Here is a 110,712-nt window from a genome sequence, read left to right as displayed (position 1 = left end):
TTGTTTTTACTTCCATTACTCTAGGAGGTGGATCAAAAAAGATCTTGCTGTGATTTATGTCAAAGAGTGTCCTTCCTATGTTTTCCTCTAAGAGCTTTATAGTGTCCAGTCTTACATTTAGGTCTCTAATCCATTTTGAGTTTATTTTTGTGTATGGTGTTAGGGAGTGTTCTAATTTCATTCTTTTACATGTAGCTGTCCAGTTTTCCCAGCACCACTTGTTGAAGAGACTGTCTTTTATCCATTGTATATCCTTGCCTCTTTTGTCATAGATTAGTTGACCATAGGTGCGTGGGTTTATTTCTGGGCTTTCTATCCTGTTCCATTGATCTATATTTCTGTTTTTGTGCCGGTACTATATTGTCTTGATTACTGTAGCTTTGTAGTATAGTCTGAAGTCAGGGAGTCCGATTTCTCCAGCTCCGTTTTTTCCCAAGACTGCTTTGGCTATTTGGGGTCTTTTGTGTCTCCATACAAATTTTAAGATTTTTTGTTCTAGTTCTGTAAAAAATGCCATTGGTAATTTGATAGGGATTGCATTGAATCTGTAGATTGCTTTGGGTAGTATAGTCATTTTCACAATATTGATTCTTCCAGTCCAAGAACATGGTATATCTCTCCATCTGTTTGTGTCATCTTTAATTTCTTTCATCAGTGTCTTATAGTTTTCTGCATACAGGTCTTTTGTCTCCTTAGGTAGGTTTATTCCTAGATATTTTATTCTTTTTGTTGCAATGGTAAATGGGAATGTTTCCTTAATTTCTCTTTCAGATTTTTCATCATTAGTGTACAGGAATGCAAGAGATTTCTGTGCATTAATTTTGTATCCTGCTACTTTACCAAATTCATTGATTAGCTCTAGTAGTTTTCTGGTAGCATCTTTAGGATTCTCTATGTATAATATCACGTCATCTGCAAAGAGTGACAGTTTTACTTCTTCTTTTCCAATTTGTATTCCTTTTATTTCTTTTTCTTCTATGATTGCCATGGCTAGGACTTCCAAAACTCTGTTGAATAATAGTGGTGAGAGTGGACATCCTTGTCCACTGAAGAATGATTTCAGTTTTTCACCATTGAGAATGATGTTTGCTGTGGGTTTGTCATATATGGCTTTTATTATTTTGAGGTAGGTTCCCTCTATGCTCACTTTCTGGAGAGTTTTTATCATAAATGGGTGTTGAATTTTGTCAGAAGCCTTTTCTGCATCACTTTTTTGCCCCATTCTTTTTTAAAAAATTAATTAATTAATTAATTAATTAATTAATTTTTGGCTGCATTGGGTCCTCATTGCTGCTTGCGAGCTTTTCTCTAGCTATGCCGAGTGGGGCCACTCCCCACTGCAGTGCACGGGCCTCTCATTGCGGTGGCTTCTCTTGTTGCAGAGCACAGGCTCTAGGCACGCGGGCTTCAGTAGTTGTGGCGTACGGGCTTAGTTGCTCTGCGGCATGTGAAATCCTCCTGGACCAGGGTTCGAACTTGTGTCCCCTGCATTGGCAGGCGGATTCTTAACCACTGTGCCACCAGGGAAGTCCTCATTCTTTTTTATCAGCTGCATAATATTCCACTGCGTGGCTGCACCATGACGTGTCTAAGAAACCGGCCATGGGGGAACTCAGGTGGTTTGCAGTCTTCACTCTAACACACTATGCCATGATGCATCCCCATTGTGTTGGTGAGGAAACTGAGATCTGAGAGGCAAAGTGTCCCATCCCAGGCCACGTGGTGAGTTGGTGGCAGAACCAGGATCAGATGGCAGTGCCCGGCCCTACACCCCATGATGTATTCCCATCTCATCTGGGTATGGGCCTCCTGGTTCTGGGACAGGGAGGAGCTGGCATGAAAAGGGATGGGGGCCAGAGGGTGAGGGTGTTGAGAAGGCAAATGTACCAGAGCTGTTGTTTTCTTCTCCTTGGTCTAACACTTAGCTGCATGAGGAAGGAGAAACGGGAGGAAGGAAGACCCCAGGCTCTCAGACTGAAAAGAAGCAAAGCAGAGACCATGGGCTGGAGGACTGCTTTGCAGAAGTGAGCCTCGTGGCAGTGCTTTTCATTGACCTCATTTTCTCCTTCAGGTGAGGTTTGCTTTGGAGGAAGTAGAAGCTGAAACACTGCCCAGGATTGGAGAGGAACTCAGCCCTACAATTGAGGAGGCCCAGGATTGAGACCCAGGACAGCCACTGACTCATGGGATCTAGTCACCCAGATTCTCTGGGCCTGGAAGTGGGGGCTTTGACCCAATGGGCCTCTCCTGTCACAAGATCCAGGTTCTGGAGCCACCAGGGATAGGTTCCAATGCCAACTCAATCGAGCTTCCTTGACAAGTCTCATTTCCTCATCAAAAAAAGTAGGAGTGAAAGTAATGCTGGGTGCGGTAAGAGTCCAATGGGACAATGTATATGGAAGCCCTTGGAAAAACTAAAAATCAACACATCATACAGATTCCCTTCCCCCCCAGGTATTAATTCTGAAGCTGATATTACAAATGCTGAACTCTGCTCACAACCACGTCTTCAGTTTTATACTTATTATGATTATTATGAGCAAACCACACCTCTTTGTTGTTCAGGACACAGAAACTAAAAACCAAAGCACAAACACAAATAGAAAATCTATGTTGAACTCCGCACCCAGCATCTGCTTAGGTATTCTGCCTGCATTTAAGGTGTAATGCCACTAGGTGGCGATAGTGTGCAGGCCCTGAAGTCTCTTCCAGAGCATATTCCCTAAGGATCATCTCAAAGGTCCTTCCTTTTTATACTTTGAGCAGCTTCACCAAAGGACCCGCTGAGCCTCAGTTTCCTCATCTGTAAAATGGGGATAATAGTACTAAGATCATGTAAAATCCTCCTGTGCATAGTAAGACGCTCAGTAAATGTCTGCTTCTTTCCTAGCTGAGTGATTATGAGCCTGGCTTTTGGAACCAGAATGCCTGGGTTTGAATCCCAGCTCCACTACTTACCAGCTGTGTGACCTTGGGCAAATTACCTAGCCTCTCTGGGCCTTAGTTTCCTTGTTGGTAAATGGGGCTAGTAATCGTAGTTTATATGTGTAAGGTGCTTACAAGTGCCTGGGCCAAGAAAAATGCTTTGAGTTTGCCATTGTCTATGTATGTGCTGGGGTGAACCCTCTCTCAAGCATAGTCTGGGTCCTAACCCTGGGCACCTCCTAAGATTCAGTGCCTTGTCAAGATCATATGTCTTCAGGGCTTTTTTAACCCCCCTGGCATCAGTCACGGATAGAGAGAGCCACAATTCCAAGACTCCCAACACCCTGGTCTCCGGATTCAAGGTACAGCTGGCAACAGCCTCTGTCCACCAGGCAGGTGATGGAAACCAATTTGTGAGTGTGAAGCCAGCTGGTGGGAAGATAAGGACGGGGCCGAAGGGGCTGTGAGGCTCTTTTTAAAAAAAAAAAAAATTAATTAATTAATTTCTTGGCTGCGTTGAGTCTCCGTCGCTGCGCATGGGCCCCCTCCAGCTGCAAGGAGCGGGGGCCACTCCTTGCGGTGCACGGGCTTCTCATTACGGTGGCCTCCCCGCGTTGCGGAGCACAGGCTCCAGGCACAGGGTCCTCAGCAGTTGTGGCTCACGGGCTCCAGAGCGCAGGCTCAGCAGTTGTGGCGCACAGGCCCAGTTGCTCCGCGGCACATGGGGAGCCTCCCGGACCAGGGCTCGATCCCATGTCCCCTGCATTGGCAGGCAGATTCTCAACCACTGCGCCACCAGGGAAGCCCTGTGAGGCTCTTTTTAAAGTACTTCTGTCCTTTGGGGGTGTGCTGCTCACCTCTGTGCCTACTGCTGGGAGGCAGCTCAGAAAATGAAACACCCTGGGGCTACTGGGCCAATCACTTTCCCGCTGGTCGGGCCCCACCTCCATGCAGATTTTCGGGGGAGGTAGAGGAATCTGGTGACGACAGCACCTGACCGGAAGTCAGATCTGTTTTTAGCCTAGCTCTGTTACGGATGTGCTGTGTGACCTTGAAAGAGTCACTTTTCCTCTCTGGGCTTCAGTCCTGCTCTGCCAAAATTGGGACACACTCCCTGCCCTTTCTTTCCAACCAGAGATACGGTGAGAATAGAGGAACTCCTCAAAACGTCACCTCCTCCTTGAAGCCTTCCATATCAGACGGAACAAAAGGGAATTCAAATCCTCCCCACCTCCTTCCATGTCTCCCAGGCTAAACATGCGATATTAACCACCAATTCGCTCGCTGATTGATTGATTCCACATGCATGTTCAGTGCTGGTCTGCCCTCCTGTCTACACGTCCTTTCTGTCTTGTCTGCAAAACTCCTCTGAAGTGGGCCGTGCCTGCCTCCTTGCTCTGAATGGCATGGAGAGTCTAGCAGAGGAGGCCTCTGACTGAGGGATGGCTCGGGGCTCCAGGTGAGAAACGAAGGTCCCATGGAATCCCAGATGGATCAGAACTTAATGAGGGCTTCCCTGGTGGTGCAGTGGTTAAGAATCTGCCTGCCAATACAAGGGACACAGGTTTGAGCCCTGGCCCGGGAAGATCCCACATGCCGCGGAGCAACTAAGCCCATGTGCCACAACTACTGAGCCTGAGCTCTAGAGCCCGCAAGCCACAACTACTGAGCCCACGTGCCACAACTACTGAAGCCTGCGTGCCTAGAGCCCATGCTTTGCAAGAAGAGAAGCCATGACAATGAGGAGCCAGCGCACCACAATGAAGAGTAGCACCCGCTCACCGCAACTAGAGAAAGCCCATGCACAGCAATGAAGACCCAACACAGCCAAAAATAAATAAATAAATAAATAAATAAATAAATAAATAAGTAAATTTATAAAAAAAAAAGAACTTAATGAGACTGAGAAAAGTAAGTTTTGGGGGAGATCAGAGATGGGAAAAGCACTTTGAAAAGTGAAAAGAGGGGATTCTCTGGTGGTCCAGTGGTTAGGACTCCGGGCTCTCACCGCCGAGGGATGGGGTTCAATCCCTGGTCGGGGAACTAAGATCCTGCAAGCTGTGCAGTGCAGCCAAAAAAAAAAGAAAGAAAAAGTAAAAGAAAAAAAAAGTGAAAGTGAAAAGAACTACGGAAATGGGAGAAAGTCTTAGTCTCTGGACAGGGGCACAAAACAATAAGAGAGGGAGATGGGGAGGGGGGTTAGTTTAGCTTTGATGAACGCTAAGTTTTGCAGTCAGAAAATCTAGAAGGAAGCTAGTTTAATTTTAGGAAGCATGTTAAGTTCTGTGTCAGTTTCCAAAATAACATTTTATTTTGGATTACACAGGGGCAAGGGATGTGTGTGTGTGTGTGTACTTTCCACTCTCATTTTTTTCAGGGCTTGGGGCTGCTAAGGTCTTAATTCAATGCTAGGCATACCTCAACTTCAAATGGAGTAAGCCCAGCTCTTCTGCTCCATCACCCCCTCTCCCCACCACCTACCCCCTCTCTCTATCATCTGCCTAATCAGGTCTCCCCCTCCAAGACCCACCCCACGACGGCCCCAAACCGGTCCAGCTTCTGTGAACCTCCAGTCTCCAGCCTCTCTGAGCGCTTTGAATTATGACCCCATCACCTGTGAATACCTGTGCCCTTCCTGCTCTTGCCATCCTCCACCAAATGCCCAGCTGCCAAGGGACATTGAGTGTCCCATGTTTTGGACTTCACTGCCTTTTCAAAACTTACCCCTCCTGGGCTCCATTCCATCTACACCAAAGCCCCGGATGACATATGTATAGTAGGGGAGGGGCAGATATTCTAGTCTTTCCATCCTAGATTGCACTTTAAGACCCTCTTGGGGAATTAGCCTCTCACAGAAAGAATGTTCTGTCTGGGACTTCCCTGGTGGTCCAGTGGTTAAGACTCTGCGCTCCCAACGCAAGGGGCACAGGTTCAGGGAACTAAGATCCCGCATGCTACACTGTACAGCCAAAAAAAAAAAAAAAGTTCTGTCTAACGGGAATTTCGTAGCTCTGGAGGAGACCAAAAGGGAGAAATTTATTATCACTAACATGTAGTTAGTGATAATATAATCGACACCAATAACTGCACAACTGTTAGGTTCCAGGCACTATGCTAGGTGCATTACTTTCTTTATCTAATTCCAACAACCCTATGAGGCAAGTGTAATTATCATCATAATAAAGACAACAAAATTAACCGAGTACTTACATGCTAAGCAGTTCACCTGGATTGTCTTGTATAATACATAACCTGTGAGGTGGGTTCTATTGCTGTTCCATTTTCCAAACGAGGGAACCAAGGCATGGATTTGTTAAGTAAGTTGTCACACAAGCTATTAAAATAAGGGGTCTGAACCTCAGAGAGGTTAAGTAACATGCCCATCTTTACCCAGCAAACAAGGAGAAAAGTCTATGTTTTCCCCCCTACATGCTCACCATGCCTCCTCCTGGGGCAATGGAAAATGCCAGGTTGAGGTGAGGGCAGCTGGGACCAAGAACTGCTGGGGTGGAGACAGGGGTGGGACTTCGTCAGCTCCAGACATCAGCATACCCCTGACACAGAGGGTGTCCAGAAATGCTCCAGGACCCCAGCTCCAGCCACCTGCCAAAAGTCCCTGGCTTTGCTGGCCTCTCCAGTAATCCTTCCCTGCCTCCTGCCCATCTGGCTCATTAGAATCACAGCTATTGTTCAGCACCCCATTGGAATGCTGCCTCCTCCAGGAAGCCTCCTGGATGGCTTTAACCCAAAGCCATCTGACCTTCTCCGGAACATTGTCCACTCACTTGGCTGTCCTCTTCATCCTTGGGGTAGGTGCTGCCATCTGGCCTCCCCCACCAGGTACTGAGTTCCTTTAGACTCTAACACCTAACACAGGATCAGTGCTCAGAGAATTCTTTTTGAATAAATACATGCTGCACTGGGGACTCCCCTGGGTCACTGGGGTCACGAATTTCAGTGCCTCTGGTGAGGGGTGATGGAGAGGGAGGGTAGGAAATACAAATGTGTGACAAGCCCAGGTGCAGACATGAGGGAGTGGTGAGCTCTGTGGCAAACTAGAGTCTGCATGCTCCCCTGAGGGGCTTACCATCAGATTCAGTCGCGCCCACTCCCCGCAGATGGCTGGGACCTATTCTCGCCCTGACCACCCTCACTTTCTTTCCCTTTCTCTAGCTTTATTTTCCTACTTTGTGCATATCACTTAAAAGTGTACACTACATACTATTTATTATATTTAACACCTGTCTTCCCTCACAATGTGAAGTACCTAAGGGCAGAGATTTTGCTTTTTTTCCCCTGATGGTCAGCATTTTTTAGCAATAAAGTATTTTCGAGTAATTTTTATTGGAATATAGTTGATCTACAATGTTGTGTTAGTTTCTGCTGTACAGCAAAGTGAATCAGTCATACATATACATATATCCACTTTTTTAAGATTCTTTTCCCATATAGGTCATCATGGAGTATTGAGTAGAGTTTCCTGTGCTATACAGTAGGTTCTTATTAGTTACCTATTTTATATAGCAATGTGTACATGTCAATCCCAATCTCCCAATTTATCCGCCCCCACCCCTCGCCCCCATTTTGTCTGTTTTGTACTCTGGTGCAGTCCAACCTCTCATCAGTGCCTTGCACAAAGTAGGCTCTCAATAGATAGGTGTTGAATAAATCCTGTTTAGAAATCCAAGACAGTTCTTTGCAAGTCTGCAGTGAACAGAGCTGCCCCAGGGCCCCCTGCAGTGTCCAGGCTTCCGGAAGCATTCAGGGTTCAAGGCAGGAAGGGTGAAGGCTTCGGGGGTCACAACGAACGAGCCCCCCAGAGAGCCCTCAGGAGGTGGCCTGGTCTGTCTTGGTGACAGCAGGGCCAGCTAGAACCAGGGCAGGAGGGTTAGTGACTACCCTGGGGTCAATGGGGCATTTCTGGGCGAAGCTGATGCGGGGTGGGGGGGCTATGAGTGGGATGGTGGTGGAGGAGGGGCCCTCACTCCAGAGCACCCCCCCCAAACACACACACTCGCGCCAGACGTACCCACCATACACGCCCCCGCATGTACCAGAAGACGCAGGATTAAGAGAGGGCAGAAACAGATGGGGCCGGAAGAATGTCCTAAAAAGTGGGGAAAGGGCAAAGAGGGGGAGGGGAGAGACACCCCGGAGTCTACGGTGCTCCCGCAGGAGGGCTGGGGAGGAGGGTGCAAGGGAGGTGCTCTCTGCACCCGCCCGCCGCAGAGCCCTTCTGCCCCGGCACCACCGAGCACCCCCTCGGAGGAGGGCGCCGGCCTGCGAAGTGGGGTTGCTGCGTGTCTCCCCCCCGCCTCCGCACCTTCTAAGCAGGTTGCAGCCGCCTCAGCAGCCGCGGCGCTTTCACCTGCGCAGCCCCGCGCCGCGCCGCCATTGGCTCGCTAAAAATGCCTCGCTAATCTGCGCCCATCTGTGCGCGCCTCCTCCCTCCGCCTCCCCCTCCTCCTCGGCTCTGACCTTCCTCCTTAGCGCAGCCCCGGCGAGGTCTGGAGGGACGCGGCGGCGGGGACGGCGGCGCAGCTTCTCTTCCCCCGGCAAGTCGTGCAGGCTTGAGGCCGGGTCCCAGACGCCCCGTTTGGCCCCGCGGCGCCGCGGATGGTGCCGGGCGTGCCTGCCCCCAGGTAGGAGGTCTGGCCCTTGGCTACAGGGTGGGGAGGGAGGGCTGCAGTCAGGGGGTGCGTGTGTGCGGTGGGCGCAGAGACTGACAGGGGAGAATTGGACAGTTACCTGCAGAGTGGTGAGCGCGCGGCCGGGGGTGCTTTGCAAACGCCGAGGTTCGCGGGCATCACCCGGGCAGTATCAGGATGTCCCTGCGCTGGGCCCCCTGGGAGAGGGACCTGGCGGAGACCTTTACCTGGGGGAAAACGCAGGAAATAGGTTCCTTGGGAAGGTGGGACGCACGCCCCGGGTCCTGTCCGAGTCTCTGGCCTGGCTTGTTCCGGTACCGACAGGGTGGGTCGGCTGATGCCAGCTTGGTGCGTAGGCTATTTGTGGACCAGAGTGGGCTGGGGAGAAACACAGCAGCTGATGCGTGCCCTATGTCCTGTCCGGTTTACAATTAAAGATATTTTCTTCTGTCCGTCTACGCCTTCCCCCACAGTTGGGATGGGAGGGGGGAAGAGGAGCAGGAGGTGACGATGAATGGCCCGCAGATACAGCAGAAGCCAAGGTCTGTCTGGCACTGCCCTCCTCCCCACCCCCGGGCCACTTGCTGCCTGTTAGAACTCTCTCTCCTCCTTATTTTTGCCTTAGCGGAGGCCATGAAGAGATTAAAAGGTCATCAGGGTGTGAGGGACACAGAGGCAAACCACAGAGCTTGGCCAGACCAAACTTCAAGCGCCAGCTGCCCCCCACACTCCACTGCCCAGCTCTGCACCCGACGTGCAGTGACACACATGGATGCTTTTCTCTGGGCACAACCATAAATAACTCACGTTGCCCGGGCTCTGGCATGGCGGGTGTGCAAACAGAACTGTCAATGATTTTGGAGGTTCTATCCCTCACCCACCTGGCCTTCCCACACAGGTCCATAAGCCACTCACAAGCCCCCCCTTCAGGCAGCGTCCTGATACCCCAGGTGAGATCCTTGCCTCCTGCCCTGCATTCTCCAGCCTAGCCTGCTTTGTGGCTTAGTTATTTATGCCTTGTCTGTCGCCCACTACACTGGAAGTGCTTTAGGGTAGGAATGTGTCTGATTTATCTGTCATCGCCCCTGCACCTGACCAGGGTCTGGCACCAAGTAAATGTGGGATGAGTGAATGAATCAACCTGAACTCTGAGAAATAGCTGGCAACCTGAAGGAGGAGGGTGAGCCCCATCTTGAGCTTTCCTCCCATCCCCCAGGACCGAAGAGCTACCAAAACCAGACACTCCCATTCAGGCCCTTCCTGGGCCTAGAAGTGATGGGCATCTATGGCATTCAGAGATAAACATTGCAGTCCTGAGGGCTCCAAAGGATCTTTTTGGGCCCGTGGTATGAGTCCCTTGCTGGTCCAGGCTTGGTGGAACGCCCTGGTGAAGGTCTGTCTTTCCTCAGGCCCCTGGGTTGGCACTTTTCTCCTGGGGTGCTAAGCTCACTCCAGGGTCTCTGTCTCTATCCCAGCCCTTGGGAGGGTCCCGGTCAGCATCAGGGCATCTGTGAGGCCCAAGCCAGATCATCCTCAGCCTCTGAGGTCCTCATAGGGAGCTCTGAACAGATCTTAAGATTGTGTGGAGGAGCTGACCCAGGCCAGAAGAGGAGGCTGCCAGCAAGGGTTCTGGCCCAGCCACAAGGCTCTGTCTGTGACAGGGACATTCTCAGAGCTTCCCCAGCCCTTGTTGCTCCTTTGACAGCCATGCTGATAAAATATCTGCAAGATGTTCTTATTCTCATCTCACAGAGGGGCAGACTGAGGCCCAGAGAGGGTCAGCAGCAGAGCCAGGGCCAGCACTCAGCTCCTGGCCCCAAGTCCAGTGTTCTCTCCACTGGGCTCGAGGGAGCTGGGGCAAGGCCCCAGACCCAGGTCAGAGTGTCCAGTTGTTCTCAGTCCCGTCTGGCTCTGTCCTGGCCCCTAGTAATGGAGAGTAAGGGTGTGTTGCTTCAGAGCTAGTGGGGGGAGGTGGAGGATGGTTTGGTTAGTGCCTGCAAGTGGTTGGCCCTGGGGGCCTTTCGGGGAGGGATACAGTAAAAACAGTAGAAACGAACAGTGCACAGCATCTACCACGTGTCAGGAGGCAACTATTTTTCATGAATGGAGTCATTCAGTCTTCACATTAGCCCAATGAGGTAGGTACTACTATTACCCCCATTTTACAAATGAGGAGACTGAGGCACAGAGAGGTCATCTATCCAAGGTCACACGGTTTGAAATTGGAGGAGCTAGGATTTGAGCCTAGGCTCCAGAGTCCATTATTCCCTAATACATTCCCTAATGCAAGAGCAAGAGGGCTGTGGACCTTACTGCTGAGGGCTCGTCTCTGTGGAGACACAGGTTTCAGGTACTCTGTGGCTAAAGTCCCCACATGTTAGGTAGTGTGTGCATGATTAAGTGTGACTGTGATGGTTTCGGATGCTCAGAATAATAACACCCATACTAGTGGGGCTCTTTGAGCACCTACTGTGCGGCAGGCAGAAATCTTTATAAGATGCACATCTGAGTCTGTCACTCCCCTGCTCTGCATCCTTCATTGGCTCCCCATTGCCCTGAGCACAATGTGCAGTCTCCCTCCTGTGGCCCCGCTGCCCTCCGCAAGCCTGGGCTTCCTCTCCCTTCTCACCCCACCTCTGCCCTCAGCTGCTCTGAACTGCTTTCAGTTCCTCAAATAAATCACACTTCTCTCACCTGCAGGCCTTTGCACAGGCTGATCCCCTGCCTAAAGCACGCTCCCGACCCCCTCCTCCCTACCCATTCCTCCTCACCCTCAGGAGTCTGCTGAAACTTTTCTTCCTTCCAGAAGCTTCCATGAATTCCTCCTCCCCACACTTAGCTCACCTCACCTCACACAATATCCTCTCTGGCTTTTCATTCCTCGCACCCACCCCCAGCTGTGGAGTCCTTGGGGGCAGGGTCTGTGTCCTGTTCCCAGAGTCCCCAGTGCCTAGCACACAGTAGCCCAGCTCCTACTTGTGGGATGAGTTAGCAAATATTGGTCCCCTTCATACACTTTCTCTCCTCACCAATTTCAGGACTTTTTAGCATTCTCCTCCCAATAGGAGCTAAGGACCCCTTCAGAATTTGCCTATAACACCCCCAGCAAGGACGGGCTGGTGGTGGAAAGCCTTCAGTGGAGAAGTGAAACTGCCTGTGGGCCTGGCAGGACAGGGGAGGCACTGGGGTGGGAGTTGGCTGATCTGGGGGAAGTCCTCCCTGGAGAAGCAGGTAGGAGGGATGGGGGAGGAGTGGGAGAGTTAGATAGGAGGAGGGCTGCTTGGTTTGGTTTTACATTTTTCTTAAAGAAAAAAAAAGCTTTTATTATTGTTTTTTTTTTTTTATTACCAAAGTAATATGTAACCTGTGTGGAAAACCTAGAATGTACTGGAAAGCCAAATTAGAAAAACTATTAGCTAGCACCAGACCTACCCACTTGTGGGCACTTTGTGGCTGGTTTCTAGCCAGGGACCTGTGGACCGGAAGGGGGAGGTGGGGACTGGGGTCTGGTGGGGCAGGTGAGGGTCCCAGGACTGGGACTTATGCGGGCAGGGGAGTGGTCCCCGGACCTGTGCATAGCAGAGGAAGGAAGCAGGATGGGTGGAAAGAGAAGTGGAGTTCTGGGAATTCCCTGGTGGTCCAGTGGTTAGGACTCCACGCTTCCACTGCAGGGGGCAGGGGTTCAATCCCTGGTTGGGGAACTAAGATCCTGCATGCCATGCAGCGTGGCCAAAATAAATAAATAGATAGATTTTTAAAAAGTGGAGCTCTGATGCAGGCCCAAAAGGGAACCCCAGGGCACTCTGGAGCTGGAGGGGCCCTTCCCAGTCTCTTTGGAATGGTTGGGCCTTAGGACCTCAGCATCCTTCCAGCACTGGGTGTGGCCCACGGTGTGCCCTTAGGCAGGTGGCTCTGCAGCAGCTGCCATCCCTGAAGGGGCTGCCAGCTGAGGGTCATGTGCTGACTGCACCCCCAACAGAAAGGATGGGTGGGAAGGTGGGAGATGGGCCAAACGGAGAAGACCAGCAGGAACCTGGCCCCAGGTGGCTCTGGGGAGACAGGAACTCTAATGCCAGGGAAGTTGGTGGGGCATCTCTGGGTGGGGAGCCTGTCAGTGGGGGTTGGGGGATGCTTGTGGAGACCTTGAGCTTGGGTGTTGGGGGTAGCAGGATGCCTAAAGACTGGGAGGGCAGAGGGGGCCTCAGCTCCTATTTATTTATTTAAAATTGAGAATTATGTGGGGTTTTTTTTTTTGCATTTAATATTTGTTTGCCCCGGGTCTTAGTTGCAGCACGTGTGCTCCTTAGTTGCGGCTCGCCGGCTCCTTAGTTGTGGCATGCGAACTCTTAGTTGCAGCATGCATATGGGATCTAGTTCCCTGACCAGGGATGGAACCCGGGCCCCCTGCATTGGGAGCACGGAATCTTAACCACTGCGCCACAAGGGAAGTCCCTCAGCTCCTATTCTGAAATTACTTGGGATTTCTCTGGCTGTCTGGTGGTTAAGACTCCGTGCTCCCAATGCAGGGGGCTCAGGTTCGATCCCTGGTCGGGGAACTGAGATCCCACATGGCACGTGGCGTGGCCAAAAAAATAAAATATAAAAATTACTTGATATTGGGACTTCCCTGGTGGCACAGTGATTAAGAATTGGCCTTCCAGGGCTTCCCTGGTGGCGCAGTGGTTGAGAATCCGCCTGCCAATGCAGGGGACATGGGTTCGAGCCCTGGTCTGGGAAGATCCCACATGCTGCAAAGCAACTGGGCCCGTGAGCCACAATTGCTGAGCCTGCGCGTCTGGAGCCTGTGCTCCGCAATAAGAGAGGCCGCGATGGTGAGAGGCCCGCGCACCGCGATGAGGAGTGGCCCCCGCTTGCCACAACTAGAGAAAGCCCTTGCACAGAAACGAAGACCCAACACAGCCATAAATAAAAAAATTAAAAAAAAAAAAAAAAAAAAAAAAAAAAAAAAAAAAAAAAAAAAAAAAAAAAGAATCGGCCTTCCAATGCAGGGGACACAGGTTCGATCCCTGGTCTGGGAAGATCCCACGTGCCGCGGAGCAACTAAGCCTGTGTGCCATAACTACTGAGCCTGTGCTCTAGAGCCCGTGAGCCACAACTACTGAGCCCACGTGCCACAACTCCTGAAGCCCGCTCGCCTAGAGCCTGTGCTCCGCAACAAGAGAAGCCACCGCAATGAGAAGCCCACATACCGCAATGAAGAGTAGCCCCTGTTTGCTGCAACTAGAGAAAGCCCGTGCTCGGCAACAAAGACCCAACGCAGCCAAAAATAAATAAATAAAATATAAATAAATTTATGAAAAAAATTTAAAATTACTTGATATTTAAATACTGGGTGGGGGCTGTTGTCGGCTTGCCAGATAAACTCAGTTAAATTTGACTTTCAGATAACCAACAAATTTGGTGGTTATCTGAAATTTTTTTTTTTAGTATAAGTATGTCCCAAATAGTGCATGGGACATAGTTATACTAAAAATTTTTTTTTTAATATTTATTTATTGGGAGAGGAGAGTCCCAACCAACCATGTTGTTTATCTGAAAGTCAGATTTAACTGAGTGTCCTGTATTTTCATTTGCTAAATCTGGCTACCCTAGACTGGGCTGGGGGCCTGGGGGGAGGGGTAGAGAGAGAGGGAGGGAGCCTAGGGGTCCTAATTTTCTCTTCTTTTGTTTTGGGGGAAAGGTCAATGGATACTTGTTTGAAGTTGACAGTTTAAAAAAATTCACATGTCCATTTTTAGAAATTAATGAGATTTTAAAAATTTTGCATCTGTAAATGTTTGCACCTGTAAAGTTTTTTTTAATTAATTTTTGGCTGCGTTGGGTCTTCGTTGCTGCACGCGGGCTTTCTCTAGTTGCAGCGAGCGGGGGACTACTCTTTGTTGCGGTGCACGGGCTTCTCGTTGCGGTGGCTTCTCTTGTTGCGGAGCACGGGCTCTAGGCGGGCGGGCTTCAGTATTTGCAGCACGTGGGCTCAGTAGTTGAGGTGCATGGGCTCTAGAGCACAGGCTCAGTAGTTGTGGCGCACGGGCTTAGTTGCTCCGCGGCATGTGGGATCTTCCCGGATCAGGGTTTGAACCCGTGTGCCCTGCATTGGCAGGCGGATTCTTAACCACTGTGCCACCAGGGAAGTCCCTGCACCTGTAAAATTTTGCATTTGTTTCTGTTCACTGTCCAGAGAGTAACTCCCCATTTGTGGATTTTGGCTGCCCAGTGCTGCTCAGAAGTAATAAAATGATCCATCCCATTATTTATTCAGGAGGGACAAAGGAGATTTGATGATCAAGGGTGGAGTCACTAAATAAGGCTAATCCATTGGAGAAATGAAAGTCATCATCATAATAAAGCTCTTAGGTGGCAGAGGGTGTGGGAAACTGGAACTCTCCCATCAGCTGGAGGATAGGTTGGCACTACCTCTTTGGCAGTAGCCGCCAAAGTTTTAACCCGGCAGTTCCACGTCCCAGGATTTCTCCTACAGGCACCCCCTTAGTAGGATACAGAGAGCCGGGTGGAATGGTCTGTGTGGCAAAACTAAACGTCCATCAGGAGGGCTGGTGACATATTAGGACCTCGCGAGATGCTGTGATTTTGGCAGCTGTTCACTCTTTGGTTTGGTCAGTGAATGTGGACTGAATGTTTTCTGTGTGCTGGGCACTGTTTTAGGTGCTGGGGACCCAGAGAAAAGAATGGGCAGAGCTTAATATCAGGGTGGGAAGATGGTCAGAATGTATTGGCAAGTCAAAGCAAGTGGCTTTGTAGAACAATGTGTATAGTATGATCCCACTTACGAAATATACATATGTATGTTGTGTTCACATTTGCATAAAAATGTCGAGAAGGCTGCATACCTGATGGTTATTAGAGCTTACCTCTGGGGCAGGTATTGGGAGGTCAAATGCCAGGCAAGAGGGGGAATATTTCCTCTTTATTTTAGCACCCTGTGCTGTTTGCGTTTTATACAACAAACATCATTACTCCTACAAAACATCATTAAAACTCTACTTCATAATACCTGGGATTTTTCTTGGAAATCTAAAAAAAGTGAGCGTTTGAACTGCACTCCCCTCAAATGCAAATTTGATGCCATTTGAGTCAGATGCTGCCACTTGGGTTTGAAGAGTTTTTATTTGTGGCTGGTTTCTCTCTGGTTTCCTCATGGGCTTGTTTCTCCTCTCCTTCCTCCTCCCAATCCTGGGGTGGATATAACCTGGTGGGATGGGAAAGGAGGTAAGTGTGGGTATCAGGAGGGCACAGAGAAGGGAGGCAGGCCCTGGACAGCAGTGCCAGGGGGCCTGAGAGGGCTGAGATCCTCTGACCTGTGCCTGGCACTGTTCTATTTATTCATGTTTATTAACTCATTTAGTCTTCTCAGTAACTTTATGAGGTTATCCCATTTTACAGATGCGGAAACTGAGGTTAAGTGACTTGGCTGAGGTCACACTGGCTGGCAAGTAAGTGGCTGAGGCAGGATTCACACCCATGCAGTCTGGATCCAGAGGCTGTGCTCTTAACCTGGAGGCCACAGCCCTTCTCGTTAGGGAGTGGAGATGACCACTCTCAGAGAAGAGAGTCCTTGGCAGGCCCTGCTCCCTAAGGCTGGGGGTGATTGATCATGGCAGGTCTTCGGCAGGAGTAGACCTGGAGGGAGAAGATGGTAGATCCAGAGCGGTGGACACTGGGGCAGGGGAGGAAATTAGCACAGGAACCCAAAGGAAGAAGTGGGAGATGGGGCTGGTGGGGCAGGTGCTGGATAGTTTAGATGATCGGCCTCATTGGCCTGGCTGGGGCAGGTGGCCCAGGGCTATCCCTGCTCCTTGCAGGGCCTGGCAGAGGCCCAGCATCCCCAGGCCCACTCTGCCCCACATGGGCCTTCTCTGGGCCACACACCCTATCCCTGGCCTGCCTGGGTCCAGCCTTGACTGGCCTCCCGAGAGGAGAGACAGCTGAGGTGGGGCAGGAGCAAGGGCTGGGTGTCAGGAGGCCCAGGGTGAGGTCCTGTACCTGACACTGACATACGGAGGGGCCTTGGGACATTCAACACCTCCCCTTGGACTTGGTTTCCTCCTCTTTTATTTTAAAACTTTTTATCATGGAAAAATATAAGCATTTACAAAAGCAGAGAGAATAGTATAATAAACCATCATGTACCTACCACTCAGCTTCAAATGCTATCAACTCATGGCCAGTCTTGTTGTACCCCCCACCCTGGAATAATTCAAATCCCAGGCATCATTTCATCATAAGTATATCAAGATGTATCTATCTCTAAAAGATGAGGACTTTTCCTAACATAATCACAATACCATCATCACACCTAAGAAGAAACCATTTCTTTATATCATCGAATATACACTCAGCATTCACATTCCTAGTTGTCACAGACATGTCTTTTTTTACATCTAGTTTGACTCAAGATCCAAATCAGGTCCACACACATTGTGACTGGTTGATAAGTCTTAGTCTCTATTAATCCATACTTTCCCCCCTCCATCCTTTTCTTTGTCCTTGGCAATTTATCTGTTGGAGAAGCCAGGTTGTTTGTCTCATAGGATTTCCCCCAGTCTGGATTTTGTGGATTGCATCCCCATGGTGTAGTTTAACATGTTCCTCTCTCCCCTCTGTAAATTGGTAGTTGGGTTCATCCCTCTTCTGACCCCTCCTTGTGCAGTCACCCATAAATCCTCCAGCTCTATCTTCAAGACACCCAGAATCCCACCACTTCTCACCACCTACACTTCTGCCCTCCCTCTAAGCCCCCACCATTTCTCTCCTGGATCATTGTAGCAGCCTCTAACTGGTCTCCCTGCACCCACCTTGCCCCAGCAGCCAAAGAGATCCGTATAAAACCTAAATGTGATCATATCCCTCCTCTGCTCAAAACTTCAATGACTCCCTCTTATTTGGAATAAAACCTAAAGTCCTATAACAGGTCCTACAAGGCCCTGTGTGATCTGGCTGTCCAGTACCTCTGACCTCATCTCATGCCATTCCCTCTTCACTGGGCTCCTAGCCATTTCTTGGGCATATCAGATATCCTCCTGCCTCAGGGCCTTTGCACTGCTCTTCCCTGTGCCTGGCCTCAGAGGTCCACGTGGCACATCCCTGCACATGTCATCTCCTCAGAGAGGCCTTCCCAGAGCACCTCATCTAAAACAGCCCCTGTTATTCTCCATCCCCTGACCCTGCTCTGTTTTCCATCATAGCACTTATGCATCCCCCGTGTTAGAGTCTCATTAGTTTCTGGTCTGTCTCCCCTACCTGCCTGTGAGTCCTGTGAGGGCAGGGCGGCACGACTCTGCCCACAAAGCAGACCTCCTCTGCCACTTAGATCCCTCCCTGTCAGCTCCTCTCCTTCCAGCATTTCCTGGAAAATAAAACAACCCCGTACTTGCGCGTGGCACTTCATAGTTTACAAAATACTTCCTGTCTTAGGTCAGATTCCTTGGAAGCCATACCCAAGACAGAGATTCCTGGGTCAGTGGTTTCCTTCAGGCATGCGCACAGAAGGGAGAGAGGGCGCCTGATGGGGCCAGGAAGGAGCTGGAGAAAGATGTGCTTTCAGCTAAGTCTAGCTCTGATCCCCCAGGGAGCTCTGGAGTGGGAGCAGCAAGTGCAGGGTTGGCCTTCCTTGAGGCAAGGGGCCAGCCTTTGTACCCTCTTATCAGGCCTGGGGAAGGGCATAACCTCCCAGGCACCTCTAGGTGAGGCTGCTCACCTATAAGCCGCGGTCAAAACACTAATTTGAAAAGATACATGCACCCCAATGATCATAGAAGCATTATTTACCATAGCCAAGATATGGAAGCAACCAAGGTGCCTATCAACAGACACATGGGTAAAGAAGATGTGGTGTATATACACACACACACACACACACACACACACATACAGTGGAATATTCCTCAGCCATAAAAAAGAATGAAATTCTGCCATTTGCAGCCACGTGGATGAGCCTAGAGAATATTATGCTTTGTGAAATAAAGTCAGAAAGAAAGACAAATACTGTATAATATCACTTATATGTGGAATCTAAAAAATAATACAAACAAATGTATACAGAAAACAGAAACAGACTCACAGATACAGAAAACAAACTAGTGGTTACCAGTGGGGAGAGGGAAGGGGGAGAGGCAAGATAATGGCATGGGATTAAGAGATACAAACTACTATGTATAAAATAGATAAACAACAAGGATATATTATATAACACAGAATTACAGCCATTATAATGTCTTTTAATGGGGTATAAACTATACAAATACTGAATCAATATGCTGTACACCTGAAACTAATATTGTAAATCAACTATACTTCAATAAAAAAATAACAAACAACTCTCAGGAGAAGGGGGCATCTGTGAGCCACCTGCAGCAGCTTGGGGATGGTACCCCATATGATAAAGGGGTGCTAACAGTACCTCCTCCACCTTCATATCCATTTTCTGCTTTGAGCCCTGCCATTAGCCTATGAGGAAGGTATTTATTAATTAGCATTATTCCTATTTGATAGATGAGGAAGCTGAGGTTGGGAGCAGGGATGACTTGCCTGGGGTTGCACAGCCAGGAACGGGGCAGACCTGGGATTCGATTCATTCTTACTTGGGATCCCCTGATTAGCTGATAAATTGTCTTAGTGGCTACTGGATCATTGTTTTACTCTCATGCATTCATTCAGCAAATATGTATTGAGTGCTGTGTGCCCAGGCTGAACTGGGCACCAGCCATTCAGTGGTGAATGAAACCCATCTTGTCCTTGCCCCCTGGAGCTTTCACTCTGGATCTGCCAGCATTTAGCTGACCGCCCCTCCGCCCCCCTGCTTACCCCTGTTGAGCCCTCAGCAGCCCCAGCTTCCATAATGACAGCATGTGATGTTTGTTGAGCACTTACTATGTGCTGGGCACCGTGTAAGGCTCTTTGTGTTGATGAGCTCGCTTCACCTTCCCAGCGCCCTGTTTTCAGATGGGTAAGTTGAGGCTGCAGAGGGCCCTAAGGCTCCTGGTCCAGGTCCCTCCATGAGTGTGTTATAGAGCCCTCTGAACACGGCTCTTTCCACTCCTGCCTCCCCTCCCACGGCCCCACCTACAGCAGGATATCTGGTGTCACCTCTATCAGCAGCTCCATCGGACACCAGGCTGCCACCGCCGCCTGCTCTCCGAGTGTAGGGTGACCGGCTGCCATCTCACCTGCCCCACTTGGCCCTGCCCCAGCTGGGGCACTTCTGATGGGAGGCCTCCCCACCATACAGGGCCCAGGATCCCTGCCTTTGCCCCCGTTCCCAGCACCTTTGTCACTGGCCCCGACTGACTGGGTGGCCCTTCCGCCAGCCCCAGCCGGGCCCGGGCATTGGGGGCCCCTCCCCCCTCACACCAGCTGGCCTGGTAAGCTGCAAAGCTGGCTCAGGTGCCCCTGGACAGGGCCAGAGGGGCGGGGTGGCCAATCACAGTGGGGCTTCCTTCCCTTCTCACCACTCCCCAAGCAGGGCCAAGACAAGCCCAGCAGGGAGAAATCAAGTCACGACATTTCCACCTGAGGGGTTTAAGTGTGGGGAGGGCCCCTCAGGCTGTCTTGGTGATGGGGATTTATGAAGCAGTAGAATGGGTGTGGGCACCCCAGCTTGCATCAGCTCAAGGTCCCTGAGCCCCCCTGGTCCTCCTAGGACCCCCCCACCACCAGGCTGCTCTGAACCATTGCTCAGCTGCGCTGGGCTGTGATGGCTGGGCCTCTGTCCTTTACTTCAGGCCTGGAGGCTTCCTCCAGGGGCCATGCTAAGGAGGTGCCTGCCCCCCTCCCCTCCCCCTTTGGCAGAATTCTGGGAATATTTGTGCAAACTTTGGAAACAAAATAGCTTAGAAAGTGCATGCAGATAAGCCTGTCTCCCTGTTGGCATGGCCATTGGAGCGGTTAGTCTGCTCACAGCCTGGCGGGGGTGGCTGTGGTCAGCAGGGGGGATGCAGGGGCTGGAAGACGGGGGAAGCCCTGAGAGCCGTGGCCCTCCCACCTTCGCTGCAACTTAACGTCAGGTTTCCAGCACATTTTTCTTCCCACCAGATGGTGAGTTTTCTAATTTGATCATTTTGTTTGCTAGACTTCTATAAAGAAATTTCCCTCTTTACCTATTTTGTTATTCTGAAATATGGTACATACAGTAGGATAAAGGCTTGATTCTTTCCCTTTATCATTTTTTAGAGAAATCAGTTGGTGCTTTAGCAACCTCCAAAGGTGACCAGTGAGTAATATTCCTAGTTTTAAAATATAAAAGTATATAAAATAGGTTATACATTTTAACAAATTAATATAAAGCCAACACCCGTGTTGCCACCATTTAGGTCAAAAATAGAGAATTGCTGCCGCTTCAAAAGACCCCCACGGACCCTTCCCCACTACAAGCCCCTCTCTCTCCCTGGAGGGACCCACCATTCTAAATAGTTGGGGTTATTATCTTCTTTGTTTTTGGTTTTACCTCGTAAGTCTGCATCTAAAACCAAATAGTTCTTTCTGTCTCTTTTTGAATTTTAATTAATGGAATTATGTATTCTTTTATGTCTTTTTTTGTTGTTGTTTTCAGTCAACATTTTCTTTTTACCATGCATCTACATTGTTCTTTGTAGCGGTAGTCCTTTTGTTTTTTTGTTTGTTTTTTATTATTTATTTATGTATTTATTTAGGCTGCACCGGGTCTTAGTTGCGGCATGCGGGATCTTCATTGCAGCATGTTTTTAGTTGCTGCATGCGGGCTGTTAGTTGTGGCATGCATGTGGGATCTAGTTCCCCGACCAGGGATTGAACCCAGGCCCCCTGCATTGGGAGCACAGTAACTGCTGGACCACCAGGGAAGTCCCAGTCCTTTCATTTTTTATCGTTGCATAGTGTTCTGATGTGTAGATGTATCATGATTTACTTATCCAGTTTACTGTTTACAGACATCAGGATTGTTTTCTGACTGTGGCTCTTGTGAAAAATGCTACTCAGAACATTCTTATCCACGACTCTGGGTAAATACATGCATGCAGTTCTGCAGGGTGTATTCCTAGGAGCGGAATTGCTGGGTCATGGGGAATGTGTATTTTCAAACTTACTAGATAATGCTAAACTGTTTTCCAAAGTGGTTGTACCAGCTCACAAGCAGTGTGTGCAGGATCCCAGTGCTCCACATTCTTTTTTTTTTTTTTTTTTTAATTTTCTTTCTTTCTTTCTTTATTTTTGGCTGCATTGGGTCTTCGTTGCTGCGTGCAGGCTTTCTGTAGTTGCGGTGAGCGGGGACTGCTCTTTGTTGCAGTGTGTGGTCTTCTCATTGCGGTGGCTTCTCTTGTTGCAGAGCCTGGGCTCTAGGCGCGTGGGCTTTAGTAGTTGTGGCTCACAGGCTCAGCAGTTGTGGCGCACGGGCTTAGTTGCTCTGCAGCACGTGTGATCTTCCCGGACCAGGGCTCGAACCCGTGTCCCCTGCATTGGCAGGCGGATTCCCAACCACTGTGCCACCAGGGAAGTCCCCAGTGCTCCACATTCTTGCAGATATTTGATTATTAGCAGACTTTTCTGGGTTTTTTTTTTTTTTAGATTTTGATTTTGATTATCATTATGGATTTTTATAAATCTTATGAGTTTCAGTCCTTGGACTCATTATTCTCAGTGATGCTCAAATTTTCCCATCTTTGGCCAGTGGGAGCCTCTTGAAGTTGACTCTGGCATCCATTCACACAACTTTGGAAGTGTCCTTGCTTTCTGGAATGAAGATGTTCCTGGCTCATCTGAGCTGCAATCAGCCATTTCTCCGAAGAGCTGGAGATATATATATATATATATATTTTGTTGTTGTTGTTGTTTGTTTGATTTTTTAAATTGAGATATAATTCATATACCATAATTTTCACAATGTATAATTCAGTGGCTTTTAGCACATGCACAAAGTTGTGCACCCATCACCACTATCTAATTCCAGACATTTCCATTTCTCCTAAAAGAAACCCCATGCCCATCAGCAGTTACTGCTCAGTTCCCCCTTCCTCAACCACCAGTCTACTTTCTGTCTCTATCAATTTGCCTATTCTGGATATTTCATATAAGTGGAATCATATCTTTTGTGTCTGGCTCCTTTAACTTAGCATAATGTTTATAAGGTTCTTTCATGTTGTAGCATATAACAGTACTTCATTCCTTTTTATGACTAAATAATGTTGCATTGTATGGATATACATTTTGTTTATCCATTCATTGATGGACATTTGAGTTGTTTTCACTTTTTGGTTATTATTAATAATGCTTCTGTGAGCACTAGTGTACAAGTTTTTGTGTAGACATGTTTTCATTTCTCTTGGATATATATCTAGGAGTGGAATTGTTGGATCATTTCATAACTCCATGTTTGATCTTTTGAGGAACTGCCAGACTGTTCTCTAGACTGTACCATTTACATTCCCCCTTATTGTGGGTCTGATTTGCATTTCTCTAAGGACTAATAATATTGAGCATCTTTTCCTGTGCTTATTGGCCCTTTGTATCTTCTTTTTTAAAAAAAATTAATTAATTAATTAATTTATTTATTTTTGGCTGTGTTGGGTCTTCGTTTCTGTGCGAGGGCTTTCTCTCGTTGCGGCAAGCAGGGGCCACTCTTCATCGCGGTGCGCGGGCCTCTCACTATCGCGGCCTCTCTTGTTGCGGAGCACAGGCTCCAGACGCGCAGGCTCAGTAGTTGTGGCTCACGGGCCTAGTTGCTCCGTGGCATGTGGGATCTTCCCAGACCAGGGCTCGAACCCGTGTCCCCTGCATTGGCAGGCAGATTCTCAACCACTGCGCCACCAAGGAAGCCCCTGTATCTTCTTTGGAGAAATGTCTTTTCATATCCTTTGCCCAGTTTTAAATTGGGTAATTTGTCTTTTTATTGTCGACTTTTTAGAGTTCTTTATGTATTCTAGATACTAGCCCCTTATCAGATAGATGATTTACAAATATTTTTTTCCCCATTTCCGTGGGTTGTCTTTACCCTATGAATCTGTTTAACGGGGAATGGTCTTTGAGACTCAGTCTGGGTGTTGGAGGCATTAGGCTTTTTGAATTCTAGAAACCAACCTAAGGACCCACTTATAGCCTCAGCAGTTCTGGGCAGTAGGGCCTCATCTTACAGTGACACTGAGGCACAGAGGAGGGAGGTGGCCTGCCCAGGGGCACCCAGCTGCTATGTGGCTGCAGGGCACCAGAGTCAGGTCCCCAGTTTAGTTCCCATAGCTTCTCTTGGGGTCCTCACTCCAGCCCAACCCACATCCTCCAAACCCCCAAACTCAACCATTCCCTTTCCCTGGGTGCCTCCCACTCTACTTTGTTGCTCTCAGCTCCTCTCCTTCAAGGAAAACCCTTCTTTGGCTGCCCTAGCCCAGAAGGGTCCTCCTAGGATGAGCTCCAGGAGGTGGGAAGCTGCACTTGGACACATGGTCAATGGTCAAATTTGGGAAAAAGCAGATTCAACCAAGGTAAAGAATTTTCTTTACTGCAGGACTCATCAGTGCCTTTAGCTTGCTATTGTGTATTGTGAACATTAAGGAATTTAATTGCCAAAACTTAGAAGCCACCAGGATGTCCTGCAATAGGTGAATGGCTAAATAAACTGTGGTATACCCAGACAATGGAATGCTATTCCATGATAAAAAGAAATGAGCTATCAAGCCGTGAAAGACATGCAGGAACCTTAAAAGACGTATTACTAAATGAAAGAAGCCGATCTGCAAAGGCTACCTACGGTATGATTCCAATTATATGACATTCTGGAAAAGGCAAAACTTCAGAGACAATAAAAAGGCCATGGTTGCCAGGGGTTTGGAGAGAGGGAGGAAAAGATGGAGCACAAGGGATTTTTAGGGCAATGAAACTATTCTGTATGATACTATAGTGGTGGATACATGCCATTACACATTTGCCAAAATCCATAGACTGTACAACATCAAGAGTGAACCCTAATGTACAGAATGGACTTTGGTTGATAATAGTGTCAGTGTTGGTTCATGGATTGTACCAAATGAACCATACTGATGAGGGATGTTGAGGGCAGGGGAGTATATATGTGTGTGTGTGTTGGGGGGGTGCTATATGGGAATTCTGTTTTCTGCTCAGTTCTGCTGTGAACCTGAAACTGCTCTGAAAAGTAAAGTCTGTTAATTTAAAAAAGTAACATCAGGGAGTGATGTGTTACAATGGAAAAATAGAACAGGGGAAAGGGGCTAGGGAGCGATGGGGGTGGGCTGGCTGTTTCAGATGAGGTGGCGGGTCAGGGACATTGATCAGAGACCTAAACAGGGCAGGAAATAAGCCTGTGGCTATCAGGGGAAGGGCAGCCCAGCACAGGGAGCAGCAAATGCAAAGGCCCGGAGGCAGGGAAGAGCCTGATTTGTGTCAGGGACACAGTAAGGACAAACTGCCAGGAGGGGAGTGAGGGGGTTGGGGGAGAGGTTGGAGGTGAAGACAAACAGCTTGGGACGCTCCACATCGGCCTGAAGGCCTGGCAAGCCTGAGCAACTCGTTCTCAGTGAAATGGTGAGTCACTGGGGGGTTTCAGCAGGGGTGTGACACGTCAAAATTATACTTATATTTAAAAAAGATGACTGTCACGCAAACAGACAGAAGGGGCAAGGATGGAAGTAGGGAGACCTTTTAGGAAACTACACATCCTCCAGGGGAGAGACGATGGTGGTGCGGACCCACCGTCCATGGCAGGGGGCTGCAGGGTGGCTGGATTCTGGGTCTGGTGAGGGGAGAGTCAGTGGGCTATGGGGGTGAGGGAAGGAGAGGAACCTAGGTCTTTGGCTTGAGCACGTGGGTGAATAGTGGTGTCCTTTTCTGAGATGGCGAAGACCAGAGCAATAGAGAGTTCTGTTGGGACGTGTCTACCTGTTCAACATCCAAATGGGGCGTTAAGGAGGTGGTTGGGTTTACAGGCTGGAATTCAGCGGCAGAGTTGGGGCTGGAAATATGAGTGAGGTATTAAAGCCACAGGCCTGATGAGCTCCCCTTGAGAGCAGGTGTAGACGGGGAAGACGAGGGGCCCCAGGCCCGGGCTGGGTGTGCAGGCTTAGAGCTTGGAGAGACCAAGGAGTGACTCAGGTGGGGGCGTGGTGTCAGAGAAGCTGAGGGGCCATGTGTTTCAGGGCCAACGATGGGGTGGCCGCTGAGCACGGCAGGAGGAGGATTAGACAGGGACGGGGTGCTTTGGTACGGTGGGGCCAGAGCCCTATTGGAGGGGCTTCGAGAAGGGGTGGAGACAGGGCGGATGGACGGCCTTCCCAGGGGTGTCCTCTAGGAGCCAAGGAGCAGGCCCACCGGGCAGGGGCTGAGGGCAGCTTGTAGTCTGTGGAGGGACTTTTTTTTTTTTTTTTAGTGATAGAAAAACCACCGTTTCTCCCTTGATGGGAAAGTTTCCCTATGTGAGGGAAAAACCGATCATGTCGGGGAGGGGAGAGAATTGTTGGGGCGCTGCAGTTGGGGAGCTGGGGGGGCTGGTACCCAGTGGGAGGGAGGCAGAGCCTGGGGGTGGGGAGCAGTGGCGGGGGAGCCAGTGTGGGCCGTTCTCTTTAGGCTCCTGTTTTCTCAGCATCATCGTCACAGCCTCAGCTAAGAGCTCGGGAGGAGGAGGTGGTGGGAAACACTGGTCTTCACCGTGGTTCTCACGGCCTCTGTGTGGAGCAGGTGCCCTCACCACAGCTTTGTAGATGAGGAAATTAAGGGTCGCTTGCCAGGAAGGGGCAGGACTGGGATTTTGAACAGGGTCTGGTGGGTTCCAAGGACACTCCTCTGGGTGTTCATAGGGGAGCGTGGATCTCAGGATGTGAATCTACATCCCACTCTTCCAGCCTCTCCGCCTAGGGCAGCCCCTCACCTACAGGGCAGACATCAGACCCAGACAGCCAGGTGACTGCCCCCACATAATACAGAGGGACACAGGGTAGACCCAGTGGACTCCCTGGGAGCCAGACCTGGGTCAGAAATCCATTTATCACCTGGTCCCCATATGCTCCCATCCTAACGAGGGCCCATGATGACTTTCGGGGCCCCTGGTACCTATGTCCGTTTGGACCCTGTGTCTAATAGTCCTTGAAATGCCTGGGTATTTGGATAGTCCTCTTTCTCCAGTGGTGGTTTCCCTAATAAATGGCTGTGTGAGTCCCTCTGGGGAGGGCCTGGTGGAATCATTACCATATATACTTGTTCTGGGGTCGCAGGGCCCTCGCTCTCCTTCAGTCAGTTGGACCTGAAACCTTGCTCAGGTGTGGAAACTGGGCAGAGGATCAGGACTTTTTATTGGGGTGCAGCCCTCAGATCCAGATCATCAGGCCTTGGTTTCTTTCTTTCTTTTTTTTGGCCACAATGCGAGGCTTGCAGGATCTTAGTTCCCACACTAGGGATTGAACCTGCACCCTCGGCAGTGAAAGCGCTGAGTCCTAACCACTGGACCGCCAGGGAATTCCCAGGCCTTGGTTTCTTTTGATTACAGAGAGTGGGCAGTGTCCTGGTTGGCTGCCCATCTGGCTTGCCTCTAGGGATGCTGGTTCTAGTAACCATTTCCAAAGCTCTGCATGTCAGGCCCTCCCAACTGCCCTCTGACCTTGCCAAAAGTTGTGATAATTGCACTCACCTTGCTTCTGACCAGTAAGTGTTGCCACCTGGCCTCTTATTTGGGCATCCTATCCTCTCCATTGCTGTCAGGGTGCCCAGTTCTGTAACAGCGGCTCCTAGTCTCAGGTCCTCAGAGGACACTCATCCCTGAGCTTGTCAGGCTGCTGGCACCCACCCCCGCCCCGCAACCAGCACTCCCCTATGGCTTTGGCAAATGGAGAGTCGGTCACACTGTCCTGCAGAAGATGGACATCTGGTGGGTTTTCCAGCCTGACACGCCATATTCGTCTGACACTCTCACTTCTCTGAGCCTTTTGACCCCTCTTCCACCTGACATGGCAGCCCTGGCATTTCTACTTCTTGTGCTGTGATACCACTTTGTTTTTGGCCCCGCTGCACAGCATGCGGGATCTTAGTTCCCCGACCAGGGATCGAACCCGTGCCTTTGGCAGTGGAAGCATGGAGTCCTAACCACTGGACCTCCAGGGAACTCCCTGGGATACCACTTTCTCCAAGCAGTGTGCTAACACCATCGTTCGGGGTTCTTGTCAGGGTGTCAGTGCTTGTTTATGGTATTAACTCTCTCTTATCCGGCTCTACAGCCCCACCCCCGACCTTGATCCATCCCCTTAGATCGCATCCCCTGTGCTCTCCTGGTTCTGCCAATGCAGGGCTCCTTCAAGCCGCAGGCTGAGGTGTGACTTACCTTAGCTATTGCTCGGGTGGCCAGGAGAGGAGGGGGGCAGTTTTAAGGGAGGATCCTCAGCATCGTCCTCAAGCAGGGCGTGTTCTGTGCTCTGAGGGGTCCCTTCCAAGTCCCACTCTTTCCGGAGCAGGGCCTGACCTTGGTGCTGCAGACTCATTGTTGGCTGAGACTTCAACCTTCTCTGACATTCTGCTCTGCTTATAATTAAGCCCTGCGCCTGCTCCTCAGCTTTTCCCTCCCCTCCACCTGCAGGAGAGGAGAATTTATATGCAGCTAAGGAGGCCCTTGGCTTCCACATTTGGCCTTAAATTAGTGATGAATCACTCTCAGCCTTTTAGAATTGTCTTTCTCCAGTGCATAAGAGCCCCAGCAAGAGCCGGCCCATTCCTTGGGCTTTATAATTAATTATGACTCCCCTAGCCTCTCAAACTCCAGAGAAATTCCCCGCCCCCTCAGCGCGCTCCCTTCGAGTTCAACCTGGAAAAGTGTTCGCAGCTTCATCGCTGCTACTTGCAGGCTGCCAGTTCTGCCCCAGCTGTGGTCCTCACTGCCCGCCATCAGTGGGTGACCCAGCTCCATCCCACTGTTCAGGGGCTGCTTCCTAGAGCTACTGGCTAGGTTGGGTTCCCGGGAAACAAGACTCTGAAATGATTTGTGTGAGGGAGGGTCATGGGATCTTGCTCTGGTTGTAAGAGGGGAGGGAAGCAGGACAGGCCAGAGAGAGGGAGGGGTTGGACCGACGGTGCACTTTTAACACCGGCCTCACTTGATCGCCTGGGGAGCGCTGAGGCTGGGATGGTGCTTCAGAGTTGTCCTGAATTAAGGATCCAGGGATCCAGGCCCGTGTCAACCAGTTATTGGATGCGAGCTTCCCCTGCGACAGGGCTGTAAGGTGGAGGGCAGTCCTTGGGGAGGGACTGAGACTTGTCAGCAGTAAATATACCCCACAGCTGGGGGATACCTTTGTCCTGAAGCAGGGCTTCTGGGAGGCGCAGCACACAGCCCAGCACACAATTTATCAATATTTAGTTTTTCATGTATTGGTGGACATTTGGGTTGTTTGGGGGCTAGTGTGAATCCCACTGCTGTGCGCATTCGTGTACATGCCTTTTTTTTTTTTTTGGCCACGCCCCGCGGTATGTGGGATCTTAGTTCCCTGACCGGGGTCCAACAAACCCGCACCCCCTGCAGTGGAAGTGTGGAATCTTTCTTTTTTCTTTTTTTTTTTTTTAAATTTTATTTATTTATTTTATTTCTGGCTGTGTTGGGTCTTCGTTTCTGTGCGAGGGCTTTCTCTAGTTGTGGCAAGCGAGGGCCATTCTTCATGGCGGTGCGTGGGCCTCTCACTATCGTGGCCTCTCTTGTTGCGGAGCACAGGCTCCAGACGCGCAGGCTCAGTAATTGTGGCTCATGGGCCCAGTTGCTCCGCGGCATGTGGGATCTTCCCAGACCAGGGCTCGAACCCATGTCCCCTGCACTGGCAGGCAGATTCTCAACCACTGCGCCACCGGGGAAGCCCAGAAGTGTGGAATCTTAATCACTGGACCGCCAGGGATGTCCCTCATGTACATGTCTTTCGGTGGCCGTGTGCACTTGTTACTGTTGGGTGTCTACTCGAGAGTGGCAGGGTTGGTGAACTTTAGTAGATATTGCCAAATAGTTTTTTCTTTCTTATTTTTTTAAAAATTAATTATTTATTTATTTGGTTACGTGGGGTCTTAGTTGTGACAGGCGGGCTCCTTAGTTGTGACTCACAGGCTCCTTAGTTGCATCTCTCCTCCTTAGTTGCATCAGGCGGGCTCCTTAGTTGTGGCTCACGGGTTCCTTAGTTGTGGCTCACCAGCTCCTTAGTTGCGGCATGCGAACTCTTAGTTGTGGCGTGCATGTGGGATCTAGTTCCCTGACCAGGGATTGAACCCAGGCCCCCTGCATTGGGACCATGGAGTCTTAACCACTGCGCCACCAGGGAAGTCCCTGCTGAATAGTTTTCCAAAGTGGCTGCACCATTTTATATTCTCACCAGCAGTGTTCCAGAGTTCTGGTTGCTCTGCATCCTCACCAACACTTGGTATTGTCTGTCCTTTTATTTTAGCCATTCTGGTGGTCCAGACATCAGTGATTCTTATGTGCAGTCAGGGTGGGAAACCACTGCTCCCTGGCAGATGGGTGGGTGTGAGATTTGGGGAGCCCTGGGACCACCCCCACTTTTTTTTTTTGGCTGTGCCGTGCAGCTTGTGGAACCCTAGTTCCCTGATCAGGGATTGAACCCAGGCCCTTGGCAGTGAAAGCACGAGTCCTACCCACTGGACCGCCAGGGAATTCCAGGACCACCCCCACTTGACTGTACCTGATATTCATTTCCAAGTGTCTTCTTCAAAACCAAATCCTGGCAGATACATTAAAAGGTTATCAGATAGTAACACCCTCAGGTAACTTGGTTTGGCCATCTCCTTTCAGCCTGAGATTCCAGCTCTGAAGGGTTGTGGAAGGAAGCAGGTAAATTTTGCTGCCCGTGAGGCCACACTTCTGTGGATCTCATGAGGACAACCAGAAGCAGCCACGGTGACTCACCCTGTCCAGTGTTTCATGGTTTCCAAAATGCTTTCTCATCTGAGCTCCTTTGGGCTTCACAGCAGCCCCCAAAGGCAGCAAGAGAACATAGTATCAGCTCCATAGGACAGAAGAGGAAACTGAGGCTAATCACTTGTGCAAAGTCATGCAGCAGGTTAGTGGCAAAGTGACCACGAACCCAGCAGTGGATTCCAAGTCCAGGACCCCAAATTTACTTCTTAGTTTTATTGGCCTGTGGCTCCCCCCTTCCTTTAGAAAGCAACTCAGGGCCAGCCCCACAGCAACCCCCTTCCTTGTTTCATGGTGTACCCCTGCCTGTTGCCCATCAAGGTCCTCTTAGAAGCAGGTAATTCCAAGGGCTCTCTGGGCCTAACTTCTCCAACCTTGATGTTCTCAGCAGTCTCCTGGGGACCTTGCTGGAAGATTTTGAGTTAGGAGGTCTTGTGGGCCCAAGATTCTGCATTTCTCACGAACTCCCATGTGATGCCAGTGCTGCTGGTCCAGGGACCACACTTTGGGTGGTGAGGATTCAGACCACTTCCCAGCCAAGGGCTTTACAGGCAGGTCTTTGTGCTGTGCTTGGAATGCCCCCTGGAACTCGGGCAAACACTGGTTAGTTACTGTCTGGATTCTGGCATGAGTGTTAGTTACTACAAGTTCAAGCCTGTCTCCAGTTCCCATTATGGGATGTACCATTCAAGTCATTTGGCTCAGTTCAAAGTCCCTTACTCTTGACACCTCTCTCAGGAGCACCTCTTTCCTCTCCCTCTTCCTGCTCTCTTCTCTTTCCTCTTCTATCAACACTCCTAATTTCCACCCCCATCCCCAAATGGGCAGGATCTCAGCTAGGCATCAGGCAGAAAGCTGGCTGTGTAAACTTATTTATACTAAAGTGTGAATGACTCACATCTCGTCCCTTAACTCTTCCAGTGGTTATTTAGATGTGGGACAAAAAGGAGCTTTCACTTGTTGGAAAAGTTGACAGTGAGGGAAAGAACAAGAAATATTCAGGCATCCCTTCCTGTACCCCCTAACATTTCCCAAACCTGGGTTGATCATTGAGCCCCCCAGCCCACCCTGCCGTTGTAGCTGGAGAGTGGAGAGGCAGCTGGTTGTGCAGATGCAGGAGGTTATGCCGTGGGACAAAGGACAACCTGTGAGGGGGAAGGCAGGGGCTAAAGCATGTTGGGGGCTCAGCACCTGCACTGAAGCCTTGGTCACAATGGCTCATTGCAGATAATTGCTGTGGTAATGATGAAGATTGCACAGGCATACGGATTCCAGTTTACATTCTGCTCCCTGCAAAGGTCATCTATAATTGCCCTGCTTCCTCCCTGTGGCAAGTACAGGGCTGCAGTGGGGGCCTGTCAGGGGGTTTCTGGGCTGCAGGCCCCGACTGAGGGGGTTGGGAGCTGGGAGCCCGCTCAGGGTGATCTCTGCCAGCCTGACTGGGGAGGCAGGTGGTGAGCTCTCAGCGCAGAGGCGGCCTCCTCCCCCTGGGTGACGCTTCAGCTCCCCAGCGCTCTCCGGGCTGAGCTGGCTGGAAGCGGGGCAGGTGGTGCTCGCTGACCCAGTGAGCGGTGACCATTGGCGGGGGCAGTGACTGGTTCTGCTCATCGGTCTTTCTAGAAGCTTCAGCCCCAGATCCCCCTAGCCTGACATGCTGTGGGGCCTTGTGCTCACCTCCGTTCTCTGGTTGTCTTTCTCTACAAAACGAAGGAGTTGGTCCAGACACAGTGGCCCTTCCAGATCTGGATCCCAGGAATCCAGCCTTTGGTGCCCCAGTTTTGTGGAAGATTCGTGCATGGGCTTTGGAGTCAGAATAGAGTTTGAATCATGGCTCATTCCTGCTGTGTGACGTTGGGCTGCTGACTTCACCTCCCTGATCCCCAGTTTCCTCTTTAAAAAAATAAAGATAATGGTAGACATCTCTTAGTGTTGTTTTTGAGATTAAAGGGGATAATAACAATGGACTCTGTAGCTGGCATAATTGAGTGCTTCCTCTGCGTCAGGCACGGTTCTGGGGCTTTTCCTGTCCCCCCAGCTGCCCTGTGAGGTCAGTGCTGCCATTACCCCCATTTTAAGATGAGGCAACATAATGGTGGAAAGCAGACAGGTTTCCAATAGATGTCGGCTGCTGCTAAGATTACTCCTTCTGTGCTCTTTGGGAGGCTTCTCCAGCGAGGCTCCCCCATTTGCTCCATATGCGCTCACCTCTACACCTCCACTCAAGCTCTTCCTCACCTGAGCTCCCCTTCCTCCCTGCCCCTCCAAGCCTGCACCCCAGCCCTGCCCCTGGCAGCCCTCCCCAGCAGCCAGACCTCTCTGATTCCAGCCTGTCCCGCACCGTCCAGCAGTCTGTTTCCACTGGACTCTGTGACTTCTCCCGAGGCCACCCATGCTCCCCTGGGGCTGAGCCTCTGGCTGATCCTGCTTCATCTCCTCGGATGCACCTGTCACAGCCCTGGGCGTGGAAGGTGCCGGGGAACCCATGTGTTTGAGAAGTTCCAGGGCTAGAGTCTCCCATGGTCACCCCAGGCCCAGCATAAACCCCACTGAATGGCTCATGGACCTTGCCTTGTGCTAGAAAGTGGGAATACAGAGACCAACACGAGATGGCCTGGAACTAAGAAGGCTTCAGTGCAGTAGGACAGTGGCTCTCAGCCTGGGATGCCCTTGGGAACCACCTGAGGACCTTGGAATTAATGATGCCTGGGCCCTACCACAGAGAGTCTGGGGTGCAGCATGGACTTGAGGAGTTTTAAAAGAGTCATGGGTAAGGGACTTCCATGGTGGCATAGTGGTTAAGAATCCGCCTGCCAATGCAGGGGAAATGGGTTCGAGCCCTGGTCCGGGAAGATCCCACATGCCGCGGAGCAACAAAACCCATGCGCCACAAGTACTGAGCCTGCGCTCTAGAGCCTGCAAGCCACAACTACTGAGCCTGCAAGCCACAACTACTGAAGCCCGCGTGCCTAGAGCCCGTGCTCCGCAGCAAGAGAAGCCACCGCAATGAGAAGCCTGTGCACCACAAGGAAGAGTAGCCCCCGCTCGCTGCAACTAGAGAAAAGCCCACGCGCAGCAATGAAGACCCAACGTAGCCAAAAATAATTAAAAAAAAACAAAAGAAAAACCTTGAGGATATTAAAAAAAAATAAAGAGTCGTGGGTAAGAAAATTGGACATCCACATGCAAAAGAATAAAGTTGGACCCTTACCTGACACCACATACAAAAATGGATCAAAGACCTAAATGTAAGAACTAAGGTGATAAAACTCTTAGAAGAAAATGTACGGGGGAATCTTCATAATATTGGATCTGGTAATGATTTCTTGGATATGACACGAAAAGCACAGGCAACAAAAGAAAAAATAAATAAATAAATTGGACTTCATCAAAATTTAAAACTCTATCAAGAGAGTGAAAAGACAACATACAGAATGAGAGAAAATATTTGCAAATGATATATCTGGTTAAGGATTAATATTCTGAATGTATAAAGAACTCCTACAACTCAACAACAAAGAACCAAACAACCGGTTTAAAAAATAAGCAAAGGACTTGAATAGACATTTCTGCAAAGAAGATATACAGATGGCTAATAAGCACATGAAAAGATGTTCAATATCATTAATCATTAGGGAAATGCAAATCAAAACTACAATGAGATACCACTTCACACCCATTAGGATGGCCATTATCAAAAAAAGCAGAAAATAACAAGTGTTGGTGAGGATGTAGAGAAATTGGAACCCTTCTGCATTGCTGATGGGAATGTAAACGGGTACAGCTGCTGTGGAAAACAGTTTGATGGTTCATCAAAAAGTTAAACATAGAATATGATCCAAAATCCCACTTCTAGGTCTCTACCCAAAAGAACTGAAAGCAGGGACTCAAACAGATACTGAAACACCATTGTTCATAGCAGCGTTATTAACAGTAGCCAAAAGGTGAAAACAGCCCAAATGTCCATTGGTGGATGAAGGGTAAACAAAATGTGGTAAATCCATACAATGAAAAATTACTCACCCTTAAACAGGAATGAAATTCTGATACATGCTGCAACATGGATGAACATTGAAAACATTATCCTAAGTGAAAGAAGCCAGACACAAAAGGACGAGTATTGTGTGATTCCACTTAATATGAGGTGCCTAGACTAGGCAAATTCATAGACACAGAAGGTAGAATGGTGGTTGCCAGGGGCTGGAGGGAAGGCAGGGAATGGGGAGTTACTAATAGGTACAGACTTTCAGTTTGGGGTGATGCAAAGCTCTAGAGATGGATTGTGGTAATGGTTGCATAACAATGTGAATATACCTAATTGTACAATTAAAAATGGTTAAAGTGGTAAATTTTATGTTATATATTTTTCACCACAGGTTTTTTTTTGGCCGCGCCACGTGGCTTGCGGGATCTTAGTTCCCCGACCAGGGAGGAACCCTAGCCCCTGCCAGTGAGAGTGCGGAGTCCTAACCGTTGGACCGCCAGGGAATTCCCTTACCACAGTTTTTAAAAAAAAAAAAAGTGTTCCAGGTGATTCTCATGTGCCTCTGGATTGAGAGCACTCTAAGAAGGGCCAGCAGACCAGTATGAAAATAATAGTTGCAGTTAAGTACTACAGGTGCTGGGATAGACATGAGTGTGTATGTGGAAAGGATGGGCATATCTGTGTAAAAAGGTCAGAGGGTCAGGGAAGATTTTTTTCCCCATGAGGCAGGCTACTGTAATGATTCGGTCAGTTCTAGAGCCAGACTGCTTGGTCTCAAATCCTGCCTAACTCAGTGAGTTCTGTGCAGTAACTTAGGCAAGTTACTGCTCTGTACCTTAGTTTCCTCATCTATAAAATGGGAATAATAATAATGCCGGCCTTATAGGGAAGCTATGAAGTTAAACAAGGCCATCCATGTAAAGCGTTTAGGACAGTGCCTGCTCAGTAAATGTTAGATAATATTATGGTAATGAATATACCATAATTTTTTTATCAATTTCGCCAACTATGGACATTTAGGTTTTCTCCCTTTTCTGATTTAACAAAATTGCAAAGGACATTTTTGTGTTTGTTTTCTTGAGGACATAAGATTTTCTCAAGAATGTATGCCAAGAAGTAGAATCCTAAGTTGTTGGGATGGGCATGGTCAACTTTATGACCCACCATTGTGATGTGTGCCCACCATCACAATGCTCTCCAGTGTTGGGGAAACTACTGGGGTCTCTTGAAAGAATTATTTCAACATGATATTTTAAAATATGTGAACCCTGTGTTCAGACGTGTGAGCCTTGCAGATGGTAACAGTTGGGATGCCAATAACAGAAAAAACAACTCAAAATGGTTTAAATCATTGTGACTCAAATTTTATTGTGTAAATAGATCACATATTACCTGTTAAAATGCAAACTCTGAGTCAGTAGGTCTCAGAGTGTGGGGTGGGGCCTGAGAGTCTCCATTTCTAATAAGCTTTTGGGTAATACTAACGCTGATGGTCTACCAACCACACTTTCAGTAGCAAGGGTTCTTAAACTTGGCTGCACATTGAAATACCTGGGGGAGGCTTAAAAAATGCTGACTGTTGGGTCCTTCACTCAGAGATTCTGACTTAATTCGTATGGGGTGAGTTTTTAAAGCTTCCCAGTTATTCTAATGGGCAGCAAAGTTTGGGAACTACTTACTTAAACAAAAAGGGAGACTCATTATCTTGGTTACTAGGATCTCCTGAGGACAGCTCCAGCATTGGTTAGTTCTGTGATTCAATCGCCTCCAGAAACCAGCTTCTTTCTGGCCCTCCTCTTAGCTCCTCTTAGGCTGCCACAGCTCCAGACATCACATGCAGACTCCACAATGTCTAAGAAGATGAGACTATTTCTTCCCAAATGTCTCTTATCATCAACAAGGAATCCTTTCCTGGAAGGTCTTTCTCTCTGGTCTAACTGGCCAGGGGAACAGGTGTGCCACAAATCACTTAGAGAGCAGTGTTTCTTAAAGTGGGGTCCCCGGACCAGGATCATCAGCATCACCTGAGCACTCAATAGAAAGGCAAATTCTTGAGCCCCACCACAGACCTATTGAATCAGAAACTTTGGGGGTGAGGCCCAGCAATCTGTTTTAACAAGTCTTTCAGGTGATTCTGATGAATGTTCAAGTTTGAGAACCACTGGCTTAGAGTTTATATCTTGGACCAGTGGTTCTCAATCTGGGTTGATTTTGCCCCCCCCCCCCCAGGGGACATTCAGCGTCTGCAGAAGTTTTTGTTTGTTATAACTGGGGGGTAGGTGCTACTGGCATCTAGTGGGTAGAGGCCAGGGATGCTGCCCAGCATCCTACAATGCATAGGACAATCCCCCAACAAAGAATTATCCAGCACCGAATGTCAGTAGTGCTGAAGCTGAGAGACCCTGTCTTAGGCCAGTCAGCATTTCTTCTGAGTCACTTGTTATGTAGTCAGGACTCCGGTCGGCAAGAGCCAAAGAGGAATGACTGTTGGTTACAGAACCAACAGTGTCTGCTCCTGGAAATTACTTTCACAATAAATCAGACATCCCCACCATCTTTCCCACCCTGCCCCCTTGTGGCAAAGCCCTTTCTTTAAAAATAGAGAAATACTATAGAATGCAAAGAATGGGGTTGGCAGGGTCAAAGAGGTTTCTGTTTGTCAGGAGGAGCAAACACACAGCCGCTGGCTGTCTCCTTTTTTTGCCGGGGGTGGGGGGTGGGTAGGGGGGGTGGAATCCTGGCCGGGGGAGGGGGATGTTGACAGGGGTCATACTTGGTGGCTTGCTCCAAATATTATTGGTCATGCTGTTTTGTCGGATTAATCATCTCTCTTTAAACATAACACATGATTTTAAAGGTTGGCTATATCCCTAAATGTGACTTTTGCAGTGTTTTGGAACCATTTTCTTTTTTTTTTTTTTTTGGTCCAAGAAATGCAGCCCCATCGTGTCATATGAGCAGGGGAACAACTAGAATGTAATGTGTAGGGAACTCATCTTTTGGGCCCCATCAAGTGTGTGACACTGGACATGCCTGCATTTGTATGGACTACCTTCTAGCACTGTCTCTTTGAATTTTCTGCAATGATGGAAATGTTCTATTTCTTTTTTAAAAATAATTAATTAATTAATTTTATTTTTGGCTGCATTGGGTCTTCGTTGCTGCACGTAGGCTTTCTCTAGTTGCGGTGAGTGGGGTCTACTCTTCGTTGCAATGCGTGGGCTTCTCATTGCGGTGGCTTCTCTTGTTGCGGGGCACGGGCTCTAGGTGTGCACGCTTCAGTAGTTGTGGCTCGCGGGCTCTAGAGCACAGGCTCAGTAGTTGTGGCGCATGGGCTTTTTTTTTTGTTTGGCTGCGTTGGGTCTTTGTTGCTGCGCTCGGGCTTTCTCTAGTTGCAGTGAGCGGGGGCTACTCTTTGTTGCGGAGCACGGGCTCCAGGGCACATGGGCCTCAGTAGCTGTGGCATGCGGGCTCAGTAGTTGTGGGTTGCGGGCTCCAGAGTGCAGGCTCAGTTGTTGTGGCGCACAGGCTTAGTTGCTCCGCGACATGTGGGATCTTCCCGGACCAGGGCTCAAACCCGTGTCCCCTGTATTGGCAGGCAGATTCTTAACCACTGCGCCACCAGGGAAGCCCAGAAATGTACTATTTCTGCACTAAGATGGTAGCCACTAGCCACGTGTGGCTGTTGAACACATGAAATGTGGCTAGCGCAGCTGAGGAATTGATTTTTTTTTTTAGGAATTGAATTTTCAAATTTATTTAAATCTATTTAACTGAAATTTGAATAGTCAATGGCACCAGTGGCAACCGTAATGGACCATGTCACCTTAGATGCCCTGAGTTGCCCCCATGGTTCTCTGCAGCTTGCCGGCTCGTGGTGGGCCCTGAGAAGCACTCAGCATACAGGCTACTTAGAGCTGGATGGGTTCGTACTTAGAGGATTCCCTGTCCGGCCGATCTCAGCTGGCATCCCCCTGCCCACCGGCCCCAGATTCTAGAGAGAGGCTCGGTTATTTTGTATTTTGTTTTTTTTTGGCCGCGCCCTGAGGCCTGTGGGATCTTAGTTCCCCGACCAGGGATTGAACCTGAGCCCTTGGCAGTGAAAGCGCGGAGTCCTAACCACTGGACTGCTAGGGAATTCCTGAGGCTTGGTTGTTTTGAATGTTGTGAAAAGCTGTCCCCACATTGAGCATTTCCCAGCTGAGGCAGCTCAGTCCACCCAATATCTCAGAGCTCTTTGCTTTTGGTGAGAATTTTCTCAGTTCAGAGTAGAAATGTTGATTATACCATACCGGTCAAGAACTCTACCTGGTAATTAATTGAGTAAAAAGTCAAGGGACTTCCCTGACGGTCCAGTGGTTAAGAATCCGCCTTTCAATGCAGGGGACACGGGTTCGATCCCTGGTCCGGGAAGATCCCACATGACGCGGAGCAACTAAGCCCATGTGCCACAACTACTGGGCCTGCGCTCTAGAGCCCGCGGGCCACAAATACTGAGCCTGCATGCCACAACTACTGAGCCCGCGAGCCACAACTGCTGACTGAGCCCTTGTGCCACAACTACTGAAGCCCGCATGCCTAGAGCCCGTGCTCTGCCACAAGAGAAGCCACCGCAATGAGAAGCCCCGGCACTGCAACGAAGAGTAGCCCCCACTTCCCGCAACTAGAGAAAGCCAGCACGCAGCAAAGAAGACCCAACGCAGCCAAAAATAAATAAATACAATAAATAAATTTATTTAAAAGAAAAAAAAAAGACTCTGTTCCACTGCAGGGGGTGTGGGTTGATCCCTGGTTGAGGGAACTAAGATCCTGCGTGCTGCGTGGTGCGGCAAAAAAAAAAAAAAAAAAAGTCCATTTGTTTTCCAATTGAAAAAATTACTTAGCATGTGCAGTTTGTTTGGTAGACAAAAATCTTTCAAAACGTGGGGTTCCTTGGGTCAAAAAATACGCAAAGGGTCCCTGAGTGGTGCAGAAGTTGGAAATTGCTAATCTAGTCCAACCCCCTCACTTAGAGGGAGGAAACTGACACCGGCAGACAGGGGAGACCCATGCCAGGTCTTCGGGCTGGGATGGGGCTGAGTCAGGACTAAAAGCCAGAGCCCTAGGCTTGTGGGAGAGGCCAGTGTCTGAACAGGCTTCTTGTGTCCCAGTGTGTGTGTGTCTGTCCTGGGCTGTCTGCCCCCCAGGACAGCGATTGTGGCATTCCTTTTGAGCGGTGCCCAGACAGGTGGGGAGGTGTAAAAGCCTCTTCGATGACGGTGTCATGGAATAGGTGTTATAGGATAGGAGCAGTGCTGCAGGTGTGCTCACTGGGCTGCCTGTATCACAGTGGGGAGCTACGTGGAAAGAAGGTCATAAAAAATGCAAATTCTTGGGCCCTGTTATAGACCTACTGTGGTGGTCTGGTACACTGGTGCTCCCTACCCCCACCTGTGAACCCCAGCTCCTGCTACTCACACCCTAGTTAAGCCTCACCCCGCAATTCCCCCCACTTCCCCACCCCTGTCCACCTCCCACATGGACTCTGGGCTTGGCCATTGACTTGCTTTGGCCAGTGAGACACTGGCCAGCGTGATAGAAGCAGAGGCTTGCTTGATAGGTAGGTGCCCACACATTAGACTTGTCCTTTTGGAATGTGTGCTCTTGGAGCCCTGAGCTATCATGTTAAGTAGGGCCAGGTGCCCCGTTGGAGAGAGCACGTGAGAGGGAAGGCAGAGAGGGAACAGGGGGGGAGGGGGAGGGACAGGGTCAGTTGTGTGAATGAAGAAGCTGTCTTAGACATTTTAGCCCCAGCTGAGGCCATGTGGGAAAGCACCACCCAGCACACCCACAACCCAACACCCTGGTGGTAGGGGATGGGGCACTGGTTACTGCCAGGGAAGGCTCCCCACTTGACCCCTGCTCATGGGGATGGGGTGGGACTGGCTGCAGTTTTTTCCATGGTGTTTGGCTAGAGTAGGGCATTTATTGTTTTAAAAGTTTTTGTCTTGCTAAACTGCACCTTTCCTAGTCCTTTGGCTAAAGAGAGGAGGCTTGTCTTGGGGCTGTTTTTGTCCACGTTTATTGGTCTTTCTGGGTTGCTGACTTCTCCCGCAACACATCTGGGATATAGCAGGCAAAAAGAAAACCCAGAGAACTCACTGCACTGTCGTTCCTTGGGTCCTGAGGTCCCTAGTCAGTCTGCCTTCTTCTCTCCCCCTTTAGAGTCTTCTTATGTTTGTTTTATATGTAATGCCCAGGATTTTTAGCTGGACTTTGCAGAAGGAAAAGGGACAAGTACATTTACTCCATCTTTTGCCCAGGAACCAGAAATCCAGATTTGCCTGTTCTTGAGCTTCATATAAATAGAATCCACAAGAAAGGCCAAACTTGACCCTGAAGTCAACAGAAAAGAAATAAAAAAATCTGTCAACAACGACAACAAAAAAATAGAATCCACTATGTATGTTCTTCTCAGTTTGTGCTTCTCTTGCTCATCATGATGTCTTGAGATTTTTTCCATGTGGTTGTGTGTAGTTGGATGCTTTTCATTGCTGTATAGTATTCAACTATGTAAGCAAACCACACGGTAGCATTTGCACAGTGGAGTCCTAGACAGCAGTGAAAAAGCAAACTACCTCAACTGCATGCAATAACCACACGATTTGTTGATCAGTCCTTCTGTGGATGGGCATTTGGGTTGTTTCCAGTTTGGAGCTACTATGAGTAAAGCTGCTACAAGTGTTCTTGGTCATGGGTTTCAGTGACCACAAACACTCATTTCTGTTGGGAATAAATACTGCAAAAGCCTCTTAACTGGTCTCTTCGTTTTAGCCTGTTGCCTCCTTCTAGTAACTTTTCCATATCAAAGCCACAGTGATCTTTCAAAAACATTAACTGGATCTCTTCTCCACCCTTGCTCAAAAATACCAGTGCCTTCCTTTCTTGCTTAGAATAAAATCCAGATCCTCACCATGGTCCACAAGGCCCTACAGGATCTAGCCCCTGCCTGTTCTTTGTTCCTACCTTGTTTACTCCCCTCTCTGCTGTCCCTTCACCTACCCACACACCTGTCCACCCACCCATTCAGTTTTGGGTACCTTCAGGGTGCCGAGCTCACTCCCACTTCAGGACATGTGCCCTTGCTGTCCCCTCTGCCAGAAACAGTCTCCCCCCAAATTATCACATACTTCCTTTTCCCCTTTATATAAGTCTTTGTTCAAATGTTATCTCTTCAAAGAGGGATTCTAAAATGGCCCCCACTTACCCTCTCTATCCCTTTACCCACATTATTTTTCTTGATGGTTCCCATCATCACTTGAACTTTTACTCTTTATTTGTGGAGTGTCTCCCACTTTGGCATGAAACATCCATGGGGTTATCTCGTGGTTATGTGCTGTGTCCCGCTGCCTAGAGCAGTGCTGCATGTAGTAGGTGCTCAGGAAACATTTGTTAAATGTTAAAGACACTGACATGGGATTTGGTCAGATGCCTCAGTTCTGACACCAGCATCATCTTCAAGCTATATCATGGGCCAAGTCCCTTAGACTCCAATCTCCTGGAATCTTGTGACAATGCAGATTCTGATCAGGAGGTCTGGGGTGGGACCTGAGATTCTGCCTTTCCTACCAGCTCCCAGGTGATGCCCAAGCTGTGGGACCTGGGACCCAGGCTTTGAATAGTGAGGCCGTAACTGCTCTGAGCCTCAGTTTCCACACCTGTAAAATGGCTCATTGTGGAAAACAAGTGGGTGAAGTGTGTAAAGCACTGTGCACAGTGCCTGGCCTTAGCACACACTCAGTAAGTTTCGACTGCCACTCCTCTGGGGACCTTTCAGGGTCTGAAACTCAAAGTAGTTGTTGGTTTTCTCCCTCTGATTCTTTCCATCCCCACGTGTTTAGTCCCATACACAGACCCTCAGCAGAGCCTTGTCCAGTTTATTTCTCCATTGCTGGCCAGCAATCTGCTCCATTCTCCTGTCATGGGCAGAGGTTTTGGGAGGATTCTGGCATTTTGACAGTCATGGGGGCATTATGCAAATGAGATACAAAGCAGCAGTTAATGAGCCCTGATTGCATTTGCCCAGCACCGGGGAACACGGAGGAGAACTGCTGGGCTGGGGAGGGGGGCAATTATACTCTTTGGGTTGAACAAGGAGGCGGTGACAGAACAGGTTGGCTGCTCCTGGGGGGCACGAGAGCAGCTGCCCTGTGGCCTGGGTGAGGCCCCCTCCTCATTTGTAGACTGATCCCACCTGTGGGACTGGAACACAGTTAAGGTCCAGGAATAGGGGCTGAGGTTGGGCATGGTGTGTGTGTGTGTGTGTGTGTGGCATGGGGGGTGTCCCTGGGCCTGTCCAGGGCCTACAAGTAGGGGAGTGGAGGCTGCAGATGGCGACTCCTTGATATTTTTCTAGCCCAATTAACATGCAGAGGAAAGTTGCAACAAAACTCTGGCAGAGGACAATTTTCCCCTGAATGGGGTTCACTTGGGAAGAAGGAGACGAGGGAGGTAGGAGATAAAGACGGAGTAGTTTCAAAGGGCACAGGCTGACATGGCGTAACCTATTACCCGTATTTTTGCTGGTTTGGGGGGTGTCTCTTATCGATGTCAACTTTGACAAAAACTAAGGATATCCCAATCTTGTTGTCTTCTACCCTTATGATACCTGTCTTGGGGGCCCTCCCAACAGCAGATGGGGCTGATCAGGCTGACAGTAGGGTGGGGAGGGGTGGATGCTCTCTGGCCTGGGGAAGGTGGGGGGCGACAGAAGGGGTCAGCTTCTCGCACAGAGCCTGCTGAGTGTGGGAGGGCAGAACTCAGGGGTCTGCCAGGCAGCAGATGGGGCTGGATCAGGCTGATGGAGGTGGGTCGGGGGCAGCTGTCTTTGGTATCCCTGGATGGAGCCGGCTCCTTAGGAGAAAGATGATCCGAGGCTGGGGGCTGGCAGGTGGGCAGGGGGCTCTGCTTACAGGGCCTGGGAACTCGATCCCTCCCCACCCCCTAGCTCTCCTGGGAATCTCTGCTCTCAGGCACCAGGCATCCCCACCCTCTTGGCCTGGGTGTCGACCTCACCAACTACTGAGGACCTCCAGGCTTGGGGACACCCAGCGTCAGGCTTCTGGCCCAAGTAGGCCAGGCTGGAAGTCACCTCTGAGGTCGTTTGGGGGAGGGGTCCTCACTCATGCCCACTATGTGACTGGCACTTCAAGTACTTATGACCCTGTCCTGCCTTTGACCTAAGGATGAGAAGCACCCTGGCTGTGAAACTCCTAGAAGGTGGGTGGCTGTTACTGTGTTTCCTAATCAGATCCTTCCTAATGGAACCAACATAGAGCCTCGGGAAAAGCTTGGCAGGCATAGGGTTCAAATCCCAGCCCAGGCATTTTCTGGCTTTGTCCCCTTGGGCAAATCGCTCAATCTCTCAGAGCCTCTGTTTCCTAATCAGTCCTGTGACCTCACCTGCAGGGCTGCCGTGACAGCCAGAGACGCTACAGGAGAACTGGAATCAGTAAATCCACTAGCTCGTCACTCCTAAGGGCAGGGACTTTGTTTTGCCCACGGCCTGTGTCCCAGCACCTAGAACAGTTCGTGGTGGGTGCCTAGTAAATATCCGTTGAATGAATGAAATGCTCTATTTCATCTATTCTAAGATGCTTTCCCCCTCACATTTGACATCACTGATATTAGGATGCTTCATACAATTTATAGCATGTCTTGGTTTAATTGGCAGCAGTCTTATGATTGAGAGGGGTCTTAGATGGGATGAACTATGGAAGAGGCTATCATTATTATTAACAGGCACTTTTTGGCTTAATTTTTGGTGGGCTTCTGGTTCTTTCTGATTGTGTGTGCCCTCTCCAGGCTGTGTGGGGTCCCTGAGAATCACCCTAGGGCACAGGGGCTGCAGTGATCCTGCCTGAGGTCTTTCTGAGGCGGTGCTGGGCTGGGGTCAGCACATCCTGTGGGGAACACTGTGTGTCCTGGGCCCCTTTCTCCACTTGATCTACAGCCCCCGCTCCGGCCCCCACTGGATGCTATCCCTCCTGGGGAGGAGGGGGTGGCAGGGCTGTCTGAGTCTGGAACTCCCTCTGGGGAGGAGGGTCCCATTTTACTCAATCCTGTCATAATTCCAAGTACCAGGACTGGACAGCAGCTAGCAGGGTGGGGGGAATATCTGTGAGCCTCCTAGGCTGAGGGGGCTCTAGGTAGGATCTAGTCTGGACCAGGCAGAGGACTTTCAGAATGAGGGAGAGGGAGTGGGGGAGGGTGGACCCCATCTCCTCCCAACCCCAGTCCCCTCCAGTCCCTCCAGCAGCCAAGCTAAGACACAGTGGGCAGATTAGTATCTAGAAGAGCAGACAGATCCTCTCCTGGTTGGGACACTTACTTGTGTTACCGATCCGTCCCTTAAGGCTAGGGTTGGGGGCTTGCGTGTATAGCAGTGATTTTATGTAGGAAGGGTTTGTGTGATACATGTTCTGGATCCGTGTAGATGTGTGTACACTGATATTAGTGTTAGAGTTATGTGTAAGTATGTGTGTGTGTTACCTGTGCATGTATAGGTAGATCCACAGATTTGTGGAAATGCACATATGCAAATGCATGTAATGGGTGTTTGTATATATACAAGTGTGTCGTTGGGGTGCACATGTGCATGGACACATGTTGGTGCTAATGAGCCATACGTGTGTGGTACAAGCCTAGATGTTTGCTCTAAGGGGTGTGTGACAGCTGTGGCCTGTGGGAGCAGCACCAGAATTTGGATTACAAAGCCTCGCTGCCAATAACAAGCCCAGGAGCCTTGGATGCCCAGATGAGTTGTTTCACTACTGCGGGCCTCAGTTTCCAATCTGTAAAATGGGTATGGAATCTCATGGAATGAGATTGTAGACGAGCATCTCACACTCGGCCTGACACAGAAAAATCTCAGAATAAAAGTTTGGAATTGAGGAATGACTGAATGAGAATAAATGATTAAGCAAGTAGAAATGTTTTACAGAGAGGCACGCGGTAAGATTTTAAGGACCTGAGGGAAACATGTGGAAAGGTGCAGCTTACAGTGCCTTGAAGGGATGCTGGGGGAGCAGGGTCTCAGGCAGAAACAGAAGACGGGGCTGGAGCAGGGACCCCCCACCCCGTGGGGCGTGGCTGCAAGAGCCTGGGAAGGTGAAGTGTGCGCGTGCCCAACCGCCCGGGGATGCAGGAGCCGCAACGTAGGCGGGCGTCCCCCGGTGTACGCGGGAAAGAGGCTGGCTGAGCGAGCATTGCCCGGTTGCCATAGAAACGAGAAGGAGGTGGGTGGTGGGAGAAGGAGGCGGGGGGCGGGAGAAGGAGGCGGGGCGGGAGGCGGGAGGGGGAGGAGGCGGCCGTGGGGGCGGGGAGCTGGCTTCTGCAGTTCGGGCGCTGCTGCCTTCCCGAGCAGCGAGCGGTGGAGGGAACCCAAGAGGACAGAGCTCCTGGCCCGGGCGCCAGGCCCCCGCCCCGCCCGCCACCACGGAGAAGGAGGAGGACAGCCGGCCCCTCCGGCCCTGGCCTGGCCCAGTGGGGACAGTGCACTCCTACGTGCCCCTGGCTGGGTGCCCAGACGGGCCCAGGTAGGCATTCCGGTGGGGACAGCCAGAAGAGGCTGCACGGAGAGTGGGGCCCCGGGGCTGTCCTGCCTTCCTACCGGCAGTACCTGGTGGCAAGCACAGGGGCCGAAGGGGCCAGGGCCAGTAGACCTGGTGGGGAGCAGCCTGCATCCTGAGAGGCCCTCTTCAGAACCTGGGGCCTCCCCATCAGGAGGACTGTGGCCCTGCTAGCTCTCCTCCTCTGCACTTCTGTCCCTCTCTCCACCCCTGCCACAGGTCCCGACTGGAGAAATGCCTCTTCCCAGGCAGAGCAGGCCAAGGGGGCTGGAGCTCCCAGGAACCCAAAGTGCCTGCTCCCCAGTCTGAGGCTGGTGGGGGTGGGTGGGTGAGGATGCCCCCCGCCCCCGCTCAGGGCACTGCTGGGCCCTGGCCATTTGGAACCAGCAGAACCCCCCGCTGACCCCGCCATCAGCAGCCTCCTTGCTGGCCCCGTTGCTCTCAGGCCCTGGGCTTAGAGCCCCGGGTCAGGGGGGAGGCATCTCTCTTCTCCCCCAAGCTGAGGCCCTTACCTCTCCTTGTTCTCCCTGCAGACCCAGTTCCCCCAGATCTCCCAAAGGACCCCTGTCCCACCACTGCAGCAAGCCCAAGGGCTCCATGCTGGGGTATAGGAGAGTGGGCCCTGATTGGGTGGGGGGGTGCCTGTGGCCCTCCCTCCCCCTCTTTCTGTGCCTCTGCTGCATTGCTTCTGGGGATGACTCCACTGCTGCTGGGGGAGCTCGGGGCACTGCAGAGGAGCCGCTGCCTGCTGCCCAGGAGGGGGTGGGGCCGGGCCTGGGGAGGCGCTGGGCCGCACTGCCTGGCTCTGGGCACGGAGGGGGCAGGAGGGCCTGCAGCAGCGCAGTGGGTGGGGTGCACCTGGTCCTGGTGGGCCCTGGGCCACAGCTAAAGGGCCTCGGCCAGCGTGGGGAGGAGATCCCAGCCTGAGGGGGCAGGGGGTGGTGTGTGCAACCTCAGGCGTGCCTAGGGTGCCTGGGCCTTGGAGGGTCTGCCCCCTTCTCCTGCCTGCCGTCCCCGGCACTCCCTGAGAGCTTGGCTGGGTCCTGGCACCACTCTGTGGAGCTTCCCCTTCCCTGGGCACTTGGGGAGTGAGAGCACCCGGGACAGGGGCCAGTGTGACGGGGCTGGGGAATATGTGCTGAGAGGCTGACGTGGCTCCATTCATTTCTGCAAACCTTAGTTGCACCTGCTGAGTATAGGCACAAGGGCCTCCCCCTTCAGTGTTAAGGGCCCAGGAGGTGAGAGGGCGGGTCTCAGGTGGCAGGAGCTTGGGTGGGGTTGCAGATCTGCCCAGAAGCTGGCAACCCAGTAACCTGTGTGCACCATCACCATCTGCCCCCTGCTTCTCTGAGCCCCGGCACAGATCAGGGCCTGGGGCCGGCACTGGCGTCTATCCTGCTTCACCTCCTACAGCTGGGCCAGCCTCCATCCCGGCCACAACAAGGGCCGGTGAGGCCTGGAGGTCAAGAGCTGGAAGGATCTGTCCCTTCCCCAGGCCCTTCAGGCCTGGCCCTGACCACCCCCACCCCCCTCCATTCCTGTTTGGCCTTCTCTAGGCCACATTCCCCTTCTCTTCAATTTTTTTCTGTCCCGTGTCCCCCTGGGGTCTGTCTTTGCTTGCTCTGTCTCTCTCCTACCCTTTTTGCCCCAAGGCTCTGGGGCAGTTAACCAGCAGAATGGCCTCCTGGGGCCCATTTCCCAGCCCCACCCCATCACCCCCAGTGGGCTCACAGCCCAGGGCACATGCCCCCCACCTCCAGCAGCCTTCCCAGCATCAGAGGGAGCTGAAGGGAAGCCCCAGGAGCACTCAGAGGCCGGGGCCCCAGGACTAGAAGAACAGTTTGGTCCAGGCTGGCCCCTCCCCACATGCCCCCAGTGCAGGAGCTCTGGGGAGAAGGAACATCTCCTCTTGGCTCTCAGGGCGCCAAAACTGAGCTCCCATCTCCCTTAAATTGTTCCTCCCGCGGTGCTCTCCATCTCAGGAAACAGCACCCCACCTGCCAGCTGCTCAGTCCCAAACCCTGATGCCACCCTTGACTCCTCCTCTCTCTCGCACTCACATCCAAACCATCAGCAAATTCTGTTGGCCCCAAGTCTGAGTATTTCCCACCCCACCCGCCTCTCACTGCTTCTGGCATTACTACCTTGGTCTGAGCCCCCATCTTCCCTGATGGGAGGGCTGCAGCCACCTGCCAGCAGGTGCCCTGTACTTCTTGCCCCCCTGTAGTCCCCTATTCCTACGCCCCCAGCAGCCAGGGAGCCTTTAAAACCTAAGCCAGGGACTTTCCTGGTGGTCCAGTGGCTAAGACGCCACACTGCCAGTGCAGAGGGCCTGGGTTTGATCCCTGGTCAGAGAACTAGATCCCACGTGCCGCAACTAAAACATCCCACGTGCCGCAACTAAAGCATCCCGCATACCGCAACTGAAAAAGATCCCACATGCAGCGACTAAAAGATCCTGCACGTGGCAACTAAGACCCGGTGCAGCCAAATAAATAAATGAATAAATATTAAAAACAACAACAACAAAAAAAACCCTAAGCCAGATCACATCCCACCTCTTCTCACACCCTGCAGTGGCTCCCATCTCACTTGATGGGGGAAAAGTCACGGGCCTCACTCTGACCTACAAGGCACCACGTGTCTGCATTCTCTCCCTGCCTTCCCCACCAATCTCTCTGACCTCAGCCTTCCCCTTTCCTCCTCACTCCCTCTGTTCCAGCCACATGGCCCCCTTGTTCCTCAACCATGGCAGCCATGCTTGTGCCTCAGGGCCTTTGCACTGGCTGTTCCCTTGGCCTGGATGCTCTTCCCCCAGATATCTGCATGGTGCCCTCCCTCACCTCCTTCAGGTCTTTGCTCAAATGCCACTTGCTGAGAATGGCCTTCTCTGACCAGCCTGTGTAAAACAGCATCGCTCCTAAGCCCCCACCATCCCTCCCTGACCCCTTCACTGCCTTATTCTTCTCCAGAGCTTTTGTCACCTACCACACTTGATCATTTACTTTTTCATCTGGTTTCTTGTCTGTCTAGCTCTCTAGAATGTCAGCTCCATGAGGCAGGCGGGTTTCTGGTTTGCTCATGCTGTAGCCCAGAGCTTCACTCTAAGGATCAGGGCTGCAATTAAAGCCAGGAGTCTCTGCCTCAGTGGCTGGCCCCCTGCATCCATGCTGTAATGGTTTCAGCCCTCAGAGGGGAAGGGATGCAATGCCCCCCTGGCTGGGCAGTTGCCCCAGGGCATCGAGTTGGACAGGATGTCCTGCATGGACTGGGTGCACGCTTCTTGCCTTTTTCTGACCCAGCCATGGCCAGGACAGCTGTACCCGGCCAGGGAGGGGAGGAGAGTGGGCTGCATGCATCCCACCCCCATTGCTGCTCAAGACGGAGGGCCCCTTCTTCCTGGTCAGAGTTCTGTGCCTCGGGAAAGCCTGCTGTGCACCCACCAGGAGCATCATCCACAGGGCGGGCAGACCTGGTTCCTGCCCTCCAGGAGACCACAGATGCAGAGGGCTCAGGACAGGACACACCCTGTCAGGACAGAGGACCCATGTGTGGGATGACTGGTCTTGAGGAGACGCATCCAGAGCAGGGAGGATGGGGGCCTGTCTTCCCACCACCTCCCACTCCTGCCTCCCCATCTGTGGAGCCTGAGACAAGGCTATGATTAGAGTGGTTCATTGGGAGGTGGTCCCTGGAAACACAGAGAGTGTGGAGGTGAGGCATGAAGGGAGGTTGAGTAAGCTGGTTCCCACTGTGGGCAGCTGGGGCTCGATCCCGCTGGGTACCTCTGAGAGCCAGTGTAGCCAGGAAGGTGGGGAGCCGGGGTGTGTGTACACCTGTTCCACCAGTCATTGCTTGAGACTGCCCCTGACCACCCTCTTCCCTGCCTGGTTTTCTTCAACTGTTGTTAATGTTAATCACCTAATGAGGTGATGTTTATCCACTGCTTGGCTTCCTGTCTGCACTGGAGTGTATGCTCCATGGGGGGAAGGCCTGGTCTCCTTCCCTGCTGAGCCTGCAGCACCCAGAATGGTCTTAGAGGCTCCCTAGAGACGGGTGGGCCTAATGAGACGTTGCCCCATCCACGGCCTGGGAGCAGGGGAGCGCAGGGGGCTGCCTTTGGGGGTGATTTTCTGGAGGAGAGAGAGGGCCTGGGGCCTGATGGGGCTGGAGGGAGAGGGGATAGGATAGGAGTGGTGAGGACTGAAGGTTGGAGTCAGGGGAGCGGCCGGGAGGAGGAGAGGGGAGGCCAGCCAGGGGCGGCTGGGGTGCGGTGCCTTCAACCCTTTCCCGCAGGGACAAACCCCGCGGCCCACCCGTTCCCTCAGCTCTGCGCCCCTCTGGGGCCCTCCAGCCTCAAGTGAGACCGAGGCTCTGCCTCCCTCAGTCTCCCCATTTGCCTCCATCCTCTTCCCACCTCCCCACCTTGGGGTTTATTGTTTCTGAAGGCAGGGCGCTTTGGGGACTGCCCTGGGGACCTACCTCACAGAAGATGGAGGTTGGGGAGCCTGGTTTTTAGACCCGTAGAGAAGGCAAGAGAAAGCCAGGCCTGGGATCTTCTCTTCACAGGGGACCTGGAGACCTGGGGGTCCAGATGAGACCCAACCGTCATGGAAGGTGGTCTTAGTCAGCTCGGGCTGCTGTAACAAAATACCACAGACTCGGCAGCTTAAACAACAGACACTTATTTCTCACAGCCTGGAGGCTGGAAGTCCAGCATCAAGATGCCAGCCTATCAGGGCCCTGGTGAGACCTCTCTTCCGGGCTTGTAGATGCAGCCTTCCCGCTGTGTCCCCACACAGCCTTCCCTCTGCTTGAGCCCGGGGAGAGGGGGCGAGCTCTTCCTCTTCTTATAAGGACGCCAATCCTATTGGATTAGGACCTCACCCTTATGAACTCATTTAACCGTAATTACCTCCTAAAAGCCCTATCTCCAAATACAGTCACTTTGCGGAGGTAGAGTATCAATATATAAATTTGAGGGGAACACAAGTCAGTCCTTAGCAAAGGTCTATGGGGGTGTTAGTCCAAAGAGGGGAGAAGGAGACGTGAGGTCATCCAGAGAGATCATCCAGACAGTCTCCTGTTTTGAAAGCTCTGCAGCTGTGGCAAGAGCGGGTAATAATACCCATAGTAATAATAACAGTTAACGCGGTGCTTCCCATGGCTACTCATTTCACCCTCACACCAACCCCATGGGGTTGGTGGTATCGTCACCTCCATTTTGCAGATGAGGAAACTGAGGCACAGAGAGTTTAAGCAATTTGCCAAAGTCACACAGCCAGTAAAGTGGCAAAGCCGGGATTTGAACCCAGTCACTCTGTCTGGCCCCACGGCAGGGCCCTTAACTAATTTGCTCCTAGTGCTGATCTGGTGGGAGTTGCTGTGCATGTCAGGAGAGCAGGCTGCATCCTGAAGCCAGCAAGACGTGGTTGATGGCAGGGTGTGATGAGGAGCCGCACCCGGGTGTGGGGCTGAGGTAGGCTTCTTGCGGGGGACTGAGCTGGCCCTTGAAGGGAGGCAGGGTTGTTTTGGGGAGAGGTGATCCATGGGAGGGAGGATAGCATGCACCCCAGGCAGGAGAGAAGGCGTGAGCAAAGGAGCAGAGCCCGGAATGAGCTTGGGGTGTGTGTCACAGGGAGGGGTGGAAGGACAGCATGTTCCAGCTGACCTGGATCCTTCTCGCTGCATCTGAACCCCCAGCAGAGGCTGGTAAGGGTCCTTGGGTGGCCCCACGTCAGGCACAGTGAGCCCGTCTATCTCTGGGTGAGGTGAGGGGTGGGGGAGCTGCTGGGAATGTTTGTGGGATCTGAGACCCACCCTGGGTGAGGGGGAGGCAGCTCTGGCTTCTCATGGCCCTGCCCAGGTTTGAGCTGAGCCAGTCCCGTAGGCCAGGAGGGCTGGGGTGACACCCATGGAGTACGGGCTCTGGGATGGAGGGGCAGGGGAAGGACTCACCCTTGGGTCTGGGTCTGACTCTGCCTCCTCCCTGCTGTGTGACCTTGGACATGTTATTTAATCTCTCTGAGTCTCAGAGAAGGCAGGGAAGTCATCACTCATCTCAATGGGTTGTTATGAGAATTAGAAATAAAGTGCATCAAGAGGTTGGCACATAGTAGGTATTCAAAAATGGTTGTGGTTAATATGAAGGGAGAGTGAAGAGAGGGTGACGTGACAGCCCAATTGCTACCTATTCTGTCTGTGCTGCAGGATCCCTAGGGATGGAGGGCACCATCCCAAGGGCAGAATCATCATGGGGGATCAAGGAGGAAGAAACCCTGGAACTGGACCCTGAGGGTTGACCAAGAGGAGAGGAAGGGGGCTCGGAAACAGAGGACAGGAGGGATCTGGGACCCCCTTCTCTGGGATTCCGGCTCTTGGTTGTGTCATCATCATTATCAACATTTATAGAACACCGACTGTGTGCAGGTGACTATGTTTGGCTCTAGGGTACAGAATTCAGTGTTTCTGCTATTTAATGAATGAATATTCCAGAAGGTCCTTAGCATTTATTCATCATTCTACAAATAAGGATCATGCACTTACTATGTGCCAGGCACTGCTCAGGATCTGCTGATGGGTTGGGTGTGGGGTGCGAGAAGAAAGAGGAGCTGGGTGACTCCGAGGCCTGTGGTTGTTAGTGGCTAATGCCTAGGAATCTACACGGTGCCGTCCACACCCTCCTGCCCTCCCTGGGCTCATGCTGTTAATTTCTCTATCCCTTCTCCAAGCCAGGGGTCGAGGGAACATGACCAAGGCCTCTGCCCCCCAAAGTCTTCTAGAGGCATCTGGCAGTGGGCCTGGGGCCTGAGGGGGAACACCTTTCACCTTCTGGCTCTTTTCTCATTAAAGGCAAGTTCAAGGCCTGCATTAAAACTTCAAATTTCCATAGTGGTCTGTGTTTTTCAAAAAGAACTTACCACCCTTTTATCATTTGCTCTTTGAAGACTCAAGTATTGTTTTCTCATCATATGAGTTAGAAAACTGAGACACCCATGACGCGACCCGGCCGAGATCTCACTGGTAAAAGAGGTCAAGCTGGGGCCAGAGCCCAATACCTCCTGTGCCACATGCGTGCCAAGGGCTACGGCATCCTTGGGGGTGAGAAAGGCCTGGCACCTTCCCTGGCTCCACAGACAGGGCCCATCCTGAAATGGGACTCTCACCCCTATTCCAGCAACAGAGGTGACAAATCAGAAGTGAGAGCTGACAGGCTCTTTCAGTCAGGTCTCAGCCTCAGGGCGCTCATCTACAATGTGGGGGTGAGAACGGCCCCCGCCTTACAGGGCTGCGGTGGGGATTAGAGGCACTAAGACATGCCGACAGGCCCTGGCACCAAGTCCGTGCTCCATAAATGCCAGCTCTTATTATTAATGATATAGGGCTTCCAGGGCCACAGTAGCTTTACAATCACGGTGGGAAAAGTCAGATGGGCGCTGTGCCCGTTTGATGGGCTGAGGACAGGTGAGAGCGGATGGGGCTTGTCCACCGGGAGCAGCAGATTCCGGCCACACCAGCTTCCTGACCTGAGAGATGCCGCGCTCTCAGTGATGGCAGCCCTTGACCGCCATTCAGGGAGGACCCGGCATTTGCCAGAGTTAAGCCCCCGGGTGGCGGTGTGAGGCCGATTTGGAGGAGGCAGGGGCGGGGTGGGGTGGCATGTCTGGCCACGGGGTGATGGGGTGCTCCCACGCCCCCTCCCACGTCCCTTCCCTGACGCTGCCTGCCTGTCTTCCTGGGCCACCTCTGTGTGGGTCTTTCCCAGGGTGAGAGTGGGCTGGACCCTCACCGCCGGCTCATCTAATCCTTAAGTCTGGTTGCATCACCCACATTTCACAGCAAGGCCCGGCAAGGCCATGTGAGTCACCCAGCATCACACAGCAGTTTGGTGGCAGAGCAGGGACCCCAAGGCTAGAGCTATTTCTACTAGACGTGCTGCCTCAGCCGGGAGGCTGGGGAAACCCTGCCTACACCCAGGGTGGGGCCGCAGCCAGTCCCACCCTCCCTGGATCTGGACAAGGTGGAGAGTGGCCTTCTTGCATTCCCTTCTAGCCCGACTTGCCGGGTCTGCACTGCTCTGTCCCCTCCCTCCACGCCTCAAGTGCACCCTCGGTCCTGGCTCCCAGCTCCCTCAGCTCTTCTCCAGCACTGGCTGGAGGCTTTTTAAAATATATACAATTTATGCAAGGCAAAATCTAAAGGACACAAAAGGACCCATGGTGAAAAATCCCTCCCCGTTCCCATTCCCCAGCCACCTAGTTCCCTGAAGGCAACTACCATTACTCAGCTTTCCAAAAATATTCTCTGCTCATATGTTCCCCCCCATAAAAATGGAAGCATCCAGCCACACTGCGCTGAACCTGGCTCGTTTTGCTTCAGTGACATGGCTTGGAGGGTTCCTTCCATTCAAGACCGGAGCATTCTGTTTCAGGCCTGCATGGTAATTTACTTAACTGGTCCCCTGCGGCCGCGCATTTGGGTTGTTTCCAGCCTTTGGTTTTTACAAGCAGTGCTGCAGTAGATAAAATTGGGTGGCATTACCTTCCAGGTAAATTCCTAGGGGTGGTGCTGCTGGGTGAAGGGTGTGTGCCTCTGAGGGTGGGAGAGAGCACCAAGTTGCCCTCCGTCAAGGTTGTGTGGAGTCACTTCCCCACTACCAGGGGTGGGTTCAACCGTGTCGTTGTTGCTCCCATAACCAAATGTCCCTACCCCCCATCCCCGCCCCCACCGTCAGCTGCTAACAGCTGTACGTGCTGGAGATGCCAAAGAGCAGAGCTCTGTGACTCCAAGGGTTCTAGGTGGTCTCTGGCCCCAGGGATACTTAAGTCCTTCATTAAATATCCCTGCCCTTTACTTCTTCAAACCTAAATTCAAAATGTTCTTTATGAAGCAAGTACTGCTTTATAAGTGAAAAGTGCCAAATGAAGAAGAAAAAAATTTAGACTCATTTCTTTGTCCCTTGATGAATTCAGCTGCCTTCCTGCCCACCTACCACCACTGTGCGTGAGTGTGGGAAGGTATGTCTGAGGCTTTGCTAAGGCGAAAGGAGCAAAATATATTTAGTGCCTGAGAGGAGCAAGGAACAAAAGAGCACCAGCCTCTGAACAGATGGGGAGGCTGAGGCCTGAGAAGGGGAGGGACACCGTTGACCAAGTATCCTTAGGTGTTGGTGCCACATGTCTGCCCTGAGCCTGAGGGCCAGCCTGGATCCCCTGGTTGGGCTGAATCTTGCAGAGACTAGCCCTCGCCCAGCATCCTCACTGGTCAGGGTTCATAGTGTCCAAGGCTGCGGTGCAGAAGTAGTGAGTTGTCTCCTGCTCAAGGCTCACAGCTCCTAGTAGTGTTGTTACTGAAAGTGGAGTCCAGCTGCTCGCCACTCTAAAGCCAATTAAAAGGCAAGGTTGGTGGAAAGGAAAGTTTGCTTTATTTCAGAGGCCGGCAACCTGTGGGGGGAGGGCAGATTCCTGTCCAAAGGCCACCCCCCCCCCCACTGACAATCAGTAGGCAAGAGCTTTTACAGACAGAGGGAGGGGGCTACATGCAGAAACAGCATGCAGCTCTGACAGTCATCTTGAAATTGGTCATGCAGTGGTTTAATCAGCATCGTCTTGTTTTTTTATTTTTTAAATTTTCTATGGATGTATAGTTGATTTACAATGTTGTGCTAGTTTCAGGTGTACAGCAAAGTGATTCAGTTATACATATATTTGTTCTTTTTCCAATTTTTTACCCATATATGTTATTACAGAATATTGAGTAGAGTTCCCTGTGCTGTAGGTCCTTGTTGGTTATCTATTTTATATACAGTAGTGTGTGTATGTTAATCGTGAACTCCTAATTTATCCCCCCCCCCGCCCACCGCCATGTTTCCCCTTTGGTAACCATAAGTTTGTTTTCAAAATCTGTGAGTCTGTTTCTGTTTTATAAGTAAGTTCATTTGTATCATTTAAAAAAATTAGATTCCACATATGAGTGATATCATATATTTGTCTTTCTCTGTCTGACTTAACTTCACTTAGTATGATAATCTGTAGGTCCATCCATATTGCTGCATCCATATTGCTGCAACGAAATGGCATTATTTCGTTCTTTTTTATGGCTGAGTAATAATCTATTGTATATATGTACTACATTTTCTTTATCCATTCCTCTGTGGATGGACATTTAGTTTGCTTCCACATCTTGGCTATTGTAAATAGTGCTGCAATGAACATTGGGGTGCATGTGTCTTTTTTTATATATATTTACTTTATTTATTTATTTTTGGCAGCATTGGGTCTTTGTTGCTGTGCATGGGCTTTCTCTAATTGTTGTGAGCAGGGGCCACTCCTCGTTGTGGTGCGCGGGCTTCTCATTGCAGTGGCCTCTCTTGTTGTGGAGCACGGGCTCCAGGCGCACGGGCTTCAGTAGTTGTGGCACATGGGCTCAGCAATTGTGGCTTGCGGGCTCCAGAGTGCAGGCTTAGCAGCTGTGGTGCATGGCCTAGTTGCTTCGCAGCACATGGGATCGTCCCGGACCAGGGCTCGAACCCGTGTCCCCAGCATTGGCAGGCAGACTCTTAACCACTGCGTCACCAGGGAAGCCCACATGTCTTTTTGAAGTATGGTTTTCTTCAGGTATATGCCCAGGAGTGCGATTGCTGGACCATATGGTAGCTCTATTTTTGTCTTTTTAAGGAACCTCCATACTATTCTCCATAGTGATTATACCAATTTACATTCCCACCAATAGCGTAGGAGGGTTCCCTTTTCTCCACACCCTCTCCAGCATTTATTGTTTGTAGACTTTTTGATATGGCCATTCTGACCAGTGTGAGGTGATAGCTCATTGTAGTTTTGATTTGCATTTCTCTGATAATTAGTGATGTTGAGCATCTTTTCATGTGCTTTTTGGCCATCTCTGTGTCTTTGGAGAAATGTCTATTTAGATCTTCTGCCCATTTTTTGATTGGCTTGTTTGTTTTTTTGACGTAGAGCATCTTGATTATTTTAAGTACAGTTGATCTTCAATTCCAGGGTTGGTTTATTCCCATTTCTTTGAGGCCAGCTCTCAGAATTGTGGCAGCTTATGTCATGGCTACAGCCTGGTCATCATGTAGTTAACTTCTTCCACCTGGTGGGGTTTTAGTATCTATAAGACAGCTCATAGGATATGGCTCAGAGTATTATCTATAGCCCTTGAGGAGGAACTAATGGTCCTTGACTATGCTTAATGACTAATCTATTATTATTTAGTCTTATTGGACTATTTTCCTTTGTTTCTTCATTTTCTCACTTCTCTGATTAAACTTACTCTTTGGCTAAAGTTTTTCCACACTCAAAAGGCAGGCTGAGGACATGTGGGGCAAGGACCATAGGGTCCTGCTCCATTTCAATACCCCCTTTTCTTTGATACTCCTCAGTCTTGAGGAGGGACAGGTACAAAACAAGAAAGGGAATAAAGTTTTGGAACAGAGGTTAATCATAGACTTGGTAGAGGAATTCTGTTTTAGTTCCATTTCTGTTCCAGGTTTCCCCAAATCTTTGAGTGAATGGCGCGACAACTGCTCTCGCTACTTCCTGCTGAAGTGGGGCATAGTCCTGCCTAATTTTGGGAACGACACAGAGTTGGAAATAATCTCAAGTTCCAAGCTTAGCATCAACATTTTTTTTTAAATTTACTTATTGGCTGCGTTGGGTCTTTGTTACTGCGTGCGGGCTTTCTCTAGTTGTGACGAGTTGGGGCTACTCTTTGTTGCAGTGTGCGGGCTTCTCATTGTGGTGGCTTCTCTTGTTGCAGAGCACGGGCCCTAGGTGCGCAGGCTTCAGTAGTTGTGGCATGCAGGCTCAGTAGTTGTGGCTCGCAGGCTCTAGAGCACAGGCTCAGTAGTTGTCTCGCACGGGCTTAGTTGCTCTGCAGCATGTGGGATCTTCCCGGACCAGGGATCGAATCCATGTCCCCTGCATTGGCAGGTAGATTCTTAACCACTGCGCCACTGGGGAAGTCCCCAACATTTTATATTATGAAAACATTAACTCTCTCTTTGACTACTTGTCATAGTACCTGGACAAACATTTGAAAATTAGTAGACATATTACAATGAGGATAACAATCAAAATGCATCTTTGTATTATTCTCTGAATGTGTTTTTTTTTTTTTTTCTTAATGGTTAAAGCAGATATACAATGTATGTTTACTAGGCCACAAACAGGCTGTTTTGGTTAGTCTAAAGTTCAAATTAAATCATGTGTAAGCCAGAATGACTTCCCCATACCTCAATATGTGAAAATTTCTTCCATCATTTCGCCCCCACTTTAATTGCAAATATTTGCACAGAAAGCATTGATAATCAATATATTTTTCCAGCACTGCCAGATGTAGCTCCATTGCCTGCTCTGGGTTCATTCATGTCCCTCAGTGCTAGACCTACTTTTTGGTTATATATTGGCCTAGTTATCCATGATGGGGGAAAACTAATCAGACATAACAAACTAATACAGGGGTATGCTGATGGGGAAACATTTTATAGGCTACACATTTTAGCACTAATACCCAATTGTCACACAAGCATTGTACATGTGCTTTTATTTTTTAAAATATTTATTATTTATTTGGTTGCATTGTGTCTTGGTTGCGGCAGGTGGGCTCCTTAGTTGCGGCTCGAAGGCCCCTTAGTTGTGGCTTGCCAGCTCCTTAGTTGCGGCTTGTGGGCGCCTTAGTTGTGGCATGCAAACTCTTAGTTGCGGCATGCATGTGGGATCTAGTTCCCAGACCAGGGATCAAACCTGGGCCCCCTGCATTGTGAGCATGGAGTCTTAACCTCTGTGCCACCAGGGAAGTCCCTGTACATGTGCTTTTAGTAGTAAACTTAAAGCCAGCAGTGATACACATCGTAAGTAATTATACTCTATGATAACTAGCCAGTTTTTTCCATCCTGAACATTGGGGTCAAAATTATGGTTTGAGGGACTTCCTTGGCAGTCCAGTGGTTAAGACTCTGCACTCTTAATGCAGGGGACACGAGTTCAATCCCTGGTCAGGGAACTAATATCCTGCATGCTGCACAGCGCAGCCAAATATATATATACATATGGTTTGAAGCAAAACAATAGCTTTTCATTAGAATGCTTTAAATTTTTTACCCAGTTCAGCAGTATGATCTGAAAGTTATCAAATGTTGTCCATATAATTTAACTTACGAAATCCTAGTTGCTTTAATATTTCTTCTGACATGCCTAGGGGCCTTTTAGAATACTCAAAATTGGCTAGAGAAAGAAACTTATGGGCTTCTCTGGTGGTGCAGTGGTTAAGAATCCGCCTGCCAATGCAGGGGACACAGGTTCGAGCCCTGGTCCGGGAAGATCCCACATGCTGCAGAGCAACTAAGCCTGTGCACCACAACTACTGAGCCTGTGCTCTAGAGCCTGCAGGCCACAACTACTGAAGCCCGCGCGCCTAGAGCCCGTGCTCTGCAACAAGAGAAGCCACTGCAGTGAGAAGCCTGCACACTGCAACGAAGAGTAGCCTCTGCTACTAGAGAAAGCCCATGCACAGCAATGAAGACCCAACGCAGCCAAAAAATTAATTAATTAATTAATTAATTAATTAAAAAAAATTGGTGTTATTAAAAGAAAAAAGAAAGAAACTTACAATCTGTTATTAAAAGCAGCTCAGTATTCCAGGAAAATTTTGTTCTCTTAACAGGGAGAAAGAAACCAAATTCCAGTCTTTACCAGCTTGCTATAGATATTAACCTAATTAAATCCAATCTAATCTTAATCACTCCTGACAGTGTACAAAATTCTTTTCTCAAAGTTCCCTTTTTTTGCAAACCTTTTATCACTTTTGTATCCATATGATTTCCCCATCCAGAAATAACCAGCTCTAGGACAAGATTATTACCATCATTTTTCCTCAACAAAAATATCTCCATTCTTTATACCTTCTCTGCCGACCATGCATATCCTACTTGCTTTACACACTGAAATGCTTCCCTTATCATTTTTAGTAGCTTTAATTACATATTTCAGTTTTTAACACTTAAAAGCCTTAACAAAACCAAGAAGTAAGTAATTGAACTGTTATACCAGCATTTACTGATTGGCAAACTTAAGAACATCTTCTGGGACTTCCCTGGTGGCGCAGTGGTTGAGAATCCACCTGCCAATGCAGGGGACACGGGTTCAATCCCTGGTCCGGGAAGCTCCCACATGCTGTGGAGCAACTAAGCCCATGTCCCCTGCATTGGCAGGTAGATTCTTAACCACTAGCTTCTGTAGGTGAAGGGGAGGGGCTACTTGCAGAAACAGCACAGTCAGCTCTGACAGTCATCTTGAAATTGGTCATGCAGTGGTCTGATCAGTGTCATCTTGATTGTTTAAGTACAGTTAGTCTTCAGTTCAAGGGTCGGTTTGTTCCCATTTCTTTGAGGCCAGTTCTTGGAATTGTGGCAGCTTATGTCATGGCTACAGCCTGGTCATCATGTAGTTAACTTCTTCCACCTGGTAGGGGTTTTAGTATCTGTAAGACAGCTCACAGGATATGGCTCAGAATATTATCTATAGCCCTTGAAGAGATTCATAACTACAGAGCCTGCGCTCTAGAGCCTGCGAGCCACAACTACTGAGCCCGCCTGCCACAACTACTGAAGCCCGTGCAACTAGAGCCCATGCTCTGCAGCAAAAGAAGCCACCGCAATGAGAAGCCCGTCCACTGCAACGAAGAGTAGCCCCCACTCGCCGCAACTAGAGAAAGCCCGCACCCAGCAATGAAGACCCAACACAGCCAAAAATAAAATAATTAATTTTAAAAAAGAACATATTCCATAACCTCTAAAAACTTACATTTTTTCGCATAGCATAGTTTCTCTTTATTGTGGTACAAGATGCATGTTTAATAAACCCAAACATCTTTTGAAGTTCTACTAATTAACCCAAGGCTGAAGTCGCAGGCAAAGTGGGCTGTGTTTGTATTTCAAGGACATGATAAGAGTTAACTTCAAGTTTTCTCCTAGGCATATTTTTGTTTTCTGAGGGTCAGAATTCTGAAAAGAGTATTTTATCAAGCTAGCTTTCTCTAACTGCAGATGCAAAAAGAACCAGAAGAATTTCAAAACTCTTTTGTAATTTCAAAAGAGTTTCATCTTAACCAATTTTCTCCAGAGTCTAAAGAATACTGTTGTCTTAGATTGGTAAAAAAAAATTATCTTTGGGACTTCCCTGGTGGTCCAGTTCTTGAGACCCTGTGCTTCCACTGCAGGGGACACAGGTTCGATCCCTGGTCGGGGAACTAGGATCCTGTATGTCAAGCAGTGTGGCCAAAAAAAATTGTCTTTTTTCTTTAGTCATAATCTCATAGCTAAAATTTTTCCAGTCACACAAATGGAATATACACTCACACACCAGAAGACAGAACTGTCACAAATCCTCCAAGAGGATGACTGATACAGAGTCCCAAACAAATATTTCCCCAACACAAATGGTCCTCAGTGTCAGACACATGTCAGAACCAATTGGCAAAATGCCCAAATAGCACTTTGTGCTCAAAATAGAAGTTTGCCTGGGTACACACCAGTGGACTTACTCTGTCTTGGAGCTCGTCAGCTCGTCTAGATGCATGTTTCTGTTCCACCGAGGAAAAACGTACATTGGCAGCCAGTGCCGAGCAGGGGAGAAACAGGGAGGATTCCCGAAACAAATGGTTTTGGCAGCTGCTAGGAACGTCCCCCCAAATCCCTCTCTCAGGACCAGCTATCCACGAGTGGCGGGCTCCTCACAGCCATCCCAGCACATGGTCATGGTGGGCGAGTCTGCTCGGGAAAACCCCAGGGAGCCAGGTGCTGTGAGAGTGCAGCAGCCCTACGTCGGGTGCCAAAAACTGTTACTGAAAGTGGGGATCCGGCTGCTCGCTGCCGTAAAGCCAATTAAGAGGCAAGTTTGGGGCTTCCTTGGTGGCACAGTGGTTGAGAATCTGCCTGCCAGTGCAGGGGACACGGGTTCGAGCCCTGGTCTGGGAAGATCCCACATGCCGCGGAGCAACTAGGCCCGTGAGCCACAATTGCTGAGCCTGCGCGTCTGGAGCCTGTGCTCCGCAACAAGAGAGGCCGCGATAGTGAGAGGCCCGCGCACCGCGATGAAGAGTGGCCCCCGCTTGCCGCAACTAGAGAAAGCCCTCGCACAGAAACGAAGACCCAACACAGCCATAAATAATAAATAAATAAATAAAATTAAAAAAAAAAAAAGCAAGTTTGGTGGAAAGAAAAGTTTACTTTATTTTGGAGGCCGGCAACCTGGGGGGAGGGCAGATTCCTGTCCAAAGGCCAATTTCCCCCCACTAACAATCAGTGGGCAAGAGCTTCTGTAGGTGAAGGGGAGGGGCTACTTGCAGAAACAGCACAGTCAGCTCTGACAGTCATCTTGAAATTGGTCATGCAGTGGTCTGATCAGTGTCATCTTGATTGTTTAAGTACAGTTAGTCTTCAGTTCAAGGGTCGGTTTGTTCCCATTTCTTTGAGGCCAGTTCTTGGAATTGTGGCAGCTTATGTCATGGCTACAGCCTGGTCATCATGTAGTTAACTTCTTCCACCTGGTAGGGGTTTTAGTATCTGTAAGACAGCTCACAGGATATGGCTCAGAATATTATCTATAGCCCTTGAAGAGGAACTAAAGGTCCTTGACTATGCTTAATGACTAAACTATTACTATTTTCTCTTGTTGGACTTGTTTAGACTCTTAGACTTTTAGTCTTGTTTCTGCATTTTCTCACTTATCTGATTAAACTTACTGTTTGGCTAAAGTTTTTCCACAGACAAAAGGCAGGCTGAGGACATGGGCAGCAAGGATCATAGGGTCCTGCTCCATTTCAGGGTCAGGCCCAGCCTGGACTCACTGCCCCTTTGAAGACCAGGCCCCTAGCTCTCTGCGTCCTGTCTCCTAACTACTGAGCCATTCTTGTCCAGGGTGGCGATGAGGACTGGGGGATGGGAGTAGGGCAGTGCTTGCCCTGGCCCGGGGGCAGCACATGGCCTAGATTGGACAGCCGTGATGCCTGCTGACAGATCCATGGTACACACAGCCACCCCGATGTTCACGCAGATTGCGGTGCTCTGACCTGTGGGCCAGGAAGCCACATGTCTGGGACTCAGGAGATACGTAAGCGGCTAATGGAGGCTTTGAGGCTGGGCACCAGGGCAGCCGGAAGGGCATTTACAGGAGCCCAGTAGCTCAGAGATCTGAGGAGGCGCTGAGCCTGGGCGGGAGGTAGGAGGGGGCCTGCTGCCAGCTTCCCGAGGGTCTCGGGTCCAGGCTTCAGGTGGGGGGGGTTCAGGGAGGTTCTAGGGGCTGAGACCAGGGGTTCTGCGTCAATTGGGGATTGGGCGGGAGCTGAGGTGGGTCTTTTGCACCAGGTGCAAGGATTCAGCTGTGTCAGGGTGGGCAGTACCGAGGTGGGCAGATTGAGAAGCTTTCTAGGGTTCATCATTGAGCCCCAGGGTGCCAGGTCCTGGGGAGGGAGTGCAGGACATGCACAAAGATAAGCCTGATTGCTGGCTTTGAGGAGCTGTGTGTGTCTGTGAAGCAAACTGCGGATTTATATAAAGCAAATATGTAATTACGTGGCCATAGGTTTTAGCTCTAAGAGTCCAGGAGCACAAAAACAGTTGTAGGCACCATGGTTCTGGTGGTTGCAGCAGGCTTCTGAGAAGAGGTGCCCACGCCTGAGCTGGATGACGGACTTAGGGGAGAGGGGAAGGACAGGATGTGGAGTGAAGGGCCTATGGCGGAGAGACCGGGAGGTGGGCACGAGGGGTGCTACAGGGTGGCTCTTGGGGTTACCCTAGGGATGGGGAGCCAGTCTCTGAGCCCCCATCCAGTGCGAGGCCCACAGCAAGTTGGGGCCCCAGGCCTGGAATGGGGCATGCGGGGAGCTGCCCTCATCTCCAGGCTCTCTCTCCTGCCCTCCCAGCGCATGAGCAGCCGGCCTGCTGACCGCCGCTCCACACCTGTCCACCCCGCAACGGCCACACCATGTCTGGCTCCTACGACGAGGCCTCGCTAGCTCCGGAGGAGACCACCGACAGCTTCTGGGAGGTGAGGCTTAGATGCTCCCCAGGTCCTGGGAACCAGGCAGCCTGGCTGCGTGGAGGCCTAGGCTCCCACCCACCCGTGACCTCAGAGCTTGCTCCCCAGCCCCACAGACCCCTCCAAAGCCCTCCATGTCCAGCGGGCAGTTGTTGCCACCAAGTGGTTCCTACAGACCATTGAGCCCAGAGCCCCTCTGCCCCACAGCTGCCCCTGGAGAGATCCTGTGGAATTTATGATGCGGAACAGGGCCCTCCTGACCCTCTGCTCTGGGGGCCCCGGCTCAGACTCCTCGTGCTTCACGCAGGCAGGTGCAGCACTTTACAGCTTACGTGACCTTTCACAGCTGTGCCCCGCCTCCTACCCTATGCAGTGGGCAGGGGGCGGAGCACTGGTCACAGAGAAGTGTTACGAGTTCAGGGAGCCCCGCATCGACAAAGAGGTGGAGCCAGCATTGCAGGAGCCTCCCAAAATATTTGAGACCCAGAAAGAAATTTTCCATCGGCTTCCAAAACCCAAAGTGAAAACTGCCAAACCTAAATTAATAAGTATTTAATGAGATGTCTACAAAACATAATATTATGTCAAGAAGCTGCAGCTCAGCTCAACGCTTATATGAGTCTATATAAATATAATAGATTTACCACGGCAAGTACAAAATGAATAATTCATTTGAGTCTAAGTCCAAATTATAAATATCCTTCTGCACTTGGTGGCAGTGAGGAAATTCTGTTTAAAGTGGGATGAGGGAGTGTATAGACGGTGGGGTGTGAGGGGGGTGTCCAAGCCTCCGTCAGCGAGAGGGTGCAGAGCCCCCAGGGTATGAGCGCGGGGCGGCCGGGGTGGCCCAGCGGGCGCCCCCTGCAGGACAGGGTGGCCAGGGCGGCCGGGCGGGCGAGGCGGGGAGCCCGCGGGAGTCGTGCTCGCTGCTCGGCCGCCAGGTGGGGAACTACAAGCGGACGGTGAAGCGCATCGATGACGGGCACCGGCTGTGCAACGACCTGATGAACTGCGTGCAGGAGCGCGCCAAGATCGAGAAGGCGTATGCGCAGCAGCTCACCGACTGGGCCAAGCGCTGGCGCCAGCTCATCGAGAAAGGTGCCCCTCCCCCTCCTGCCCCATGCCCAGCCCGTGTGCACACCCCAGGCGCTAAGCGGCCCCCCACTGTCTGGGTCCCGGGAGCGCCCTGCCTCTGGATGCACCTGCACCCCCCAGTCGCCGGGCCCTGCCCTGCACATTTCCCCTCCCAAACCACGCAGGCCTCCCCTGTCCCCGGTCAGCTCTACTTTCTGCAATTTTAGGTTGGATTAAAAACAACTTTTTATTTTGAAATAATTTAAGCTTAGAGAACAGTTGCTAGAACAGTACAGAGAATTACATACCTTTCACCCAGACTCACCAGCTCACATTTTACTACGTTTGTTTTCTCACTCCCTCTCTATTTATAGGCATATCTTTTCCGAACCATTTAAGTTAGAGACATGCCTGTTCACCCTAAATTCTTCATGTAACACCAAAGAATAAGAACATTTGTTTACATAACCATAGTTCAACTATCAAATTCAGGGCGTTTAATGTGGCCCATATGCAAATTTTATTATAGCAATTGTTCTTGCTGGTCCAGATCCTGTGGGATGTCTGGTCCCAGTGGCTTCCTGTTATCTGTCACCAGTTGGTTCTTCAGTTTTACGTTCAGTCAACATTCCCGGAGCACCGACTGTGTGCCTGGTGCTGTGCTGGCTTGTGAGAGCTCATGGGGGTCCAGGCTGCCGCCCATGGGGCTCACAAGCTGATGGGGGAGACAGGGAGTAGGCCCAGAGACGGACGCTGTAAGAACAATTCATGAGGGCTGGAGGCCGAGGTGTGTGAGGATAGAGTACTCAGAAAAGGAGTACTTTTCTCCTTTTCTTTTTTTTTTTTTTTTTTTTTCCCTTTTCTCCTTTCTCCTTTTTGAAGGAGGTGGCTGTTCTTCGGCCCTGGAAGATGGATAAAACTATAGGGAGAGCAGAGGAGGGCATTTCTGCTGCCATGGGAAGTATGGGGAAAGCCTCAGAAAAAGGAGGCGTGAGGCGGGCCTCTGGGCCGGGGGTAATGAGGACCCGGTGACCGCATGGCCATTTCCTCAGGCCCACAGTATGGCAGCCTGGAGCGGGCCTGGGGTGCCATGATGACGGAGGCGGACAAGGTGAGCGAACTGCACCAGGAGGTGAAGAACAGCCTGCTAAACGAGGACCTGGAGAAGGTCAAGAACTGGCAGAAGGATGCCTATCACAAGCAGATCATGGGCGGCTTCAAGGAGACCAAGGAGGCTGAAGACGGCTTCCGCAAGGCCCAGAAGCCCTGGGCCAAGAAGATAAAGGAGGTGCCTGGTGGGCGGCTGCCACGGAAGGGGCGAGGCTGGGCAGCTGGGCTCAAGAGGGGCAGACTGATCAGAGGGAGGGTCTCTACGGATGTGGCAGGCAGTGCACTGCCCGCTGGTATTGGACCCACAGGGGAGCAGCACTGCCTGCCAGAAAGAAACATCCACAGATGGGGCAGGCCCTGCAGTGCCCGACGGGAGGGAGTCCACAGGGGCAGGCAGTGCAGGGAAATGCACAGATGGGTGGGCGCTGCTCCTGAATACCTGGAGCTGGGGCCTGCATCCCTTCTGCCTTTTAAGAATGTGTGCTCACAGCTCCCAGTGGAGCGGGCAGGTGGGAGGAGTTGAGAGTGAACACGTTTGCTTCTGCTTACACCCTGCCCCCTCTCCCCCCTCCCCACAGTTAGAGGCAGCCAAGAAGGCCTACCATCTGGCCTGCAAAGAGGAGAAGCTGGCCATGACCCGGGAGATGAATAGCAAGACGGAGCAGTCGGTCACACCCGAGCAGCAGAAGAAGCTGCAGGACAAAGTGGACAAGTGCAAGCAGGATGTGCAGAAGGTGCTGGTCGGGCTGGGGTCTCAGGGCCCCTTGGAGTGGGTGGCAGCTGGGAGCTGCAGGCCTGGGTCTCACCACCACCACCCCCCGCCTTGCCCTGGTTCCTATAGATGCAGGAGAAGTATGAGAAGGTGCTGGATGACGTGGGCAAGACCACACCCCAGTACATGGAGGGCATGGAGCAGGTGTTTGAACAGTGCCAGCAATTTGAGGAAAGGAGGCTGGTCTTCCTCAAGGAGGTGCTGCTAGACATCAAACGTCACCTCAACCTAGCTGAGAATAGCAGGTAGCTGGGCGTGGCGGCATGGTGGGCACAGGCAGAGGCAGCAGGGCATCCTGGGCCCTATGTTATAGTGACAGGAAGGGGAGGGCAGAGCTGCAGGGGCCAGTGGCTGCCTGGGTTTAAGCTGACGCACACCAGATACTCAAGAAACATGCTTGGATGGATGGGTGAGTGGCTAAGGTGGGGATGGAGAAGGTGCCCACTGGGCATACCTGGAGCTGCCCACTCAGAGATTGCTCCTTTGGAAGCAGCCTGATTCCCACCTGGGGGGCACGCCAGCACCCTGGTCTCCTGAACAGGCTCTGGCCCTCACTGAGGCTGAGACGGGGCCATGGTGCATCTTGCCCTGCACCTCTCCATCTCCCCCGTGCACAGCTATGTTCAAGTGTACCGGGAGCTGGAGCAGGCCATCCGGGGGGCCGACGCCCAGGACGACCTCAGATGGTTCCGCAGCACCAGCGGCCCTGGCATGCCCATGAATTGGCCCCAGTTTGAGGTGAGGATGTGTGGGGATGGGGAAGGGGAATCTGAAACAGCTGGAAGGAGCCTCGGGGGGCAGCCCCCCAGCCTGACTGCTGCCCTGACGCCCCCCAGGAGTGGAACCCAGACCTCCCGCACACCACCACCAAGAAGGAGAAACAGTCCAAGAAGGCAGAGGGGGTAGTGCTGACCAATGCTGCTGGGATGGTGGAGTCCACATCCCAGGCTGGGGACCGTGGCAGGTAAGTGCCTCCTATGGAGCTTCCTGGGGGCCAGGGGGGTCCACACACTGGGACAGCTGAGTTTTACCTCAGGAGACAAGAAATGGTCTAAATCATGGCAACCCTGGGCTCCTCTCAAAGGTAGTGATAGATAACCCTGTGAGAGCACCTACTGTGTGCCAGGCACCGTTCTAAGCATTTTCCATAAATTAGCTCCTTGATGTCTCTCAACACTCTGAGGAGTGTGTGAATATTCCCATTTTACAGATGGAGAAATCAACACCCAGAGAGGTTAAGTGACTTGCCCAAGGTCGTACAGCTAGTTAGTAAGCCTCAGAGCCAAGATATGATGCCCAAGAGGTCTGGCTCCAGAATCCTCACTCATATATTTGCCTTGGTCTTATTTCTTTCTTTTCTTGTTTTTTTTTTTTCTTCCAGTTTTATTGAGATATAATTGATACATAGCACTGTATAAGGTTAAGGTGTACAGCATAATGATCTGACTCACATACATCATGAAATGATTAGCACAATAAGTTTAGTGAACATCCATCATCTCATATAGATACAAAGTTAAAGAATTAGAAAAAAAATTGTTTTCCTGGTGGTGAGAACTCTTAGGATTTACTGTGTAACTTTCATAGGTAACATACAGCAGTGTTAATTATCTTTATCATGTTGTACATTACATCCCTAGTACTAGTAATCCTCACTCTTAGCCACTGGGTTGTAATGCCCCTCTCAGATGAGGGGTCAGATGTTCTCTGGGGTCTCTTTCAGCACCTCCTCACTCAAGGGCTGAGTAATGCTAATAGTCCTGCCTCCCATCTGGTTAAAGAGCTGTCAGTGAGGGTCACTGGCTCCGGACCCCATTTTACAAGGCCCATCCTTGCTCCAGCCTTGGTGGAATTTAGGGTCAGGGCTCTGGTTGGGAGGAGGGGGCAGCCCTGAGGACAGGGTGAGAGGCCACTTATGCTGGGTCCTCTCTCTGCGTCTCAGTGTTAGCAGCTACGACAGGGGCCAGACTTACGCCACTGAGTGGTCGGACGACGAGAGCGGGAATCCATTTGGGGGAAATGAGGCCAACGGGGGCTCCAACCCCTTCGATGAAGACGCCAAGGGAGTGCGTGTGCGGGCGCTCTACGACTACGACGGCCAGGAGCAGGACGAGCTCAGCTTCAAGGCTGGTAAGGGGGCGGGGCCTGGCGCATGGGCGGGGCCAAGACCTGGAGGGCGACCTGTGCCTCGGGGGCGAGACTTCAATTGGAGAGCAAGGGCAGGGCCTGAGAGTGGCAAGTGGGTGCCAGGGGCAGAATCTGGACCTGAGAATAGGGTGGGGGTAGGGCCAGAACTTGGATTGGGGGCGGAGCCTGAGGGCAGGGCTGCCAGGAGGACGGACAGGACTAGGGCAATGAAGCTGGAGGCGGGGCCTGGGTTTCCGGGGTGGAGCCGAGATTAGGTGGTTGGCTGGGCCGCCCGTGGGTGTTGAGGTGTGGTTGGGGCTGGTCTCCGGGGGCTGGCATCCGGGCAGTAATGGGCGGGGCACTGGGGTCGGCCCAGTGTAATCAGAGGGCTTACCCGGCAGGTGGGGGTGGGGGTCAGTCCTCTCTGAGTTCCTGTCAACCAGCTCCTCTGTGTCACCTCCCTAGGAGATGAGCTCACCAAGCTTGGCGAGGAGGACGAGCAGGGTTGGTGCCGCGGGCGGCTGGACAGCGGGCAGCTGGGCCTCTATCCCGCCAACTACGTGGAGGCCATCTAGCTACCCTGCTCCCCTCCACATCACCCCCACTCCTCACCCACCGCCTCCCCTCCCTGCCCACTCTTGTCCTCCTCCCCTCGCCATAGAGTTCCAGACATATTTTCCAATCAAGCTTTTATTTTTTTAAAAGTCAAAACAGAACAAAACAAAAAAATACTAAGAGACAGAGCATTTGCCTGGAGGCCAGGGTGGTGGGACTTGGGGTGATGGCCCCAGGGTAGGTGAGGGTCTTAGGACTTAGCCCAACAGCGACATCACAACATCCGCTCTTCAGATCCCACCAAAGAGTCTCCTGAGCCCAGATGGGTGTCTCCTGGACCCTTCCATCCTGCCTCAGTCCCTCCAGCCTTCCCCTCCCCACCCCAGGCTGCCAGCACCTGCGCCCATTCTCTGGGCCTGGTTTTATGACCTCTGCCTCCTGCCCAACCCTGCTCCCCTCCACCACCTCCCTATTCTCAAAGACCTCCCCTGCAGACCCCCGAGAAGGGGGCCTCCTCTTTAGTCTTCCACTCTGCCTGGGGAGTGCCCTTCTCCTAGCCTCGCCCCTCAGGACTGGTGGGGCTGGAGGAGGGATAGTCACCCTCTTCTCCCATAGAGCTTTCCAGGGGGCCCTAGACTCCCCAGGACATGAAGAGGGGTGAGCTGGAGTTGGGGACAGTGTGACTGGGGTGTAGGAGGGTGAGTGAACGGGGAGCAGGCTCAGCGGAAGGACCAGGAGGACCCTGCTGGGGCCCTTCTCTGCCGCTGTCAGTACTTCCGGCACAGGCTCTTCCTCAGACCCCGCCCCCCTCTCGTAAGGCCTCAGGCCGGGGGGAGGGGGAGGGGCCCCAAAGCCCAGGGGGGAGGGGCCCCAAAGCCCAGGGCAAAGCCAACAACAGTAGCAGCCTCCTCCCGTTTCCTGGTGAGGAGGGCCTCTTGCCATCCCTCCCTCCCTCCATCCCTCCATGTCCATCTAAAACCGTAGAACCACTGGGCTAAGCTGGCCTCCCATGCCTCTCTCCCCTGCTCTGGCCGGCCTGGGGAGGCACTGGGGACCCGGTGCCTGTGGCCAATGGGAGAGGCGTGGGTTTGCAGGAGGGAGGAGCCCTGGCCTCAGAAGCAGGACAGTCACCAGGTCTTTCTTCCTTGTCCCCTCTCACCCAACCCCAGCCCCTGGCAGCCCCTCCTGCTGGCAGCCCCTCCATCTCTCCAAGCCTGGGTCTCAGTTAAAGGACTTTTGTGGGTGGGAGGAGGCAAAGGGCCTCCCGCAAGAGCAGGAGTGTTTCCTGTGGTTGGTGAAAGGAAGTGGTGCTGGATTACCAGGTATTCGTACCAGGTACCAACCAGCCTGGCCCATAGGAGTGGGGCGAGGGTGCTTGAGAAGCCGACCAGGGCAGGACAAGACCCAATGAGGTAGGGGAATGATGGGAAGAGGAGTCTCTCGGGGACCTCCGGGGTGAGGCCGTGAGACTTCCTGCAGCACCAGGCGAGGTTACTGCTCACAGCTGATGCTACTTCTGAGCTTCGGGCCTGCAGACACCCTACCCGCTCAGCTCCAGCAGCACCTGGACCCCGGGCCTCCAGGTAAAGACAGTGTGATACCCCAGCCCCTCCGTCAGCCTCAGTCCTCTTTTGCTCCGTGCTTCTTCTCCCAGCAGCCCACTCAGGAAGTCGCAGACCCCAGCCTCAAGGCCCTGAGCCTGGTCATGTGGGCACAGAGGACCTGGGCAGAGTCACAGGGGCCTGAGCTGGTGCAGGCCTCCCTTGGGGCCAGGGGAGTTGGGGGTTTGGGGACAATGGCACCCACAGGGTCGGGCAAACTCCCCTGTCAGCACCCCTGTTCTTGTTACTGTCTGCTTTCTGGGCCTCTGCTGCAGCCTGAGATGTGCCCTAGGCCCCTCAGAGCCTGAAGTAAGATTTCGGAAGCCTCAGGCCTCCGGACTCCAGAACAAAAGCCTCTTCAGACTCTCCCCAAGGGCAGGAGTTGGGGTTGGAGGCCTCTGCCCCTTCGAAGGCAGGCAGCGAGCACATGTGCACCTTGGGCCTGGACTCCGCCTCTCTGTGCCCGCGGCTTCCCGGTACCTGGGGAGGGGCTGTGGCCCTGGCTGGACCCCAGGCCTGTCCCCCTCAGCACTCCAGCAGCCCACTCCGGGGTGGGGGCTCAAAACCCATTCCTTCTGAGCAACCACCTCCACGGCCCTGTTGGGGACCACTCCCTCTCAGTCCCCCGGCTCCTCAGGACCCCAGGGCAGGAGGGTCTCCCGCCCGGAAGTCCCCCTGAGCCCCACCTGTCAGTGCTGGTGTCGGGCACTCAACACCGAGCGTAGCGGCCTCGCCCACCGCCTCCTGTAGCCCCCGTCCGCCCCCTGGATGCTCCGCGGGGCGCCCTGCGGGGCTCGGCGTGTACCGTGTTTTGTCCCCAGTTAAGCGCCCTTTCTGCGGCCTGGCTCTGCGAGGAGCCGGGGCTGCCCCGCCGCCTGCCACCCTAGGCTTCCTGACTCCATTAGTCCAACACCTGTGAAACTCCGAGAAGTGCTGTGGTCTCAGCAATGCACCTGTTTTGTACATGATTGTGTAATTTAAAGGTATATAAATACAAATATATATATATATAAGTTGTGATTGTATGACTGTGGATAAAATCCAGAACTGTGTCACCCTGGCTGGACGTTGTCATCCTGAGTCTTGTGTGTCTTGCGAGCGCTCTGAGAGTTGCCTGCGGTTGGACGTCTGTTGGGGAGCACGCTGGGTACTGTCCTGGCGACCACCGCGGGCTGGGGGCCTGAGGGCTGGTCCCTTCACCTTCCAGGGCCCCGGGTCCTGTCTGTACAGGGAAAGTCACAGCAGATGCTCTCTAAGGCTCCAAGGCTGTGGCCTTTAGAGTCCCGGGTGCCTGGTGATGAGCACTGACCAGGAGACCTGGGGCATCCGGGGTCCCAAACTCATGGTTCAAGGGTGAATTTGACCCCTAAATAGGTTTCCATTTTTAAAGCAAAATTCTAAAAGTGGCCGCTGAGGCCTGTGGCTCCTGGCTGTTCACAGTCCCAGGCTCCCTGTGGTGTGACATCAGGCCATGCCACACTTTTCCTGTGTCCTGCCTGACCTCTGACAGCATTTCTGTGTGGGGCCCCTTTGGGGGCAGGACAGGGGCTCTGGGCTCCTAACTCTGTTATACCCGGGGCTCAGCCCCCAGCCCAGCTTCAGCTCCAGTCCCAGCCCCTGCTCCAGCCTCCCCACTCCAGCCAGATCCCCTCTGGGGCAGGGCAGGAGTCCCTGTCCCAGTCCTGCCATCAGGTCACTGTGTCCCCACCCCGGGTCTCAGCCTCCCCCATCTGGTTAGATGTCTCTCTGACGCCCTTCTGGCCTTGACAGCCTGACAGGGTCCTGACACAAACCCATCGTTCAAGGCAAATATACTATAGTCCCCTCACCCCTACTGTTTTCCCCCAGCCTCGGGGCATGCTCAGGGCAGGGAGAAAAGGTCCATTTGGGGATTGGATCTGTTCTCTCCCCCATATTCTTCATCCCGCAGATCCACCTTCAGGGACAAACCCCTGGTTTTAGCCAGAGGACTCTTCAAGTAAAGATAAAAGTTTGCCTTATTTGGACAGGCTGTTCCATGCAGTTATGGGGAGCCCTGGAGGCAGGCTCCCCTGCAAAAGGTCAGGGAGTACCTAGGCTAGATGGAGTCCTGACCGGCAGGTGTGTGAAGGAGGAAGAGGATTCAGGAGGTGTCACTGAATGGGTGTGTGCCTCTGCGCCTCGTGCAGATCCACACAGCAGGGAGCTGCCCCACCCAAGCCCCCCGCAGCTCCACGTTCTGGAGCGGCTCCAGCTCCCCACTCCTCGCCCCTAATCCTCCTCCCTCCCTCCCAGCCCCAGCCTCAGCCTGAGATCGGAGGCCTCTCCAGGCCCAGGCCCAGCTGGGGACATGCAAGCGGGTGGCTCCAGGGACTTGGGGGCAGGGTGGGCAGGCCGGAGACAAAACCAGTTCAGCAGAGCCGAGCTGGGTTCTGGCCAGGGCCCAGTCTGCCCTCTCCCCGGGGGGTGGGCAGACAGCAGGGGCCCAGCGAGGCACTGGCCTGGGGCAGGGCCTCCTCCTCCTCCCAGTGCAATCCCAGCTGACAGATGCCAAGGTGCTGTTTGCTCACTGCCAGGAGTAAACTTTCTTCTGGAGACAATAAAATTGCTGCGGGCAGAAGGTGCAGTACAGGGCAGCATTTAACCCTCAGTGGTCTGGGTGGCGCTGGGCTGTCTCCCGGAAGCCTGTCGTCAGAAGCTAAGCGTTACAGAGGCTAAGGGCGCTGACAGCGCAGGATGGAGGGACAGAGAGAGCCCTGTCCTTTGGGTTCAGTTCTTGGTTCTGCCGCTGATTGGCTGTGTGACTGTGAGCAAGCACTTAACTGCTCTGAGCCTCAGTTTCATCAGCTGCAAAGTAGCGGGTGGCGGGGTGACCCTTACCTCCCAGTTTTGTCGGGAAGGTTAATGACAAAAAGCAGTGGAAGCACCTGGCCGCCTAGTCGGCCCTCACGTCAGCTGAGCTGGATGAACAAACGTGAGGGGAGCATGAGGAAGCCGAGTTGCTTTGCCCAGGAAAGAGGGCGGTCGGTTCCGTCTCCCCCAGCACACAAATGAACACTCAGACCCACCCCTTTTTCCCGTCAGGAGCCCTGGCCCCTCACACCCAGCTTGCAGGGCTCACAGCTTCAGGGCCCCTGAGGAGGTCTGTGGCTTCTCTCAAGAGAGAAATTGCCAGCAAGCCAACCTCTCTTCCACTTTGTTTGCTGCAGAGCCAGTGTCCCATGAGGAGGACTGAAGGCCCCATCCTCTCCCACAGCCCTGCTGCCCAACCCAGAGCCCCTTCAGTTGACCAAGCAGAGGCAAGGGCTGTGGACCCCCTCACAAGAGGGGCAGCCCTCGGCCCACCCCAGGGGAAAGTCCTGATCTACAGCAGAGCAGGAGGATGGGAAGGACACCACCATCTCTCCAGTCCTGCCGTAGACCCTTTTCAGCCCCAGCCCACGCCCTCCTTCCAGCCGACACCAGGTCAGGGGAGATGAGGGCCAGTCCAGCCCCTCACTGGCCTTGAGGACTCACTGCTTCTCTCCCACTGCTTCTACCAATCAACTGCCCCTTTCCTTTTAGGCTCAGCTCAATGCCCCAGGAAGCCTCCCTCGACCACCCCAGGCCCCTGTGACCACAACCATTTGAGCATTGATGGCCTACAGGCTGTGCCACTCCCTCACCGTAGGACACTGGGGCCATGTCAATTCTCTAGTATCTTTATTATCCGTCCCCAGGGCACCCCTGGCTTCCCAACTTGGGGGTGTAGACGTCCCCGCACCATGCCAGGCACGGTACAGAATGGGTGGCAGAGGGCACTGGACTGCGAGTGGCCTTGGCCAAGTCACTGCCGTTCTGTCGGCTCTGCTCTGGAACTTCTGGGGTCAGAGGCTGGGTGGAGGGAGGGCCTTGCCTGGGGTGCCATGAACACTGAGAACAGCCCTGGCTTCCCCCGTCCTCCAGTGGACTGGGCGCAGGAGCAGTCAGGCCCAAGGAGAAAGCACGCCCACCCCGGGGTCCCTCGGGCCCCAGAGAGCTCACTGACACCCCTGGATTGAGGGGCCATCCCCTCCCTGACCTTGAACTCCGGATGACAGCAGACTGCCCTGTCCCCCAGCTCAGGGTCTGGCTGAGGCAGGGCAGGCAGGAGGGAGGTCTGGCGAGGGCAAGGTTCGGGCCCGGGGCCTGGCCGCAGCACTCAGATGGGGTGCACGAACTGGTAGACCAGGCGCTGGGAGATGTCCGGCTTGCGGATGATGCCCTTCTTGTAATACTGGCGGATGGAGCGGCTCAGCTTGTCGTAGTTCATGGCGGGGCGGTTCTTGCGGATGCCCCACAGCCGGGCCACCTGCGCGGAGTCCTCGATTTTGAAGATGCCTGGGGCAGCAGGGGGGCCCAGAGAGAGCCAGCAGTGCAGGCGGGGTGGCAGGAAGGAGAAAGACCAAGACCAGCAGGTCAGTCTCTCGGAGCCAGGGGAGCTAGAGTCGCCCGGGGTGGGGTCGGGCCAGGCGGTGGGCCACGATACCGTCTCCCATGGTTGTGGTGAGGGTTAAAGGAACATGTGGGAAGGGTGTTCCACAGGGCCCAGGAAGTGGTAAATCCTACCACGGACTCACACACCTCCTGGTGCAGGGTGAACCTGCGTACGTTGGTTGGTGACTTGGGGCCCTGAGGGCCTGATCCTTGCCAGCCTCTGCTCCTAAGCGTGGGGTGTGCACACCCTACGCAGAAGCCCTGCGGGGCTCCGGGCTGCGGACATGGCTCATTTGGCAAGGTCACCTGTGCAGTTCCCGAGCCTGAAAGACCTCTTTGCGATTCTCAGACACTTCAGCCCACACAGCCCTTTCTGCCAGGATTAATTGGTAGGAGATGGTGGAAAGAGCCTGGATTTGGAGCCAGGCTGACCTGGGTTGGAATCCTGGCTCTGCCATTTTCTACCTTTAGAAGTTGTCTGAGACCCCGTTTTCCTGTCAGTAAGAGGGGGTTGTAGTGATCACCATGTTGCTGAGTGGGTACAGAAAGCGCTTAGAGCAGAGCCCGAAGGAAGTACCCCTTAGGATGAACTATTACTCATTAACACCCCCAGTTCTCATTCTAAACCACCTGGCAAAGCCCAGGTCAGCACACCCTCTCCAGGCAGGCTTCCCAGACCACCCCGCCCTCCCTGATCTCCCTGCCCTCATGGGACAGTCTCCCTGGAGTACCGGCTCACTCTCAGTCTCAAATATACACACGGGATCACCACACCTTGTGCAGGAACTTTTCCACCCCTCCTAACCCCTTCCCGTGCTCCACACTCATCCCCAGAGTCACTCCTCTGTGAAGCCCTCCTGGACCCAGGCACAGCTGACCCTATCACAGCCCAACACATTCTGCACACCAGCTCATTTCACTGCTGGTTCACCTACAAGACTGCAGGTCCCTGGAGGATGGGGTACCGCTGAATTCTCCCCACACCCTCAGGACACTGTAACCCTCCATAAATGTCGGCTGAGCAAGTGTGGAACCAGAGGAGGTGCTCAAGGAAGTTTTGCTGGATGAATGAATCTAGTCCATTTCACAAACATGAAGACTGGGGTCCAGGCGCCCACAGCTACTAATGGCAGGCTGGGGCCTAGAACCCAGGCTTCTTGGCTCTGAGCCTTTTCCAAAACACACACCCGCACACCATCCAACCCTGTTGCTGTCCAATGTGGTCGCCACTAGCCACATGTGGCTCTTAGCCCTTGAAATGTGGCTGGTCTGAAGTGAGATGTGCTGTAAGCATAAAATGTATACCAGATTTCAAAGACTTAGGAAATATCTCATTAATAATTTTTATATCGATTATATGTTGAAATTATATGAATTTATAGTATTGGATTAAATAGATGTATTATTAAAATTAAATTCACCTGTTTTAAAAAATTTTTAATTGTGGCTACTTGAAAATCTAATATTACCTCTGTTGCCCACACTGTATATTTCATTGGACACCATCAGTCTCCTCCATCAAGCTCTGATGTTTTGAGGGTAAAGACCGTGTCCGGTTCTCAGCAGAGTTTTAAGACCCTGCTATGTCCCAGGCACTGTGTGTCACTGGGGACCCTCAACAGGCAGAGCCCAGCCGGGGAACACGCGTGGACACAGATGGCACACAGACCCTGGGCCGGTCCAGTGAGAGTGCGTGTGTGGCATTCAGGGCAAAGGTGGGGGCAGCTCCAGGCCTCTGCCCCGCCCCCAACCCTCCCTGCCCAGCGCCTGGCAGGACCGCAGGCCCCCAGCAGCCCCCTCCCCTCCTGCCCCTGGCACTGCTCACCCTTCTCCTTGTTGAGCCACCGGATGAAGCGGCCATAGCTGTGTGGCTTCAGCAGCAGTTCCTTGAGAAACTGCCACAGGTGGATGGGCTGCCCGGAGCAGGACGAGTCCACCTCGCTGTCCGTCCAACTCTCTTCGCTGGTCGACGCTGGGCAGCCAGGGAGGGTGGCGGTGAGTGGGGAACCCCCTTCTTCAGTGGCTGCCCCAGCCCCACCCCCAGACCCCAGAGCCCCGGCCGCCTCCCTGCCCTGCCTGACTCACCACAGTAGTGAATCGCCCCCAGGGACGTCCTCTCTTTCATCCAGGCCGCTGCGGGACAAGGAGAGGAAGTTGGGGACCAGAGGGACCCCCCCCAAGGGAGGAGGAGGGCATTTGGGTGGAACTGTGGGGCCAGAGCAGCCCGCCCGTGGCTCCCTCCCTCCTGCCAGCCTGTGAAGACCAGCTGTTTACAGAGCCTCTTCCTGGAAGAAAATGTAAGATTTCGGAGCTGGGAGGGGCCTTAGAGGCCCTGCAGGCAGCTCCTTGTTCAGAGAGGAGTGGAAGTCAAGCCTTGCTTTGCCTCCCTTCTGTCACCTGTGAAATGGGGCTGGGACACCCCCTCACAGGTCTCGCAAGGATGCAGGGTGGTGAAGCCTGCACGGTGCATAATAAAAACACTCCCTGCCCTCCAGCTGCCAAGCTCCCCGAGCACCACCATCCCCTCCTGCTCTCCACCTGGCCCCCTCCCCAGACAAGCAGTGGGAGGCGGAGGCCACCAACTTCTGCCCACATCACCACCCGGCTCATAGCCTGGCACTGTCCACTGCTCTTGCCAGACCCTGGCAAGGGGCCTGGGCTGGGGCAGGACACTGGTTTCTGGGCCATGAGAGTGGGACCTGTCCTCTTATTCACCCTGGGCCCTGAGGGGCAGGGGCCTTGACTCGTGGAGCGAGGACTGACCCCTCCGAAGCGCACGGCTCTGTGCAGGGCACACTGGGCACCCGATGAGATTGAGACCAAGTAAACATTAAGGGGTTGGCATGCAGCATCAAAAATGGGGCAGCTGTATAGACAGTGATGGGAAACAAGATCCAAGATACGCTGTTCAGTACAGAACAGTGTGATACTCGTACTATTCATGTTAGAAAGGGGTAGAAGTCACACTTACTCTTGCTTGTATATGCATAGACTTTCCTTGGCAAGGTACTCATGAAACTGGCAACAGTGGTTGCCTCTAGGGAGGGGGATTGGAGGGCCGGGGTAGGTGGGAGGGAAGACTATTCTTCATGGTATACTGTTGTTCACGATGGTCTTTTTTAAAATCCTGCACATTTATTACCTCATTTCTTCTTTAATGAAAACAACACAAAACAAACACAAAATTTTAAAAAGGACAAAGAAGAAGGACTTAGAGTATCTGATGTCCTGCGTCCTCACAGTCTAACTTCTATTTTTAACTTCCCATGTGCTCTGTCCTAAGTTCTGTGGCCTTGACCAGGGTAGGCAGTGGGTCGGGGCTGGAGAGTTCACCCAGGATCCAGGGAGGCAGCTGTCATTGGGGTTGGGATTCAGAACAGAACCCAGATTGGGACAAGGGGCTGCCTACCCAGTGGAGCGTAGCCTCCGGACAGGCATCCTGACCTAACTGTTCCCCTTGGTGTCCCTGGCTTGGAGCCCGCAGTGGGGGGCAGGGGGTGGGGCGTTCTACCCACGCCTGTCCCACCTGATTTCCAGATGTCCAGGTGGGCGTGCAGCACGTCCCCGCCCAGGGGCGAGCGCTGGCGGAACTGCTCCTCCGACATGGCACACAGCTCCTTACCCCCCAGCTCCTGGAAGGCCTTGCCCACGGAGGGCAGCCGGTACTGGTGCTCCGTCCACAGGAGCCACTTCTGCACGTTGCCAGGGCTCCAGTCCACGGGGTCTGGGCAAGAGACACTCCTTCAGCCCCGGAGGCTGCTTGAGGGCACCACCCCCAAGGTGGCCCCTCTGCTCGGATGGAGCCCCCGTGGGAACCGGTGGCCTGGGACCATGCACTCCTGGAATGGGGCCAGGCCCGGCCACATGGGTCCTTGAGGGGCTCCGTGGAGGGGGTACCAAAGAAGGGGGCGGTGAGAGGAAGGAGCCAGGGCCCTTGAAGCAAACATGGCTCAGGGCAGGGCAGCCTGGGGCCTCTGCACCCCCATCTCACCTGGACCTCAGGTCCTCCCAGACCCCTCCAGCCCCTCCAAAGGGCCTTTTGGGGAGCCGCAGCCCTGGAGGGGACAGTGACATTAGACCAGAAACACCCAAGCTTCTTTCTTTCCCAGATGCCTCTTGCCTTCCCCAAACCCTTCAAAGAACCAGAGAAAAACCCAACCAAGAATTAGCTCTACAAACCCCACTCTCCACCCCCACTGTATTTTACAGATGAGGAAACTGAGGCACAGAGAGTTCCATTCCCTCGTCCAACACCTAACAAAGGGCTGGGTGCTGGGGAGCTGCTCAGTGCACGTGCACCAAGTGTGGGGGAGCGGTGGCAGGGTACAGGGTGGCCATGGGGCCAAGGCCCGGAGGCGAGTGGCTGGCTTGGTCCTATAAGTCTCCCTGGGGAGCCGCCCTGGGGTGAGCCCAGCAGGGCACGTGGGTGGTGGCCAAGCTGCGGGCACAGACACAATGGGGCCTCCAAGTGAACGCTGTGGTCTAAGCTGGGTGACCTGCAGACTGGCCTGCCCCCACTTAATAAACCCATTTTCTTCCTCAGGGTCAAAGCAATTTGTTTATGTCCCTATTGTTTAGAGGGCAGGGCCCTCCCCAACTCGGTGTGGGAGCGGAGGCACCGTGGGAAAAGCTGCCGGGTTGGGGGCTGGCATTGGGCCACTGGAGGATGGGGCCTGGGCAGGAGCTGCCTCAAGGGGGGACCCCAGCTGGGACTACTGGGGGGCAGGGGCTGGGCCCGGATGACTCTGAGGAGGAGGAGCCAGGCCTGAGGGATGCCTGAAGACCCTTCCTGTGTGGGAGCCTCAGATGCCAGGGCCCAAAGGCCAAGGAGATGGGTCAGGCTTGCCCAAAGCTAGAGAGATGATGGAGGGACAGGGGACTGGAGACCCAGCAGCCCCTCAACCAGTAGCATAAGCTCTGTAACCACACCTTCCAGGCCCTCGCAGACACGTGCCTGGCTTCCTGATGTTCCCTCCTCATCAGAGCCCTCATCCCCACTGGACCAGTGATACATTATCCTATTTATTTATGATCTGTTTCGTCACTGTAACATTAGCTTTGTGAACAAAGGAGCCTTTGTGCTATGTTCATGCTGAATTCCCCAGTGCTAGAACAGGGCCTGGTATATTAAGTTATTGTTTATTGAGCATCTATTATGTACAAGGTAACATCCTAGGAACTGGGGATGTAGCAGTGAACAAAACAAATGAAAATCCCTGCCCTTGGGGCATGTACATTCTAGTGGTGGAGACAGTCAGTAAACAAGATAAATATGCAGCATATCAGATGGTAGGAAACATGAGAGAAATAAAGCAGGTTGGAGGAATAAGACGTGGGGGTATGGGCAGCAATTTCAATAGAGGGGTCAGGAAAGGCCTCATCGAGATGGTGTCATTTGAATCAAGACCTGAAGGAGGTGAGGGGTGAGCCAGGTAGGTATGTGGGGGAAGAGTGCTCTGGGTTGAGGGACCAGCAAGTGCAAAGGTCCTGAGGTGTGTGTGTTGCGGTAACAGCAAAGAGGCAGGAGTGGCTGGAGCAGAGTGAATAAGGGGAGAGTGGATATAAGTGTCAGAGGAGGAGGTGGGCCAGATGGTGTAGAGCTCGTATTTGCTTCATCCGGCACCTACCAAGTGGGGACACTGGGCTGGTGCAGTTGGGGCACAGAGAGAGTGGGAACCTTGGATCCCAGGCTTGCAGCTGCTGTGTGTTAGGGGCTGACTGTACGTGTGGAAGCACCAGCATCTCTGGAGGTGACCACAGTGCACCAGGCGGTGCCCCCACACCTCCCTGTGACCTCCGCTGGCCTGTGTCCCCCTGGCGGAGGGGGGCGTGAGGAGGGGCTCACCTGCCGTGATGTTGAGCAGCTTGCAGGCTGTCTCGATGTCCTTGAGCACCTCGCCCACCACCATGGTCTGCACCTGCTCCAGTGAATGCTCCTCCAGGGTCAGCTCGCCCGGCGCCAGGTCCAGGCTGCCCCCTGGGGCTTGGCTGTCGATGACGGGGCACTGCTCGGGCTCGTCGGGCAGCTCCTCCCGAGTGCTGGCCCCGGGGCCCTTGGCCACCCAGCTGCTGTCCTCAGAGTACAGCATGTCGAAGTAGGAGAGGTAGAAGGTGGACAGGCCCTGCTCAGGTGTGGCAGGTGGGCTGGGGCTCCAATCCCGTCTCTCGGGCCCCATTGCCCCTGCCCCCACTGCCACCTTCTCCAGGCCAGTCCGTAGCACAGTGTCGGGGGGCAGCAGGAGGCGGCTGGGGGGGACACCACTCAGGCCTGGGCTGGCGCTGCCCATGCCGCTGCTGCTTGGGCTGGCGGCTGCGTCTACAGAAATAAAAAAGGAAGGAGAGTCAGGTCCTGGCTGCTTCCCCATCCCCATGGGGGCTGCTAAGCTGGTTACAGAGATGAGGAGCCCAGCAGGCGGTGGCTGGGCCTGGGAGAGAGTTGGGGCTTCCGGGTCACTGGGCAGCTAGGACAGGGCTGGGCAGACAGGTCTTGTGGCTGGGAAGCCAGTGGAGTGGGAGTGGGGGCAGGACTGTAAACAGACAGCTCCCTTACTCCCCAGGGAAGCCAGGTTGGCTGCGAGCAGCAAATCTTTACACGTGTAGCCTGTTTAAAACAATCTTCTGAGGTTCTTGACCTCTTTCAGTCCTCACAATGGAAGGCACGATTAGTCCCATTTGGCAGATGAGAAAACTGAGGCCTGGACAAGAAGTCTTTAATATCCAGCCCTCTGTCCCTGGGCCGGCCCCCACCCAGATCCCAGTCCCCGGTCCTGTCGAGGAAGCTCCTTCTAAGAGCTAACCTAATCTTTTCTGCTGTGGCAAAGCTTGTTTTCTTTTACTCTGCCCTTGGAGGGGGTAGGGAAGGGAGAAAGTCACCATCGTCTCCATCAGCCAGGTGAAGAAAGAAAGGAGCAAGTGAGGGGTGTGGCAGGGTAGAATCCCCTCCCAGGTTGGGGAGGCGGGGCCCCTTCCTCTCCCACAGGGCCACTTGGGGGTGCAAATAAATTCCCTGCCTAACGCTGCTGAGGTGGTCACTGAACAACAACGTACAGGTGTGCTTGGCCCCGCCCCTACTCAGGGCTGGGTTCCTGGTACCCACCCTCCTTGTCCTTTCCTGAAAGGTGCTTCCCCAGCCCCTCCCAGCTCCCAGTCCCTCTTCTCTCCCCTCACGCCCAGAAGAACTCACAGCTCCCAAGGCGGGAGGTGCCAGGTGCAGACCTACAGGCCCACTTTCCCCACAGCTGCAGGGGCTGGTCAGAAGGCCCAGGCCCTGGGGGACAAATGAGGCCCTCAGCAAGTCAGACCCCACGCCTACCTGCCGCCCCAATGCCTCCCAAGGGGCACCATTTGGCCTCAACACGAGGAACCACAGTGTCCCTCCCCATGGGTCCTCAGGCTCTGCTTCCCCTGGACCCTTTTCTCTGAGCCCCATATTGGAGTCCGTGGTTTGGGTGAGGCAGGGAACTTGCGAGATGTACATACACCAAAGAACTGGGATCCCTGGGATATTTCCATGATTTGTGGGCTCAAAACCCAAGAATAAATCAGGACAGAGGTGGAAGATTACCAACAACATATGTTCCCCATAATACAGGGGATCATTCCGAAAGGAGGAAAGGAGCAGATAAACCTGTTAAGGGCGAGTTAATGGGTGTCATTTCTTGGGGGTATTTACATTTTAAACAGTGTTCTCAAAATGTGGTGCCAGGACCAGCCGCATCAGCACCACCTAGGAACTTTTGAGGAACTTGAATTCTCAGGTCAACATCAGAGCTACTGAATCAGAAGCTCGGTGGGGGGGTGCGGTGTGGGGAGAGTGGGGCAGCGGGAGGCCCAGCAATGCATTTCTTTCTTTTCTTCTTTTTTTTTTTTGGCTGCGCTGCACTGCTTGTGGGAACTTTGTTTCCTGATCATTGAACCTGGGCCCCCTGCCATGGAAGCACAGAGTCCTAACCACTGTACCGCCAGGGAATTCCTAGCAATGCGTTTCTACAGGCCCTTTGGGTGATTCTGATGAGTGTTCAAGTTTGCAAATTGCTGCTTTGAAGGCATCTGGCCAGTAAGAGGGGTAGGCTTTACTGGAAGGACTGGTAGACTCTCTAATGGTGGGATTTGCTGCGCTGCACCAGGACCATGGGGCGGGGGCTCCCTGGCCCTTCTCCAGTCACCTCATGAGATTGACTTGCTCAGCCTCAACGTGCAGGTGAGGCAGAGAGAGAACTCTGTTTGGAAGGCTCTGGCTTCTCTAGGGCTGCAGCTAGTGCAACTGCGTACAACTCAGAAAATGATGCCCTTTTCTCTCTGGGTGGTGTGGCTTGGTGAATGGAGCCCAAGTGGAACTTCAACTCACCCTCGTCCCCCATCTTGTGCAGTGCCCAACCTTCCCAACTGTACACGGCGGCCCTGCTTTTCCATGGTGGAGAGAACTCCAGAAAGAGAGAAGAGTGTTTGTTCACTTTCATTTTGCATCTCCCTTTCAAGGGCTCCTTTAAGTGGCAAGGAAGGAGAGGTCAGGGTGGGGTGGGGTGGGCAGGGATCGGGGAGCCGGGGTTGCGGGGGACAGAGGGCAGGCCTGGAATCATTTCAAGTCCTTCTGTGCAAACACACGTGTGCGCTGTGGGTCCACATTATTTACCCAGGCAGAGCCAACAGCCCGCTCTATCCCTGGGTCCCCGCCCCAGCCTGTGCCCACACCCTGCCCCCTGGGTGGCCCCACCCCTGGAGAGCCCCTCTCAACCCCACCCTTCCCTCATCACCCCCTTCCTGCTTCCCGCCCCATCCACGTCCCCAGAACTCCCCGGCCTGCCACGTTAGGACAGTCCCTGCCAACACCTTGGGCCGGGTGCCAGGGAGACGGAACCTTTCCCAAGAAGCAGGGGAACTTGCTTCCCTCGTGGCCCTCCTGTTTGCTTGGCCTCGGCCACAGGTAGGATGGGAGGCAGCTGCTGTGTTTTGGGGCACAGTGGTGTGAGGGGTCAGTGAGGATGAATGGGCAGGGCAGGTGGCAGCATTTGCCAGGTGGGGATGTGATGACACATCCCTGACACATTTGTCAAGTGAGCTTTGAAGCCCTCGCCTTCGTTCCCTCCCGGGAGAGCGGCAGCTCAGGCCTTAGGCTCATTCCAACGCTGTGGTGGGGAAGTTATGGTGCAGAGAACTAAACGACTTCCAGCTCCTGGCCCGGGGCTCCTTCACCAGCAGAGAACTCCCACCTCCTCCTCCACACCCCACATTCCAGCTCCCCGTCACCTTGCTCCTAAATGCCAAGGAACCTGCTCTCAACCAAGGCTTGGTCCCAGCTCCAACACCTACCTAGTGAAAAAAAAGTTAATGATTAACCATGCGGCGGGAGGCAAGAGCCGATTGTCCGCAGGTGGGGAGGTGGTGCAGAAGGCTCGGACCCCAGCAGCCCAGCGTGGGGGACCTGGGTTTACTGGTCAGGGAGCCAGGGGCTGGTGTGCCCAGCCTGCATCCCTGGCACCTCCTCCAGGCTCTAGGACTGGACTTGGGAGGGAAGAGGACACACGGGGAGCACCTCCTGGGCCCAGAGCGTTGGTACATGTTACCCTTTTACTACCCACAGGGGACTCGAGAGCCCTGTTTTATAGATGTGGACTGTGAGGCTCAGAGAGGGTGTGCAGCTTGCCCGAGGTCCCCAGCTGGCCATGTGCGGGCTCTGCTCATTGTACCACGTTCCCTCTGAGGCTCCTGCTCCGGGCGGTCCCATCTTCCCAGGGTCCTGCCCACCTCCTGATCAGGCAGCTTGATCCTCCAAAGTTCATTCCCGCCTCCTAACTGCTCACTCCACTGCACTGTCAAGTCCATTTCCCTCCAAAACCCTTTCATCAGGCACCCCTGGGTTCTAGAACCTCCCATGGTTCCCCACTGCCTGCCCTGCCTGATCCCAGTGGCTGGCGCCTACCTCTGAGCCAGATAATCAGAGCTGGAAGGGACCGTACACTATGTGATCCCTATAGATGGGAACAATGAAGGCCAGAGGGGGAAACAGATGTATTCAGTGGTTAGGGGCAGGGTCTGGACCAGAACCAGAGATCAACATGGTGACCACATATCCAGGCTCTGATGAGAACGGTGCTTCTCCCTTGGCCCCTGTGCTGTGGGCATGACGTGGCTATTTTCTCTTGCTTTGTCGTCCCCCTGCCCAAGATGCCCCTTCCTTCTCATCACAGTTTAGTCCAAAGCCCTCCTCCCCCAGGGAGCCGTCCCCAGCAGCTTTCTCCTCTGACTTTCCAGCTCTCCCCATCTGTGCCATGCAATTCAGCCATGATTACATTCATGGGTGATTGTCTACCCATGGGGACACATGTGCCCTGGGAAAATAAGGCTCAGAGAGTGGCAGGGATGTGTCCACAGCCACACAGCAGAGCCAGGACCACTGCACCGTAGGCCTAGGGTCCTGGGACAAGCCCAGGCTTTGCCAGGTCCAGGTCCCTCCTGACAGCCTCTGGCCCCAAGGGGCTGCCCGTCTCCTGAGCGATGGCTCCAGCTCCCAAACCTCGAGCTGATCTTTTCTGGGTTAAGCCACGTGTCTGGATTAAGGCTCAGCATGTCCTGCCTCCCTCCTGCCTCAGAGGCACTAGCTGTGACTCCAGACAAAGAAATTTGGTAACAGCTGGTGGAGGCCAAGGCCCAGAAACGGGGCAGATTCGCAGGGTAGCAGCGAGAGGGATTAGCCACCTCGGCCACTTCTTTTCAGTACCTCGCATTCCCCAGGAAGGCAGAGCCGGGAGAGAAGGAAGGCAGAGGGACCCAAATTTAGAGACTTACAGCAGCTGTTTCCTGCCCCTTGGGAGGCAACTCCCCGGCCTCCTGGTTCTCACTCCCATCCTGACATGCAAAAGATGCTCAGATATCTCCTGAAACCACAGCCCCAGGGAAATGGAGTTACCAGAGTCTTTACTAAGGCCCTGGGCTGTCATGGGGTTGGAGCCTGTCTCTCACATCCTGCTCAATCCAGGCTCAGATCTTACCCCCAAGGGGGTGGTGGGTGGGGTTAATATGCCTGAGCCCCCACCTCAATCCTGAGACACAACCTTAGTCTGCCCAGAGCCCAGCACCCCAGCTGCAGGCCCCATGAGAAGAGCACTGAGGGCAAGAGGCTGGGGCTAGGGTGAGACAGAGCCTGCCACTCTGCCCAGAGTCGCCTCCTCCACCAACTGGGGGCAGACCTCCTCCAGTTTCCCCACTGCTGTCAGCCCTTCTCTCCCTCCCTCCAAACCTCTGGGCCTGCATTCATGGGTCGGAATCAGGGGGCTTTGGGGGTGCGATCAGGACCTGGCCAGGAGCCATGCAGAGTGGGCAGGGGCCACATGGGCCTGTCCCCCCAACCCCCAGTCAGCTGGTCAGCACCTTGGAGAGAAGCCCAGCCTGCCCAGTCCAGTGCCCTGGGCCTGCCTGCACCTGTCTAGCTTCCTTGAACCCTCCCTGCCTCTGGCCTCAGCCTTCCTGCTCCTTTAGACATTCCCTTCCCACGCTGCTACTCCCCCTCCAGCCCCCTCACTGCTCCTTGGACAGCTCCTGCCCTCCCATGAAAACCCAGCTCCCTGTCCTTTGAAACTGCTCTTCAAACTAGCTGGATCCAGGGAATTCCCTGGCGGTCCAGTGGTTAGGACTCCGCGCTTTCATTGCTGAGGGCGCAGGTTCGTTCCCTGGTCAGGGAACTAAGATCGCACATGCCGAGCGGCGTGAGCAAAAAAAAAAAAAGAAGAAAAGAAACTAGCTGGATCCAATTAGCAGGAACAAAGGTTCAAATTGGGAAGATTTAACTTGGGGAGACAGCCCACGGGCCCAGGGAGACTTGGGAGTAGGGATTTAGGGAACAGGGCCAGGTAGCAGGAGGATGGGGGACAGGAAACAAACGAGTCGGGGAACATCAAGGAATTATGGTCAGGTCTGCTTTGCCCACAGTTCCCAGGGGCAGCCAGGAGCCTGAAGGCACGTTTGTACCAGCACTGTCTCCCATTTGCTCCTGTGGTGTGGGTACCATGGGCATCCAACCCCCCCAATTCCCCCCCGCCCCAACCCTGCCACTGACATCGCCTCCAGCTCTTCCAGGGACAAGGTGAAGTCCAACTAAATAAACTGCTTGGGCTCTCCCACTGTCTTCTGGGGCAGTGGCGCAGCCAGAGTTATTCCCACCTGACAGGCAGGGGGCAGTGGCTGCCTCAGGGCACGTGTCCATGGTGACCAGGCAGGGATTGGAAATCAAGGCGCCCTCTTTCCAGATGGTGCTGATGACTTGGCATTTTCCGACCTCTAGGATCACCCCTGCTGACCACCCCGTCGCCTCGCTCAGGCTACCTGCGGGCCCAGCCCTAGAAAACCCCAGCCCCACAAAGGTCGCACTGGGGAGGTCTGGGTGGCACCGATGCCTGAAGCCTGGAGGTACAGGGACCCACCTCAGCCCCAAGCTCACCCCTGTATTCGAGTTTGCTCCAAAGGGTATGTGCTCTGGAAAGAACTCGAGGCCTCAGCATCTGGAGATGTGGATTCATATTCTGCCCTGTTCCCACCATATGTAAGGCCCTGGGCAGCCCCTGGTCCCCTCTGGGCCTCAGTCTCCTCCTCTGTTCTCCCACTGGGTAAGTCATCTCCCAGAGCTTTTCTGGCCCAGACACTGTCTAGAGTCTATGACCCCATGACCTCCATCTTGCCCGTCAGCCTGACTTGGAATGGAAGTCAGAGGCAGGAAGAGCTGGATCTCAGCAACACTCGCTGCCCCAAGAGCAGAGACCTGGGCCCCACCCCTGTCACCAGTCCCAGGTGCTGGGACCCTAACCCAGACTGTCACTCCCAGACCCCTCTCCTCAAACCCAGAGCTGGAGGGAAAAGGAAGGGCCCCTTCGATTCTGGTGGTGCCCAGAGAAACCTCATTAGTCCTTTCTACAGCCCTGGATGGGCTCTGGTCCATTAGGCCCCCACCAGAGTCCCTGGCCTGGAAGGAGTGATCCAGAGGGAAGAGGAGGCTCACCTTCCCCTAGTCCGGAGGCCCCTGAGAAGTGGGAGAGGAGAATCTGGCAGGGGGCACCTCTTGGGCTGGGAACATGCAAACGAGGCAGGGGAAGGAGCTTGGCATTAAATGTCAGGAAGAGCCCAGGGCAACTCGGCTTGTGCAAAGTTTGCTTTGGGAAGAGTTGTTCCACCTGACAGGCCACTCACCTGGCTGGGGGCAAAGGGTGGGGCATGAAATGTGGTGTGGGTGGGGGCAGGGGGAGGGTCCCGCGCTGTTTGGAGCCCTGACTCCCTGCTCTCTAGGTCTGGCACTGGGGCAAGAGACTCAGTTGTCCCGTCCATTGAATGGTCTGTCAAGAGTATGTCTTAAAGGGGTTGTGGTGATTGAGGGGGAGGGCAAATGGAAATTCCTTGTGAATTATGATGGGCTGAGCAGGCATGAAGGTGGCACCTGCGAGCAGGTGAGGGGATGGGGCTGGAGAAGAGGGGAGGGAAAGGTAATAAGGTGAAGAGTGAGGGGCATAAAGGACGAAGCAGGTGGTGATGGCGGAGGGAGGGGCAGGACCAAAGGGTGGAGTCTGGGGGAGAGCTGAAAACGGTGGTGGGAGAGGCCTGGACCTTGCTCCGAGGTCAGCCTGCTCTCTAGCCCAGACCAGGGCAGCTGCTGGCCTCGCTCACTCCTCCCTGGCCTCTAGGAGGAGCCAGAGCCAGAGTCCCCTACCTCCCCTGACCTCAGCCTAGGAGACAAGGCTGGGAAAGCACACAAGTCTTGTAAAGCTGGCCAATCCAGACGGACAGCCTGCCTCCACCAGCTCCTACACAGCCTTCAAAACCCCACTCCAGGTTGCCTCTTCCATGAAGCCTCCTTTAACAAAGGAGGCCACCTTGTCCAACCCTCTCATTTCACAGACAAGGAGCTGTAAGTGCAGGGAGGAAAAGTGACTTGCCTAGGGTCACACACTGTGGGTCCTAACCCGCCCCTTCTTGCCCTCCACCAGAGGGCCTTGTCCCCAGGTTATACTCAAGCTGCACCAAGTCGTTTAGCACAAAGTTGTGCTCTAGTTGTTTCAGGGTTATTAATGTTATAACTGCAGTGACCTCAGTGGCAGACAGTGGGTTCTCCTGGTTCTTCTACTTACTGCCAGCATCACACTTTCTGCATTGACTGAGCATCTACTGAGTGCCACCCTATTCTCTCAGGCTCGGTTGACAAGAGAAGTTCTATCTAATTCAGAGGGTCCTTGTGACAACCAAATGACATCACATCTGCCAACGTGTTTTATAATCAGTAATACAATAACCAAGTCTGGCAGGGACTGAGTTTTCAGCTCTGAGACCCTCACAGCGCCTGTCAGGCTCTCAAAGGGGAGGGTGGTCCCCCACCCCACAAGAGACCACCCCAACCTCCCTGGGGGCCCTGAGGATGCTCCCTCTCCCCAAAGCTCCCTGAGTTGGGGGTGGGGAGGCTCCAAGCTGGGAGTTCCTGGCTCCAGCCCCTCCCCCAGGTGGGCAGGGGTCGAGTGGGACTGGCCAGCCAGGCTGAGCCGTGGCCTGGGCCCCCCCATCTGGTGGGGGGTCTCCTGCCCATCCCTGCCTGCCACCTTGGGACTGGGGCAGCTCGGATGCCTGTTTGCTTTGTTACTCAGCCGAGCAGCTGGTGCGGGGAGATGTTGCTTTATTGGGGGTTGCTGTGAAGCTGTTTATTGGGGAGGTGGGGGCAGGAAATGAGGCCAAGTCCCAGCCCTAAGCAAGAAGGAGCAGAAAGGCCATGACCATCATACAGGGGACAGGCCACTCGACGCCTGTGGCCTGGGTGCGGGCTGCTGGGTGGGCCCAGAGGGCAGCGAGGTGAGAGGCCCGGGGCTAGCTCAGGGTGCTTCCCCCTCCCCAACATGCACAAGCACGCACGCATGCACACACCTTGTCCAGCTTCGGGGGAGCCCCCAGCCATCCAGACCCTTCAGCTTTCTACCCTGTCATCCTCACCACCCACTTCCCTCTCTCCCCACAGGAGGCATCTGGCAAATCTAGAAATGAGCACCTTCAAGCACCCCTGTCCCCCACAACCCATTGCTTTCCTCACGCGCCCAGACTCCGGTCCACAGGCCCCACGCTTCCCTGGGGACCCAGGCACCCAGGTGGTTACTCCCCAGCTTCCCAGATCCCCTGGTTCCTGTGCCCACCACTGCCCCACCCAGCCCCTGGGCTCTGGGACTGTACCCCCTGCTGCAACCCGGACCCTGGCCCTGGCCCTGAGCCTCTAGGCTCCAGCAAACCCCTGCCAACTCGTGACCAGGCCCCAGAGAGACCCTTCCCTTGGCAGAGCAGCTGTGGCTGGCAGCAGCAGAAAGGCTGCTTGTGTTTCGTTAGCCAAGCAGAACTGGCCCGGTCTCAGGGCTGCGGCTCCGCACCTACAAAGCTGCCTCCCCTCAGGCTGGACAAGGCTGGGCTCAATGTGGAGCCCAGATGGGGTCATCACAGACATGGGGTACCCCAGGCCTCTCCAGGCCAGGGGCGCTCACCCAGGCTCTGGGGTCAGCCCAGGGAGGCAGACTGGGCAGCATGCAGAGGGATCAGGGGCTTCTGAAGGTGAAGGACCCAGATCAGGGTCACTGATGCCCAGGAGACCAGTTCTGGCTTTGAAAGCACTCTCAACCACCCACCTCCCCACTGCTGGCAGGGGAAGGCCCCCATGGCAGGGCACTGCCCCCCACCAGACTTACCCGTTAGCTGCCTGGCGCCCAAGGAGTTGTCCGCTGCGGTGCCAACCTCGGGGGCCAGGAGGAGGCGTGGGCAGCTTGGGCCACTGCTGGGTCTCAGCCAGGCATCTGGGGGGCCAGTGGTACCAGGGGCCAGCAGGGCTGGGGTCAGAGGTGGCAATTGGGTGGGCCGCTGGGGGCCTGGCCACCCTCGAGGTGTGGCCCTCTGAGGTCTCAGGGCTGCACGCCCTTGTAGGGAGCCCCCTGCCCCCAGCCCAGGGCCACCTGCTGGCACCGCAGCAAGACCCAGCCAGAGGGGTTTACGAGGGAGGCCACGGTGGGCTCAGGGGATTGGGTCTGCGGGGCAGTGTGGACACGGGCGGAGTGCAGGAATGTGCTGGGAGGAAGTCAGGCAGCATGAGATGAAGAGTTGGCCGGGGCCTGATTTCCCATTATAAGTAATCCTTCCTTATTTACCTGAACAAATACGCTCCCTGCTTACCTCAGACCACAGGCGGGCTCCTGGTTAACCCTTGCAGGCCTCTGCCTCCTTGCTGGGGGACCCACACCCTGGCAGCCAGGGAACTCACTCACTCACTCATTCATTCATTCACTCACTTGTTCATTAGTTGATGCATAGCTACAGAGCTCATCTCATGTGCAAGGCACTGGGGCTCTATTGAGAGGGATCAGCCAAGGGTGGGGGACAGTTGAGCAAAGCAGCATTGGAAAAAACCCCAATGGAGGGCTGTGGGAGAACAATGAGGGTGGGCACCTGGCAAGGGAAATCAGTGAGGGCTTCCTGGAGGAGGTGTTATCTGGCTCCCCAGGTCAGGGATGGAGGGAGCTTTCAGAGAATCCTGGGGAAAGGGACCTCGCTTTCCCAGGCCCGGAGTGGTGGTCAGCCAGCAGCAGCTTGCTCTCCACAGTCCCTGTAGGGGGAGGCAAGGAGGTACCCAAGCCCAGGCACCCACTGCCCAGGCTCCTCCACCTCCACGAGTTCAAGGAAGGCCATGTAGCTGAGCTCTCAGCTTCTTCTTCATCCTGCCAGGTGGGTTGAGGGCTGTCCCTGGAGGGCAGAGTCTGGCATTTCCTTCCTCTGGATCACCTTAGAAGGGCGCAGAGCATCTGCAACCCCCATGCTGTCAGATGGAGGCGTTTTAGTGTTATTTTCCAATTTCAGAAGTAATTGTGTGACTGCCTACAGTATGAGTAGTCTAGGGCTTCAGGAAGATTCCAGGGTCTTCAGAACTAGCCCCCTCACCTTAACCGATGCCAAATTTCTCCAACATATGGTTGCACTTTTCACACTGGAGAGCCTATGCTTAGGTGTTATCAGAGTTATCAGAGTCGTTCCCCAGAGAAGGTTGAGGTGGGATGTTATCAGAGTCGTTCCCCAGAGAAGGTTGAGGTGGGATGGGATGGAGGTCAGGGAGGTAACACAAGGTCCTAAAGTGGCTACAGTCGACCATCCCAGCCCTCCAGGATCAAGCAAAAAGAAAGACCTCCTACATTCCCAGGCGGGACCTCCTCTTCACTCTCACAGAAGCTTGTGCTTATATCAGCACTCTGATGCAGTAATAGTAATGGCCACTGAGCACTTATTATATGCCAGGCACTGTTCATAGCTCATGAGATACTAAGGTATTAATCATATTAGTACTATAACATGGGTAAGTACAAGGAGTATCCAATAAATGCTTATTGAAGGGATGGGGTATCAGAGATAGTTACCCCCAATGTCCATTTTCCTCTTTTCCTCTGTAAACAAGCCTTACTTTTCACCTGGGAACTTGGCTACCTGGAATTAAAGCTATCCCAGACTCCCTTGCAGCTAGATGTGTGACCAAGTAGAAGTGTCATGTGTCATTTTCTAGGAATCTTTCTTAAAAGTAAACTACCAAGAAAAAAAAAAAGTAAACTAGCATGTACCATTCACCTCCTTCTTCTTTATCCTTCCTCTGTCTTACTGCCTGGAATGCAGCTGTGAATGCTGGAATCTTGGCTGCCATTTTGGACCATGAAGACAAGATGGAGGAGCAGTGAGCTGGAAGAAGCTTAGGTCTCTGAGGACTGCATAAAACCTTCAAATTGCCTTTGGACTGCCTGCCTCAGGACTTTTATGAGAGAAATAGACCTTTGGCTTTTGTTAAGTGGGGTCTTTATTATTCAAAGCCCAGTCTGATTCTATTTGAGATAGACCAGAAGATGGGTAGATAGATGAAGATAGAATACTCTTGCAGCCAGAGAGGATATTTCACTGCTGGGTGGCATTTGGAAGGGGACTGGTTATACTACAGAAAACCCTGACTTTGGGAAGGCTGCCCCTTGAATGCTGGTACAGCTTTGCTCTGGGACCAAATGAGCACTTCATAGGTGTCCTCAGGAATGGGTGGGCCTGAATGGATGGACCAGACTAAGCTGTGCTAAGCATGGACTGTGATTCTACCAGCCCAGGCCTGGAGTAAGGAAACAAAGGGTGCCTCTGGAAGCTGGAAAGATCCAAGAGGTAGCAAGGAGAGGACTCTCCATCTGCTCAGCTGGGGCTCACATGGGCTAAGGTGCTAAGAGGCTGCTTGGGGTGGATGTCAGTGGTGGGCTCAAGGAAGGTTTGGTGCCCACCTGGGGCAACTCCGGTGGGCTCCAGGGGAAGGGAGGGCCAATTAGGGGACTCTGGGTGACACACACCCCTCAGCACCTTGATCCATCCAGCATGGTGTTGTGACACCAGCTCAGGATCTGACCCAAATACACATCCTAATTCTGTCACCTTCCAGCTTTGTGACTTTGGCTGGAACCTGCTGGACTCCCCTCTGCCCATCCCCTGGGAACCCTCAGAGCTGTGGTGAGGGGTGAGATAATGTTGTGAAAGTGCTCTGTGAACAAGCAAGTTCCAGGGCTTGCTGACCACCAACTACAGGCCACGTCATCTTACTCCCCACAGCAGCCCTTCCAGGTAACTATTACTGTACCCATTTTTCAGGTGAAGAAACTGAGGCCCAAATGTTTAAAATGTCTTGCCCAAGGTCATAGCTGGGAAGCAGATATAAGCTCACATCTGAAGTTTCCTCAATCACCTTGCGCCTGATAGGACCCTCTTACTACCCACCTTGTCCCCTTGGGGTCAAGTCCCAGGTCTCTCGCACAGGTCATTGGGTCTACTAGACCTCCTGCCTCCTGCCCACAGCTCCTCAAGGCTGGTCCTCCTCTTCAATTCTCCTCTGGCCAAACCCTCAGGGGGTGAAATGTGGCCCCTCCTGTTCTCCCCCATCCAGACCCCACCCATCTGTTATGGGCAATACCTTCTCTACACTCACCTGCTGCAGACCTGGGGTCCAACACACCACCCACTCCATCCTGGAGCTTTGCTCTGACCTACTGAGATAACATTCCCTCCGGTCACTGGGGTTTCTAAGCCTTGAGAGTGAATATTGGGAGCTGTCACCTCCGGGGGATGTGAGCTGCGACAGCCAGAGAAGGAGCCTGGCAGAGCCATCACTCCATGAATACCTGGATGAACCAGTGATGCTCTTTTTCTGTTGTTCCAATAGAGCTGAGTTTCTTCTACTTCGATTGAAAGCATCCTCATCCTTCGAGCCCCATCTCAAGAGCTTTCTCCTCCAGAAAGCTTTCCCATGTCCCCTCTAGTACTTGCAGACCTCACATGTCCCAATTCTTTGTGCTCTAATTGTTTCCCAGTGTTTCTTTTTTTTCTCCCCAAGATTCTACTCCTCGAGGGCAGGGACCCTCGAGCAGCCCGCAGGCTCAGACCCAACACAGATTATGATTTCTGGAGCAGCTAGCTCCAGAGCTTCCCTCCCTGCGTGCATCCTCTCTTGCACTAGTCCGTCAGAGAGTGAAGAGCGCTGGATGGGAGGCAGGGCCCAGGGCTTGGTTTGGCGCTGCCATTTACTAGCCCCCTCTGGGCCTCCCTCACCTCCTCTGTGAAATGGAAATAATACTTGCCTGCTGATCCTGCCTTGGGGGATCCTGGTGGGGCCTTGTGATGGGTGAATGCCAAATGACAAAGGAATTGGATGTACTTTGGAAAGGGCAGTCTGTCTTTGTCTGTTGGTCAGTTGGTCAGTGAGATTGCTGCCTCCATCTCCTTGGATCCCCACCCTCCTAGGAGCTGTAGCCTGGGAGTGATGGCAAGGACAAGGCTGGGACCTGTGTCAGCCACAGAGAGACAGGGCTTCCAGTTGGTTCTTGCCCTCCCCCTGCCTGGTGGACACCAGGCCCTGCCCTGCCCTGCCCCAGGCTCCAGCTATGAGAAGGGAACAGCCTGGGAAAGGGCTCCCTTGCTGAAGAGTCTGGGGCTGGTCACCCAGATGGGGCCGTGGGGGCAGGGTGGGCAGAAAGCCTGGTTTGTGGGACCCAGAGACCACCCAGCCCTTGCAGTCCAGAGGAAGCCCCTGAGACCAGAGGGGCTAGGGGACAGACTTGAAGGACACACAGTAGGGCGGGGATCTGAGTCCAGACCCCAACCATGCTTCTGGAGGGGGGGCATGCACTATCTCATCTCATCCTAGTAAGTCCAGCAACTGGCGGCTTCACTGACCTTTCTCATGGCAGATGAGGAACAGAGGCTCCAAAGTCAAGGCTGGAAAGTGGCAGAGGCAGGATTCGGGCTGGGTCTGTTGGAGTCTTCTTTCCAGGACACTGTGTTGCAGCTGGATGGTGGATGAGGAGACCAGGAATAGCCGACGGGCGGGGGGCTGTGTCCTCAGGCCCACATACCCATGCATTTCCATCACCTGGAGCACGCAGGGCCCCCTGGGCCATGACATGGTGCTCTGCGCAGGCCAACAAGCATCTACTGAGCACCTGCTCTGTGCCAGGCCCTGGACAGGCACTAGGGGCAGGGTGGCCGGGCACAATCTGTCCTGTAGGAGTTCACGGCCTGGTGGCCTCAGAGGGCACAGATGACCTCCAGCATCTCTCCCAAAGCTAGCCATCTGTGGGTTACTGGTTTCAGGAACACCTACTGTGTGCATGATCCTCTCCATTCTGGGAAAAACCGAAAGGTAGGCGATGCCAAAGGCTTTCCCAGCTCGGAGCCTGGCTCCCCAGGCCCTGGGCTTCCTCACCAACGCCATCTCCTCCTCCTCCTCAGACACTCCCCCCAACGGTGGCTGAGTAGATGGGCCAGTCTTTCCTGTGTCCAAGGCCTGGTTGTACCCACCCTTCCAACCCTGACACACGCTCTTGCCTATAGCCTCATCCATCCACCCCATCACTGATTCACACCTGGGATGCCATCTAAGGAGGCCTCACCCCACCCCAGGGCCCCGGCACAGCTCTCAGGGTCCCCAGACTTCCCTGTGAACTGAGTCATGCAGAGCTCCTACCAGAGGTGGGCTCCAAGCCTGGGGAACACTGCAGGCCTATCTGGGGGCCAGAGAAGACACACACACACACACGCACACACACACGCACACACACACACACACACACGGAACATCCTCTCCTCCCCCTTAGGCCCTTGCGATGGTACAGCAGGGTGCTGTCCCAAGATACAACCTCAACCCTGGCCTGATCTCTGCCTTCTGAATCCATTCACTCAACACATATGTGCTGAAGGCCTATTGTGGGCCAGGCATGTTTCCCTGGGACACAGCAGTGAACTTTGGTTGGTTTACATTCTAGAGGAGAAAGACAGTCAACAGGAAAAGTAATAAATGAGTAAATTATATAGTACCCTAGACTCTGCTGAGTGCCATGAAAAACAGGGTGTCAGGGGTGCTGGGTGGGGCATGGAGAGCAGCACGAAATATGGTGGTCAGGGCAGAACTCCTTGAGAAGGTGGGATTTGAGTAAAAACAGGAAGCCCTGAGTTACCTGTAAGCAATCCAGGTAGGGGCAAAGCTTGAGCAAAGGCCCTGAGGTGGGCTCATGCCTGGTGTGTTTGAGAAATGTCAGGAAGCCGGTGTGGCTGGCGCAGAGAGCGGGGAGTGGAGAGCGATGAGGCCAGGGAGGCAGCGTGGAGCCAGATGGCAGGGCCTGGAAGCCTTGGCCCCTCAATTTCCCGGGTCCTCCTGCCAAGCACCTCCCTTACCCGGGGCTCACTGTGAGCCCGGGGCCACGTCAGTTGCTCTACAGAGCGTAACTCATGTCAGTGTCCCGACAGCCCTTGGAGGTAGCACCCCTCTCATCAGTGTCCCTATTCAAACATCAGTGAGGAAACTGAGGCAGGGAAAGGGAGGCAGCTCGCCTGGCAAGCCGTGGAGCCAGGAGCCGAAGCCAAGCCTGGCCCTCGGCCATGGCAGCCCCCCCCAGCCTCGGTGCGTCAGTCGCCCCTCCCGACCCCGCTCCCGGGTGCCAGGTACACCCCCTGGCCCGGCCCATCGTGGGGGGCGGAGGTGGAGGGGCCGCGTCACTGCCCACGCCCGCGAGCTGGCTGCTGCCTTTCCCCCATTAGTGCGGGGCTGGCAGGCCTGACAAAACCGCAGGCCCAGATAAGAGCACAATTGAACCTGTTTTGCTCGCAGGCCGGCAGGGGGGCTGGGCCGCAGGGCGGTGGGAAGTGGGGGGAGGCCGCTGGCAGCGCCCCGGCCCTGCTATCAGCGGCCCTGCCCCATTAGCCCCTTTGAAATTTACCCACCTTATCAGGGCTGCGTGCTTTCCGAGTGGGGGGCAGGCGGGCCTTCGTGTCCAGCCCAGGAGGCTGCCTTCGCCCTCTCGCCCGCCCCAGGAGATGATGAGGGGGGCCGCAAGCTGGGAAGGGGCCCCTCTCACACACGGGCTCAGGCTGCCCGGTCACTGCCCGGTGGGCACCTCCCAGGCGGAGGGACACCCTGCCCAGGAGCCCCCTCCCACCCTGCCCTGACACTGCACCTCACGCCCAGACTGCAGCACCCACTCTCCAGCCCCCTCCTCGGCCGCCCAGGCCTGTTATATGGCCGACCCCCCAGTCACACCCTCAGCAAACGTTTATTTGCTGAGCACCTGCTGCCTGCCAGGCGCTGGGGCACAGCAGTGAAGGGACAGACCAATCTCACTCCCCCAGTCTCACTCCCCCATGGAGAGAGACAACAAATAAACACAAATAAGTAAGCTAAGGGGGTGTCCGAAGGTGATGACTGTACAGTGGGGCAAAAATGAAGCAGGGGTGTAGGATAGGAAGTGTCGGGCAATTTTAAGTGTGTGTGTGTGTGTGTGTGTGTAAGGGGGGGTGAGGGGTCAGGGAAAGCCTGCCTGAGAAGGTGATATTTGAATCAAGACCTGAAAGATTCTAACTCTCTTCCTCCATGGGGTTAGAATCGCAGACACAGAAGGGCTGAGCCAGGAGGATAGAGATCAACCAGTCCTCCAAGATCCCTTTATACTGAGGATCAGAGAGGGCAATGAAGTGCTCAAGGTCACACAGCACAATGGCAGCAGAGCCGAGCAGGAGTTAGAGATAGCCAGGATCTCTCTCCCCATGCTTGCTGCCCCCAGCCTGGGGCACTGCTGGGGCCCTGGGCAGGACAGTCTGGCCATTGTTGGACAGTCTGGGGGCTGTGCTGAGCCTGGGAGTGCAGCATTCACAGCCATTTGACTCTGCCTTTTGTAGACAAGGGGCCCACCAGGTCGTGTTTGAGGCTGAGGGTCGGGGCTCAGGCCCTGGTTGGAGGACTGCAGGGTGCGTGTGGATGGCACTGTGGGCTGGGGGGTCTGCCCTCAGTGCCCCCTGTCCATTGTCATGGTCCTCTGGCTCCCTTACCACCCTCTGTGTTCTCCATCTGCCTCTGGATGTCCAGGTCCACCAACGGCCTGACCTTGACAGCATGTTCTTCCAGTAGAAGCCCCTTTCTACCCCTCAACCCCCTCCCTCCTGACACACACCTGCTCTCCCGAAGGATGAATGGCCTGGAGGGAAGAAGGGGCAGCCATGGGCATGGTGGCCTGTGCAGTCATGGGGCCAGGATGGGCAGACCCTAGGGCCTGGCTCAGGCCAGATGGGCTCTAAGGAGACAGATGAGAAAACAGAGCTGAGGGGGCTCAAGCTAGTGGGCTGCTGGGTAGGCCATCCCCTCAGGGCCCTGGGGTGGTGGCGGAAGGTGTCCAGAGGCCCTTAGGGCACTGTTTCTATTGAGCTGGAGAAGCCCGAAGCATCTGGGCTGCTGGGGAAGAGCACTGAGTCTGGAAACGGAGTTCAAATCCCAGCTCTGCTGCAGTCCCACAGTGTGACCTTGGGCAAGTCACTTCCCCTCTCAGCCTCAGTTTCTCTTCTCAGTGAAAGAGGAACAAGGATTCCTTCTTCAAAGAGATGCTGTAAGGAGGAAATGAGAGAAAGTGCAAGTGCCTGGCATACAGCCAGGCCCTGTTGACCCTGGAAGGGTCTCCCTGTGGGAACCTCTGTCTCTGTCATCTAGATTGTGGCCAGGGTTAGGGAGCACTCAGCATGTGTCAAGCACTTTAGAGGCTTTTATTAGGACCAATGTTAAATGGATTAACCATAATCCTGGGTCTATGACCCACACTCACCAAGGGTCCATGCATGGCCTTTTCAAAAAATTTTTTTTAAAGGGATATCACTTTTTTATTTTTTATTTATTTTTTATTTTTGGCTGTGTTGGGGTCTTCATTGCTGCATGCGGGCTTTCTGTAGTTGTGGCGAGTGGGGGCTACTCTTCGTTGCGGTGCGCGGGCTTCTCATTGCAGTGGCTTCTCTTGTTGCGGAGCACGGGCTCTAGGCGCACGGGCTTCAGTAGTTGCAACACGTGGGCTCAGCAGTTGCGGCACACGGGTCCTAGAGTACGCAGGCTTCAGTAGTTGTGGCGCTTGGGCTCAGTAGTTGTGGCTCGCAGGCTTTAGAGCGCAGGCTCAGTAGTTGTGGCACACGGGCTTAGTTGTTCCGCGACATATGGGATCGTCCTGGACAAGGGATTGAAGCCGTGTCCCCTGTGGATTCTTAACCACTGTGCCACCAGTAAAGCCCTCAATTTTTAATCATACAATGAACACAGGGAACCCACTGCCAACCCAGAATCAAGGTTATTACCAGCAATGCTAGGTGAATTAATTCACTTATTTCTCACATTTAAAAAAAGATTTATTGGGCTTCCCTGGTGGCGCAGTGGTTGAGAATCTGCCTGCCAATGCAGGGGACACGGGTTCGAGCCCTGGTCTGGGAAGATCCCACATGCCGCAGAGCAACTGGGCCCATGAGCCACAATTACTGAGCCTGTGCGTCTGGAGCCTGTGCTCCGCAACAAGAGAGGCCGCGATAATGAGAGGCCCGCGCACCGCGATGAAGAGTGGCCCCCACTTGCCGCAACTAGAGAAAGCCCTCGCACAGAAACGAAGACCCAACACAGCCATAAGTAAATAAATAAATAGATAAAACCCAAAAGTTTAAAGAAAAACAAACACCCCCAATTTAAAAAAAAAGAAAAAAAAAAAGATTTATTATTTATTTATTTTTGGCTGTGTTGGGTCTTAGTTGCAGCATGCAGGATCTTCGTTGAGGCATGCGGGATCTTTCATTGCAGCACGCGGGCTTCTCTCTAGTTGTGGCATGTGGGTTTTCTCTTCTCCAGTTGTGGCGTGCAGGATCCAGGGCATGTGGGCTCTGTAGTTGTGGCGCGCGGGCTCTCTAGTTGAGGTGTGCGAGCTCAGTAGTTGTGGCACGCAGGCTTAGTTGCCCCGCAGCACATGGGATCTTAGTTCCCCAACCAGGGATCGAACCTGCGTCCCCTGCATTGCAAGGCAGATTCTTTACCACTGGACCACCAGGGAAGTCCCTTATTTCTCACATTAATCCTCCTATACTTTGCCCCCAACTTGTCCCCATTTTACAGATGAGGAAATTGAGGCACAATTGAGGGTTCAGGGCATCCTCTCCACTGAATGATGCTGGAGATTCATTGGGTACATTCCTCCAGTTGACTCCTGTTCTGCTCCAGAGCCCTAGATGATGAGGTCCCCACACGAGCCCCACCCCAGCCCTGCCATGTTCTGTAGCTCAGCTCAGGGGGTTACAGTCATGGGCTCAGCCCCCACCTCCCTGCAGGGTCCCAGCTCGGACGCCTGGAGACGCCGTGGGGAGTACCCTGGCTGGCCCCATGCTCCCTGCTGGCCTCCCCTGGCCTCCTCTCCCCGCCACCCCCCACCAAGTGCTTCCTCCAGCCCAGCTTGGTGACATAAGAGCCTGGTGCTCCTAGTCAGTCTCTGATCCTCCTTCTAGGTGCTCAAGAATAAATGAAAGAAATGAATAAGTGAATGAAATGAATGAAGATGCTAAAAGGGGAAAAGGGATATGAAAAGAAAAAAATACAGAGCATTTCTGAGGGCTGGCGGGGAGAGGTTGGGCGAGGGTGGGGTGGGACTTAGTGTTGAAAGATGTCCCTTTGCCAGCTGCTGCAGTCGGGGAGCCCCTGTGCCCTTTGGTTGTGTGGATCCAACCCTCAGATCCTACTGCCCGTGCCCTGACCCTGAGTCCTGCCCCTCCCCCATGGTGACTTTCCAGATACAGTGGCAGCCACAGGTTCCCAGAACCATCCTAAGCTGATACAACTAAAGCTGCTCCAGGGGCCAGGGCTGTGGGTGGCACACCCCTGCCGGGCAGCTGCACCACCAGGCAGGAAGTGCTTGGGGCTCTCACCTGCTGCCAGGAATGGCCAGCTCCTGACGTAGGGTTGGGAGGGTTTGGGGTCCAGGGCAGAGTCAGGGTTAAGCTAAGATTGGGAGGTCCTGGGACCTGACATCTCTCAACAGCATCCAGATGCAATGCCAGGAAATCAACTTTCTTCCCTATACATGTGGGCCTTGACCTGTGTGGGGAGCTGGTCACTACTGAGAATCTACTAAAAGCTGTAGATCTCCCACCTCAGAATACACACACAATTCCAGGGGCTCACAGACCCCCTGCAGCCCCTCCATGAACCCCAGATTAAGAGGCCCTGTCCTCCTAAGAAGAGAGTTGCCATATAATCCAGCAATCCCACTCCTGAGCATATATCCAGACAAAACTCTAATTCGAAAAGATACATGCACCCCAGTGTTCACTGGAAACAACCTAAGTGTCCATCAATAGATGAATGGATAAAGAAAATGTGGTGTGTATATATATATATATATATACACACATATATATATACATGTATATACACATATATATGCAGTGGAATATTACTCAGCCATAAAAAAGAGTGAGATAATGCCATTTGCAGCAACATGGATGGACCTAAGGATTATCATACTAAGTGAAGTAAGTCAGAAAGAGAAAGACAAATACCATACAATATACTTATATGTGGAATCTAAAATATGGCACAAATGAATTTATTTACGAAACAGAAACAGACTCAGAAAACAAATTTATGATTACCAAAGGGGAGAGGGGGTGGGGGAGGGACAAATTAGGAGTTTGGGATTAGTAGATACAAACTACTATATATAAAATAGATAAACAACAAGGTCCCCTAGCACAGGGGACTACATTCAATACCCTGTGATAAACCAAAATGGAAAAGAATATGAAAAATAATGTATATATACGTATAACTGAACCACTTTGCTGTACACCAGAAACTAACACAACACTGTAAATCAACCACACTTCAATTAAAAAAAATTTTTTTTAAAAAGAGTCCCTGTCCTGGATTGTGGGTAATGTGTGGGCAATACTGTCCAATTCACCTCCAGCTCACAGCAAAACATCCAGCATGCAGTAGATGCTTAATATGTGATTTTTTCCACAAACCAACAGATATGGACTTGGATGAGGGAAGGGGCAGCTGCAGCTGGGTCATGCAGGGGCTCAGAGAGTCAGAGTCAGGGGAAGGGAACGGAGGGTGAGGCGGAGTGTCACTCGGCTGCTTTCAGCCCCCATGGCTCCCCACTGCCCTCAGAGCAAGTGCACAGGGTCTGTGGGGCCCGGTGTAGTCCTGGCCCCCATCGCCCACGCCACTTCAGCTCACAATCACAGCTGCCGCTTCAGGTCTAGGAAGCTCTCCCCAGACACCGACTTATTCTAACATCTACTGAGCATCTATTGCGTGTCACACTGTTCTAGACACTAGTGACACAACAATGAACGAAACGGGTCCTGCCCTTGTGGGGCTGACAGTAGCTCTTGCTTCCAGACTTCTCCACATGCCCTTGTTCTTAATCTGCACAATCCAGCATGGGCATCATGTCCTCTGAGAAGCCTCCCTGATCCTGCCAGTATCAGGGCCCTGGGATCAGGGTACAAATCCCACCTTATCAAATAGTCCTTCTCCTAGTCTGTCTCCTGCCCTGGGCTGGGAGTCCATAGAGACAGAAGCTTTGTCTTACTTGCTGGGCATCTTTGGACTCTAGTGCAGTGCCTAGCAAATAGCTATGCATGGAATGAAGGTATGGATGGATGGATGGATAGATGGATGGAATTTGTTGGGGCTAGGGGTACCAACCAGGAAGTGGGAGGGAAATGGGGGATGGGGCTGAGGTAGGCCTGGGAATATCCCTGGGGAGTTCAGAGGGTGTGGGGAGGTTGCAGGGCCAGGTTCCCTCCTCCTGGTTCCCGTGTGAAGCCTGATTTCCTTGGACAACAATGGCCACAGGTGTGGGAAGAAGGAGGGTCACGGGAGGGGTGACAGAGAATAGGCTTTGTTTCCTGGTGTGGGGTTTCCAGTTGCTCTCACCTCACCATGAGGCTCTAGTCAGAGGCACCATTCCCTAAAGCGACTCAAGCCCAGCCAGGTGGAGAGGGCTGCAGGTGAGGCGTGCGATAAGACCACCTGCATCAGGTCCCTGGGGGTGAGGGACATTGAACTCTTACCTCCCTGGGTTATGAGCTCTCTGTCACCAGGTCCAGCAGGGGCCGAGACATTGCCCCCCTGTGCTCAGACCCCAAGACAAGCTCAGAGAGAATCAGGGGTCTGCCTGAGGTCCCACAGCTGTCAGGGCTTGATTCCTGGCCTCTGCTGTCTTCATTCTTGGGCAAGGCCTGCCTGGCTCTGCCAAGCCAAGGAGGGGGCTTCTCTGGGGATTCTCCTTCCTGATGGAGGGGGCAAGCCAGCTCTGCCTCTGTGGGTCCCACCCTGGTCGGAGATGAGCAGGGGCCTGGTCCAGCTGCCCATCCCTGGGGCACCAGTGGGCAGTGGGAACAGGATAGAGGGTTGGTGGGAGGGGGGATGCATCACCTCCCCACTGTCTCAACCCTGTGACTGCCTCCCCGCCTCCTCACCACCAAGGCTGTCCTTCTTCTTTGGCTCCTTTGGCTCTCCTGGAGGAGGAGAAAGGAGAGGGGGAGGGATAGAGGCTGAGGAAGGGTCCTGCCCTCAGGTGTGTGGGACGAGGGTTCTGGGGAGTGTGCCGTCACTCCCCAGAACTACGGATCTCAAAGCTGGAAGGAAGGAGCCTCCAGCTGAACTAGTCTCATGATTCATTTTACAGGGATGAAGCAGAGGCCCAGAGAGGGAAGGGACTTGCTCAAGGTCACATAGCCCGATAACTGCTGAGCTTATGGAGTGTTTCCTCAGTACAAGAAACTCCTCCATGCACTTTACGCAAATTAACTCAATCCTTCTAGCAACTCTATGAGGCAGGTGCACTATTATAATCCCTATTTCACAGATGGAGAAACTGAGGCACAGATGGGCACATGAGGCACAGAGAGGTTATGGAAGTTGCCCAAGGTCACACAGCTTGTGAGTGGCAAAGTTGACCTGCAAGCCCAGGCAGCCTGGCTTCAGGGTCTCATGCACAGCCCCATGCTTTGTTGCCTCTTGCTATAGTTACCAAGTAGGAGTCTCGGTCCCTCCTTGGCTTTGCCTGCTGTGGGGCTTCAATTCAGTCTCTCATGGTCTCTGTGCCTATAGCTAATAAATACAATAATATCACTTTTTGCATTTGTTGAACCCTTTCTGTGGTATAGGCACTGTGAACAAATGCCTTTTCTACATAATGTCATTTAATTCTCATAATAACCCTATGGGGTAGGTATCATACTTCCATTTGCAGACGAGAAAACTGAGGCCCAGAGAGGTTGATTAACTTGCCCAGGGACACATATCTACTAAGAAACAGCCAGGATGCGAAGCCAGCCAAGCCCAGACTCTGATCACAGCTCCGTCTGGCCTGTACATGGGCTGGGATATTCAAGGGGTCACAGAGTCAGTAGGTCCCAAGAAGGTCGTTCTGTCCAGCCCCTCCCTCCACCTTAGTGGACAGCTTGCCATGCGTACCTTTCGCTGGGCTCAGCAGCTTGGTGGCCCCCAGAAGCTGCCCTACCCCCAAATGATGACCCTTGCCCCCTTCGGCCATCTGACGCTGCTCCTGCGTCATGCTGGGTAAGCCAGGATCCCCGCGCCCAGTCTGGGACGCAGTTGGCAGCAGCTGCAGGAAGCGGACCCACCCAGCATCTCGGGTATCACTCATAAACCTTCACCCTGCCGTCAGGGCTCAACCCCTCCCTCACATGCTCCCCCCCCACCCCCATGCTCATTCACCACTTCTTGTTCAGCCACAGTTGTGTGCCCAGCCGAGCGCCCTGCCCTCAGGTAGCTTACGGTCTGGCTGGTGAGCCAAGGCCAGCTGCCCAGTGTGAATAGGACAGGGCAGACAGGAAGGACTCCAGGGCAGGAGGAGGGGGCTGGGAGGGCATCATGGCAGAGGCGGCCGGGAGCCGGGCCTCGAGGGACCGGCTAGGACTTGGAGAGGCGTGAGGAGGGGAGGAATGTGCTGAGCTTTCTGAGGTGCCCTGTGCTCGGCTCTCTCGCGTGAGCAGATACATGAGTGGGCAGGGGGACAGACAACCTACGTGACCTCAGGCGAGTCACCCCACCTTCCTGGGCCTCTTAGGCTGAGGTAAGGATTAGTCTCGCTGACACATGTGGGGTGGGAAGTACTGTGTGTACGTGTGTATGTGGGGGTGGATCACCCACTGGGTCCTCATGACAATCCTGTGCAGGATCCTATTCTAAACTGAGGTGACCTGCCCAGAGCTGGGCAGTAGCAGAGCTGTTTAGAGCAAGGGTGTGCCTAACCAGGCATCCTAGAGCATTTGAGGCGGGAGTGGGCGGGAAGCCTGGGGGCTGGAGGGGAGCAGAGGCTGGAGACCCTCTCTTTGTACCCCTCAAGGTGGGCAGGCCAAGGTCCTGGGCCAGGGGGCTCAAGACCTGGCTCTAGCCCCAGCTCTGCCTGACTTGCTGTGCAACCTCCACACGTTCCTTTCTCTCTCTGGGCCTCAGCCTGGTCTTCTGAATGCCGAGAGGCTGGACTAGACAGTCAGTCACTAGGTCCCTGTGGGCCCTCCTAGTACCTGCCCACAAGTCCCCTCACTGTGGGAGGGACCCACCTGCCCCTTGCTGAGTTTACTCTCCATTGCTGTCCTCAACAGCACTTACATTGACCGGGCAGGCTCTTCACACATGCTGTCTCATTTCATCTCCACATACCCTTGAGAGGAAGCTCTTGTTTCCTGTTCACAGATGAAGAAACTGAGACCCAGAGGAGTCAAGTGGGCAGCCAAGACCCCACAGAGGGGAGGTGAGCAGGCGGAATCAGGAGCCCAGATCTCCACGCCCCTGTCTCTCCTCCCAGGGCGGGCAGTCACCTGGCCCAGCAAAGACCACCACTGGCTTGTCCTCCAGCCACCAGACCTGCGGAGGGAGGTTCCAGGACAGGTGTCTTCACTCGCCTGCCTGGTGGCCATGCACTGCCTGGGGCCATCTTTCTGTGGTTCAGTCTGTCTAGATGCAGGGGCTGGTGGCGTGCATCACGGCGAACCCTCTGGGACCAGGTGGACAAGAAGAGTAACAATGAGCCCAGGCACAGACCCTCACGGTTCCCAGCACTTTACACATTTTAACATTAGCGTTGTACACTGACCCTATGAGGTGGGCACTACGACTATCAACCCCATTTTACAGATAAGGAAACTGAGGCAGAGGAGAGGCCACATTACCTCCCAGTAACACAGCCAGCAAGCAGAGTGAGGACTGAACCCTGGCAGCTTGGCCCGAGAACCACTGTGCTCTATCCCTCCCAACACACATGCAACAAAAGAAAACAATAGCAGACAGGCAATCTGTAATTAAGAATTTCACTGTACAAGACAGACTCTCTGTGCCGGAGGGAAGCTGAGCAGGGAGGAGATCAAAGTTTCAGAGAAGAAAGCCTGAGTCTTGGTGACCAAGGTGCTGGGAGAGGTACATCAGGCTTGAGGCACAGGTCTCCCGGTACAGGTATTTGATCCATTCGAGATACTGGGGCCGAGCTCCGTAGGGCCAGGCACTTTACCCAGCCCACCTCCCTCCCCCAACACCAACCCTGCCCATCCCATTGCACAGATAGGAAAAATGAGGCCCGAGCTCTGTCCAGCAGGGCCCTCTGAGAAGGGTGGGGGTTCTCGAGCTGAAGGGAGGAGTTCCTGGGGGGCCAGGAGGAGGGGACATGGACCCTACTTGCCTGGCCTGGGACCTTAGCTCTCCAAACTTCCAGTCCCTGCTCACCCAGGGAAGGATCACCCCTCCTTTGCCCCCCAACAGTAGGGGGTAGCAGATGAGAGGCCAGCAGGCTGCACTTCACCTGAGGCCTCCCGAAGCATTCTTCAGCCTCTACAGCCAGCCCAGGAAAGGGGCCACTTCACAGATGGAGAAACTAGCTCAGAGAGATTCAGTGACTTGCCCAAGGTCACAGAGCAGATTGGAAGTGGGTCTTTCTTGAGAAGGGCGAGGAGGAGCAGAGAACAGAGAGGAGAGGAGAGAGGAAGGAGGGTTAGGAAGAGGAAGGAGGGTTAGGAAGGGAAAGGGGACGGGGCAGTCTCAGGGGTCCTGAGGCCTGTTCTCACAGCTCCCTGCCCTGGCCTCAGTCTCCCAGGTTGGCTTCCCCTCCACCTTTTCAGAAAGGGCAGACCACAGCCCTGGCCCTGAGTGGCTGCCCCTCACCCCTGGCCCCAGGCATGAGGCATCCTGCTAGTGAGGGCTCCAGGGGGGTGGGGCCTCCTGGGAGGGGCCGGGAAGGGCTGTTTGTTCCTGGGAAGCCCAGGTTTGGGTATGGATTTATGGTACCATCTGGAAGATGTGGCACGGGCGGGCCTAGCTGGCACAGGGCCAGGGCGGGGAAGGGGGCACCAGGACACAGTGAAGAGCTGCCCCCCAGCTGTTACCTGGCCCCAAGAAGAGGGCAGGGGCCTCAGGTGGGCATGAGTCAAGTACAGTCTGACGAAGACCTTGTGGAGCAGGAACTAGCCCCATTTCAGGGGTGGCGACGCTGAGGCCCAGCAGATCAGTGAACTGACCCAAATGACACCTGGCCAGGTATAAGTGACATGGAGCCCATGTCCTACTCGTCTACCTGCCTCTCAGCACTGCCACAGGGGCGCTGGGCACCAAGGGCAGGCCTGGAACCAGAGGACCTGGCCCAGATGCCCTGAAACCTTGGGCAAGTGTCTCCACCTCCTTAGCGTTCCATTTTCTGTACTGTTAAATGGGGATACAGTACATCTTCTGGGCCAATTGATGGGAGAAACAGGTAAGACAGTATTTGTGAATGCTGTCAGAAGCTGAGATAGTATTTGTGCACGAGGACAGTAGACCCAGGGAGGGATGTGGGGGTGCTTCTACCATGTGTGTTTGCAGTCAGTGACCCCACAGGGTAAAGTCCTACCCCGGCATCCAAGACCCTTGACCGCAGGATGCAGCTCTGGCCCTCTCCCCTTGGTCATCACCCCTTTTCCTCCGGGGAGTCTGAGCAAGTCCATCTCCTCTCTGAGCCTCAGTGTTCTCATGTGTTAGGTGGTGGTGGGGGGATGGGGGCAGACAACATTCTCTGTAGGGGGTCCATGGAGGCTCCAGGGAGCCCCTGTGGGAGAAAAGGCATCATATACACATATGGTATTGTTACTCAATAACAGCATCACCCCTTAAGCAGTATCAGTCCTTAGCTCCTCACTGAGAAGTTCACTTGATCTTCCTAAGGGCCTCAGAAATGTTATGGTGAGAGAAAAGGTCTGGGACAGCAGGACTTGCAGGAAGGGACGACTTGGGGAACCAGCCGGTTCTCTTTCCTCCCCCAGCACCCTGAGGCCACTTTCTCTAAAGAGAAGGGTGCTCAGGGCACAGTGTCTCTGCCCCCAGTGGTGAAAGCCACTTCTCTCCCATGGCCAGTCGGGGTAGGGCTGGCTCCCCTCCAAGCTGAGTGGGCTGCCAGGAGGTCTGCCTGGCGTGTGAGGGTCTGGGGGAAAGGAGGCCCTGCCTCCTTCTTCAGGCCTCCGGGAGTCCATTCAACCACACACCTGGGACCCGGTCTGTGAGGGAGGACCACTCAGGGTGACCCACAGGAACCACAGTGTTGGACTTTCTGCATTTGCTAGGTGTCTGGATCCAGCAGCTTTTCTGAACAGCTTCAGCACTGATGCAGAACCCCCTACACACACTCCCCTGTGATTTTTTTGGTCTCTTCTCCAGGCTTGGGCCAGCGCCTGGGCTGAGAGCTCCAGCACCTGACACCTGCCCTGGGGCGTTCCATGTGGAGCTGTGTTCATCCCCTGTGCCTCAGAAGTCTACAGCCTTTGGAATCTGGGCCACTTTCCTGAGGGCTACATTCAACACACACTTATTAAGTGCTGGCTGTGTGCCTGGTGCTCCCTGACCACCTGGTTAATCTCTATCTACCACCTTTCCCTGATATCTTCTCGGTACTCAGGGCAGCCTGAACCGATCTTCTTTAGGTTTTGGTGTGTATGATGACTGTCTCTCCCCATCAGAATGTCAGTTCCTTGGAGGAAGGGACTGGCCTGGCTTGTCCACTGCTGTGTCTCCAGCTCTGACCTCTGCTGAGCAGGGGAGTGGGGAGGCCCTGCCCCTCCCCCATGATGGACACCATAGGCTGGTATTCTGCGTTCTTACAATTAACTCCACCCTCCCCCTTTCACTTGAGCAACCCTGAGGGGTTTCTGTCACGGTAACCCCAGTAGGTTCAGAAAATGTGCTGTGTGCTCCTTACCAGGGAATAGATGACTGGGGGTGAGGGTAGAAGGCTTCGCAGGTAGAGGGAACAGTGTGAGTTTTTTTAAGGCACAGAGATGGAAAAATACACAGTATATATAGGGAAGAGAGTGCTAGTTGCCTCCCCAATATCCATTCTCTTCTTTCTTACTAATGGAATCCCAATTATCTTGGATGAAGTCATGCCAGCATTCCCTGGAGACAGAAGGAAGTTAACCAAGTTCTGGCCAGTGGGATATAAATTAAGTTGTTGGGTAGGGATTCCAGGACAGTTCCTTTAAAAGGGGACTGATTCAGTCTTTCCTCCTTTCTGCCTGGAACTGGGATGTGATA

At 53.1% G+C, this 110,712-nt stretch overlaps 2 protein-coding genes across 3 annotated transcripts; one reads left to right on the top strand and one right to left on the bottom strand.

Annotated features, from left to right (window-relative positions):
- The first annotated feature begins 8,402 nt into the window (after positions 1-8,402).
- Positions 8,403-69,922, top strand: PACSIN1 (protein kinase C and casein kinase substrate in neurons 1). Of its 2 annotated transcripts, none has more exons than XM_036870758.1 (10): positions 8,403-8,567; positions 64,003-64,127; positions 65,060-65,216; positions 66,245-66,480; positions 66,881-67,036; positions 67,144-67,319; positions 67,692-67,812; positions 67,911-68,038; positions 69,017-69,204; positions 69,667-69,922. In XM_036870758.1, the coding sequence occupies exons 2-10, from the start codon at positions 64,065-64,067 to the stop codon at positions 69,774-69,776; spliced, it is 1,335 nt and encodes a 444-aa protein (XP_036726653.1). In that variant the 5' UTR covers positions 8,403-8,567; positions 64,003-64,064; the 3' UTR covers positions 69,777-69,922. The 2 variants fall into 2 exon arrangements, with proteins under 2 accessions (XP_036726653.1, XP_036726654.1); XM_036870759.1 differs by lacking the exon at positions 8,403-8,567 and adding an exon at positions 45,951-46,029.
- Positions 69,923-75,021: 5,099 nt separating this feature from the next.
- SPDEF (SAM pointed domain containing ETS transcription factor) lies at positions 75,022-91,889 on the bottom strand. Its single transcript, XM_036869469.1, has 6 exons — positions 91,484-91,889; positions 81,637-82,107; positions 79,318-79,515; positions 77,877-77,924; positions 77,617-77,763; positions 75,022-75,695 (listed from the first exon to the last, which is right to left on the bottom strand). The coding sequence occupies exons 2-6, from the start codon at positions 82,076-82,078 to the stop codon at positions 75,517-75,519; spliced, it is 1,014 nt and encodes a 337-aa protein (XP_036725364.1). The 5' UTR covers positions 82,079-82,107; positions 91,484-91,889; the 3' UTR covers positions 75,022-75,516.
- Between the last annotated feature and the right edge of the window lie 18,823 nt (positions 91,890-110,712).

This window comes from Balaenoptera musculus, chromosome 11 (genome assembly GCF_009873245.2).
Source record: "Balaenoptera musculus isolate JJ_BM4_2016_0621 chromosome 11, mBalMus1.pri.v3, whole genome shotgun sequence".
NCBI lineage: Eukaryota > Metazoa > Chordata > Mammalia > Artiodactyla > Balaenopteridae > Balaenoptera > Balaenoptera musculus.
The sequence above is the reverse complement of the archived record's forward strand: the minus strand, read 5'-3'. Positions and strand labels throughout refer to the sequence as shown.

Excerpts from the sequence above, each read along its gene's own strand:
- PACSIN1 (XM_036870758.1), top strand. The coding sequence starts at position 64,065 with ATGTCTGGCTCCTACGACGAGGCCTCGCTAGCTCCGGAGGAGACCACC. Across the intron at positions 67,037-67,143 it reads GCAAGCAGGATGTGCAGAAG|ATGCAGGAGAAGTATGAGAA; the intron begins GTGCTGGTCGGG and ends TGGTTCCTATAG. Across the intron at positions 67,813-67,910 it reads TGAATTGGCCCCAGTTTGAG|GAGTGGAACCCAGACCTCCC; the intron begins GTGAGGATGTGT and ends GACGCCCCCCAG.
- SPDEF (XM_036869469.1), bottom strand. The coding sequence starts at position 82,078 with ATGGGCAGCGCCAGCCCAGGCCTGAGTGGTGTCCCCCCCAGCCGCCTC. Across the intron at positions 77,764-77,876 it reads GGGGGCGATTCACTACTGTG|CGTCGACCAGCGAAGAGAGT; the intron begins GTGAGTCAGGCA and ends CTGGCTGCCCAG. Across the intron at positions 75,696-77,616 it reads GTGGCTCAACAAGGAGAAGG|GCATCTTCAAAATCGAGGAC; the intron begins GTGAGCAGTGCC and ends CTGCTGCCCCAG.